This window comes from Bufo bufo, chromosome 1 (genome assembly GCF_905171765.1).
Source record: "Bufo bufo chromosome 1, aBufBuf1.1, whole genome shotgun sequence".
NCBI classification, from domain to species: domain Eukaryota; kingdom Metazoa; phylum Chordata; class Amphibia; order Anura; family Bufonidae; genus Bufo; species Bufo bufo.
Window position 1 is genome coordinate 780,120,090 of NC_053389.1, and position 131,610 is coordinate 780,251,699.

Sequence of the window (131,610 nt, forward strand, 5' to 3'; positions counted from 1 at the left end):
TATAATACCACCATACAGTGCTCAATAATACCACCATACAGTGCTCTATAATACCACCATATAGTGCTCCATAATACCACCATACAGTACTCTATAATACCACCATAGAGTGCTCTATAATACCACCATACAGTGCTCTATAATACCACCATATAGTGCTCCATAATACCACCATACAGTGCTCTATAATACCACCATACAGTGCTCTATAATACCACCATACAGTGCTCTATAATACCACCATATAGTGCTCCATAATACCACCATACAGTGCTCCATAATACCACCATACAGTGCTCTATAATACCACCATATAGTGCTCTATAATACCACCATACAGTGCTCCATAATACCACCATACAGTGCTCTATAATACCACCATACAGTGCTCCATAATACCACCATACAGTGCTCTATAATACCACCATACAGTGCTCTATAATACCACCATACAGTGCTCTATAATACCACCATACAGTGCTCCATAATACCACCATATAGTGCTCTATAATACCACCATACAGTGCTCTATAATACCACTATACAGTGCTCTATAATACCACTATACAGTGCTCTATAATACCACCATACAGTGCTCCATAATACCACCATACAGTGCTCTATAATACCACTATACAGTGCTCTATAATACCACCATACAGTGCTCTATAATACCACCATACAGTGCTCCATAATACCACCATACAGTGCTCCATAATACCACTATACAGTGCTCTATAATACCACCATACAGTGCTCCATAATACCACCATACAGTGCTCTATATTGCCACCATACAGTAACCCGAGACCCCTCATACAAAGCCTCATTACTTCTCTGCTATATGGTGTGTGCTGGTCCCCGGCAGTGGCGCCCCATTCAGGTTGCACACGACGACCCAGACTGGAAATACATCTAATACCAGAATGTCTTCCCTCAGGCGGAGCAGTCAGGAGGATCACCGGGACCCTGAGATGGTAAAATGAAGGACGTGGACCCCGATAACTGACGCCCCAATATCAGGCGCAGGGGTCTGCAGCCCTGACCAGTCACTGGTCTGTGATAAACACTTCTCAGGGTTCAGCGCCACCCCCTGGTCCTAACTGGGATTACCAGTCCTGATGCCAGGGATGGCAGAGGCTGCACCAGTTCCATTGGTGGTCTTCGATCTGTAGAAGTGGACTGGATTCATCAGCAGAAATGAAGATGAAAATATAGGCTCAAAGGAAAGATTGTTATATTTCAGCTTCTTACATCCATAGATTGTAAGCTCCTATGACCAGAGGCTCTCTCTTCTCATGCATCTGGTCTACATTGTGCTCGCTTTTTGGGGTCAGATCTTCCAGTTATATCTTATCTCTGTGTCGCCTCCACTCCTGGCTTTGGAAATCACTGACCAAACACTGACTGTGTGAACTAGGTGTAAGGGCTCCGTGCTGTCTGTTCCGCAAAAAGATAGAACAAGTTCTATTTTTTTGCGTAACGGAAGCACGGATCACTCTGTAGTGCTTCTGTGGGGTTCCATTCCGTGCTTCCGCACCGTATGTCCGGATTCAAGTGAAAGCATCCGCATCCTTGATGCGGAATGCACACGGCTGGTGACCCCCCGTGTATTGCGGAACTGCCGTATGCGGCCCACAATACGGCCGCGGGAGCACTATGGCCGTGTGAACAAGCCCTAGGGCCTCATGTACACCACCATATGTATTTTGCAGTCCGCAAAAACGAATCCGCCAAAAATACGGATGACGTCCGTGTGCATTCCGTATTTTGTGGAACAGAACAGCTGGCCCCTAATACAACAGTCCTATCCTTGCCCATAATGCAGACAATAAAAGGACATGTTCTATAGTTTTGAGGAACGGAAATACGGAAATATGGAAACGTAATGCACACAGAGTGCCTTCCATTTTTTTGCGGACCCATTGAAATGAATGGTTCGGTATACGCAAAAAACCCAGAAAGGACACGGAATGAAAATACGTTCATGTGCATGAGGCCTAAATCTGTATATTGTATACTCCATTCATATGTATCGCTGGATAGATCCATGCCCGCTTATGAAAATGAAAAATGAAAATGAAAAATGAAAATGAAAAATGAAAATCTATACTTAAAAAAAAAAAAAAAGGTAATATGAATTACAAAAACTAAAAATTTGAAATAAAAACACCCTAAAGCACATTTGTACATTGAGTAAACGTAATATATGAATCCAAAGCAATAGATTTTTGGTATCACCGCCGTCACATCTGGAGCCACACATATAAGGCATTGTGTCTGCTGTATACAAATATTGAAAACTGCAGCAGAACTTTTTCTGGATTTTTTTCCTAAAGTGGTAGGCAATTAAGAGTGCCGCATTTGTGTGAGGGGAGGCGGGGCGTTCACTATTTAAACCTGGCCCTCCTCCCCCCACTTGTCGGTTCGAACGATTTCGAATCGGCTTGTGGGTTGGTGCCAGAGAAGGGCATGCGTCACTGGAGGATCGGGGGATCGGCTGCGTCGAGCTCGTCGCTACGGTGATTAGGTAGGCAGGGTGGCTTGCACACCCGTCTCGCTATGTATAACATGTGGGGCTGCCGAGCGTGCCGCCGGTCCCCAGCTGCGCTGGAGACTGCCCGCACTCCCGATCGCTTCCGGCACCCCGAGACAGGCACCCCGATCCGCTCCAGGCCCTGCGCTAAGCACCCCCGCTCCCACATGCAGCGTCCCCCAGGCAGGCACCCCTCACCTGTGGCTCAGCAGCGACGGGTCACGACGTCCGCTCGCATACCCTGAGCATCGGTCACGCCGGCCGTCGGCTCCACGACGCAGCGTTATATATTACTCACTCCCGTATCAGAACGTTCCGCCGTAGAGGAAAACGCCGTCCGCTCACACAGGGATCTATTCATTAGCTGCAATCAGTAAGCGGAGGTCCAGCTGCAGGATCAGGGGACGGAAGCCGAAACCTATAGGCGATTAATACGCCGCGGCTTTCCCTGTACAAATAGTCGATAGCGGTGGGCACGGGATGCAATGTTCCACATGGCGGAGCGCAAATCCCTCGCAGCCGATCCTGATGCACGTTCTCCTGGTAATTACAATTAGCGAGGCTGTGAAGGTGGACATGCTTATTCATGTCTAGGAATCCGCTGCAGAATAAACTCGTCTTCTTTACTGCGCCAAACTCAGGCAAGACGAGATAAGCAGATACTCAGACATGTTCACTGTATAACAAGTTATGATTTCAATGGTTAATTCTAACCTAGAAGGGAATCACTGGCTTGCTGCGCTCCAGCAGGTCCTGGCTTGAGAGAGGGCGGGGGATGGTCGACACCTACAGGCCCATACTGGTACTGCAGTCCAGGTGCAGGGCTCCTCTGCTCAGGCACAGTGGCTAGGTACTAAGGCAGGAGTAAAAAAAAAAAAAATATTTAAATAAAATTTGGAATATGTTCAAGGATCAAATATAAAGAGGGCTTCAAGGAGGGGGGCTGGCCACGTCACTTTGCGCACGCAGCCGGGCCGCCCGTAAGCCCATACGGTCAGTCAGGGGGTTGGTTCGGGCGCAGTCACAATAATCCGGTGGTTAGCTAGGGAGCGGTGGCATGAGTGAAGTGTCGCCCAGCTGGCGTGCGCTCACTCACACGTCTGTTCTTGGTTGTTCAGGTCCACAGGTGGTGGGCTAACTTACGATACTGTGGGGTTCGTGGCTGTCATGGCCGCCAGGTGAGTCAGGGGTGGTGCATGCGGGGGCCAACCCCCTCTTTTCTCCTGCATAGGCTTGGGGGATGGTGGACTATTATGTCCAGGCCTCTGGCGCATCTCTTACAGGGTGGCGCCTACAGTCGTGGCCTTTGGTGGGGGGGAAAAGAAAAAAAAAAGAAAAAATAATAATAATGGTATAGATAGGAATGTTGCTTTGCCAGGTCTGTCACGACTACAGACTCCTTATAAAGCCCTGCCACGACTGCAGGCAACAGTCTGTCACGACTACAGACCCGTTATAAAGCCCTGCCACGACTGCAGGCATCAGTCTGTCACGACTACAGACTCGTTATAAAGTCCTGCCACGACTGCAGGCATCAGTCTGTCACGACTACAGACCCGCTCTAAAGCCCTGCCATGACTGCAGGTACAAATCCGTTACGACTACAGACTCATTATTAAGACCGGCCACGACTGCAGGCATTAGTCTCATGTCAACAGACTCATGAGGTAATACTACCACGTCTACAGGCGATGGTCCGTTACCGCTACTCTCGATGTAGGGTCCCCTCACGACTACAGGGGCTAGTCGGTCACATCCACAGACTCGGTCGCACTCCCGTTAACTACAGGCACTGGGTGGGCATCTACGGGTAGTTGCGTCACGACTACGCACGTGGGTCAGCCACGGCCTGGGAGGTCAGCCTTCACGGTCACAGGTAGGTCCAGTTAGGCTTCAGTCTCCCAGCGGGTTCCAGTCACAATAACCAGCCCCTAGGTGAGGGGGGGCACTCCCGCAGCGGCGCACAATGCCAGGGAGCTGTGCGGCTCCTCACGCGGCACACGGTTCAAACCAGCGGGGGCCGGGGCCCACGGTAAAGGAAGGGCTCCCTCTGATCCGGTGCACATTGCCAGGGAGTGGCGCTGCTCCCCACGCGGTACGAGTGTCCAGCCGGCGGTGGGTCGGCCCTAGCTGAGAAGGGGGGCTCCCCCGCACTGGTGCATTCTGCCAGGGAGCAGCGTGAGCTCCCCACGCGGCTGGGGGGTAAGGCTCCTCATCTTCAATAAAGTCTGGCACGGGCCGCCGTGCCGTTAGGTAGGCAGGGATCAGGGGAAGGAGTACTAGGCTCGGTCAGGGGGAGCAGATCATAGGCGGTGGCTGGCTTCCTGCTGCCGGCCGTACATTAGGTTCCAAGGGGGTTATTTAGGCACAGGATGTTAGTTAGTCCGTGCAGGTGATCTGCGTTATACCATGCTCTTCATGCTCGTACTCAGAGCTGTGCCCATACGGGAGCTGCTTAAGTGGTTGATAGTGAAAAAAAAATAAATACATTTTTGAGTCTCTCACGCATGGCTTCTCCGTTTTAGGTTTACACATACGGATCCGCCATTAGAGTCTCTCACGCATGGCTTCTCCGTTTTAGGTTTACACTTATGACTCCGCCATCTGAGTCTCTCACGCATGGCTTCTCCGTGTTAGTTTTACACATACGGATCCGCCATTAGAGTCTCTCACGCATGGCTTCTCCGTTTTAGGGTTACACTTATGACTCCGCCATTAGAGTCTCTCACGCATGGCTTCTCCGTTTTAGGTTTACACTTATGACTCCGCCATTAGAGTCTCCCACGCATGGCTTCTCCGTTTTAGGTTTACACATATGACTCCGCCATTAGAGTCTCTCACGCATGGCTTCTCCGTGTTAGTTTTACACATACGGATCCGCCATTAGAGTCTCTCACGCATGGCTTCTCCGTTTTAGGTTTACACTTATGACTCCGCCATTAGAGTCTCTCACGCATGGCTTCTCCGTTTTAGGTTTACACTTATGACTCCGCCATTAGAGTCTCTCACGCATGGCTTCTCCGTTTTAGGTTTACACTTATGACTCCGCCATTAGAGTCTCCCACGCATGGCTTCTCCGTTTTAGGTTACACATATGACTCCGCCATTAGAGTCTCTCACGCATGGCTTCTCCGTTTTAGTTTTACACATACGACTCCGCCATTAGTCTCTCACGCCTGGCTTCTCCGTTTTAGGTTGGCACATATGACTCCGCCATTAGAATCTCTCACGCATGGCTTCTCCGTTTTAGGTTTACACATATGACTCCGCCATTAGAGTCTCTCACGCAGAGCTTCTCCGTTTTAGTTTTACACATATGACTCCGCCATTAGTCTCTCACGCATGGCTCCGCCATTAGTCTCTCACGCATGGCTTCTCCGCTTTAGGTTTACACACAGGACTCCGCCATTAGAGTCTCTCACGCATGGAGATAAAAAATAAAAAAAAAAGGGGGCCTATCACTCACCTATTGGGCTTTGTCAGGGTTTTTGCCACTCTCAATTAAACTTGTCCTATAGCATTGTTAACTATACATGGCAGGTATTCAGCACCATTGGTGCAGGCTACATCCGGACCTACCGTCACTCTTTTCCGCCCATCCGATCAAAGCGGCGTTGAAGGGTTTGCGCAAGATGTCTGTTGTGAAACGACATGGGCGTCAGCCATTTACCGGTAGCTTGTTCAGGCCGTGACAGGCAAACTGCAGGGGCAAACCGTTCGGGCCACAGGTTAGCGCTCTGGTAGAAACAGCCTTGTACCTGGCCTTCCATGGATTCCTCAGGTCAGGCGAGCTCATGGGCACCAATACGCTGGCTGGGTGCCTGCGGAAAGGTCAGCTCATCCGGCGCGGGTCCATCTATGTCCTCACCTTGGCCTCGTCCAAGACGTCACGGCCGGGGCAACCAGTGGCGGTCAGATACTTTCCCACGGACAGCAGATGGTGTCCGGTGCAGGCCTTGGAGGCTTGGCTGCGTAGTATTTAGTCCAAGCGGCATGTTCTCCCGTACTCTAACTAGGCAATGCCCGGCTAACCACCGCGGCCTTTCTTACGTACATTCAGGTTAGTTGACAGGTTCAGGGGTCGGTCCTCGCTGGATCACAGGACATTCCTTCCGCATGGGCGCGGCAGCAATGGCGTCCATGCATTAGGTGCCAGTACATGTCATCAAACGGTTGGGTCGTCGCAGTTCCGCGTGTTCCATGCGTAATATCCCGGATCCTTATACGAAATATCATTGGCTTTCGAGTTTTGGTCTGTAGTTTCTGTTATCAAGTTTTCTAACTCCTATGCATGGTTCTTTTGGCCCCTTTAGGCTACCCTTCGATAAGCAGTTCCGGCATAACTCTGCTGCTTCTAGGTTAGGGGGGTGGAGTATAGGCTTAGGTAGGGTACCCTCTCAGCATGAGCCGATCCGAGCACAAGTGGTAGGCAATTAAGAGTGCCGCATTTGTGTGAGGGGAGGCGGGGCGTTCACCATTTAAACCTGGCCCTCCTCCCCCCACTTGTCGGTTCGAACGATTTCAACCCACCCAGGAGCCCTCCCTTCTTTCAGGTCTCATCATTGGGGTAGCCCCCTTTAGGCTACCCTTCGATAAGCAGTTCCGGCATAACTCTGCTGCTTCTAGGTTGGGGGGGTGGAGTATAGGCTTAGGTAGGGTACCCTCTCAGCATGAGCCGATCCGAGCACAAACGTTATTAAGCACCAGAATGCAAAGGGAATTTTTTTTTAATTGCCCCCAGACCTGAAAGAGGTTAAATTCTTTGGCCCCTTTCACACGGGTGAGATTTCCGCGCGGGTGCAATGTGTGAGTTGAACGCATTGAATCCCGACCCATTCATTTTTATGGGGCTGTTCACATGAGCGGTGATTTTCACGCATCACTTGTGCGTTGCGTGAAAATCGCAGCATGCTCTATTTTGTGCGTTTTTCACGTAACGCAGGCCCCATAGATGTGAATGGGGTTGCGTGAAAATCGCAAGCAAGTGCGGATGCGGTGCGATTTTCACGCACGGTTGCTAGGAGACGATCGGGATGGGGACCCGATCATTATTATTTTCCCTTATAACATGGTCATAAGGGAAATTTTTAGCATTCTGAATACAGAATACATAGTAAAACAGCGTACCTTAGTCCACTTGATCGCGCAGCCGGCATCTCCTTCTGTCTCCTTCTTTGCTGAACAGGACCTGTGGTGATGTCACTCCGGTCATCACATGGTCCATCACATGATCTTTTACCATGGTGATGGATCATGTGATGACCGGAGTGATGTCACCACAGGTCCTTTACCTGCACACAGCAAAGAAAGAAGTCAGAAGAGATGGCGGCTGCGCGATCAAGTGGATTAAGGTGAGTTAAATAATTTTTAATTTTTTTAACCCCTCCAGCGATGTTTTACTATGCATTCTGTATTCAGAATGCTATTATTTTCCCTTATAACCATGTTATAAGGGAAAATAATACAATCTACAGAACACCGATCCCAAGCCCGAACTTCTGTGAAGAAGTTTGGGTTTGGGTACCAAAAATGGGCGATTTTTCTCACGCGCGTGCAAAACGCATTACAATGGTTTGCACTCGAGCGGAAAAATTGTGCGTGTTCCCGCAACGCCCGTCTGAAAGTGGCCTTTGAGTTCCCACAATGCACTGAGGAAGAGGGAGTCAGCAGGATTCTGAATACAGTGTAAATTGGTTTATATGAAGATACATTGATGGCCTATCCTTATATTTTTCAGGAATACACATTGATGGCCTATCCTTAGATTTTCTGTAATATAGTCACTGTAATATCGATGCGCTATCCTGACATATTTCAGGAATATACATGATGGCCTATCCTTAGATTTTTCAGGAATACACATTGATGGCCTATCCATACATTTTTCAGGAATATACATTGATGGCCTATTCATAGATATTTCAGGAATATAAATTGATGGCCTACACTTAGGATTTTCAGTAATATACATGATGACCTACCCTTGGTTTTTTTCAGGAATATACACTGAAGACCTATGCTAGATTTTTTTAGGAATACACATGATGGCCTATCCTTAGATTTCTCAGGAACATACATGATAACCTATGCTTAGTTTTTTTTTAGGAATAATGAACAAGTAAATAATTCCACAGCACAGCAGTTCTTATGAGCCCCGGGGGGCATCTGCCAGTCAGGTATATACATCAATACTCTTTTTTTTTTTTTTATTCAAGTTGCAAAAATTTTGAGATTTTCAAGGCATCCAGGCTGAATGTGAAACTTGTAGCCACAGCCTAATATGAGCGATATGTACGGTACTACGGTTGTAGCCTCCTAATAAATAGCTTCTGCAACACTGCCACCTGCAGGTAATAAATAGATATTGAACAGAAAAAACAGCAGTCCGAAAATACATTAAACGTTATCAAGTGTTCTGTGCCTGTCTATGGTAAAGGTAGATTGATGCAGAATTATTACTTTTATATCTCATACAGTACAGACCAAAAGTTTGGACACACCTTCTCATTCAAAGAGTTTTCTTTATTTTCATGACTATGAAGGCATCAAAACTATGAATTAACACATGTGGAATTATATACATAACAAACAAGTGTGAAACAACTGAAAATATGTCATATTCTAGGTTCTTCAAAGTAGCCACCTTTTGCTTTGATTACTGCTTTGCACACTCTTGGCATTCTCTTGATGAGCTTCAAGAGGTAGTCCCCTGAAATGGTTTTCACTTTACAGGTGTGCCCTGTCAGGTTTAATAAGTGGGATTTATTGCCTTATAAATGGGGTTGGGACCATCAGTTGCGTTGAGGAGAAGTCAGGTGGATACACAGCTGATAGTCCTACTGAATAGACTGTTAGAATTTGTATTATGGCAAGAAAAAAGCAGTGGCCATCATTACTTTAAGAAATGAAGGTCAGTCAGTCAGCTGAAAAATTGGGAAAACTTTGAAAGTAAGGGCTATTTGACCATGAAGGAGAGTGATGGGGTGCTGCGCCAGATGACCTGGCCTCCACAGTCACCGGACCTGAACCCAATCGAGATGGTTTGGGGTGAGCTGGACCGCAGAGTGAAGGCAAAAGGGCCAACAAGTGCTAAGCATCTCTGGGAACTCCTTCAAGACTGTTGGAAGACCATTTCAGGGGACTACCTCTTGAAGCTCATCAAGAGAATGCCAAGAGTGTGCAAAGCAGTAATCAAAGCAAAAGGTGGCTACTTTGAAGAACCTAGAATATGACATATTTTCAGTTGTTTCACACTTGTTTGTTATGTATATAATTCCACATGTGTTAATTCATAGTTTTGATGCCTTCATAGTCATGAAAATAAAGAAAACTCCTTGAATAAGAAGGTGTCCAAACTTTTGGTCTGTACTGTATATTAAAAACAGTTAATAAATATAAATGAATCTATTTATCCTCGCTGCTTCTCCAAATGTCTAGGTCCTGTTAATGTGGTTACTGGTTCCAGCCAAGTACAGTCAGGTCCATAAATATTGGGACATCAACACAAGTCTAACATTTTTGGCTCTATACACCACCACAAAAGATTTGAAATGAAACTAACAAGATGTGCTTTACCTGCAGACTGTCAGGTTTAATTTGAGGGTATTTACATCCAAATCAGGTGAACGGTGTAGGAATTACAACAGTTTGCATATGTGCCTCCCACTTGTTAAGGGACCAAAAGTAATGGGACAGAATAATAATCATAAATTAAACTTTCACTTTTTAATACTTGGTTGCAAATCCTTTGCAGTCAGTTACAGCCTGAAGTCTGGAACGCATAGACATCATCAGACGCTGGGTTTCATCCCTGGTGATGCTCTGCCAGGCCAATACTGCAACTGTCTTCAGTTCCTGCTTGTTCTTGGGACATTTTCCCTTCAGTTTTGTCTTCAGCAAGTGAAATGCATGCTCAATCGGACTCAGGTCCGGTGATTGACTTGGCCATTGCATAACATTCCACTTCTTTCCCTTAACCCCTTAGTGACCACACACATTTTTAAAAAAAAATTGCATTCCAAGAGCTATAACTTTTTTTGTTTTTTCATCAATGTATTTGTATGAGGTCTTATTTTTTGCAGGACAAGTTAGGCCTCTTTCACACGAGCGTGACGGATTGGCTCCGGATGCGTTCAGTGCAACTCTCACCATTTTGCAAGCAAGTTCATTCAGTTTTGTCTGCGATTGCATTCAGTTTTTTTCCGCGCGTGTGCAATGCGTATTTCACTGAAGCCCCATTCACTTCTATAGGGCCAGGGCTGCGTGAAAAACGCAGAATATGGCCTCATGCACACTAACATATTTTGTTTCCGTGTCCGTTCCGTTTTTTTTGTGGATAGGATGCGGACACATATGGTCGTGTGCATGTAGCCTATACAACATGCTGCGTTTTTCACGCAACGCAGAACTGAATGCGTGAAAAAAAAAATGTGCGCGGAAAACTCACTCGTGTGAAAGGGGCCTTATAGTTTTTAATGCACCATTTTAAGTACATGTAATGATTGATTAAAACAAGCTGTTTAGCTAAAACCCCCTTTGTTTGCGTCAGTAAAAAGGCGTATTAGTGGTCACTAAGGGGTTAAAAAACTCTTTGCTTGCTTTTGCAGTATGCTTTGGGTCATTGTCCATCTGCACTGTGAAGCGCCGTCCACTGAGTTCTGAAGCATTTGGCTGAATATGAGCAGATAATATTGCCCGAAACACTTCAGAATTCATCCTGCTGCTTTTGTCAGCAGTCACATCATCAATAAATACAAGAGAACCAGTTCCATTGGCAGCCATACATGCCCACGCCATGACACTACCACCACCATGCTTCACTGATGAGGTGGTATGCTTAGGATCATGAGCAGTTCCTTGTCCCATTACCTTTGGTCCCTGAACAAGTGGGAGGCACATATGCAAACTGTTGTAATTCCTACACCGTTCACCTGATTTGGAAGTAAATACCCTCAAATTAAGGCCTCATGCACACAACCATTCAGTTTTTTGCAGTACGCAAACCGCGGATCCGCAAAAAACGGAAGCAGCCTGTGTGCCTTCCGCAATTTGCGGAACGGAATGGGCAGCCCATTGTAGACATGCCTATTCTTGTCCGCAAAACGGACAAGAATAGGACATGCTATATTTCTTTTGCGGGGCCTCGGAACGGAGCAACGGATGCGAACAGTACACAGAGTGCTGTCCACATCTTTTGCGGCCCCATTGAAGTGAATGGGTCCGCACCCGAGCCGCAAAAACTGTGGCTCGGATGCGGACCCGAAAAACGGTTGTGTTTAACTAAACCTGACAGTCTGCAGTTAAAGCACATCTTGTTCGTTTCATTTCAAATCCATTGTGGTGGTGTATAGAGCCAAAAATGTTAGAATTGTGTCGATGTCCCAATATTTATGGACCTGACTGTAGATCTCCACTCAGGAGCTGAGGGAAAAAATCCACCTCTACCCAATGTGGTTGGGAAACTCCCAGCTTCATGCAGCTTCATAAATTTTTACATTTCATTTCAATCACATTCTCTAAAACAATCATGTGAATAGCTCCGTACCCAAACATTGAATGATGCAGCTCTGTCTCCCTCTCTCTGAGCAGGAAATCGCAGCATGATCTGAAGTTCCACGCTTAGCTCCTGCAAACTTGTGGGTCTCATTTTCTTATTTTTAGTCATTTGTTAGGGGAAATTAGTGAAAGGGAAGCGACACTAATTAGTGCTGTGGCCCCTTTATTCTCACCATTAGTGGTAGACCCCCATGGATCACAATATGATGGCATATCCTAACAATAGGCAATCACGTTTTTAGATAGGAAAACCCATTTATGTCTATTCCCAGCCAACACACAGAAGGGCACAATTATGCACTTATAGACAGAGGCTTGCTGACAGTTTCCAGGTAGCAACAGTACATTTTATGTTTGCACCATGAGGAGTAACTATGTAGGCCATACTAGCAAAAAGTTAAATAAAGTTTGCACATTCAATTTATAGATGATTGACGAACAACCTTTTTGACCAAATTTACCATTTCTGGGCCAATAAAATATGTTCATTCACTGCTCCCCCTCACTTTTCACAGCACACACTAGGAAAACAGAGATACTGCAGCTGCATCCCTCTCCTCCCTTCTTCTTCATAATTTTTAGTTATTATTTTACACTAGATGTATTTTTTTTTTTACAACTGAAGAGGTTTCTGAATTTACAAGGATTCTGCAGATGGCACAGGGGTAGACTACAGGCTGCTGGAAAGTGAGTAAGATTATACTTCTCCCTAATAAGATAATACTAGGGTCACCATCTAAAACCACAGCCAGCCACTCCAGTCGGTAGGTAGCTAAGGCTACCCCTAGGTTCCTCACCAGACAGCCACAAGGCCGGATGGACTTGGCTGCTAGGGACCCAGGTTATGTCTGCAAAGTAAGGTAGCAGAAAACTGGTGCAAGCTTGTTAAAAGCAGACCTTCCAGAATAATCAGAGGTGCAAAGAGTATTAGATGAGAAGGGCCTAAGCCAGGAGAGACAGATAATGCCAAAACAGTGGGCAAGGAGTCAACTTAGAAACCAGCCACGGTCAGAATACCAGAAGATTCAGTAGAAGCCAAATATCAGAAGACAAGGGGTTAGTCCAGAAGACAAGCAACAGTCAAATTACTAGGAGTTCAGGTGCAGTAATAGTGAGTAGCACAAAGCGCAGGAGCCAAGATACAACAAAATCACAGGCAATGGTAATCACTCAGTTCTCAGTTCTTAAGGGGTTGACCCATCTCACACACTGGTGGCATCCCGCTAGGAGATGCCACCAATGTCAGATAGAACAAGGTGAACAAGGGCTTACCATCCAAGCTCAACCACCGTCCATTCACTTCAATGAGAATGCTGAAAATAGCTGAGGCTCCTCTAGCGGTGAATGGGGGGGTGGCCATGCTCCCATAGAGGTGAATAAAGAGCACTTTGCACATGCAAGGTGTGATCTCCTTCACTTTGGGGGCCAGAGTTCTAGAGATATCGATCTGACATTGGTGGTATATCCTAGCGATATGTCACCAATGTGTGACATGGACCAACCCCTCTAAATCCCCCGCCTAGCTTTGCGATTGGACACCTGATTGGCTCCGTTTTCTGCCTTCCTTGCCCGGCAGTGTAACTCTCCGAGCACAGCCATTCATGCGCAGTGTCTTGACTAGATACATTTCTGACAGATATATTACAAAGATTCATGTATTCAAATAATATTAAATATATATATATATTACAATGGTAGGCATGTCGTATATTTAAAAGTGGAAACTCCCTTTAAGTACCTTTGCTAATTGATATACCCATAGAAACCCCTGCTCTCCTAAAACCACCACCTTGGTCACTTATCTTCACCATTGAGGTTACGAATGATTTTCTAATATCTCACCGGGAAGACGTAACTTAGCGTCCGTTCCTCGGCAGTCCAGTTGGGTAGGATGAAGTCTATGGTGAAGTCACATCTAATGATATCTCAGCTACAGGATATAACATTTACAATAAAAACCCTCCATAAGCAGACACTGCGCATTTCTATTATCAGACAGGGTCCCAAAAGACAATCCAAAGGTCAAACTGCGGAAAGTAGAAAAAGCAGTAAGCATGTGGACGCTGTCACCGATTGGACCGAGCGAGTACTGAGGGAACTCGCTTAATTGTTTCCTTCTTCTATATGACATCATGTGCAGGCCTGTAACACAGAGATTAGTGCTGCTTCCTTGCATGGGACTGATTCCCGGCAGGCTACTACTTGTATAGTGTTTGTATGTTCTCCTTCACTCTAATTAGTGGAACATACCGACAATTGCTTTGTCTGGCAGGACTATGCTATTCCCATGGTCTGAAATGCTGGCCCCTGTTATTGCATACTCACTTTACCAGCTTTCTATACAGTCATTTAAAGGTTGACACTTATTTCAGGCGGTTTAGGATGGTGAAGGGGTTAACAGATGTGGAGGCGGCAGGAAAGTTTACAGAGCTCTGTTATCGTCATGTAGAATCCTAGTCGCATTTACCTTCACAAAACCATTTAGTTAAAAAATAATATAATGCCTGTCTGCATCTACCACAAGGGGGAGCTCAAGGCGAAGGGATGCGTACAGCTAAATGCTTATGCAGGGAGCTCTGTCTAGTGGCAGCAGAAATGATCCACCTAAGGGGTTATTCTATTCTTATAAAGTGATGGGACATTACTAGGACCCCCACCGATCCTGAAAATGAATGGGCCACTTTGGTCATTTAGTTAAGAAATAATATACCACCTGTCTGCCTCTACCACTAGGGGGAGCTCAAGGCATAGGGATGTATACTGAAGTTTCCTGAGCAGCCGGGTGGCCAGGAGTGGCATTGTAAAGTGAAAAACATTGAAGTGGGCACCAGCCCTGGGAAATTTGAGCTGTCCTGGGCTGACAATGAGCCGGGCGGGCGTATGTGAGTGCTGCCCAGGAGTGGGCGTTCCCAGGTGCAAGGCTTTTAAATGCCCCACAGTTACCAACAAAATTGTTGCGGTAGTGGCCTGGTCGGGTACATTACCTATCCCCCTTTGGTGTAAGGGGGCCACCATCCACATGAAAGTATCATGAAGGAGCCTTGAAGACACGAGGCCCCATAGAGGAGCGCCTTTATTATGGCACCGGACGGGCACTGCCATCCATTTCCGCCTTTCGGCGCGGGCAGACTGGAGAAGGAAGCTGTAGGACCAGGACCTGATATGGTGACTTATTTTGGCAGCAGAAGGACTAGAAACCACAAATAAAATATTACGACTGGAAGAGGGAAGAAAACCTGCTCCTTCCTGTCAGACGATGAGAAGACGCAGCTGAAAATGATTTTCCCAATAAAAAGATGATTATTACTTAAGAAACAAAATGAAACATCTGCGCTGGACAATAGATCTGCCAAATATCCCCCCCTCCCCCCCATATGTAACTGAGCAAGAATGTTCCTCCATGACAAGGACTCCTGTCGGATGACTTATACCACTCCTAACTTTTCTATACTCCATATAGTTCAGCAGGCCAATTTGCTCCCTGACTGGGTGACCACCATTTGTGTACGTGTAGATACATGAAAACCTGTGTTTATATGAAGTTTTATCTGCAGATTTTCTACATGTGATATCCTTCCTACTAGTACTGTCCAACTGGTAACACCCAGCTGGACCTTCACTGCAAACTGCTAGTAATTCATTCCAACTTCTAGTAGGAATAATAGAGGAATGGCACAACATAGGGCTATAAGAATAGATGCTCTAGAATTGTTATTACATGGGGACTAAAACAGACCTGTCAGGAGAAGGGAAGGGTCCTTTGTCTCCATCTGTGACATTGACGGCCTATTGCTGGATATGCCGCGAACGTTAGATATGTGCAGGTCCCACCTATGAGATCAGCTCCTATCTAGAGAACTGATCCCATTAATTGATGGAGAGTATACCGCGCATGCGCTGCATACTCTCCATTGTTATGGGAGTTCCAAAAATAGCCGCAAGTACCGTGCAAGCGCAAATAGCAAGTACCGTACAAGCGCAACCACCTGTCCATTCACACCTAAGGGACTGCGCCATAGCGGTGAACTGAGGATGGCTGCGCATGAATGGTGCGCTATGTGTTCACTTCGGGGGCCCGTTCTGAAGATAGGAGCGGGTCCTAGAGGTGGGGCCCGCACCTATCTGACATTAGCCACATGCCATGAAATGTCCAAGATGGGAACACCCCTTTAAAGGGATGATACATGTATAACGTGCTATAGCGACGTCATACAAGGTACACGTGTATAACGTCACTATCCACGGGAGAATTACAGGATTCAAACATGGAAAAAATTTTAATGTCTTCCCTTTTGTGATCATTTTTCTCTGCAAAATACACATAAAAAAAAAAAAAAAAAAATGGAGGTCAACTGAGAAATACTGAAATATATAGCTTTCCAAAAGATGACGTTTGGCTCTTGTCCTCAAAGCACTCAAAGTTCTGAAAGGGTTAATCTTTATTTAAAAAAAATAAAATAAATGGACACCCCCTTTAAAGGAAATCTGTCATCAAATCCATCCTTAGATGCCCGATGAGCCCTCGCCTGTTGAATCTGACGTTCTTGCCCCCATGTCGCTCCGTGGAAAGCAGCTTTTTTAATCATATGTACATTAACCCCTGGGTGCAACGAGGGTATTGCCGTTGCACCGCTCGCTCTCTACATGCCGCGCCTCCAACTCTCTGACTGACAGGGCCAGGCGTGTAGACATATACAATGATTGGCACATGCGCAGTACAGGGAGGAAGGGGAGCTGGCGAACTTCACCCCTGTACTGTGCAGGCACCAAACATGGCGGGGCCGGGCATGAACAAGTAGGAGCCTGGCGCTGTCAGTCAAAGAGGTGGGGGCAGGGCATGTAGAGGGTGAGTGGCGCAACAAGGTGCAACAGCAACGTCTTTGTTGCACCCAGGGATTAATTTGCATTTAATTAAAAAGCGACATAAGAGCAAGATCGTCCATAGGATGATGACATTCCCTTTAAGGCCGAGACAGTCATAGTATATCAGGGACAGGTTTAGGATTGCTAGCAGTCCCGGTCCCTGCAGTGGGAAGAAATGAAGCACATCCTTCTTCCAGGGCAGGGAGAGCACTTTAAGAAAGAAAAACAGTGGTAGGAAAGATGTGGGTATATCAGGATACAAATGGGCGGCTGGGGACAGGCATTCCACACGCGTGATGTGAGGGGCAGATACCGGAGAGAACACCTGCAAGGCTTCAATTACATGGAGCACCAGCGGCCTAGCTCAGGCATGCCAGGAAGTGGACATGGTGTATATCAAGCTGCTGCGGGAGCAGATATGGAATGTATCAAGCCGGGGACGACCTCCTACACCACTGCCTGACAGAGGCCTGAGAACTGGGGAAGGAAAGTCTCATGTTACTATGACAACGAGCGCCATGAGGCACTGTAATATAGGGACGCTGGCTTAGTTACCTATAGCAACCAATCAGATTGAGCCTTTCATTTTCCAAAGGAGCTCTGAGAAATGAAAGGTGTAATCTGATTGGTTGCTATGGACAACTAAGCCAGTTTTCCTTTTCTATATCTCCCCTGATAATCCCCTGAAACTACAACCCCCAGCATGAGTACACGAGTGTCCATGAGTACATGTATATAATGGTTAGGCATGTAGTGATGTGAGAGGGCCCTATCAACAGTTTGTTGTGGGGCCCAGTATCATTTCAGGGTAATAAAGCGTACATTGCACAGTATAAAGATGAAGAGTATCTCCACACGGTGTTAACCCCTGGCAAGAGGCCGAAGTATTGGTAGTAGCGCCAAGAAGAGATGTTGCAAAGGTTTTGAGCCATTAGAGCTTTCTTCTCAAAACAGCGCCCCTCTTGTTCATAGGCTGCGTCTGGTAATGCAGCTCAATCCCATTAACTTGAATAGGACTGAGGTGCAATACTGGACGCAGCCACTAGACAAAGGGGGTGCTGTTTGTGTAAAAACTGTAACAACCCATCAGCCATTGCGACTGACGATCTTCATGGTATTGTTGGATCGGTCATTTTAAAGGGGTTGTGCAAGAGTGGTGGGGGTTTGGCATCCTGCAGTCACATTGTCCTGCCATCTGTCCCCTGCTTCCTACTAACCTATTGAAAGTATGCCATCAAGAAATAGGGGACACATGGAAGAGGATATGGCTTCCTTCACATCTCAGTTTGGTAAATCCAGTAGTCGGTTGCGGCAGAGTTACCGTATCCGGCATATCCAGACACTGCCGGTCAATCATTCTCTATAATGGGATCTGGAGGGCCTCTTGCATAAATACTGGCTTTCTGCTGGAGAAATACCGCTGCATGCTGCAGTATTTTTCCGCCAGAAACCCGACATTTATGCCAGAAACCCACCGGATCCCATTATCGTGAATGATTGCCCGGCAGTGTCTGGATATGCCGGATACGGCAATTCTGCTGGAGCTGACTATTGGATTTACCAGATGAAGATTTGAACCTAGCCCATGACTGCAGGATCAGACTACGCAGGGTTTGCTTGTAGTCTGTTACCATGGAGATGTATAGGCCTGTATAAAGTCCTATACCTTTAATATACAGTAGATGCTTAAAGTAACTGCCATATTTTTTTTTATTTTCTAGTTTATTAGAGCTAGGCATGTACACCTGAGTTTGGGTCCATTCACACATCCGTATGTGTTTTGCGGATCCACAGACGGACACCGGCGATGTGCGTTCCACATTTTGCGGACAGCACATCACCGGCACTCAATAGAAAATGCCTAATCTTGTCCGCAATTGCGGACAAGAATAGGACATGTTCTATTTTTTTCGGTAATGGATCCGCATTTCCGGATCCCGACAGCACATCGTGTGGCCCCATAGAAATTTATGGGTCCGCAATTCCGTTCCGGAAAATGCGGAACAGAATTGCGGACGTGTGAATGGAGCCTTAGTCTGTCAATGATTTCAAAAGATCTGTAATTACCTTATAATAACAGCTTTCATTAATGTCCCCTGTCCCTTTCCACTGCTCCCTTAAAAGACAGTTGCTATGGCTCATCTGTCTCCGGCTAAGAAGACAGGAAGACGGAGGGGCGGTCCTTCACACTGCATGCCTGCATTAGGCTTCAGAGTGATGAGGCGTGTCTCTCAGTAATCCAATCTGATTGGCTGGCAGGAAGATGCTGGCTACAGCAAGTGTGTATGGGAAGTGAGGGAAAGCAGTTCTGGCCTCAGAGAACTGGCAGAGGAGCCATCTTGACAAGGTCCTCATATTGTAAATGTTTAAACAGCCGTAACTAAGGGAAAAACTCAAGGAAAACAGTGGTAAGTGAAGAAACTAAAGATTGCTTTATGCAGAATGCTGCTGCTGCAGCAGTAACATATGCTAAAATTGTTTTTTTTATTTATGAAAACATGACAGTTACCTTTTAAGGTGGTGGACAAAGGAGTCATTTATCAAACTGGTGTAAAGTAGAACTGGCTTAGTTGCCCATAGCAACCAGATTCCACCTTTAATTTTCCAAAGGAGCTGTCAAAAATGAAAGGTGGAATCTGATTGGTTCAGTTCAAAATACTGACAAATACATACAAGGCCGTCCACAAGCTGTCCCCTCCCTACATCTCTGAGATACTTTCCCGATACATCCCCACACATAATCTCCGATCCTCACCAGACCACCTTCGCTCCTCTTATCACCTCTTCCCACAATCGCCTCCAAGATTTCTCCCGTGCATCCCCCACACTCTGGAACTCACTACCCCAACATATCAGACTCTCACCTACAGTGGAAAGCTTCAAAAGAAACCTGAAAACCCACCTCTTCCGACTAGCCTACAACCTACAGCAGGTGTAGGCAACCTCCGACACTCCAGCTGTTGTGGGACTACAACTCCCAGCATGCATACTTGCTCTGCTGTTCTCAGAGCTCCCATAGAAATGAATGGAGCATTCTGGGAATTGTAGTTTCACAACAGCTGGAGTGCCGAAGGTTGCTGACCCTGCTGCTGCTATGCACCTATGACCAGCTTTACCCTCACCTACTGTGCCCATCCTCCATACCTTGTAGATGGTGGGCCCTCTCTCCTTCTGTACCAGTCTGTAACTTGTCTTGGTCATGCTTAGTGCAGCTGTCTGTATTATGTATGTGCACCCCTTGTCATATGTACAGCGCTATGGAATGAATGGCGCTTTACTAATAAATAATAATAATTGGTTGCTATGGGTAACTAAACCAGTTCTACTTTACACCAGTTTGATAAATCTTCCCCATAGTATTTAACTCTTTCTAATGCTGGAACGTGTTATGTTTTACTATTTCCTCGTATAGATAAAGACTGGAATTGATGACGCTCAGTAGTGTTAGGGCAGTACTGTGCCTTTAAGAGCCCGGGCTCTTTCCGTAGCGCAGGAGCAGCAGGCTCATGGACGTGTTACGGAATGTCACGCTTAATTTCCCCTCTTGTTGTGGTCCCCGCAGCCAGGGGCGAACCGAGCTCCCACTATTCCCACAGTCTTCTATTTTTTTCCCTTGCCTTCTCCTTAAAGGTCACAACGTGGAAAATGAATTAGTGCATTTCCCAGGTTTTTGCCAAGAACGTTCATTTTTCAAATGCGTCCTACACCCCCCCCCCCTCTCCCCGAGAACGTAATTCAGTCATGTTAATTCACCCATGTTACTCGGAGTTGGGACGGGGTCTGGGCAATGTCATGTTTAAGCGCTTTGCCAAGAAATAGTGGGATAGCGTTCCCTGCAATGTAAGGTCCTCCGCGGGTGCATTTTTCCAACACTGTGATGCAGGGTCTACATTGGTTTCGATGGTAGTTCCCTTATACAATCCATTGACAGAAGGATGCCTCTGAAAATGAGGCGATAACACGCTGTCTCACTACTGTGACCCCAGCGATCAGATGTAATCTGTGACAGAAGCAAGTATTCAATCCCACTGCAGCGCCTCCACAGGCGAAATGAAACATTACACAGTTTTCCTTGTGTTGGGTCCTCCAGCGTGAGAGGAACTCTCTGTAACCGCTCTCCACGAATCCTGGACCTCGTAAATGGAATTGGAAGATTTACCCTCTATTAACACCTTGCCGCTATGTACAGTAATTATATTGTTCCCATTGACAGTGTGTGCAGTGAGTGCCCTCTAGTGGAGGCTGCGGGCATCCAGAATTTTATCATTTAACGCCATTGCTGTGTGAAAGGAAGCACCCTGATAGTGCTGTTAATAGAGGCACTTCAGCAGATGTTGGTTTTCCGCCTCTCAAATCAGCCATGGTTCACCCCTGACAGGTCATTTTTACTAAATACTTGAACATGAGCCTTAAACACTGAGCATTTTTTTCTGCGTCGTAAAGGTTCCTCAACTACTCCTTCTGCAAATGAATGAATGGACAACTTGGTGTTAACCTTCCAGTTGTCAAAGGGGTGTGACACCACAAAGTCTGATGCTGTCTGCTCTGACTGGTCAGTGACAGACTCCAACTGGTAACACAGAGTTGTCAATTTATTCCTGAATTTCTAGGAGGAGTAACAGAGGGAAGGCGCATCACAGAGGAATAAGAAAAGATGCACTTCCTAAAAGGCATGTTTATCACAGAGTGCCCCCCTGCTAGGACTCCTGTGTGGGAACACGTGTACAGTGTCCCTCCAGCGCCACCGCAGGGGATATTGAGCATTACACAGTGTCCAATGGGCTGTCTGTATAATACAGGTCATGGAAGGTCCTCCTGAGCAAGAGACACTCTGTGACCACTCTGCTGGCCAAGAGATGAAGATGCCGAGCAGAGGACCTTCCTCTATTAAAGGGGTTTTCTGAGACTTCTGTACTGATGACCCATCCTCATGCCGATTGAGGACACCGTGGTGCTGCAGCTTATCCTAGACTAGTGACGTCACCGTACATCGGTCACATGGCCTAGGCGCAGCTCAGTGCCATACAAGTGAATGGGGCCGAGCTGCAATACCAAGCACAGCCACTATAGAATGGGCGGCGCTGTGCTTAGTAAGTTGCGAGGAGGCAGAGGCACTCAAGGATGTACATACACTCTGACAGCAAGCAGAGCTCTTGAAAAATGGTGGCTGCCATGATAATCCCACAATCCCATGGGTAGTCGGTTGTTAAAACGTACCCCCTATCCAGAAGATGGGTATAAACATTAGAGAGGAGGGTGTCCTACCACTAGAACCCTATACCAAATTTGTCATGTTCTGTATGATGTCCATCTCTTTCTAACAAAGCTAGAACCAGGCCTGCACCTCACATGGATCCAGAGATCTCCACTTACATTGCGCCAATTGTTCTGCTAGATTTATTTCAGGCTGGCAGCCGAGGGGTGTGTCCTTTCTCAGGGGATGTGTCCCTTCTGCTGTAGCTCTTTCCCTGTAACTTCTAACAGAAGATATGGCTGGTGGCAGTTGAAAATTTTAACTGAGCATGTGCGACCAACTCAGTGAGACGGACCCCAAAAAATAAGGAAAAGAACTAACAGCAGGTGGCGCTATACTAATACATTTTATTGAATAACTCAGTGGCTATGCAAAATTTTTAATTACATACAATTACAAAAGCATTCAGATCCAGGGGCTGGTTAGAAAAATGTAGACCCCTTTAAGTTTCCTTGTACCACTGGGCAGATTTGCCATTCAGGAACCAAGAAAAACTGGGTGAGAACCCAATATGGCAGATTAACAGCAGCCATACTGGTTGTCACCCAACTTTACCAGAAGCAGATATAACAAGATCTAAAAAAAAAATATATATATATATAAATATATCAAGGATCTGTTATTTCATATTTTTAATTCTCGGTGGAAAAATTAGCAATTTCATCTAATCGTAACGTAATCTTTTTAAATATTTTTTTTTTCAAAAACATCAAAAACCTCTAAGCCTTTTCCACAGCCGCCCGCGCATTTCACTCCGTATCTATAGAATAAATGAGCCTCTTTCCAGCCTGGAGTATGAAATCGGAGGGAAATGTTTCCGAAATATTGTCCGCCTCCCACCTGCAGGCTCGTAAATATGTGTGATTATCTGCTGAAGGGCTCTTTTTCGGTGTTTTTCTTGGCAGGGGAGAGGTTTTCGAGCATTAAGAATGAACAAGAGTCAGAAATTGTCAGGCCGCATTCCTTCTCTGGGCCGCAGCCAGCGAGAAAGCAGCGCAGACGCGGGCCTGGGGAATAACGCCGTGTTGTTTTTGGCTGGAGTTTCTCTGGAAGCTTTTTCCCATTCGGTCCCCGAACAGTCAGAAAAGGGTTTGTGAAATATGACACAATAAAATCCATTCATTACATCCGCCCCTTCTCGCCCTCTCAAAACAAAAATGGCGGCTGGGTTCCAGAACCTGCGCAGGAAAGTGGGGGTCATAGGGGGCGTTGGAAACGGGCCAAAATGAACACGGGGATTGCGCTCTTGGATTTCGACTTCCCCGCGCACTCCATCTTTATTCCTCCGCTCTAAGTAGCTAATTGCTCTGTTCTGCACAACTTAGCAGAACGTTACGGATCTCCTCGGCGTCCGCTTGTGGGAGGGTCGTACGCGAAGATGTAGAATATCTCCAGAGGCCTGGCCTACATCTGATCCTGCGTTAAATTAAGCCCCCAATGCCTTTGCCTAGGCTCTTTAATGATATGAAGGCAGCCTGCACATACGGCTTACCCGTGCAACATTACTTAGTAATGATGCCTTTACGGCTCCCTTAGGGGGTTGGGATGAGAGCGATGCCCTTATGAGTTTTACAGATAATCCACGGCATACAGATGCAGGCAGCAATTACTAAAAGTACCGTACATGCAGCTGTAGTCATTTCTTCCTGTATCGGTAAAGGCCTGCAAATTTAAAGGGATTGTCCAGGTATCAAGCGAAAAAATTTAAATAAATCTTGATGTGAAGATGCATGCCTGAGGAGCACAAGCTGCCCGATGAACCTAGGCATGGACTGTCTCTGGTCACATTTGTAAAGCACCACCTGGTGTTCAAAGAGGGTAGCAATGGGCACATCCACCTACAGGGACACGTATGCTCAGTCACGCTCCCCCCCACAACTAGGTCTCTACATTACAGGCCCCTGTTCACTGCAGAGCAGCCAGTAGCAATAGATCTCTGGCACTCTCTGTAGTACCATAGCAGTATAGCTGAGAAAAGTCCTTCTGCAGGGGAAGTAAGAAGGGGCTATATTGTCAGCTGTCAGAGGGGGAAGGAGGCTAACTTCAGCAGTACAAGGAAGCAAGAAAAAAAAAAAAGGCCTTTAAAAAAAAATTGCTTTAAAAAAATGTTTGCATAATGGCCTTTCTTCTTAGTACAATCATAACTGTAAAGGAATAAATCCCCTCTTCAGCTGCACAGCTAGATGCATTTCTCTCACAAGCATAGGGCCTCTCCCTTCTGTGGAATCTGTCGGCACTGTACTGCTGTGACGTCCTTTACCTTACTTCCCACTATGTTTGTTTTCAGCTCCGGAGCTCACAGAACAGATGAGGGGGAAATCACACTTACAGAAAGATTGAACGCTCCAGCAGTGACTTTAAATTAAGTGACTTCAGATTCAGGGACTGCAGTAAATCAGTTTCTTATCACTGCATTCTATTGTATTTTTCGCTTTTGTTGTGTAATCCCCATTTAGTATGTGTTCCATTATTGACAGCGCAGTCCAGTGCACATCTTGCATGATGTATGCCGTCCTGGAACAGCCGTTTGAGGGTGCATATCATTGTTCAAAATGTGAGAAAATTACCCGTTTGGAATCACAAATTGAGTATCTAAAACGGGACGAGTTTCAACACTGAGAGGCGTTAACAATTTGGAAAAGAGTTTGCTTCTCACCGAGCAAGCACTCTATGGGGTAGATGAGGGGGAGGGTGACAGAGAGGAGGCTCAGGAAAGTGAGGTAGCTAGCTGGGTAAGAGAAAGCAGGGGAGAGGGAAGAGTGCCAGGGAGGCTAGCCCTGATCTGACACACCCCAACAAGTTTGCACGTTTGGCAGATGAGGGGGATGTCAGTCCAGGGACGGCACTGCTGCAGCCAGACACTTCCTCTGCCAGTCAGGGGAATGTCAGCTCCGGTAAGCAGGGGACCAGGAGAGCAGGGCAGGCCAGACAGGTGCTGGTAGTGGGAGACTCAATTATTAGGGGAACAGATAGGGAAATCTGTCACAAAGACCGTGATCGCCGAACGGTGTGTTGTCTTCCTGGCGCTCAAATTCGACACATCGCGGATTGGGTTGACAGATTACTGGGCGGGTCTGGAGAAGATCCAGCGGTCATGGTCCATCGGAACCAATGACAAAGTTAAAGGTAGGTGGAGCGTCCTTAAAAATAATTTTAGGGATTTAGGTCAAAAGCTTAGGGCAAGGACCTCAAAGGTAGTATTTTCTGAAATACTACCGGTACCATGAGCCACACAAGAAAGGCAGCGGGAGATTAGGGAGGTTAACAAGTGGCTCAAGAACTGGTGTAAGAAAGGAGGGGTTTGGGTTCCTGGAGAACTGGGCCGACTTCTCTGTCGGCTACAAGCTCTATCGTAGGGACGGGCTGCGCCTCAATGGGGAAGGGGCAGCTGTTTTGGGGGAGAAGATGGCTAGAAGGTTGGAGGAGTGTTTAAACTAGGGACTGGGGGGGAGGGTTACTACGTTACAGGATGGGAAGATAGTGCAGATAGAGACCGGGGGCAAGGTAGTGGGACTGGGGGAGGAATGGAAGGAGGGACTAGAACAGTTCAGAAGGAAAGGTGTAGGGTAAAAAATATACATAAACCTCTCAAATGTATGTATACTAATGCCAGAAGCCTGACTAATAAAACTGGTGAACTGGAATTAGGGTCCATTCACACGTCCGCAATTCGGATCCAGAAAAATATAGAACATTGCGGACAAGAATAGCCATTTTCTATTAAGTGCCGGCGATGTGCGGTCCGCAAAAACACACACGGACGTGTGAATGGACCCTTAGTGATGCGTGAGGACTGGGCAGTTAATGTACAGAGTTACAGTCTGTTTAAAAAAGATCGCCAAAACCGGAGAGGGGGAGGGGTCTGCCTTTATGTAAAGTCCTGTCTAAAGCCCACAGTCCGAGAAGATATAAGTGAGGGACATGAACATGTGGAGTCACTGTGGGTAGAGATACATGGAGGCAAAAACAATAATAAATTACTAATAGGAGTTTATTATAAACCACCTAATATACCAGAGTCCACAGAAAATCTACTACTAAATGAGATAGAGAAGGCGGCAGATCATAATGAGGTGGTTATTATGGGGGACTTCAACTACCCAGATATAGACTGGGAAACTGAAACCTGTATAATCTCATAAGGGAAACAGGTTCTTGGCAATAACCAAAGACAATTACCTCTCCCAACTGGTTCAGGACCCGACTAGAGGGACGGCCATACTGGACTTAGTATTAACCAATAGACCTGACAAAACAACAGATGTGCAGGTTGGGGGACACCTGGGAAATAGTGACCATAAAGTAATAACCTTCCAATTATCATTCAAAAGAACGTTTCTACAGGGAGGAACAAAAATACCAAACTTCAAAAAAGCTAAATTTAGCCAACTAAGAGAGGCCATAGGCATAACTAACTGGGCAAAAGTCCTCAAAAATAAAAATACAGCCACAAAATGGGATATTTTTAAAAGCATCCTAAAATCTAATTGTGAGAGGTACATACCGTATGGGAATAAAAGGTTAAGGAACAAAAAGAAACCAATGTGAATAAATAGAACTGTAAAGAAAGCAATGAATGACAAAAAGAAAGCATTTACATCACTAAAACATGAGGGAAGCACTGAAAAACTATAAGGAATAAAATAGAACATGTAAAAAACAAATAAAAACAGCCAAACTAGAAACCGAGATTAATTAACTAAGAGAGCAAAACTAACCCTAAAATGTTCTTCAATTATATAAATGGTAAAAAGTATAAATCTGAAGGTGTCGGCCCTTTACAGAGCAATGGGGGGGGGGGGGGGGGGTAGCAGAGAGCGATGAGAAGAAAGCAAAGCTATTAAATATTTTTTTCTCCACTGTATTCACTGAGGAAAATAAACTGTCAGATGAAATGCAGAATGTAAAAATAAATTCCCCATTAAAAGTGCCCTGTCTGACCCAGGAAGAAGTACAACAGCGACTTGAAAAGATTAAAATAGACAAATCGCCAGGACCAGATGGCATACACCCCCGTATCCTATGAGAATTAAGTAATGTCATAGCCAGACCCTTATTTCTGATATCTACAGACTCTATACTGACAGGGAGTGTTCCACAGGATTGGCGCATAACAAATATGGTGCCAATATTCAAAAAGGGTCCAAAAACAGACCCCGGAAATTATAGGCCGGTAAGTTTAACATCTGTTGTGGGTAAACTGAAGGTTTTCTAAGAGATGCTATCTTGGAGGATCTCAATGAAAATAAGCAAATATATCAGCATGGCTTCATAAGGGATCGGTCATGTCAAACTAATTTAATCAGTTTCTATGAGGAGGCAAGTTCTAGACTTGACAGTGATGAAATCAATGGATGTCGTATATCTGGACTTCTGCAAAGCATTTGACACTGTACCACATAAAAGGTTAGTATATAAAATGAGAATGCTTGGACTGGGAGAAAACGTCTGTATGTGGGTAAGTAACTGGCTCAGTAATAGAAAACAGAGGGTGGTTATTAACGGTACATACTCAGATTGGGTCACTGTCACTAGCGGAGTACCTCAGGGGTCAGTATTGGGCCCTATTCTCTTCAATATATTTTTTTTAATGATCTTGTAGAAGGCTTGCACAGTAAAATATCAATTTTTGCAGATGACACTAAACTGTGTAAAGTAATTGACACTGAAGAGGACAGTATACTACTATAGAGGGATCTGGATAGATTGGAGGCTTGGGCAGAGAAGTGGCAGATGAGGTTTAATACTGACAAAATGTAAAGTTATGCACATGGGAAGGAATAATGCAAGTCACCCGTACATACTAAATGGTAAAACACTCGGTAACACTGACATGGAAAAGGCCTTAGGAATTTTAATAAACAGCAAACTAAGCTGCAAAAAACAGTGTCAGGCAGCTGCTGCCAAGGCCAATAAGATAATGGGTTGCATCAAAAGGCAAAAGGGTAATTGAAAAAGAGGGGTTATGATAACCTTCTTGAAACCTGGATACATATCCAGGTTATCAAAGAGATGTCAAGATTCAGGCACCAGTGGGGTGGCTCACATGAAGAGATATATAGGTGCTGTTAAAAGATAGGTGGAGGATAGGGAGTGGAAGGTGAGGGAGGGGGGGCTGGGGATGAATTGGAAAGTATCCAGGTAGACTGCTCAGTGGTTACGTGTATGGGGAACACGTTTTTAACAGTCGTAAAACAATCGTAGAAAAAAACACTGGAGCGCGCCAATCCTAGACACAGATCCGGGGATAGAGGAAATTAAAATATTGTACCATAAGCTAAATAGACAGATGGCGGTGTATCAATTTTTGATATACCAGATGGTTAAAAATCAAAGATGTTGTAATGTGAATGAAAAGAGAAATGAAATATAATAAAAATATAAATATAAAATATAGAAGAACGTTAAGGAGGACCTTTCACCTTGAAAAACATTGTGAACTAAGTATGCTGCCATGGAGAGGTTTTTTTCTCCCAGGCTGTGAGCTGTGCGCTGCGATTGGCCAGCGCTACACCCTAGGAGAAGGAGACGCCCACAGGACAAGAGAAGACCCGCCTACTATAACTTAGTGAGCAAAGATACCGGAGGGGATAACGGGAGAACGGAGCGGCGCCCGGGGGTAATAGTAAGTGCAGTGAGATCCCCGGGCACTGCTCTCTATGGCAGCATACTTAGTTCACAATGTTTTTCAAGGTGAAAGGTCCTCTTTAAAGTCTCCACTCACTTCACTGGGGGAACCACTAGGATAAACTCAAGACACCTGTGGTGAAGATATTCCCCCCCCCCGGCCGGGATCGCCTGTAGTATTGTAGGAGAGGTCAGCCTCGCGGTCGTGCCAAAGATGTAGAACACAGCACTCAGATGAAACTGCTTCTTCTCACTTCCTTTATTACATATATAAGCAGCTCAACGCGTTTTGGGGGTGTAAACAGAGTGTCCCCCTTCTTCAGGAGTAAAATAATCTCTTAGACAGTATAAGACATTATTTTACTCCTGAAAAAGGGGGACACTCTGTTTACACTCCTGAAACGCGTTGAGCCGTTTATATATGTAGTAAAGGAAGTGAGAAGAAGCCGTTTCATCTGAGTGCTGTGTTCTACATCTTCGGCACGACCGCGAGGCTGACCTCTACTTCTACAATACTACAGGCGATCCCGGCCGGGGGGGAATATCTTCACCACAGGTGTCTTGAGTTTATCCTAGTGGTTCCCCCAGTGAAGTGAGTGGAGACTTTAACTTTCTTCTATAATTTATATTTATATTTAAATTTTCATTATATTTCATTTCTCTTTTCATTCACATTACAAAATTTTTGATTTTTAACCATCTGGTATATCAAAAATTGATACACCGCCATCAATTTTTGATATACCAGATGGTTAAAAATCAAAAATTTTGTAATGTGAATGAAAAGAGAAATGAAATATAATGAAAATTTAAATATAAATATAAATTATAGAAGAAAGTTAAAGTCTCCACTCACTTCACTGGGGGAACCACTAGGATAAACTCAAGACACCTGTGGTGAAGATATTCCCCCCCGGCCGGGATCGCCTGTAGTATTGTAGAAGTAGAGGTCAGCCTCGCGGTCGTGCCGAAGATGTAGAACACAGCACTCAGATGAAACGGCTTCTTCTCACTTCCTTTACTACATATATAAACGGCTCAACGCGTTTCAGGAGTGTAAACAGAGTGTCCCCCTTTTTCAGGAGTAAAATAATGTCTTATACTGTCTAAGAGATTATTTTACTCCTGAAGAAGGGGGACACTCTGTTTACACCCCCAAAACGCGTTGAGCTGCTTATATATGTAATAAAGGAAGTGAGAAGAAGCAGTTTCATCTGAGTGCTGTGTTCTACATCTTTGGCACGACCGCGAGGCTGACCTCTCCTACAATACTACAGGCGATCCCGGCCGGGGGGGGGGGAATATCTTCACCACAGGTGTCTTGAGTTTATCCTAGTGGTTCCCCCAGTGAAGTGAGTGGAGACTTTAAAGAGGACCTTTCACCTTGAAAAACATTGTGAACTAAGTATGCTGCCATAGAGAGCAGTGCCCGGGGATCTCACTGCACTTACTATTACCCCCGGGCGCCGCTCCGTTCTCCCGTTATCCCCTCCGGTATCTTTGCTCACTAAGTTATAGTAGGCGGGTCTTCTCTTGTCCTGTGGGCGTCTCCTTCTCCTAGGGTGTAGCGCTGGCCAATCGCAGCGCACAGCTCACAGCCTGGGAGAAAAAAACCTCTCCATGGCAGCATACTTAGTTCACAATGTTTTTCAAGGTGAAAGGTCCTCCTTAACGTTCTTCTATATTTTATATTTATATTTTTATTATATTTCATTTCTCTTTTCATTCACATTACAACATCTTTGATTTTTAACCATCTGGTATATCAAAAATTGATACACCGCCATCTGTCTATTTAGCTTCTGGTACAATATTTTTAATTCCTCTGTTCCCGGAGCGGTTTCTAGGATTGGCGCTCTCCAGTGTTTTTTGCTACGATTGTTTTACGATTGCATCAAAAGGGGCATAGATGCCCGTGATAAGAACATAGTCCTACCACTTTACAAATCATTAGTCAGACCACACATGGAGTACTGTGTACAGTTCTGGGCTCCTGTGAACAAGGCAGACATAGCAGAGCTGGAGAGGGTCCAGAGGAGGTCAACTAAAGTAATAACTGGAATGGGGCAACTACAGTACCCTGAAAGATTATCAAAATTAGGGTTATTCACGTTAGAAAAAAGATGACTGAGGGGAGATCTAATAACTATGTATAAATATATCAGGGATCAGTACAGAGATCTATCCCATCATCTATTTATCCCCAGGACTGTGACTGATGAGGGGACATCCTCTGCGTCTGGAGGAAAGAAGGTTTGTACACAAACATAGAAGAGGATTCTTTACGGTAAGAGCAGTGAGACTATGGAACTCTCTACCTGAGGAGGTGGTGATGGGGAGTACAATAAAGGAATTCAAGAGGGGCCTGGATGTACAGGGTGGGCCATTTATATGGATACACCTTAATAAAATGGGAATGGTTGGCGATATACTAATGTGCCACAAACAGGAAGTTAATATGTGAGGGGGGAAACTTTTCAAGATGGGTGGTGACCGTGGCGGCCATTTTGAAGTCGACCATTTTGAATCCAACTTTAGTTTTTCAATGGGAAGAGGGTCATGTGACATCAAACTTATTGGGAATTTTGCAAGAAAAACAATGGTGTGCTTGGTTTTAACGTAACTGTATTATTTCATGAGTTATTTACAAGTTTCTGACCACTTATAAAATGTGTTCAATGTGCTGCCCATTGTGTTGGATTGTCAATGCAACCCTCTTCTCCCACTCTTCACACACTGATAGCAACACCGCAGGAGAAATGCTAGCACAGGCTTCCAATATCCGTGGTTTCAGGTGCTGCACATCTCGTATCTTCACAGCATAGACAATTGCCTTCAGATGACCCCAAAGATAAAAGTCTAAGGGGGTCAGATCAGGAGACCTTGGGGGCCATTCAACTGGCCCACGACGACCAATCCACTTTCCAGGAAACTGTTCATCTAGCTGGCACGTTCCCTGAGTTTTTCCAGCAAGATGGTGCACCATCACATTATGGGTGTCAGGTCCGAGCATTCCTAGATGAACAGTTTCCTGGAAAGTGGATTGGTCGTCGTGGGCCAGTTGAATGGCCCCCAAGGTCTCCCGATCGGACCCCCTTAGACTTTTATCTTTGGGGTCATCTGAAGGCAATTGTCTATGCTGTGAAGATACGAGATGTGCAGCACCTGAAACTACGGATACTGGAAGCCTGTGCTAGCATTTCTCCTGCGGTGTTGCTATCAGTGTGTGAAGAGTGGGAGAAGAGGGTTGCATTGACAATCCAACACAATGGGCAGCACATTGAACACATTTTATAAGTGGTCAGAAACTTGTAAATAACTCATGAAAGAATACAGTTACGTTAAAACCAAGCACACCATTGTTTTTCTTGCGAAATTCCCAATAAGTTTAATGTGTCACATGACCCTCTTCCCATTGAAAAAACTAAAGTTGGATTCAAAATGGTCGACTTCAAAATGGCCGCCACGGTCAGCACCCATCTTGAAAAGATAAACAAAAATGACCCAGGGTATCCCCAGGGCGAGTGAGGAACAGTGCCCACCCAAAATGGCAACAGGGGATACACCTAAAGTATAACTCGGTAAAAGCTCCCGAGTGAAACAGCAGAAACAAATGAAGAGGGAGCTCATAATACCAAAAGTATATAAATTTTATTAAAGCATGTTAAAAATACCAAAAAAAGGAATAAGGTAGGTACATAAGATGCCGTGAGGCAAGGTGATGAGAGCGGAGAACAGAAAGAGCGCCACCCTGGGAAGAAAAACACACGGATATAGAGATGGAAAAATGTAGTATATAGTGATATATAACATGGGAATGGAGAATATTGGGTACAGTGCCCAACCCATGAAATGGGTAAATAGATGATAAAACCATATGATATCAGGTAAAGCAAGGTCAACTCATGCACCCCCACTGGCAAAAGATGCAAACGCATAAAGGTGAAAGTATGTTGCATAGAAAGCAAAGTGCAAGTGGACAAAAAATGACCACACAGCCAGCGGGGGGCAATAGAGGACCAAAGCTTACCTGGAAAGACCGTGTGCAACGAGACCCAGGGTGGCGCTACCCCCTGACGAAGGCACGCCGAAACGCGCGTTGGGGTAGCGCCACCCTGGGTCTCGTTGCACACGGTCTTTCCAGGTAAGCTTTGGTCCTCTATTGCCCCCCGCTGGCTGTGTGGTCATTTTTTGTCCACTTGCACTTTGCTTTCTATGCAACATACTTTCACCTTTATGCGTTTGCATCTTTTGCCAGTGGGGGTGCATGAGTTGACCTTGCTTTACCTGATAAAACCATATGATATCATCTATTTACCCATTTCATGGGTTGGGCACTGTACCCAATATTCTCCATTCCCATGTTATATATCACTATATACTACATTTTTCCATCTCTATATCCGTGTGTTTTTCTTCCCAGGGTGGCGCTCTTTCTGTTCTCCGCTCTCATCACCTTGCCTCACGGCATCTTATGTACCTACCTTATTCCTTTTTTTGGTATTTTTAACATGCTTTAATAAAATTTATATACTTTTGGTATTATGAGCTCCCTCTTCATTTGTTTCCACCCATCTTGAAAAGTTTCCCCCCTCACATATACTAATGTGACACAAACAGGAAGTTAATATCACCAACCATTCCCATTTTATTAAGGTGTATCCATATAAATGGCCCACCCTGTATTTCTGGAGTGTAATAATATTACAGGCTATAGCTACTAGAGAGGGGTCGTTGATCCAGGGAGTTATTCTGATTGCCTGATTGGAGTCGGGAAGGAATTTTTTTTCCCCTTAAGTGGGGAAAATTGGCTTCTACCTCAGGTTTTTTTTTGCCTTCCTCTGGATCAACTTGCAGGATAACAGGCCAAACTGGATGGACAGATGTCTTTTTTCGGCTTTATATACTATGTTACTAGTTCTTTTATGGGGCACAGGACTTCAGCTAGCTCTGACATGCCCCCACTTCCTCTCAGCCATCTTCTGTGTCTCTGTTCCTAGGGGCGGATCTTGACTGACAATAGGCAGCGGACTGCAAATTAGGTGGAAATGAGACCCCTATTGGCCAAGTCTCCATAAAGGACCATGCCCAGTTTCACGGCCATTTTTTTTCCTTCAGTTTTTGTCTGGTCACAAAGTACACCTATCATTTCAGATTACTTTGAAGGATAAGCTGTCATGTATCATATATGTTATATACCTGGCCATCATATGAATTTGGCATTATATGACTGCATTTTTTTTTACAGTTTTTTCCCCCCTCTGCAGGCTCCATCTCTACATCTCAGAGACTAGCTGCTATGATATCCCCCATATACAGCACACAGAGGAGATCCTCTTCCCCATTCTCTCTGTAGCACACCCTCAGAAGCAGTATGGAGGACATTATAAGAACTTCTAAAGCGCAGGCAGAAGAAAAACTAGCTCAGTCTATGAAAAAAGGGGATAAGACATTCTTCAGATATATAAATGAAAAAAGGAAATTAAAACAAGGAATAACTAAATTAAAAACAAAGGACGGAAGGTATGTAGAAGAGAATAAAGGGCTAGCCGACTGCCTTAATGAATACTTCTGTTCAGTTTTTACAAAAGAAAAAGGAGAAGGACCTCCACTAGAAAGAATGACTAATAAATCGTTTGATGCATGTATCTTTACAGAGGAAGATGTTCTAAGTTTGCTGTCTAAGGTGAAGACAAATAAGTCACAGGGGCCTGATGAGATACACCCAAAATTATTAAAAGAGCTTAGTGGTGAGCTGGCAAAACCGTTAACAGATTTATTTAACCAATCATTAGTAACAGGAGTCGTCCCGGAAGATTGGAAATTGGCAAATGTCGTGCCCATTCACAAGAAAGGTAGTAGGGAGGAATCGAGCAACTATAGACCAGTGAGTCTGACATCAATAGTAGGCAAATTAATGGAAACCCTATTAAAGGATAGGATTGTGGAACATCTAAAATCCCATGGATTGCAAGATGAAAAACAACATGGGTTTACTTCAGGGAGATCATGTCAAACAAATCTTATAGATTTTTTTTGACTGGGTGAATAAAATAATAGACGGTGGAGGTGCAGTAGACATCGCATATCTAGATTTTAGTAAGGCTTTTGACACTGTCCCACATAGAAGACTTATCAATAAACTGCAGTCATTGAGCATGGACTCCCATATTGTTGAGTGGATTAGGCAGTGGCTGAGTGACAGACAACAGAGGGTTGTAGTCAATGGAGAACATTCAAAACAAGGTCATGTTACCAGTGGGGTTCCACAGGGATCTGTACTGGGACCGATTTTGTTTAATATCTTCATAAGTGATATTGCAAAAGGCCTCGCTGGTAAGGTTTGTCTTTTTGCTGATGACACAAAGATATGTAACAGGGTTGATGTTCCTGGAGGGAAACGCCAAATGGAAAAGGATTTAGGAAAACTAGAAGAATGGTCAGAACTCTGGAAACTGAAATTTAATGTGGATAAGTGCAAGATAATGCACCTGGGGCGTAAAAACCCAAGGGCAGAATATAGAATATTTGACACAGTCCTGACCTCAGTATCTGAGGAAAGGGATTTAGGAGTAATTATTTCAGAAGACTTAAAGGTGGGAAGACAATGTAATAGAGCAGCACGAAATGCCAGCAGAATGCTTGGATGTATAGGGAGAGGTATAAGCAGTAGAAAGAGTGAAGTGCTTATGCCGCTGTACAGAACACTGGTGAGACCTCACTTGGAGTATTGTGCGCAGTACTGGAGACCATATCTCCAGAAGGATATAGATACTCTAGAGAGAGTTCAGAGAAGAGCTACTAAACTAGTACATGGATTGCAGGATAAAACTTACCAGGAAAGGTTAAAGGACCTTAATATGTATAGCTTGGAAGAAAGAAGAGACAGAGGGGATATGATAGAAACTTTTAAATACATAAAGGGAATCAACTCGGTAAAGGAAGAGAGCATATTTAAAAGAAGAAAAACTACCACAAGAGGACACAGTTTTAAATTAGAGGGGCAAAGGTTTAAAAGTAATATAAGGAAGTATTACTTTACTGAGAGAGTAGTGGATGCATGGAATAGCCTTCCTGCAGAAGTGGTAGCTGCAAATACAGTGAAGGGGTTTAAGCATGCATGGGATAGGCATAAGGCCATCCTTCATAGAAGATAGGGCCGGGGGCTATCCATAGTATTCAGTATATTGGGCAGACTAGATGGGCCAAATAGTTCTTATCTGCCGACACATTCTATGTTTCTATTATACAGCTGAGCAGTGTAGCTGTGAATCCAGCACTGGGGTGAGGTAGAAAATGTATTGATGCTGCAGCAGCATCTGTACCTCTGTCTCCTGCCAGCAGCTCCCTTCTCCTCTTCCCCATAGATTTCTATGGGCAGCATGTAAGGGTGTTTTCCACACTAAGTCTGCACTGTTCATCCAAGGTTTCCCAACAGAAACCTCAGGCTCATGTATTAAACATATGCCACAGAGTCCATGTTAAAAATACAGTCATGTTCCATTATTATGCCCACTTTCGACGTCTACAGTGAGTAGCTCATGAAGGAAGCCTGTGTGGTGAGCTGGCTTGGTGGGTATATAAGGTGTGATAGGCTGTCTGCCACATATCCCTCGCTGCTGTGATGGTTAAAAGGAGTGATTGATTAGAGTTACAAAAAGGGATACTTATTGGATTTTGGGCCAAGGGTAGCGGTATTTCTGAAACCATTCTCGTGCTGCTAAGGTTTAAGTGTATCCTGAGTGGACACATGGCACCATGGAAACTGTGGAGCACCACGTGCCACTGATGCGAGAGGAGAACTTTGGCTATGAAGGTGCGCAATGAACGACGCTCTGCAGTGGAGCAGCCCACCTCCAGAATGAATTAGGGAGCTACCAAACGTGTGTCCAAAACAGTCCAGTGAATCCTACTGCATATGGGGGCGCTGAAGCAGACGGATGGCCACTGCTCCTCTGCTAACAAAGCTGTCACCAGAAAAGGCTTAAATTTTTGCTACAGTATCAGAATTGGACCGCCACCGATTGGCAAAGGGTTGTCTTTGGCAATGAGTCACATTTTCGGCAATATAGAATGGATGGACGGTGGTGTGCCATGCGAGAAACATCAGAGGACAAACATCCTGCAACCATTGCTGGAAGAACACAGGCTGGTGGTGGCAGCGTTATAGTCTGGGGAAGGTTTTCATGGCATTCTCTGGCCCACTCATCCATGATTCAAGTGGAAGGCACTCAGAACCAATTTGGGTATGAATCCATCCTTGCAGATTACATGCAGATTGTCTCCCCTGGAGTAGATGGGATCTTCCATCAAGACATATCACAGAGCTAAAAAAGTCACAACTAGAAGAGCATAACCAAGACTTCCAAGTACTACCCTGGCCTCCAAATTGCATAGACTTGATTATAACTGGGCATTTTTGGGACCACCTTAATTGTTGTGTTCACTCTATGGATCAACTTGTACCAGAGTGATGGGAAGAGCAGAGTATGGAGAAGGAAAGGAACTGCTCATGATCCTAAGCATACCACCTCATCAGTGAAGCATGGTGGTGGTAGTGTCATGGCGTGGGCATGTATGGCTGCCAATGGAACTGGTTCTCTTGTATTTATTGATGATGTGACTGCTGACAAAAGCAGCAGGATGAATTCTGAAGTGTTTCGGGCAATATTATCTGCTCCTATTCAGCCAAATGCTTCAGAACTCATTGGACGGCGCTTCACAGTGCAGATGGACAATGACCCAAAGCATACTGCAAAAGTAACCAAAGAGTTTTTTAAGGGAAAGAAGTGGAATGTTATGCAATGGCCAAGTCAATCACCGGACCTGAATCCGATTGAGCATGCATTTCACTTGCTGAAGACAAAACTGAAGGGAAAATGCCCCAAGAACAAGCAGGAACTGAAGACAGTTGCAGTAGAGGCCTGGCAGAGCATCACCAGGGATGAAACCCAGCGTCTGGTGATGTCTATGCCTTCCAGACTTCAGGCTGTAATTGACTGCAAAGGATTTGCAACCAAGTATTAAAAAGTAAACGTTTAATTTATGATTATTATTATGTCCCATTACCTTCGGTCCCTTAACAAGTGGGAGGCACATATGCAAACTGTTGTAATTCCTACACCGTTCATCTGATTTGGATGTAAATACCCTCAAATTAAAGCTGACAGTCTGCAGGTAAAGCACATCTTGTTTGTGTCATTTCAAATCCATTGTGGTGGTGTATAGAGCCAAAGAATTGTGTCGATGTCCCAATATTTATGGACCTGACTGTATATAAATATACACACTGTACAGTTTACATTTGTTTGACTCGATGGAACAGTAGAGTCTGCTACACTATTCTAGGTAGTAAAAATACAAAGAAGACAAACCCTGGTGGATACCGCAAAAAAGGAGGGGGCGCCTAAGAGTATATTAAACACTTGCTGCACATGGTAAAATGCACTCTGCAACTGCGAGCTGACAGTCCATTTAGGGCATGTGATCAATATGGAGGAAGCAGAAAAATTAGTTGCTTTTCAGTGGAATAATGGCATTTTTCTCTCATTTGATATATTACAATATTTCTTATCACCTGTAGTAACGATTTATACTAAGTTTATGAAACGACACAGACTGTCACTGGGGCCTTGGTTTTCACAGGATACGTTGCAGATGTTTTCAACACCGTTTTGGGGTATATTTAAATGGCTACTTCCATCAGAAAGGTGTATTTTAAAACTCAATATCCATAGAAAACTATTTTTAATGAGTTTTTTTTTTTTGTTGCTTTATTTCAACAGCACTATAATATAGATTATAAAAAATAAATAAAAATGATGTCCCCTTCTGTGGCTGTCAGCACTTAGATAAAACTTATGTGACCCATTGTCAGTAAACTGCTGCTGAGAGAAGGAGGTTGTTATTTGTTAATATAATAGTAGATTAGTAGAATTGGGATAACAGCGATAGCTCAATTGTTCGCCTGATAGGCCTAGATAAAGATGTCCACAGGGTAAGGTCTGATGCTCTATGTCCGTGTTGGCCAGCCTCCGGCACGCCAGCTGTGGTAAAACTACGACTCCCAGCATGCACTCTTGCTTGGCTGTTTTTGGAACTCCATAGAAATGAATAGAGCATGCTGGGAGTCGTAGTTTCACCACAGCTGGAGTGCCGGAGGTTAGCCCTCACTGCTCTATGTCAATCATTCTCCTTATCTCTGGCTACAGTGAATGGCCTGACTGAGAAAAGCTACAATTCCATACAAAGAGGAAGTTAAAGAGTCAGGACAGGAAGTAGAACACATAGAGCGACTTTAAAAAAAAAAAACAATTATATCCTGAAAACCATCCCCTTTTTGTGTGCGTTTGTGTGTGCGTGGGGGGGAAATTGCATAGAATTTTGACATCTAGGCCGTAAAGATATGGTAAAAATGTAAGTATAACATTTTTAAAAAGGCAGGATTAATTTAAAAAAACTAAAAAACAATTGTGCTATCATTTTTTTGTGGCCAACACAGGGGTTTGGTGTTCCTGGTCTCCAACACAGCAGACAGAGGAGGAAGGGGAGGGCTCCTGCCGCTGCCAGTTACCTTACAGCCGGAGGATGGGGAGGGCTCCTGCCGCTGCCAGTTACCTTACAGCCGGAGGAAGGGGAGGGCTCCTGCCGCTGCCAGTTACCTTACAGCCGGAGGAAGGGGAGGGCTCCTGCCGCTGCCAGTTACCTTACAGCCGGAGGAAGGGGAGGGCTCCTGCCGCTGCCAGTTACCTTACAGCCGGAGGAAGGGGAGGGCTCCTGCCGCTGCCAGTTACCTTACAGCCGGAGGAAGGGGAGGGCTCCTGCCGCTGCCAGTTACCTTACAGCCGGAGGAAGGGGAGGGCTCCTGCCGCTGCCAGTTACCTTACAGCCGGAGGAAGGAGGGCTCCTGCCGCTGCCATTTCCCTTACGTCCTAACCAGTGGCACAAATGGGGTATTCTGCCCCTGTGGACTGGTTAGGACAGGTGGAAGTTTTAATGAAACAATAAAAAAACTGACATGCACACGCCCTCCCTGCCCCAATAAAGAGGGGTGTGACCCTCAGAACCCTGTGTTTTTTTCTGTCCTGTTCAGAGCCCTATTTCTGTTGGGCTTACCTCTTTGCCGGGGCTGGAGCGGCGTCCCGCATGTTCGGCTGGGCGCCGCCATCTTGCGGAAGTGACGTCACTTCGGGGTTTCTCTCCGGCCGATCAGTAGCGTCGGCCGGGGGTGTATTTTGATTGTCCAAGGCCGTGGGGGGCCTTTAGATGTTTTAGGGTCCCTCTCTCGGTCCAAAGTAAACAGTTTTGTTATACAGTACCAAAAGATATAAACTTAGAGGTTTACCCCGCCCCTTTTGTGGGCAGGGATTTCTTTTTGGCACCTAAACAACCCTATTTAAACTATGTGAAGCTCCAGGTTCAGTCTCCTGGAGCGCAGCTAGCCTGTTAACCTTGAGTGTGTGGTTTGGTGCTATAGTGGCTTGCTAACCTCTGTGTGCTGAAAATCTTTTTTGCTTACGATAAGAGCTTGCTAGGATCTTCTGGGTAAAGATCCTGAAGCTTGCGATTAAGCTCTGTTTTCTTGAATTTTGCTAAATTCATGTCTCTTAATTTTCAGCCATGTCGTCTACCGGTGACGGTGAGCGAGAGCCAAGACACTCCCCCAGCTGGAGCCATCGGTCCACGACGTAGTCAATTGGGTGAAGGGGTACATGGAGTCCAACATGAGCCAGGTGAACGCCTCCATACAGGAGCTGAAGAATACCCTGGTCTCCAAACGCCATCGTCACTCCTCCCCCCATCGTGCGATGGAGGTCTCGGGGGGGGTCAGGAGGCGAGAGAAGGTTCAGCCTCTTGGATGAGGAGGACGGATTCTCATATCTTTTTCCGCTGGAGAAGGCCCAGAGGCTACTAAAATCCGTCCGGTCAGGGGACCAGGACGTTGATCCGGGGGAAGCCTCATCCTCTGCCTCTAGGGGGCCTAGGGCCTTTAAAGCAGATGATTCTCTCCTGTCTCTGATGAAAACAGAGTGGAGAAAGCCAGAGAAAGGTCCAGTGTTGACCAAGCGATTCAAGGCTGTGTTTCCGGTCAAAGAGGATCAGGTATCTTCCTGGGGGCCTGTCCCCAAAGTGGACATGGCGATCGCGAAGTTATCTAGAAGGACCCTGATCCCATCAGACGACGGGTCAAGTTTGCAGGACCCAATGGACCGGAAGGCGGACTGCGCCCTTAGGCGCGCTTATTCCTCAGCCTCAGTCGCGATTTCATCGTCCGAAGTGGCGAATTTTCTGAAAGCTAGATTCTCCCAGATTCAGTCTGACCTGGACCAAGGGGTCTCTAGGGACGACATTCTGGCCTCATGTAAGACGGCCAGCCTTGCCATTGACTTCTTGTGTGATGCAGCTCCACAACAATTGAAGCTGGCATCCAAGTCCATGGCTCTTTCAACCGCGGGCAGGCGTCCGCTTTGGTTGAAACCTTGGAAGGCCGATACGACCTCAAAACATAATCTTTGTGCCATGGCATATGAACCCGGCAAACTCTTTGGTGCAGAGCTTGACCAGATAATGGAGGGGCTGTCGGACAAGAAGGGCAAGTCCCTTCCCCAGCAGTCCTTTCGTGGTCGGGGCAAGTGGTATAGTTCCAGAGTGGAACCGCAACCCCAGAGGAATTGGGGTTCCCTTAGAGGAGGGAAATCCTCTCGGGGTTCTAGACCCCCCATGAAGTCCTCGGCGCTCTGATTGCAGGCCTCCTCGAGGCTCTTGGTATTTAGCCGGTCTGACTGGAAATCCCGGGCTGCCTTCTCCCCACATTCCCGTAGGCGGTCGCCTACAGCACTTTCTACCTTGTTGGCAGGATCATATCCAGGACAGTTGGGTCCTGCGTGTAATTTCTTAGGGCTACCTTGTAGACTTGAGCAGTCTGCCTCTGGACAAGTTTGTCCAAACAAAGCTTCTTCCCAGCAACAAGCAAAAGATTCTAGAAAGTTACGTGCTAGAATACTTCCAGAAGGGGGCCTTAGAAGAGGTTCCTCTCCAAGAGAGGGGAACAGGTATCTACTCCCCAGTTTTCCTGGTACCCAAGAGTACCGGAGGTTGGAGGATGATTATAGATCTGAGATTCTTCAACCGTTTCATAAAACAAAAGAAGTTCCGTATGGAAACTATCCATTCAGTGACCAATCTTCTTATGCCGGGAGATTTCTTGGCAACCTTAGATCTCAAGGATGCTTATCTCCATATTCCCATCCATCCTGGGTCCAGAAGATTCTTAAGGATTGCGGTAAACATCGGAAGGGGGGGGGGTCCTAAAACATTTTCAGTTTGTGGCCCTCCCGTTTGGGATTTCTTCAGCCCCACACACTTTCACCAAAGTGGTGGTCTCTGTGGTGGCAGCACTAAGGCTTCAAGGCCTGAGTATAGTTCCATACCTGGACGACTGGCTCCTCAGAGCTCCTTCCAAAGCGATCCTGTCCCAACACATCCAACAGGCTGTTACATTCCTACATCAGTTAGGATGGATAATCAATTGGGACAAATCCCAACTTCAACCAGCTACCTCGGTAAGGTTCCTGGGGTTCATGGTGGATTCAGTCAGGATGACGATTCATCTCACTCTCGAAAGAAGGCAATCCGTGCAACAGACAGCCCGTTCTCTCTCTGTACCAAAACAGGTAACGATTCGAACGTGGATGAGGATGTTGGGACTAATGTCTTCAACCGCAGAAGCGGTACCTTGGGCATTATGGCATCTTCGTCCGCTCCAGTCGGAAGTATTAGCCAAGTGGAATCACAGTCCAGTGGGACTCATTTTCGTGCTCTCCCTGCCTTACAAAGTCCGATCCTCTCTAATGTGGTGGTCCCACCTCACGGACGGCAAGTCCCTGATCCAGCCCTCTTGGATCATACTTACTTCAGACGCATCCCTAGTAGGCTGGGGTGCGCATCTTCAGGACAAGACAGTCCAGGAAACTTGGACACCTCAGGAGAGGTTATTGTCATCAAATCTTCTGGAGATCAGAGCAATCAGGCTAGCTCTTCTTCATTTTGCTCCCGTCATTTGAGGGAAGGCAGTGAAGGTACAGTCATACAGCATGACCGCTGTGCTGTACATCAACAAGCAGGGAGGCACGAGGTCACAAAGTCTCCTGAGAAAGATAGGGGTGATTTTGGATTGGGCAGAACTGAACCTCACCCACTTATCAGCCGTTCACATTCGCGGAGTCCACAATACCGTTCACATTCGCGGAGTTCACAATGTGATTGCGGATCGTCTGAGCCGAGGTCTTTCAACCGGAGAATGGTCACTTCATCCAGAGGTCTTCAAGGAGATAACGCTCAGGTGGGGCATGCCAGAGATCGATCTCATGGCAACGAGGTTCAACACCAAGGTAGAGAGGTATTGCTCCCTTTACAGGGAGGACAACCCGGTGGCAATAGATGCACTGTCAATCCCATGGAGGTTCAGGCTGGCCTACATCTTCCCTCCAATTTCCTTGATACCAAGGGTATTGATGAAAATCAGGCAGGACCAAGCGTCAGTTATTGCCATTATCCCATACTGGCCGAAAAGAGCTTGGTTTACCCAACTCTTACAGATGAGTCAGGGTCAATTTCTGAGGCTTCCTCCAGAGAGAGTACTGGTGTCGGGGGGCACCCAGGTCTCCTCAAATGTTCAACCTGACGGCCTGGAGGTTGATCAGTCCCTTCCTAGAATAGAAGGGCTATCGGGGTCTGTCTTGAGAACCCTGGAGCACTCCATATCAGAAGCTACCAATAAGGCCTACTCCAGAATCTGGAAGATCTTTTCATCCTGGTGTACAAGGCATCAGCAAAGAACCGCTGAAGCTTCCATCCCGATGATTCTCCAATTTCTTCAGGACGGTCTGGACAGGGGGGCTATCACCAGCTACCCTTAAAGTGCAGATTTCAGCAATCTCTGCTTGTCTCAACAGCTATTTCTCAAGACCCCCTTATCAAGAGATTCCTGAAGGGAGCCTCAAGATTAAAGGCTACAGTAATCAGACCTAACCCGGTTTGGGATTTGTCGGTCGTGCTCAGGGGGTTATCATCTCTCCCCTTTGAGCCCCTAGAGGAGGCGGGATTCAGGTTCCTGACCTGGAAGATCACCTTCTTGTTAGCCGTTACCTCTGCAAAGCGAGTTGGGGAGCTCCAGGCTTTTTCTGCCTTTGAGCCATATACGAAGTTCCTGCAGGATCGGGTACTTCTCAAATTTTTACCTACCTTCATCCCAAAGGTTCCTTCCTTTGACAATATCAATCAGGTGATCTCCCTACCAACATTGGCTCCACCCCCCTCCTATGAGGAAAGAGGGCTCCATACCCTCGATATTGCGAGATGTCTTAGGATTTACCTGGAACGCTCCAAGGTATTTAGGAAGGATGAAAACCTCCTTATCCTTTTTCCCGGTACCCATAAGGGGAGGAAAGCCTCTAAGCCCTCCATCAGTCGCTGGATTAAAGAGGCAATTCGGGAGTCTTATATGTCTCAGAGCTCGGAGCCCCCTGAATTTGTAAGGGTCCACTCTACTCGAGCAGTGGCCACTTCTTTTGCAGAGAGAAGCTCGATCCCATTGGACGTGATCTGTAAGTCAGCTTCTTGGAGTTCTCACTCCACTTTGATCTCACACTATAGAGTGGATACCAGAATACATAGTTATTCCTCATTTGGCCGGACAGTGTTATCTTCCGCCAGACATGAGGACCCTCCCATGGGGGGTTTCTATTTGCTAAATCCCCATTTGTGCCACTGGTTAGGACGTAAGGGAATCGTTAATATCTAACGATAATTTGTTTTCCCTTAGTCCTAACAGTGGCACACAAATTTCCCCCCCTATGTTTATTAATTGTGGTTATGTTTGTCTACTTGTAATTACACAGGGTTCTGAGGGTCACACCCCTCTTTATTTGGGCAGGGAGGGCGTGTGCATGTCAGTTTTTTTATTGTTTCATTAAAACTTCCACCTGTCCTAACTAGTCCACAGGGGCAGAATACCCCATTTGTGCCACTGTTAGGACTAAGGGAAAACAAATTATCGTTAGAAAGGAGGATGGGGAGGGCTCCTGCCGCTGCCAGTTACCTTACGAAAGGAGGATGGGGAGGGCTCCTGCCGCTGCCAGTTACCTTACGAAAGGAGGATGGGGAGGGCTCCTGCCGCTGCCAGTTACCTTACGAAAGGAGGATGGGGAGGGCTCCTGCCGCTGCCAGTTACCTTACGAAAGGAGGATGGGGAGGGCTCCTGCCGCTGCCAGTTACCTTACGAAAGGAGGATGGGGAGGGCTCCTGCCGCTGCCAGTTACCTTACGAAAGGAGGATGGGGAGGGCTCCTGCCGCTGCCAGTTACCTTACGAAAGGAGGATGGGGAGGGCTCCTGCCGCTGCCAGTTACCTTACGAAAGGAGGATGGGGAGGGCTCCTGCCGCTGCCAGTTACCTTACGAAAGGAGGATGGGGAGGGCTCCTGCCGCTGCCAGTTACCTTACGAAAGGAGGATGGGGAGGGCTCCTGCCGCTGCCAGTTACCTTACGAAAGGAGGATGGGGAGGGCTCCTGCCGCTGCCAGTTACCTTACGAAAGGAGGATGGGGAGGGCTCCTGCCGCTGCCAGTTACCTTACGAAAGGAGGATGGGGAGGGCTCCTGCCGCTGCCAGTTACCTTACGAAAGGAGGATGGGGAGGGCTCCTGCCGCTGCCAGTTACCTTACGAAAGGAGGATGGGGAGGGCTCCTGCCGCTGCCAGTTACCTTACGAAAGGAGGATGGGGAGGGCTCCTGCCGCTGCCAGTTACCTTACGAAAGGAGGATGGGGAGGGCTCCTGCCGCTGCCAGTTACCTTACGAAAGGAGGATGGGGAGGGCTCCTGCCGCTGCCAGTTACCTTACGAAAGGAGGATGGGGAGGGCTCCTGCCGCTGCCAGTTACCTTACGAAAGGAGGATGGGGAGGGCTCCTGCCGCTGCCAGTTACCTTACGAAAGGAGGATGGGGAGGGCTCCTGCCGCTGCCAGTTACCTTACGAAAGGAGGATGGGGAGGGCTCCTGCCGCTGCCAGTTACCTTACGAAAGGAGGATGGGGAGGGCTCCTGCCGCTGCCAGTTACCTTACGAAAGGAGGATGGGGAGGGCTCCTGCCGCTGCCAGTTACCTTACGAAAGGAGGATGGGGAGGGCTCCTGCCGCTGCCAGTTACCTTACAGCCGGAGGATGGGGAGGGCTCCTGCCGCTGCCAGTTACCTTACAGCCGGAGGATGGGGAGGGCTCCTGCCGCTGCCAGTTACCTTACAGCCGGAGGATGGGGAGGGCTCCTGCCGCTGCCAGTTACCTTACAGCCGGAGGATGGGGAGGGCTCCTGCCGCTGCCAGTTACCTTACAGCCAGAGATAGGACTGATCTAAGGATGTGAGCGGTAGAGTAGAAAATGGCAGATATTCTGAAATAGATTTCGACAAATTCCTATGACTGCAGTAAAACGCAGGATCTAATGATAGGAGAGGATATAAAGGGGACAAACTGCTGGGATTATTTCGTAGGGTCTCCCACATTCCGTTATCCTTTTCTTAACCAATAGAAAGAACACAATGGATATATTACAGACCGCTTCAGCTCGAGGAGATGCGGCACTACTTTTCCCTGAAAGCTCCGACAGCAAAATGTGACGATTACACAGCAGGAAATAATTCTAGCACTGGAGACACGTCTTCAGCTGGGCTTTATTGGTAGAAGATCTCCAGCAGAGTTTTCTACAGTAAAACAGTGTCACAAGCATCACAAGTTTAAGTTATCCACAGGATAGGGGGATAAACAGCTGACCGCTGGGACTGCCACCGATTACAAGAATAGGACATGTTCTATTTTTTCTTTTGCGGGGCTACGGAACGGACATACAGATGCGGATAGCACACGGTGTGCTGTCCGCATTTTTTGTGCACCCATTGAAATGAATGGGTCCGCATCCTATCTGCAAAAACAAAAAAACGTAACGGACACGGAAAGAAAATATGTTCGTGTGCATGAGGCATTATTCTGTGGAAAGTAGGGGGATAACTTAAAAACTTGGCACTTTTAAAGGGGTTAAGGGCCTGTTGACACTACTTTTTGGCGACAATTTTGGAGCTTATACTATGCCAAAATTACGCCAGCGGCGTGCGGTTTCTGTCACCCGTTTTCAATGGGAAGCAGTGCTGAGTTTTTTCGCAGGCAGGTGGGTTAAAGCCAGGACTGCGTCAAGAAGGGACAAGTCCCTTTCAGGCATGGTGTGAGGCTTAGCCCCATTCAAAAGAGTTAAGGCTCATTCACACAAAACGTATTTTTTTTACCCGTTTCTATTCAGTTTTTTTTACAGGTCCGTATACAGAACCATTCATTTCAATGGCTCCGCAAATAAAAAATAAAAAAATGACTTGTGCATTCTGTGTCCGTATGTCCGCTCCGCAAAAAGAATGAAAATAGAACATTCCTGTCCGTTTTGCGGACAAGGACAGGCATTGTTACAATGGCTCCGCAAAAACAAAAAAAACGATCCAACACAGATGTAACGCTTTTTTTTTTGTGGATCCGTGTTTTGCGGACTGCACGTGTGCATGGGCCCGCAGCCTCTAAAGTCAACTACTACGGCAGATTTTTCAGTTGTTGGAACAGACCCCAAGGTCGAAAAGTGCCACTTTCTAAAAACCGTGCACCTCTTTCCCATGGAGGTGTCTGGTATTGCAGCTCAACCCCATTCACCTGAGCTGCAATACTAGAAACAGACAACATATAACAGAGGCGCTGCAGGGGGCGGGGTGAAATGCAAACCCTTGGTTATCCTAATTCATTGAAATCCATGTAGAAGATAGAGGTAACCGCTACAGCAATACAAAAGAGACATTTAATAAAGGAAGGAAGGACAGACAACATACAAAAAAGGTCACAAGTCAACATGTGCTCATGGCCAAGGGAAAAGGCACAAGATATATACAAACATGAGCAATGGGAAGGTGTAAAATTCCAGACTGAATCCCTCATCACATTTTAGGAAGGGTTGCCTGACCCACCATATGGCAAGCGGTGGGACCCCACAAGAGAGGAGTCTATATAGACATAGTACTTTTGGTATGGAAAAGGTAAGGTCCATGAGACATGTGGTCTTCCTATGCATCTGGTACTAGGGCACTGCGGTCGGCTTCATCTGATGTAGGCATGGCGTTAGGAGCCTTGTAGAAACAGTTGGACCTCCGCTTTTTATCACAGGTGGATAAGCTTTCCTGAATGGTGGTGGTACACAAGCTTCTTCGTCTTGCTCTCCTGGGGGGGTTAGCCACATGGTAGCTGCTCAAGTTTTCCTTGTTTGGACTATGAGCTGTGTTCTCCAAGGACAATGCGGAGCTCTCCTCAAGCCTCGTGACAGAACTTAAAGATTTCCTCCTCCCAGTCGTTTCATTGACATCATTTTCCTGCACCCAAGACAAGCCAATGACCCCAGAATCTCTGCGCAGTCTCATACTGCGCCTCACCTTTTTCTCTGGTTGTGGGAACTGCAAGGCTTCATCAATAGGAAGACAAAAGTCATTCAGAGAGGGGTCAACTGGATAAGGCAGCATGGAAGCGGTATGTTCCCCCGGAATAGTTTGCTCTCTTTGTTCGGGGTTTGCAGACAGGATGTTGGAAACATGGACCCTTGATGATCTTCTAGATTTTTTGCGTTCAGTTGTGACTGAGCTTATAGGTGGTGTTGAGTGGCTAGTGGTTGAGCTTTCTTCTGCAAGCTCATTAGGCACGGAGGACACTTCGACTGCTCCTTGCACTGGGTAATCGATACATGTCTCTGGTGTGTGAGAAGTGGGGTGGGTGTCTTCTTGTTTTACACAATCTACAGTATTTTCTGAATTTACAGAGGCATGGGATACAGATCTGCAAGAGGAAGAACGCCTCTTTGTACTCCTGGATTTACTTATCTTCTCTACTGAACTGGAGGCAAGACCACTTGTAGTTGATTTGGTTATTTGAGCTATCACATCAATGACAGTAGAGGACTGAGGACATTCACTGCTTACAAGGTCAGCCTGTGGGATCAAATCTAAGACTTCTTCACTCTTTTCTGGTGATCCATTAGAGACTTTGACATCCACCAGTGCTGGAGCGGTTGATGCATCTGGAGTCTGCACATCTTCTACTGCACAGAGTGATGGTCTTTCTGGAGCCTTTTCTTCAAAACTCCTCTCCAAAGAATCCTCGAGTGTAAAGGGAAAATGGTTCTCCAGGACTTCTGTGTGGACCTTCTTCATTGGATGCTCGTGGAAGGATTTCCCAACTTTGTTAAAAAAATAAATAAATGTTAATCTCCTAGCACAGGCATTCAAGATAAATATCGGGCCAACAGCTGGATTACTGTACCATGTAGAAAGCTCTGGGACGTGGAAGCAGGTGGTGTGGGGATGCACTCTGGTAACTCTGGGATAGGACTCAGCAGAGGCTTCCTGGATACCACTTCTCGCTCGCTATGCACAGGTTTCTGGACAGATTTCTTGGACTTCATTCCTTTCTTCTTGCCTCTTCCACGGGAAACATATGTCTGTTTGTGAAAGATTTCATACAGTGATTACTGCGGACATTTCAGACACCTCTTTATTGTTCATTTGGTTCCGCAAAATTAATGGGGTGGTCCATTATTATCATTTTTTTTTACATTATCACCCATCATCAGGCTGATCGGCGTGTGTCCGACACCACGCAGTTATTAAATGCAGTTACATATTTACTTACAGGAATTTAGAAAATGTCATGAATTTCAGAAACTGTATCCCAATAAATATGGTATAAGGGCCACTTAAAGTTAACCGATTACTTACATGACTGAGAAAAAGCCTGATGTTTCCATTTTACTACAGGAAACCCGTTATTACTAAATTGGTCGTTTATGAAGGAGTCAGAACGTTGGCTTGCCGACTCCACAGTCCTGCTGCGAAACTTGGTAACCCAATGGAAATGATCAATAGGTTAAACAGCCAGGATCGGAGGTCCCTCCCATCACCATTAGACAGCTGAGCATCCACTCCAAGACAACATAGGACCACAGAAGGCCTTATTGGTATTCTGTCAAAGTAAGGGCTCATGCAGACATCAGTTGCCTAGCCCATACTGTGGCCCACCACTTAAATGGCTCTACAATGCAGAAGGTCCTGTGCGGAACCCCACAGAAGCACCACGTAGTGCTTCTGTGAAGTTTCTGTCCGTGCATCCGCACTGCAAGCACTACTTTTTTGCAGTGCAGACGGACCCATTCAAGTTAAATGGGTCTGGATCAGGTCTGCCAAATCCTCATGGATGTTGCCCGTGCATTGGGGACCACAATTTGCGGTCCCCAATGCACGGAACAGCTGATCTACGGCCGTGTGCATGAGGCCTAACTCATCTACTCAGCGGGACTTGTCATCAAGGAGTGCACACTTGATGATCAGTCTTAGTTCCACTGCTGTCCTCTGGGGGCACATCACTATTGCAATCAGCCACTGGCCACAGAGACCCACATGACCCCCTATCCACGCACGGACAGAAGCACAGTGACAACAGCAGTGGACCATGGACTTGGAAGCTTCTCTTTACAGGTCTTATTTGGTGGGGGCTAATTTAAGAAGACACATTGACTACTGTATAAAAGCTTATGGGTGGTCCTTAATGGGGTTAAAGGAAAATCTCAGTCAACCCCACCTAATTCTGCCAGTTACATGTTGCGGTCTACTCAGATTCCAATATATAGTACAATCCACCTAACTTTCTGAAGTTATCAATCTTTCTGCTTTATCTTATGCTTGTGGTTCACACAGCCGTGGTCCCCCCCCCCCCACTCCTTAGTGACCTGTGAAGGTGAGGGGCCGCAGTACAATTCTATGTAAAGGTGAAGGCCGTACTACCTCAAGGCTGGACCAAAAAAAATGCTCAAAAGCCCCTTCTACCCATCCCTGTACATATTCTGCAGTTTGGTGGGGGGGGGGGGGGGGGGGGACATAACCCAGCCAGCACAAAGTTTTAACCCTCTAATGATGAACATACCTGGACTTTCTTGCCAATCGCAGACTTCTTGGGTTTTTTAGCATTGGATCTCCCTTTAGACTTTAAACCATTTCTTTCTGGATTCGTCTTACTGCTGGTCAACTTTCAGGATGGAGAAGGAACAGAGCATTAAACCAATTGCCAACCTTCCATTCTGTTATAAATTTGTGAGACCTCTCTGTCCTCTCCTGAACAATCGTCTGAGCTGATTTATGCCTAAATCAAAGTTGTACTCCACCCTTCGATTTAGAGAAGGTACACAGGACCTCTGCTGTCTCAATCAATGCCATAAGTCACAGCCAGCCACCATGTGGATGTACCATGGGATATTCCACTGGCTAGGAGCCTATTGGGCAGCTGAAATACAATGTGCCCACTCCCCTTAAGTATGGGAAGGACAGAAGGTTTATTAGGAAATTGCACCCGAGTCTTCCTCCCTATAGACCGTTGTAGCTGTGACCTCTTAGGAATTGTTTTTAACCTGCCCTTTACCAGTAACTGTGGCTTATTCATAAACAATCAAATATATCCATAGGGCTCCATTTAGGCACCAGAGAGGGCAAGAGTGTCCTTCTCACATTAGTCTGAAAATTATACAATTTTTTTTATCAAAAAAAAAGGGCAAGTGCCCATCTCTATCCAGTGGAATAAACTGAAGCTGTCAGAGGTACACATCAGGAAAGTTTCCTGACATACACCCCTGATGGATGGCTCAAAGCAAAATATGCACATTTAAAGGGGTTCGCCAGATTCAGAGCTGAACCTGGACATATCCCCATTTTCATCCGGGCAGGCCCTCTGATATGAGAATTGGAGCATTTCATGCTCTGATGCTCCCCCTTGCCCTGTATCGTGCAGTACAAAGACGGTTTATATTTTTACACTGCTAGGCGGAGGCTTCCACCTAGCAGTGTTCCTGGTGATGTCATCGGCGGGCCCTAACCGCGCTAAAGCCCACCCATTAGTCACCGGGCTCACTGCTGGGCGGAAGCCTCTGCTTACCAGTCCCTATGGAGAGCCCGGTACGTCACCAGATCTCCATAAAAAGCCTTTACCCTGCACGATTCAGGGAAGCTCATATCAGAGTGGCAGCATGGGTGAAAATGGGGATATGTCTGGGATCAACTCTGAACCTGGCCAAACCCAGTAATAATACATTACAGGGCAGTTCTCAAAGCTGGTACATGTAGACCTGGTGTACCCAGAGGTGAGGGCATAGAAGAGTACCATCAGATAAACTCTTACCTTCTGCCTGGAGCGAGTCTGTCTGGTTGTTGCAGCAGGAGAGACTTCTGGTGAGGCAATAAAAGATTCTACGAAGACAAAGAACTCATTTGTACTGACGTATCACAGATCTCTGTATCCAGCGAGAGACATGAAGGTGGCTATGACTGAACACAGGTGCCATCACAATTCGCCAATACAGTTGTTACGGTTGGGGGACCACGACGTCATCGCATCCATGGGTTTGCACAGAGACAGCCCAAACTCCGGGGGGTGGAGGGAGCTTACTGCGTTTGGGTCCCATAACAGAACAGCACTGCATCAGTACAATCGCTATACGGCCCCTTCAGTCTTGGCTTCATGGGTGACTCATCAGTTATAATATGAAGGCACATCCCAGTATGAATGCATTCACTCTACATTGGTAAAATACCCCCCTTTCAAGGAACTTGCGGCAGAGAAAATACCCTCAACATCTTGCTGGTCACGAAACGCAATGCTTCAAGCCCCAATATGGCGCAACCCAGTCTTGAGTGAATTCGGTTCTCTGACAGGGTTTGACGAACGGAAGGAGAGAGGAGTGAAAAGAAGGGAACACTTCCTAGAGGTCGGAGTGTTTAGATCCTTCACTAGCTTTCAGGAAGTTTATGGCATTCCTAGACGTTGTTTCTATCAATACCTGCAAATGCGACATACAACACTATGATCAAGAATGGTACCGTGGTGTCACAGCGGGACAGCGTTACATCTTATAGTTCCAGGGATGATCTCCATGGTATACCGGTCGTTGCTTGATACCTAGAGTCACATCCATTGACCAGGATGCATAAATGGGAACAGGATGTGGGTGCAAGGATCAATGGTCTGATACAGGGATCGACCAATATTGATTTTTTTTTAGAGCCGATACCGATATAATCTGAACTTTCAGGCCGATAGTTTATACCGATATTCTATGCATTTTCATTTTTGAAAAAAACAAAATTTCTACATACACAAAAATCTGCTGATAATGAACATGTTTATTGTTAACATTTAGGTTTTTTTGTTTAGTTTTTTACTAACTTTTAGCCCCCTTAGGGAATAGAACCCTTGTCCTATGCACCCTGAGAGCTCTATTATGGTGAATAGGACTTCACACTCTCCCTGCTGCCCTGTGCATAGTACACACAGCAGCAGGGAGCAGACTATGGCAGCCAGTGCTTCAGTAGCATCCTGGCTGCCATGGTAACCGATCGGAGCCCCGCGATTACACTGCTGGGGCTCCGATCAGAAGCTGCCACTGCACCACCAATGATTAATACTGGGGTTGGGTTGGGTGCACTGCGCCACCAATGAAGATAACTCGCCCATTAATTCATATACAGGAGGCGGGAGCTGGCTGCAGAATCATATAGCCGCACCTGACCTCTATGAGCAGTAGCTGTAATCTGCAGCAGTTAACCCCTCAGGTGCAGCACCTGAGGGGTTAACTACCGCAGATCGCAGGTACCTGTCAGAGGTCGGGAGCCGGCTATGCGATTCTGCAGTCAGCTCCCGCCTCCTGTATATGAATGAGTGAGTTAACATCATTGGTGGTGCACCCTCCCCTCCTCTTATTGGTGGCAGCGGCACAGGATGGGAGGGAGGCACTGCTTCCTTCTCCCCTATGCTGCTGAGGGAACACTGATCGCGCCGACAGCAGCGTGATCCTTGTTCCCGATTCGTTATCGGCAAAATAGATGCCGATAACATTGAAAATCCTGAATATCTGCCAATAATATCCGTAAAACAGATAATCGGTTGATCCCTAGTCTGATATACTAGAAGCGGTACCTTTGTCCTCCTTGAGTGAAAGCGGAAAGCTCTCGCAATGATTTATTAACCATAGAGAGTGTACAAGACACCGTATTCTTACATCGGACAGGCTTCGGATCAGATGCTAAATGTCCTTGGTGTTCTATGGAATCACACATGGCAATGTCCGGCAATAACTGTATTCTGGGATGAGGTACAGAAAGCTTTCACAGTACGTATACCACAGGATCCCAAGGTGTGCATTTTGGGTTGTGTGTCAGAGTTGGGAACAGAAAACATGCTTCAAAGGGAACCTGTCATCAGGATTTGGGGTATAGAGATGAGGACATGGTTTGCTTGACGGCCACAAGCACATCCGCAATACTCAGTCCCCATAGCTCTGTGTGCTTTTATTGTGTAAAAAAAACAGATTTGAAACATAGATTAACATTTAAAAAAAATATATAAAAATCATATCTTACTTGTGTGACCAGAGAAGTCATATTTCAAGCTCTGACTCATCTCAGGGTAATTTGCATATGTATCAAATCGGTTTTTATACACAATAAAAGCACACAGAGCTATGGGGACTGGGTATTGCGGATGTGCTAGCAGCCATCTGGGAACCCATGTCCTCAGCTCTATGCACAAAATCCCTGTGACAGTTTCCAGGCTATCGGTCGCTTGTTATATGTGGCTAGGAAGTGGATAGCTCTACACTGGATGCAGGCTGACCCGCCGACTCTCAGGGATTAATAACATGCTTGTATACGAAAAGGCCGTCTTCCAGAAAAAGAGGATGTCCCATCAAATATGAGAAGTTATGGGAGCCGTGGCAGGAGTTTGTGCGATCGAATAATAGTACGGGGTAAAGGTGCAGCTGATACCGGAATGGGGAAGGTATTACAGGTTATAAACACATATGTAGGTATACATGTACATTGATATGTTGAGACTAACTTCTTGATGTAACTTTAATGTATGATGTTATTCTGTGTAATACGTATTGGAAACTAATAAAAACGATCCGATTTAAAAACACATGTCCAATAATGCAGGAAGACAACTCTTACCATTTATAATATCTGCAGCCGCACTGACCTCATGAGGATCACACTCCGCTCTGTGCTCTGGGGGAAAAACCACAAATGGTCAGTCCGTGTCCAGTCTCCATTATAGGGAATGTATCTGTAAACCAGATATTCTAATCTGTTTCTTTATTATCATTGCAGATTACTTCCTATGCCATCTTGCCTGAACACCTGTTAATACCATTGGTTTTACAGCAGCCACATGGACTCTAGTACCCTGCGGACGAGAGATGTTTACGACTTCAGAGAGTTGTGGGCATGCTCTGTGACCTGTGTAGAGGTCTCTCTGTAGTGGGGGGAGCACCTAAGTTGTGAACATCACCTATTGTGAACGGTGGAGCCTGTGGTTATTTTAATATATTAAATAAATAAATATATACAGTACAGACCAAAAGTTTAGACACACCTTCTCATTCAAAGAGTCTTCTTTATTTTCATCACTATGAAGGCATCAAAACTATGGCATCCACACATGTGGAATTATATACATAACAAACAAGTGTGAAACAACTGAAAATATGTCATATTCTAGGTTCTTCAAAGTAGCCACCTTTTGCTTTGATTACTGCTTTGCACACTCTTGGCATTCTCTTCATGAGCTTCAAGAGGTAGTCCCCTGAAATGCTTTTCACCTCACAGGTGTGCCCTGTCATGTTTAATAAGTGGGATTTCTTGCCTTATAAATGGGGTTGGGACCATCAGTTGCGTTGAGGAGAAGTCAGGTGGATACACAGCTGATAGTCCTACTGAATAGACTGTTAGAATTTGTATTATGGCAAGAAAAAAAGCAGCTAACAGTCTATTCAGTAGGACTATCAGCTGTGTATCCACCTGACTTCTCCTCAACGCAACTGATGGTCCCAACCCCATTTATAAGGCAAGAAATCCCACTTATTAAACCTGACAGGGCACACCTGTGAAGTGAAAACCATTTCAGGGGACTACCTCTTGAAGCTCATCAAGAGAATGCCAAGAGTGTGCAAAGCAGTAATCAAAGCAAAAGGTGGCTACTTTGAAGAACCTAGAATATGACATATTTTCAGTTGTTTCACACTTGTTTGTTATGTATATAATTCCACATGTGTTAATTCATAGTTTTGATGCCTTCATAGTAGGGCTGTTGAATATAATCGATGCATCGCGATTCGACCCCCGGCGATTCTGCATCGATGCGGTTGCTTTAAATAATCGATGCATGTTGATGACGTCAGCGTCGCGTCCGCCGTGCAGCCGAGTCGGAAAAAAGTTTTTGGGCGCCTTCTTTCCCGCCTCCCGCTGACGTGTCAGAGGGGGTGGCCACAACATTGAGTGAGCCAGGTCTGACTGAGTGAGGAGGAGCCGGAGGCGTGGTTTCTGCGCATCTCCGGCTCCCAGTCAGACACTCAGAAGCAGGCGGCAGTGCGGACGTGCGGTGGCTGGCGGCGAGGTAAGTTCTGTCACCTATGAGTATGTAATATCTACCTCCAAAGCGCCTGCCACCTACACAGCATATACACCCACCTACCGCCTGCCACCTACACAGCTCATATTGCCGCTTCTCATACCTTTGCCGCCCGCGCCATGTTTCTTCTTTATTTTTTTCGGTTGTGTCTCTTCTTATTCTTCCCCTCCGTCTACTACAGTGGACGGAACTTTAGGTTCCGGGTCTATGAAAGGCGGTCAAACAGCGGCCACTAGTGGCCAGTCTGGGAATGTCTACATTTATCTCACAGTATTGGAGATTGCTCCCAGCAGGAGGTGATCCACACTGACAACTCTCAGCTAAGGGCAGGAATCTGAAACTGCTGGGGTGTCAGATTTACTGACAGTTACTGATCCTGCACCATCAGAGCCCCTTCACACGTGTATCAGTCCCTACTGAGAGGATGGTTATTGTGGATACAATGTAGCATACACAGGATCTATCAACCTGAAACCTCCAGGACTAACATACTGATGGTCTCTCAGGTTCTTTCACACTTGCGTTTTTCTTTTCCGGCATAGAGTTCCGTCCTAGGAGCTCAATACCGGAAAAGAACTGACCAGTTTTATCCTAATGCATTCTGAATGGAGAGCAATCCGTTCAGGAGGCATCAGTTCAGTCCCTCTTACGTTTTTTGACCGGAGAGAATACCGCAGCATGCTACAGTTTTCTCTCCTGCCAAAAATCCTGAACACTTGCCGGATCCAGCTTTAAACTTATATTGAAATGTATTAGTGCCAGATCCGGCATTAAAATTGCTGCATTGACGGATCCGTTCTTCCGATCTGCGCAGACCTTTAAATCTGTGAAAAAAATAAACACCGGATCCGTTTTTCCAGATGACACCGGAGAGACAGATCCGGTATTTCAATGCATTTGTCAGACGGATCCGCCTGACAAATGCATCCGTTTGCGTCCAGATTGCCGGAATCCTCTGACGCAAGTGTGAAAGTAGCATTAAGCACAGCCTCGAGCACCAATGTAAACTCTCTACCGCCGCCTACCATGTGCCATTTATAATGCTGGAGCCTTTGGGCCCCTCGGGGACCGGAGTCAGATGTAACTGCTACAGAAAGCTATGTCCCGTGTCCCCATTGTCTTGGTTTCTTTACAAGGTTCATAGAGGTCACCACCGGGGGGCCCATAAATTTTTTTTGCTATGGGGCCCAGTCATTTCTAGCTACGCCCCTGCGCCTGCGCAGATGCCACGTGCCAGCCAGACTCTGCCACCTTGTTGTGACAGGTAGGTGACCATCACACAGATACACCACTCACAGAGACTGCAGGCGCAGCTGTTATTAACTTATTACCGTACCTAAAAAAAAAAATTGTGTCACCTCAGTCACCACCTGTCCGTTTTTCCTCACTCCTCAGGCTCAGTCCAGTCCACCACAGGCAGGAGGAGAATCGCTCCACCCGACCACCACCAGCAGCCAGCAGTGTTACTTTTTCTGTTGATCTCGTGGCAGGCTTTAGGCTTAGTCACTCAAATTCAAGACTTGTGTCATCCCTACTCACAAATTTACATAGATGCCTGGCATGCATTGCATTTGCTAGTAAATAAAAATGGCAGAAGTAGAACAAAAGGAACGAGAGATAAAAAATGCACCTAGCTTTTTAAAAGCAAACATCTGGGAACATTTTGGCTTTTATGAAAAAAGTAGGAAGCACGAATTGGACAAGTCATACGCTGTGTGTAAAATCTGTCACACAAAAATTAAATATCTAGGGAATACTACTAATCTGAGAAACCACGTCAGCCGTTTTCACCCAGAAATGCTAAAACCTACCACCACCACCACCAAGGAAATGAACCCAGATCAGCCAAGAATTGATGCAATGTTACAGTCAACTTTGCCGCCCAACTCTGAAAAGGTAAAGAGAATAACAAAAGCTGTGGCAGCTTTCATAGCGAAGGACCTGCGCCCTTACTCTGTTGTGGAAAACAGTGGGTTTCGCTACCTTTTGAAGACGATAGAGCCGCGTTACAAGATCCCGTCACGAAGTCACTTTACAGAAAACGTCATACCTGCACTCTACCACGAAACCAAAGCCAAGATAATTGCATCAATGAGCCAAGCAAGTCGAGTCGCAATAACGTGTGATTCCTGGACTTCAGTCACGACAGAGTCTTATGTTACAATAACAGCACATTACGTTAGTAAGGACTGGCAGATTTTGTCGCATGTACTGCAAACAAGAGCCATTTATGAGTCTCACACGGGTGCTCATCTGGCAGAGCTACTTTCTCATGTTGTGGAAGAATGGCAGCTGTCCGATAAATCTGTAGTGCTTGTGACCGACAACGCGTCAAACATGATAGTTGCAGCTCAAGTTGGAAAATTCCCCCATGTGAAATGCTTCGCCCATACACTGAATCTTGCATCCCAGCGAGCGTTGAAAGTGGCCACTCTCTCTAGGCTTCTTGGCAGAGTACGTCGGATATCCACATTCTTTCACCGCAGCACTAGAGCAAGCCACTGTCTAAAAGAGAAACAGAAATGTCTTGGCCTGAAGAATCATAAGCTGATAACTGATGTGGCAACAAGATGGAACAGTGCATACGACATGGTCGAGAGGTTCTTGGAACAACAACCTGCAGTCTGTGCCACCTTGCTGTCTCCAGAAGTCAGAAGAGGAGAGTCCGATCTCTGCACTCTAAACGAAACAGATGTGTCAAATGCAGAGGACGCCGTGAGTGCATTAAAGCCAATGAAGGATGCAACCATGCTGATGTCAGAAGAGCGCAATCCAACAGTTTCTCTCATTGCCCCTATAAATGCACAACTTCTCCAGAGCATGACAGACACGATGGGAGACACACCCATGATCCATGAGATCAAGAATTCTATTAGAACAGATCTCCAGAAGAGGTACAGCAGTGAGGCCGAGAAGAAGATCCTTCATACAGCCTCTGCACTGGATCCTCGCTTTAAGGGACTGCCTTTCATCCTCACAGATGAAGAAAGATTGGAGATATTTAAAGGAGTCACTGAGGAAGCTGCATCCTTGGAGGTAATTAAATTAATTTGAAGAATTCCATCATGTTTCTTCTTGAAACGACAGTAGCACAAGCACTACCACGCTTCTGAATCTGATGCGGTGCGGGAACTGTACTGTCCGTTTCCTGTGCTTTTTCATCACCCCATCAGAATCAAAGGCATTGACATTTGTGTTTTTACTTATTGTTTTTTTTCCGTTTTTTTGTTCAAACACAGATTACATCAGATGAGAGTGAGAGGACACAAGAGGATCATCAAGTGCCTAGAAGAAAACAAACTCTGGAAGAAGAGGACAGTTCACCCATCGAAGACAACCATTCTCCACCATCTCCTCCCAAAAAGGCCAGATCGCTGCTCGTGAGTTTGCTGGGACAGTCTTTCACTGACACTGAAGGTACAATAGAACCCAAAAAGACCCCCTATGCCAAGGCTGAAGAGGAAATGGAAAACTACTGTAAAGCCCCACCTCTGCCTCTCACTGAGGACCCTTTGAACTGGTGGCGTGAGCATGAGGTCATATTTCCCCTCCTTTCTCGGCTGTCAAAGCAATACTTGTGTATCCCAGGTACAAGCGTGTCTGCAGAGCGGGTTTTCTCCACTGCAGGAGATGTGGTAACTGCAAAAAGAAGCGCCCTCAAACCAGACCATGTAGATCAATTGGTGTTCTTACAGAAAAATCTACATGTTCCCAAATGCTGAGCAGTGTTTTTAATTTTATAGATTTTGTTTATAGCATTGTCTCTGCCACTGAAATTTTTTATTTCTCTGTCTCCCCTGCCAGACTCCCCTTTTCCCTTCCCTTCCCCTCCCCTTTTCCCCCTTCCCCTTTCCCTTCCCCTCCCCTTTTCCCTTTCCCTCCCCTGATTATTCTGATTAATCAGAATATATGATATTATTCTAGCTTTTAGCAGCACTGGAGTGGAGAGGAGATGGAGAATGGTTTTCTATTATGCGACTGTCCGTCCGATCCATTTTGTATTTTTACACTGACGTGTTTTTTGGTGTTTTCCCAATGTGTCTGTCATGCTCTGTGAATTTCTGACTCTGTTTAGGGGTTTAACCTTCAACCAAAAGAATTCTGTATTTTATTCCAGACAACTGACGCCCGCCAAGCCACCAGAGGAAGGCAAATCCTTGAAAGAATAAATTGAAACTTAAAACCTGGAGTAAATCTTTATTGGATCACACAAATACACATTCACACAAACCAAAAAAACACACACCGACCTTCTCTGACATCATGTCTGACTATGGTGGCTGTGCCACATTGCCCGTCCTGTGGCCTGCCCTTTACCATTATGATTCAGTGAGGAGGATGTGTGTTTATTTTTTTTCTGGTATTCTGTGGTGTGTGTTTGTGATCCCATAAAGATTTGTCCAAGGTTTTCAGATTCAGTTGAAAATGTATTCTGTCAAGGATTTTCCAGCTTCCTCTAATGGTGGCATGGCTTGGCTTCAGTTGATGTATCGTGGTAGAGTGCTTGCTGAGTGCTCAGTGCAGGTAACGTTTTCTGTAAAGTGACAACTCTGAGAGCTTATAGCACTGATCTAGACGTACTACCCATCTGGTGCTGGTGGTGGTGCTGGTGGTGGTGCTGGTGGTGGTGCGCTCCTGCTGCCAAAACAATCACGGTGAACCAGGAAGTTCTGCAACACAGACAACTTGAACACACTGTGTGACAGACAGTTCCTGACTGGCAAACATCACAGTGAGTGAACCTATAACACAGTCACTGACTCACTGTGATGTTTTACAGTCAGGAACTGAAGTGCTCCTTTTTTTGTAGGTACTGTTTAATATTATATAATATATAATATATATTATATGGTAAAACTATTGTAAAACTTATAAACTAACTGCACCAGCCAGGCCAGCACAACAGTTTAATGTTACAGAGACACTGACAGTACTGTTTTAAATAAATACTGTTGTCTGCTGCACTGTTTTGTTCATTCAGACTTTGCTATATGATATGCAGGGAACTTGGTATGATTTGTTTAAATAGCAGATACAAATAAATATTTTTGTGCAATTTCTGACTGATTGAATTAATTTTTTGATGTAAAATTGAAAAACAAGGGGACTTGGGTAATAATCTTGATGCATCGTGATGCATCGCCGAATCGAATCGAATCGTGGACTTGATAATCGTAATCGCATCGAATCGTGAGATTTTTTTTTTTTTTTCTTCAAATCCTGCCTGTGATAAGATGCGATGACTGCCTAGAAGCAATCTCCACAGAATAGAAGTGTCAGCCTACTATTAGGTTTAGCAGTCAGTGTAAAAACTGCAGGATTTTAGGATGATAGAGTCAAAACAATAGGTTTAACCCATCAGCCACACATACCTGGCAAAGCGGGGGATACTGGAGAGTCGCTGTCCGAGGCAGCATCAAAGCACAAAGAGACAGGCTGAAGGGTCTCCTCCTAGATGAGAGCACAATAAAGTCATACACTTCCTGGAGGAATAACACAGGCACACCACAACACACAGTTCCAATAAAAAGATGCTCCAGAATGGTTATTCATGGGGAATATAAAAGAGTTTACTATAAAAGAGACACAAAAGGTTCAAACAAAACCCCCTCTTACAAGCCAACTCTACACCAATATCAATACCTACACTAGACACTAGAGTCTAAATGGCTTAAATATAAATATAGCATAACTTGATCAGAGATAAAAACTACAGTTCCGAGGGATAGTGTGGCACTACAATAGTATTCTATAAATATTGTAACCAGGGAAGTCCCTACACTAGACACACCCCGTACATCATAAATACTCAGTACCTATTAGTAAAGTGCACGTGGCGGGACAGGAATCTAATGCAAAGGGAGAGGGGCTCCCACCCAGATAGCACAGTGCAACTCATAAACCACAAACCGAGGCTACATACCCATCATGTTATGAAGACCCTCAGGAGAACTGCACATTTTGGTGAAGCATTCCTCTGGGGGCGTGTGAAAGTGTGTGTATTTAAATACATACCAAATTTACCACCCTGACTCCTCCCACAGTTTTCACACTACCTAGACAGTAATATACCGAAACGTGCGCATTGTTCCCGATGTGTGCCATTACTTTGTGGAGCGTTTCGCGGAGTGGTTCACGAAATATCAGCATTTTTTGTGGCGAAATTGGTCCCATAGAAATGAATGGCGGAATGTTCAAAACTAAAGTGGGAGCTGAGAAATCAGGACATGTCTAATCTGCCACCACTCCCTCATTTTCAAGGCCACCTACACAAATCTTATATCCAAACGTTCAGCTATCCCTGCTGCCGCTAAGCCCTAGTCCTGATGGTCATATTGTAAAAACTATTTGTTTGCAACTCACGCCGCCCATTGACATTCATTGAAACTATACTCTGGCCACCACAAATTTGAAGGGCAATTTCTAAACCGCGACTGACCTTCATTTTTAATATTTCAGAGACAAACTATGCTTCAAAATGCAGGTCTGGGACTTGTGATTCTCACAATATAAAAGCTCTTCGCTGTAGGATTATTTTTAAACTACAACCATTTGAACAACCGCCAGTGAAGTGAGCAAGTTGGAGCAGTTTTTAACCGCTCTTCTCTGCCCTTGCTGTAGAGTGAGTTTCCATAGGAACCCAGGTGTGTGAGCATCCAGCAGTGACAAAAGCTCGAGTGTGAGCTGAAAAGTCAGGACATGATTTCTAAACTGTCACCACTCCCTCATTTTCAAGCCCACCTACACAAATCGGCTGCTAATGTTTTTATAAATGTATATTTTAACGTAACTGTGAAGCACTTTGGGCAACAACATTGCAATTCAATGTGCTATATAAATAAATAAAAGTGGAAATGCATTTCTCACTCTGTCAAGCTTGCCATGTGCACTTTTTAAATTTGAACAATCAAATGGTTAGTGTAATGTTTACTATCTTTACCCACTCCAACCAGTTACTCTGCCCACTCCAACCAGTTACTCTGCCCACTCCAACCAGTTACTCTGCCCACTCCAACCAGTTACTCTGCCCACTCCAACCAGTTACTCTGCCCACTCCAACCAGTTACTCTGCCCACTCCAACCCGTTACTCTGCCCACTCCAGTTGTAGACTACTGCTGGAGGCAAGAACACTTCGCACAATTTCCCCAGAAATTGTAGCTTTTCTAGTTATAGAATACTATTGTAGTGCCATACCGTCCCTCAGGGGAACAGTACTTTTTATCTCTGATAATAAGAAGTTATGTTATATTTAATCAGGTCATAAAGAGGTTTTTATATTTACGCCATTTAGACTCGTGTCTTTATGTAGGCATTGATAAAAGACACGTCCGGAGAACGGTCCTCTCTAAACACAGCCTTGTCTGGAGCTTTATGAACACAACGCATGATATAGCAACACCAGACAGCGCGGGCACAGCCGTCTCTCCCCGCACACCCACCTCGTCAAAGTCCGGTTGTGGCACTGGCGCACAGGCAGATGGGCTCTGGCAGAAGGATTGTTCCGCAGATGGAGTGGCATCAAATTTATGGTAATTATATGGTGTACTGCCTCGACGTATAGGCGTGTTAGCCGGGAGGGTTTTGTCAAAAATCTCAGGGCTCAGCTCCCTTCCAAAGGTCACCCTCTTCTTCATCTTCACTGAATCTACAGGTTTATTATTAATCTCTGTAAAAAATAAATTTTATATTAATCACGGAGTAACTCTAAACCGCATTTCTCCTGATGCAGAGTTACAGCTTGTACAGTATTTTACACTAGAACCACATTCACTACTCTGCAGGCTTCAGAGCTGAAATCACACACACATAATACCGCTGAACAACTCTGTTAACAAAGGCAAAAAGAATAATGTTGGAGCTCTTTTTATTCCCAAATTTATAAAACTTAAAGGCAATCTGTCAGCAGTTTTGTACCTATGACACTGGCTGACCTGTTACATGTGCACTTGGCAGCTGAAGGCATCTGTGTTGGTCCCATGTTCATATGTGCCCGCATTACTGAGAAAAATATTGTTTCGATATATGCAAATGAGCCTCTAGGAGCAATAGGGGAGTTGTCATTACACCTAGAGTCTCTGCCCTCTCTGAAGATGCTGCGTCCCCTCCACTTTGATTGACGACCAGGGAGTGGAAATGTGTGTCCTGTCAAAGTGCAGAGGGCGCAGCAGTTTGAGAGACGGCAGAGCCTCTAGGAGTAAAGGGAAGGCCCCCATTCCCCCCGAGAGGCTCGTTTGCATATATTAAACATCACTTTTCCCAGCAATTCTGCTTACGCTGAAACAAGAGGCCGGATGGCACAGAGGCATCACTAGGTGCCCACCCAGACGGAGGTTACCTTCCTGTTGTTTTTTAGGCAGAAATTTTAAACAATATATATATTTTTGCAGAGTGCCCTATTCATTTTAGGCCTCATGCACATAACTGTATCCATTTTGCTGTCCACAAAACACGGATACTAGTCATGTGCCTTCTACGGTACAGTTTTGAGCTTAAAGGGATGTCTCGCTTCAGCTAGTGGCATTTATTATGTAGAGAAAGTTAATACAAAGCACTTACTAATGTATTGTTATCATCCATATTGCCTCCTTTACTGGCTGGATTCATTTTCTATTCCATTACACACTATTCATTTCCATGGTTACGACCACCCTGCAATTCATCAGTGGTGGTCGTGCTTGCACACGATAGGAACAAGTGCCAGCCTCTCTGGTGGGAGCTCACATACTGTAGGCTAGTGTGAAAGAACGTCCACCACTGATGGATTGCAGGGTGGTCATAACTATGGAAATGAGCAGTGTATAATGTGATGGAAATAGGAATCCAGCGAAAGGAGGCAATGTGATAACAGTACATTAGTAAGTGCCTTGTATTCACTTTCTCTACATGATAAATGTAAGTTTGCTGAAGTGAGACAACCCCTTTTAAAAATACATTTCTATCTTTTTGAGGAACGGACATACAGATGCAGAAAGCACATAATCCATGCACTTCCTGCAATAGACAGAACATGTCCTATTCTTGTCCGACCCATGAAGTCAATGGGGCCACAATAAAACCCAAAAAAACAAACCACACAACAAGGATGTCATCTGTATTTTGAGGATCCTCATTTTGCAGATCAGAAAATACATATGTCACGTGCATGAATACAGTATTAGTCCGTATATTCTATGTTTACAGGCTGCTGTTACATTGCGTTTGCTTAGTCTTAAGTCTATCTGGACAAAATTTGCCTAATTTCGTAAGGCACGGGGACTTTTTCATAAATTTGGAGCATCTTCCAGCAGCCCATGCACCAGACCTGGAATTGTGCGGGGCATGCGGGGGGGCTCGGGTCCCGCACGCCACATCTAGTGCCCGCCGTACTTCTCGCGGTGGCTGGTGGGACTTGCGGCTTCCTTCGGGGGTCATGTCGCGCTGGGTTCCAGGTAGCCGCTTTCAGGCGCCTGCTGCGCATATCTGGTCAGCAGGGGGCGGCTTTGGACATGCCATTACATTTATCCACCCTGCGGTCCTGCCTGCTGACATCCCAGGTAGGGTGCGGAAGGTACATGCTAGCATGCTCCTAGGAGCAATAGCAGCTGCAATATATTTTAGCTCGTGTGGGTTGGTTTTTAAAAAAAAAAGAAATTAAAAATTTAAATGACCCACATCCCTGATACGCTCAGGTCGTCTCCCTCTTGCCGGGATCGCCCAGGCACTCTTTCTACGCCTTTTCTCCACCTGGTCACGCCCAGGCCTGTCATAGTCTGCCTGGTACGCCCAGGTCACTGTTGTCCTTAGCCACTTCCTAGGCCCCTGATTGTTCACTGGGCACGGTCGCTTGTCTTGTTTTGTCTCATTGTCGTCCCCTGGTTCGCCCAGGGCACAGTTCGTTCCTGGTACGCCCAGGTCCTCCTTGCCTACTCACCTTCAATTGGTACGTGGGTCTCCTCGCACCTTTCCACCAGCTGGCAGTCCTGCTGTCTGGTCTAGCACAGCCTACGGGGCCACTCTTCCACCTGGTCCTCAGGTTTCTTCCACGCTCTTTGTCCACCTGGCTCACAGGTCCGTTATGTAATGTCTTCCGCCCTCCGCTGCTACGCGCAGCTTCTGTCTCGTCACATGGCAATGCGCCATCTCTCCCTCCTACCTGGTACGCTCAGGTGGCCTTCTTCTGTCAATAGCCAATCTGATACGCTCAGATCTTTTGACTCCAGGGGTGCATCCCATCCTGGCCAGTTCGCCTGGCTCAACAGGTCTGGGGTCATCCCTCGTTCTGCACTCTCAAGTTTTCGCCTGTCCCCTTTTTTCTTTCAGGTTCTAGCCTTTTCCCAGGTTCCAGTCAGTCCTGTCCAGGTAAGTGCTCACTGACATCCTAGGCGAGCCCAACGGGTCAATGTTTCTCGGTTAATCAGATTCTTCATCTATCCGGGCAGGTCGAATTTCCTGCTAGTCCTTGTTACGGTGTTCTGTATTCGGGTACGTTTATATCTTCGTCCTCACACCTTCTCGGTCCTTTACTCCATCACCCTTTCCGTTTTTTTTTTGTTTGTTTGTCACGTGAATTATGTTTCCACATAGATGACAGCCTCTCTGACAGCCTCTCGTCACTAAGGAGTTGGAGCATTCTAAAAGTTACTCGCGGAGCTTAACAGGAGGGGCATCCCGCACCCAGCCTTCGCCAGAAAGGCAGAACTATATAAGCTCCTCATGACCAGCCCCAATCCTTCTGGGGTTCAGCCCGGCACATAATCTATCCAGCTCTCGCTGGTGCAGCTACAGTCCACCTTGAACACACTGGTCGACTCTGTGGCTGACTTCCGAGCAAGAGAATCGGAACTGGAGTCCCGGGCCTCCGTGGCACCCGCCCCACTGGCCACCCTCTCCACTTCGGTTTATCTGACGCCAGGTACACCCAGGCCTATTCCCCAAGTGGCCCCCTCGCATTTTATCCCAGAAAATCTCAAAAGAGACATTCTGGCAGGGAAAGACGTTAATCTTGTGTCGGTTCTCATTGCCGCCCAAGATGTACCCGAAAACAGGGTGATCAATTGTGGGGATGTGTCCGTGGTCCTCAGGGCCAAGGACTCTCGGCTTAACCGCAAGTTATCCATTCCGGAGTTTGTCCTGGCGTTCAGCCTCTTTACGGACATTGTCTTCACCGCAAAACCGGACAGAAGGGAAGAGCTGGACAACTACTTGTACCTGGTCACCGACCTGGGTCACAAGTATGGAGGTTCGGCCTTCTACGATTACCATCGTTGTATCTCGGCAAAAGCAGCAGCAGCTTTGGCTCAGTTTCAGTATGTCACCAGCTGGGCTAGCATTGATACAGAACTATTCTGCCGTCACTTCGCAGGGCTCAGGGAACCCACCTGCGCGATGTGCCAGTCCATTTTTCATACCTCTGAGTGGTGCCCAAATACCGCCCACACCGTGCAGGACCGGGCTCTCCTGGGACCCAGCAGCCCACCCCTTCTACCGACAAGCTCAGCCGGCCCATCATCTACCTGGGAAGGAGCCAAATCTGGAATAATTTTAACACAGGTGGCTGCTCATGTCATCCGGAGAATGGGACGCTGGCGCTCGTCAGGTACATACCAAACCCACAGATAGAAATTTTGCAAGCTTTTCATTCTCTGGTATTGTGATTCAATAAAGTCCTTGTATTAACTACCTTGTTTCCTTTTTGCCCCCTTATAGGCTGCTCTCGTACCCGGCTCCAGGCACAACTCAGCCGGTTAGATGTCGAGACGGACACGCCTGTCCGAGTCCAACTTTTAGCCACGACCACAAATTATATTATATTAGTTGGTAGTCACCGAGGTGGTGGAAATTTGCATTCGGCACTAGTATATTATAAATGTACGGTAAATTATAAATTAATAAAGCCCTTAGTTGGTAGTCAACTTATAATTTACATTTATAATATACTAGTGCCAATTTCCACACCATTCCCCCTTCTCACTGACTTTATTTATCCCCCATCAGACCTCAGATGAATAAAATAAAATCCATCTCTAGGTCCGGTGTCTTGCTCCCCTGTGTTCTTCGGCCCGGGCTGCACTGTCACCTGCACACACTACATCCTGACACTGTACGGGGTCAGGACAGCGCAGCGCAGCGTGGGCCCCATTAAAGAAGACCGGGGGGGGTGGTATCGGAAGCGCGTGCTGAGCTTCTTCCCCACTCCCGATGCATACTAGTGAATGCTTCCATAAGCGCTCACTAGTATTCGCTTTATAAGCATCATCGGCAAGGTTAGATGCCGATAATGTGCAAAATCCTTAATAACGGTACTTCTGATAAACCAGTCGATCCCTACTGTGGGCACTCACAAAACTCATTCCCGGAGAACCCCTTAAACACTGAGGCCTCTTGCACGCGAACGTATTTTCTGTCCGTATCCATTCACTTCAATGGGTCCACAAAAATACGGAAGTTACTCCATGTGCATTCCCTTACCGTATTTCCATTCCGCAAAAAAATAGAACATGTCCTATTATTGTCGGCATTACGGACAAGGATAGTACTGTTCTTTGAAGGGCCAGCTGTTCTGTTCTGCAAAATATGGAATGCACACGGATGTCATCCGTATTTTTTGCAGATCCATTTTTTGCGGACCGCAAAATACATACGGTCGTGTGCAAGAGGCCTAAGACATCTTTCCCACGAGCGAGTTTTTTTGCGCGGGTGCAATGCGTGATGTGAACGCATAGCACCCGCACTGAAACCTGACCCGTTCATTTCAATGGGTCTGAGTATAGGAGCGTTTTTTTTTTCACGCATCAGTTGTGTGAATATCACAGCATGTTCAATATTCTGCGTTTTTTCACGCAGCCCTGGCCCCATAGAAGTGAATAGGGCTTAAACATAGTTGATAAAAAAGAAGTGAATAGGGCTTCAGTGAAAAACACATTACATCCGGAAGCAGGTGCGGGTGCGATGCGTTTTTCACTGATGGTTGCTAAGAGAGGTTTGTAAACTTTCAGGTTTTTATCACACGCATCAAAATACATTGCACCCGCGTGGAAAAAAACTGAACGCAAACGCAGACAAAACTGACTGAACTTGCTTGCAAAATGGTGCGAGTTTCCCTGAACGCACCCGGAGCCAATCCGTATCGTTCGTGTGAAAGGCCTAATAGGCTCACTCCTTAGGGGGCAAAAAGAGGACTTGTTCACACTGGTAACAGGTGATCGTAGTCTTCTTTATTCTACTGCATAATATAACCTTGGTGTCTAACCAACCCAAGTGTAAAATGATAAAAGTGTGAGCTCCTCACCATCATCTGCTTCTTCATCTAGTGAAAACAGATCTCCGTCCTCCTCTGGGAACCCGAGCTGTGGAGGAAACACATTGAAGTATTCTGCCTTTATCAGATAGGACAGCACTTCTACACAGATGCTAAGGTCTCATGCCATGGATACAAGCGCTGGGTCCCTTCATTGGTTTTCCATTATACATGGCTCACTGGCCTCCGGCTGTGCAGGGAGCTTCACCATGAACCAACGCAAGTCAATCCACAGTATGGTGGATGGGAGCAGCATTATGGAGGGAAAACTAAGGAGGCATTCTTAGGGCTCTTTCACACGAGCGGATGCCGTGCGGGTAATCTGCTGCGTGAATGACAGCCAAGCCCCGCTCCGGACAGCAGAGGCATGGAGCAGTAACATGATTGATAATGCTCCGTGCCTCTCTGTGATCTTTTTACTACAAAATCACAGTGACAACTTTATCTCACTGGGATTTTGTAGTAAAAAGATCAGAGAGGCACGGAGCATTATCAATCATGTTACTGCTCCATGTCTCTGCTGTTTAGAACGGGGCTTGGCACTCTTTCACACAGCAGATTACCCGCACGGCATCCGCTCGTGTGAAAGAGCCCTTAGGCCTAGTCCACACTTCAGGGATTTCCATCAGTGATCTTTAAACTAAAACCAGTAATGGAGCCTCTGTTGATAAGGCAGAATGGAAAGATCTGCACTTGTTCTGTGTTTTGGAACCACACCTTGTTTTGGCTGAAAAATCGCTGATGGAAATCACTGACCAAACACAGAAGTGTGAACTAGGCCTTCAGCTGGACATACATATTAGTCTACGGCCAACACTGTAATTTATGTGGGGAGATCCCGATTCTATGACTGATATTGTGGGGGTCAAGAATTAAGCGAAATGTATGTTTTGACCAGATTATTTTTTTTTTTCTTTCTCTGAATTCAGTTTTCTCCGCTCTCCCCATAGAATACAAGGCACGTTCTGCCAAGTATGTGTATGGGGAAGCCAGGAGAGATGGCTGTCTGCTATTGAAGGTGTATGGCCGCCTTTAGGATTGATGGACGTCCCAGAGGTGGGACCCCATAAGTGATGGTATACCCTAGCACTATGCCATCCTTTTTCTAGATGGAATATCGAACAATTCCTTTATGGATTCCGCCATCACAGACCATAGCGGAATTTTTAGATAACCCGAACCCTGTACGCCAAATTGGAAAAACACAGATTCCCTTAAAGAGGAGCTTTCATCAGTTTTAACTTAGGCTAATTATGGGATTACCTTGTAGGGCGGCCCCCACTGGTGCCATGGACGTTTTTTTTCAAAAGGACGTGAAAATGCATCCATTTGTCACTCACCTGAAAATGGAGAAAATCTCGTCTAGGAGTCTTTTTCAGCGCAGGTTTAAGGACTAGTCCAGAGGAATCTTCTGTTTTCAGAGACTGCTCAGGTTCTGGAGGACTTGCACCTGCAAACATCACCTTCCTTTTACGGGATCTGGAGGTGTCCGGTAACATTTGGGCTTCATCGGTCAGCACCTCCACTGTGATAAGAACATGAAAAGCAGAAATCGTATAAAGCCCCTGAGGAAGGAGGAGAGTGGGGATGTCCCACCTTCCCCGAAGATCATTTAGCGCTATAGTGAAGACGCCCAATGTCAGGCATATCAGTCTTGCTTAAAGGAGTTTTCCAGAACTTTAAAACTGATAGGCAGTAAGTATCAGACTGGTGGAGGTCTGATTCCTAATACCCCCAATCTGCTGACTGAAGGGGTCACGGCGCTATTTATTTTGTAGTGGCTATGCCTGGTACTGCAACTTAGTCCCAGTACAAGACACGCCAACTACAAAATGTAAGGCGCTGTGCCTGATGATGCTCACCACAGCCCCTTCAAATCAGATGATCAGTGGGGGATCCTGAAGTCAGACCCCTGCAGATCTGATACTGATGGCCTGTTCTAAGGGTAGGTCATCAATATCCGATCGAGGGGGTGCCACGCGTCTTGTCTGGATTTTTTTTAGCGATACCGTATCCTCAGCATAAGTTAACAATAGGAGATTGGCGGAGGTACAGTCTAAGCACCCCCGCCAATCAGCTGCTCGAAGAGGCCGCGGTGCTCAGTTAGCGCATAGGCTTCTTCCTAGACCATGTGACATCACATTCTTCCGTCAGATGACCTAGGCGCAGTTCAGTCCCATTCAAGTGAAAGCTGCGAGGAGGCTTCCTCAAACAGCTGATTGGTGGGGGATATCGGGCATCTGATATTAGTGACCAACCCTGAGGATAAGCCATCAATATCAAATTCCCGGAGAACCCCTTTAACCTCACATCAGCAGCAGTCGCCGGCACCACTAGCAAAGAAGGCCATGCTGGAGCAGTGCAGCTCAATCTCCACTGAATAGAAAACCCCGTTAAAGGGGTCATCTCATCTCAACTATTATGGCATATTGTTAGGATAGGTCATAAATGTCAGATACGAGTGGTTCCCAGCTGTGGGACCTCCTCCTGCCTTCAGAACAGCCCCAGAAGTGAAGTGGAGCAGCTGCAACCACTTTCCAATAGTGCCTATTTTTAAAACTTTTATAATGGAGGAGAGCATGCCGCGCATGCGCCCTCCTTCAGTTTGAGGACCTTGTTCTGGAGATAGAAGCAGGTCACAGAGGTGGGACTCAAACCTGACATTTATGGCATATCCTAGCGATATTCCATATATTGAGGTGGGTCTACCTCTTTAAATAAGGAACTCCAGAGATCAATCAGCTCACCCGACTTGCTGGGGACTTCAGTCAGCGGTCTAGATGCTAAAGTGCAGTCACTTTCCAGGGTCTTCTCTGGCACAGATTTCTGGAAAATTAAAGGAGGAGGCCTGACTTAGACTCTAAGAAATCACACGATGTTGGGCAGATCTTTTCCAGTGCAACAGAACACGTCCACCTTAAAGGGGTATTCCTACAACCAGAAGCATCTCATTGTCGTATACATGGAAAGTGTAAATGCATTCAATCACCAGAAGAGCAGGTATGTGGAGGTTTCTACCTGGTTACTCCTCCCTCCCTTTGGCTGAGCACACATGGTGCGATGTGCCGTTTCTATAGCAGCCCTCATCCTGTGCAGTCCCCGAGCATGCACAACGTAGATTACATCTGGCGCTTGCCAGGGCTTGGCAGTCGCCTCTTTCACCAAGTTCCACCCACAGCATGGGGCAACTGCCTACGTCGGTAATGTAACGTGGTGTGAACTGTGGCTGATATTACTTGGATTTGGTGTGTGGAGGAACAAGGAGCAGAGGCCTGTAATCTTCCAGCTTTACTGGACCTGTCCTGGTGATCCGCATTCAATTTAATGAAAAACTGTTTTTCAGCTGATCAAAAGTTTAAGACCACACCTCCAAAAAAATAAAAATAAACCCCCCCAAAACAGAAATCCAAAACATGAACTCAGTAATGAGTAGCTCCGCCGTTATTGTTTATCACTTCAAAAATTTGTTTCGGCATGCTTGATGCAAGCGTTTCCATGAGGAGAGTGGGAACATTTCTCCAAGTGGTGAAGACGGCCGCACGAAGGCCATCTACTGTCTGGAACTGTTGTCCATTTTTGTAAACTTCCCTTGCCATTCATCCCCAAAGGTTCTCAATTGGATTTAGATCAGGGGAACACGCAGGATGGGCCAAAAGAGTGATGTTATTCTCCTGGAAGAAGTCCCTTGTCCTGCGGGCATTGTGTACTGTAGCGTTGTCCTGTTGAAAAACCCAGTCGTTACCACACAGACGAGGGCCCTCAGTCATGAGGAATGCTCTCTGCAACATCTGGACATAGCCAGCGGCCGTTTGACGCCCCTGCACTTCCTGAAGCTCCATTGTTCCACTGAAGGAAAAAGCACCCGAGACCATTATGGCGCCCCCTCCACTGTGGCATGTAGAAAACATCTCAGGTGGGATCTGCTTGTCATGCCAGTAACGTTGGAAACCATCAGGACCATCAAGGTTACATTTTTTCTCATCAGAGAATAAAACTTTCTTCCACCTTTGAATGTCCCATGTTTGGTGCTCTCTTGCAAAGTCCAAACGAACAGTTCTGTGGCGTTCAAGGAGACGAGGTCTTTGAAGACATTTTATGTTTTTGAAGTCCTTCAGTCTCAGATGCCGTTTGATGGTTATGGGGCTGCAATCAGCACCAGTAAGGGCCTTAATTTGGGTCGAGGATCGTCCAGTGTCTTGACGGACAGCCAATTGGATCCTCCGGCTCAGTGCTGATGAAATTTTTTTAGGTCTTCCACTTGACTTTTTTGTTCCATAACCCTTAGGATCATTTAAGAAATTCCAAATGACTGTCTTACTGCGTCCCACCTCAGCAGCGATGACGCGCTGTGAGACCCTGCTTATGCAGTTCAACAACCCGACCACATTCAAAAAGGGAGAGTTTTTTTGCCTTTGCCATCACAACGTGTGACTACCTGACAGAACATGACAGAATCCACATCTTTGCACAGATTTGGCCTTTTAAAAGGCATGTGGTCCTAAAATTTGGATCAGCTGAAAAACAGCCTGTTTCAGTTTAATCGTTATTTTCAATTAATTGAATGCTCAAAAAATGTTTTGTCTCACTCTCATTTCTTCTTGTTGCATGTTGAAGCTCTACTTGGAACCTTGTTAAGATCCAACAATGGAAAAATGGCAAAAAATCATATTTTAAAGTGGTCTTAAACTTTTGATCAGGACCGATCCGGAAATGCGGCCCTGCACTTCAGGGTCCGCATTTTCGTTCCAGAAAAAAATAGAACATGCCCTATTCTTGTCCACAATTGCGGACAAGAATAGGCATATTCTATTAGTGCCGGCAATGTGCGGTCCACAAAACACACACACGGATGTGTGAATGGACCCTTACCTTGTCCCCGCCGCTGGGTTGGTCAAGATTGCACCCCGGCCCGCTCTTCATCTTCCTGGTGCACTGATATCAATATCCTGTTGATGGGAGAACACGTGACCACTGCAGCCAATCACTGGCCACAGCAGTGACATCACTTGACCATTTGTTGTGACACGAGTGGAGCAGCAGGTCACCGCTGCGGCCAGTGATTGGTTGCAGTGGTCAAGTGTCCTCCCATCAACAGGATGTTGATATCAGTTCACCGGAAAGATGAAGAGCAAGCCGGGGAGCAATAGAGACGACCCAGGCCGCAGGGACCAGGTAAATATGATCACCACCACGGGCTGGCTACTCTGAGGTCTGATACAATAATGGATAACCACTTTAACATATGGAGACAGTAACATCCATCCATAGTCGACTCCATTCTACAAGGCCTTCTTTGTAGTACATTAAGGGGTGTTCCACAAGATAGGTGCTGGTTGCAGAGGTGGGACTTGCATTTGTTTTCGCCATCCCCCTGACTTCTGCATCCAGGTACACCATGATTGTAGGGGTGGCTGCACAGGTCACTGGCTCTCTTCATTAACATCCCTAGGCGTTACAAAAGCCTGACATGTTAAAGTACATACCTCCGAAGGTTGTGCCGGACACGACGCTGCTGAGGTTTTATGTAACTCATTTGGTAGGTCCACATCTGAAGGGCCACATATTTTCTTCCTTTTTTCTGGCGGCTCAGATGTCCTCTCTCCTAGAACAGGGAAAGCAGCAAACACATAATCATGGAGGCAGCATCCTTAAAGGGAACCCGTTGTGTTGAAAATGCAGACTGTTACAGAGCAGGGGAAGGAGAGCAGATTGATCGTTTTGTGGGACAAGATTCAGCAGAACTTACAATTCATACATTTTAATATCTGTTCATTCTGGGCTTAGGACACACGAGTCATCCTAGAGAACCCTTTAATCTCCTGTTCATCTCTGGTGGACAGCTAAGGGGCAGAGCTTAACTAAAGAGGTGTCAGCCTTAATTTTCAGATTCAGATAAGGCAAAGGGGAGGGTCCTGCTGCAGCCAGACACAGGGCAGTGAGGAGGACATGGCCGAGTTCCTGGGACACAAAATGTTCTAGGAGACAAAACAGGCCCAAAGAGGGAGGAAGTGCAGAGTTTGCGTTTGCACGTTTTATGTTCAGCGTTTTATTTTAAGACAACCACTTATTTCCTATGTGTAGTCGGCCTTTAACCCCATCAACTTGCTGTGGTCTCACCTCTCCCAGATTTCAACTCCTCGACTTCTGAAAATCCTGGAAATGCCAATTTTCCCTCCGTTTCCTCAACCGCCTGGAAAGCATTCCGGAAAGCGGCGATTTTCTCTCTTAGTACGGAGTTTCGTGGTGACGAGAACGGGTTACCCTGGTAAGACAACAGAAGAATGATAATTACACTCACTGGGAATTTAATTTTCTTAAGCCCCCCGACAGAGAGGGGATCCACCTCCAGAACAAAAGGAGCAGCCTCTCTTCCCACTTCAGAGGTTTACAGAGCACGAGAGGAAGGCGGACTGATAGTTAAGAGGTACGCATACCCCTAAACCAAATCCGCTCATTATCTTTTCCAGGAGAACGCCTGTAACTCCAACTGTTGCAGATTTACATTCAGTGAACTACTCTTCCCTTCAGTATCAAAAATGACTTCGAACGTTGGACTAATAGAACATTTACACGGATCGGTCGGATTTCTATTTTCAAAAATGAATATCCTCGCTGGGATCTTAGTTTTTTCAAGCAGTGCCCATCCCCATAAAACTTATCAGGACTCCTATGGTTCATTTGGACGGGACATCCCCGAGGATCGCATGCTACACCCCAAGCACCGCAGTGGCCTAGGTCTACAGCAGGGATGCCGAACCTGCGGCCCTCCAGCTGTTGCCAAAATACAATTCCCAGCATGCCTGCACAGTCTACAGCTATTAGAGCATGCTGGGAGTTGCAGTTTTGCAACAGCTGGAGGGCCGCAGGTTGAGCATCCCTGGTCTACAGGATTTCCTCTCTTACCATCGTGCCGCTCATTTATTACACATCATAGACGAAAATCATACAAGCAATGGGTGAACTTAGAACAACCTTTTCTTTCTACTTTGTCTGAGGCTCCTTAGAGTTAACAGCACGCACTCATCCCACAATAGGCCCAACGCTTCGATCTGCGACATCTGATATCTCCCCTCTCCGATGTTTCCTATCTTGGGAAATCCCGGTACAGAACAGGGATCCTTTAAGCGATGGGTTGAAGGTAACAAGTTCGGAGCCCACCATTTCCTATCCGGTAGTGAATGGCTTTCTTCTCAATCTCTCGCTGAAGCTTCAGAATCTTCCACCCTTTCGGTTTGGCAAGTCCAAAAACTCAGACACCTCTTACTTTCACTTTCCGAAGCCTCCGTCTATATTAGAGGCAAAACGACCTTTGACTAACTCGACAGGCGTATTGCATCACTCCCTCCCAATTGTATTAATTACCTACTTAATTCCCCTATGGATCAACACCCCCCCCCCCCCCTTCACATTTACTTAACCGGGAAAAGGACCTTGGCCAACGGATCAAAAAGACCGCCTTTTCACACTGACAGAAATCTTCCATTCGAAGCAGGACTCCAGATGGTGCAGGGCGCTTCCTAAACTTAATTTTCTCTTTCCAGCTTTATGTTGGAGATGCAGCAACAACCGGGGTAGTCTTCTTCATGTCTTCTGGAAGTGTCCTGTGCCAGCAGGTCCCGGTCAGAGGTTTGGTGTACCACCTCTAGGTTCACAGATCATGCAATTCCTAAAACGCCTGCTATCTTTTTCCTCCATCTTAGGCCTTATGCACACGACCGTTGGCCGTTTTGCGGGCTGCAGATTGTGGATCCGCAAAACATACCGGCCGCGAGCGTTCTGCATTTTGTGGGAAGGAACCGCCGGCCCATAACAGAACAGTCCTATCCTTGTCTGTAATGTTCTATAATTTTGCAGACCTCACAGAACGGACGGGCGGATGTGGACAGCGCATGGTGTGCTGTCCACATCTTTTGGGGCTTAATTGAAGCGAATGGGTTTCGCATCCAACCTGCAAAAAAATATGTTTGTGCGCATGAGCCCTTAGTTATATCCCCTTTGTCGACATACAGGAGATCTGTGGTGCGTCACTTGGTGAATGCAGCAAGGGCATGAATCCCATCCCTTTGGAGACCTCTATCTGTAGCTCTATGGCAGTGCTCCGGACGGCGACCAAAATGGTCGCCAATGCGACTTAGAATTGCTAAATGGCGACAAGACTTGCGCCTAGGCTGCTCTGCCTCTAAGAAAAAAGGCTTTCATCCAGCAGACATCTGCTGGGTGAAGCTCCGCCCCTCACTACCCACCATAGAGGTTGGGCGTGGCTTGGGCTCCCGCCTCCGGCAGTCTGTGCGGTTGAGCGGAGCTGCTGGAGACATGTCAGCTAGGGCCGCACAGTCTACGGCTGATAAGTAGCTGGCGCTTAAACCGTACCAATCCGGTAAAGCGAATGATTAGAGGTCTTTGGACTGGCTGTGCTGGTTTACCACGACACTATGTCGGTGGGATCCGCTGTCCTGGTCTGCATAGCACTGCCGGGGTCACATAGCATTATATTAATTTATGATGCTATGTAACCCTTAGAGGTCTGGAATGTACTGGATAACACAGACCTAATGCTGTCAGTGTGTTATCCAATACATTCCAGAACTGTAAGGGTTACATAGCCTCATAAATCAATATAATGCTAGGTGACTCCCGGCAGTCCTGGGAGGACAGGCCGGGCTGCATTGCGGACTCACTGCGGGAGGAACGCTCATCTGCAGGGGGCCTTAGAAAAACCCTACCAATTGCCTCCCAAGTTCCCCACAGTCTGGTGCAGACTACGAACTTGAGGGAGTTTGACAGACCCCCAGAACAGAAGGCCCCAGGGATCCAAAATAGACGTGATCCAGAGCCAGGTAAACCACACCTTCTGGGCCAAGAGAGGGCGATTACAATCACCCTTGCCTGTGCCTCCTGGATCTTCTTTAGCAACAGCGGGACATTGGGACACTGGTGGGAAGGCATAGGCTAGAGCAGTGATGGCTAACCTCCGGTACTCCAGCTGTGGTGAAACTACGACTCCCAGCATGCTCCAATCATTTGTGTGGAGTTCTGAGAACAGCCAAGCAAGTGTGCATCTTGGGAGTTGTAGTTTTACCACAGCCGGAGGTTAGCCATCACAGGGCTAGAGGGAAAGCAGGTACCCTTCTCCCCCCACAAAGGGATTGCTGGGGATCTAGAGAGAAGAGATGATGAGACGTTAGCAAAGATCTAAAACGGACCCCCCAAAGATCCACCATCTTGAAGAATACTGAAGGATTGAGAGCCCATTCTCCCTGCCTGAGACGATGCAAACTTAACAAATCCACCTCTACATTTTCCAACAACTTGATATGAAGGGCTGAGAGGAGCCCCCAAAAGGAAAGGAAACCCTTACTCTTACCCCCAGAAGGCTGTTTTCTCTACACCTTTCTCCCTTTTACGAGAACTGTTAGAGGAACAAAAAGGAACATCTGGGGAAGGAGGACAAATAGAACCCCAGATCAGCGGTAAGAACGAATAGGGGGGGAAATACTGTAGGTCTCCTACTCCAAACTGAAGCGGGAAGAGAGGCACCACCGTTTAACCTGTAGGTTTCCTGTCCCTGCAGGTGGATCCGCTCCCTCTGTGGTGCCGTCATGGGGGAAGGAAAAAAAACACTTTATAATCCATTCACCTTAATGGGCCATCCAAACTGTACCCATTTCACCCTGTTACCCTGGTAGGAACAGAACTCCTGCCTTAAAGGGAGTCTGTCACCAGATTTTGACCTTATAGACCGCTTACATAGCGCTCTAGCATGGCAGTCTATGATTCTATCTTTTTGCAGAACGAAAGTACGGAATGAAACCCCGTAGTGCTTCCCCGTAGGGTTCTGTTCCGTGCTTCCGTTCCGCATCTCCGGACCCACTGAAGTGAATGGGTCTGCATCCGTGATTCGGAATGCACATGGAACAGTGTCTGTGTATTGCGGATCCGCAATACAGCCACGGAGCGCACACGTTCATGTGCAGGAGGCCTAAATCCAGATGAGGAGAAACCAGATGGAGGAGCCTGAACCAAAAGGTCGATAAAGCCCTTCCCCGGCTGTGCAGACACCTCGTGCTGTCGAGGAGTGGATTTCACAGGATTCAGATCCAGCTTTTACCTCGGGCTCCGGTTCGCTCTTCCTGTTGCTTCTCTGGAGTGCAATCTGACGGATTAAGAAATTCATTTCAGGCGACCCCCGGACCCCGATTGTCGACCTGCGCCTGTGTTTATAGAAGGATTTTGGAGATTTGCCTGCAACGAATTAAAATATACAAATAAGATCATAACCAAACAAAATACATCCGCAAAAACGTATTTGAAGGAATGCAGTTCTGTGCCTCTGTCTCTCTCCAGCAGCTCCTCCCTCCTCCTCCTCTCCATAGACTTCTAAGTGGTTTTTTTCTGTCATTCTCCTAGATTTTTTATGGCTTATTATATATATTTTAATCATGTTACAATAAAAATTATAGATGTTTTACAACTATGGTACTGTGTGAGCTCCGTTTTCTATGCGTAACTGCAACCTAATCTCTCAGTCGAGCTCAACTTGTCTCCTCTCTGAAGATGGATTTTAGCAGTGAATTTAGAAGGAATGATGAGTGCAGGAAGGAGGAGGAAAGGTGTCTGATCAGTGGACAAAGAGGCAGTTTTCTTTGCTAAAATATACTACAAAGTTTCTTATCTTCACGCTCCGGTGCTGTACATGTGATCCTAGTACGGTTAGAACCCACTCTCCTTGGATGAGATTCATTCTCACGCAGGCGTGGCGGGTTCTAAGCACGCTAGGATCAAGGTACAGCACACGATCCGGGAAGTGGCTGCCGGATAACCCCTTTAAATGTTCAGAACAGTAAAAGACTGTCAGTAAGACCACTACAATCAAGGGATACCAAGGCTACCCACTCAGACCACCCTCAAAGGGTATAAGGAAGGGGGGTGGGGGCTGAAATATACAGAAAACCGCTCACGTCATTGACATTACAGTCTCATTCATGGAGCTTACCGTCACTGGCACACTTGGTGGTGAAGCTTTCACTAGTGATGTCCAGATTTTCCACAGTGACCGTAGAGAAGTCCATGGGGGTGCTACATGGCTGCAGGTCCTCAGGTGACCCCTCTGATCTCTTAGGGGTGAACACATTTACATTGCTCAAGGCTCCTGGTTCGTCTCCAACACTGCTGCCATCTAAAGTCTTCACTTGACTCTTCTCCTGAAAAATATTTTCCAACTGGGATGGGGTGATGTTCTCCTTGGACTCGTCATTGCTGATGTACCTGGAGTGCGGCCGCTGCGCGGAGGGGATCGGCTTGTTGTACGGGAGCGAATCCTCCTCCTCCTCGGTCACCATCTGATAGGACTGCTGTTCGGTCTGCGGCACCGAGATGGGGATCTCTTGTAGGACGTTCCTCCTGGCCATTACCTTCTCTCCTAGAATGAAAAGCAGACGTAAGCAAAGAGCGTCACCATTGTGAGACCATGCACAACCTATGCTTACTGTCAGTGAATTGACACACACTAGAGACCTAAAAGGGTTTGAGACCAAGACTGAAACTATTGCCTATCCACAAGACAGGTGGGAAATTTCTTACTGCTGGGGGTCCAACCACTGGGACACCCATCAGTCCTCAAGTCCCGTGTGAATGGGTTGAGCAGGTGCACTGCCGTATGGGATAGCCGGAGATCGCCGAGTACAGCATCGGGCTATCTACACCATCCCACAGTTCCAGTGGCAGTGCCCATGTGCGACCACTGCTCCATTCAAACTGGGCAGCACAGACCCTACACAGTCTGCTGGGACCCCCACCGGTCAAACATATCCCCTCTCCATGACTATAAAAGGGGACTTTCACACTTGCGTTATTTCTGGTATCGAGATCCGACAGGATGCATCCCATTAGGATGCGGTTCTGCGAAAACAGAAAAAAATTAAAAAATAAAGAAAATTGCTAAATACATTGAAAGTCAATAGGTGAAGGATCAGTTTTTTTTAGGCTGCTAAAAAAAACAGATCGGTCACCTTTGACTTAGGGCTCATGCACAAAAACGTATTTATTTTATTGTCCGTTTCATGTTTTTTTTTTGGCGGACTGTATGTGGAACCATTCATTTTAATGGGTCCACAAAAAAAAAAAAAAAAAAAAACACGTCTTATTCTTGCCCGCATAACGGACAAGGATAGGACTGTTCTATTATGGCTGAGCTGTTCCGGTCCGCAAAATGCACATGGTCATCCATATTTTTAGCGGATCCGTGTTTTGCGGACCGCAAAATACATATGGTTGTGTGCATAAGCCCTTACATTGTTTTCAGTCCTGGATACGTTTTTATGCCCAAACACAACGTGCGGCGATTTTGTGTCCGGTCACAAAACGAAATGCGGCTGGTACGGAAGACGTCCTGATGCATCCTGAACGGATCTCTTTCCATTCAGAATGCACGGGGACAAAACTGAACCGTTTCCCTCCCTCCCTCCCCCTCCGGATGTTGACAAGAAGGTTTCCATTCACTGACTGCAAATAAGGCCCCATCCACATAACCGTTTCCGCAAAATACAGATGTCGTCCACGTGCGGTCTACACCTTTTTGCTCCATGTGCTTTCTGCAACCGCAAAAAGACAGAACACGCCCTGTACTTGTCTACAGAATGCGGACCGCGTGGAGTCAACGGGTCTGCAAAAAATGCGGAAGCGGCACGGACCGCGTCTGTATTTTGCGGATCTGCGATCCACGGACCACAAAACGAATAGTATGGGGTGCAGGGAGTGGGACCTAATCCTATCAAGGTGGGTTTACTCAGGACTAGTGCTGAGCCAACTTGTGTTTTAAGTTCGGCGTCTAAAGTTCGGGTTATCGAAGAATCGCGTTATGGATTCTAAATTCCGTTATGGTCCGTGGCAGCGGAATCCATAACGCGATTCTTCGATAACCCGAAATTTAGACGCCGAACTTAAAACACAAGTTCGCTCAACACTACTCAGGACAACTCCGCCACCCAGCTGGGTCCCCGCTGCCGCTCCCTATTGTTCCTCTGCGTTCACTAGGATGCTGCGCGTCCCACTGCGGTTATTGGCGACATCACTGCCGCCAACCGTTGGCGGCAGACCCCGGAGAACAGTGGCGGGGCACAAGATTTATATTGGGGTTTATTAACACACTGTTAGCCGGCCCTTTAAAATTGACAGAGCTAAACGCCTCAAGCGCCAAGCTGCTCCCCCAACACAGCGCCCCCCATAGACAGAAACCGGGACAGGACACAACTTTTTATCAGGGTCCCTGTCCCGATTCCTTATCTTAAAGCGACAGCTCAGATTATTCCTATTTTTAGAGTCCATAACATTATAGAGAAGCATTAGTACATAACACAGAGGGAGGGAGGGGGAGAGATATATATATATATATATATATATATATATATACACACACATGACACAGGCATCTACCCACCTAACCAGAGACTACTGAGGTCCCATACACAATATGCCTACAGTAAGTGGCCAGCACTGGGGCAGTATACAGACACGGAGCATACATACGTACAGCCGCACGGCACCCACACCGCTGCCTTCTGATTCAAAATTCAAATATACCCGCGTCTAGATCCCTCCGCCAAAGCTAAGTAGTCCCTACCACACACCCGTTTTTCCAGCTCACGGGAAAGACCCCCACTCAGCGTCAAATAATACCGTTCTCACTATACATGTTCAGTAGCACGCGAATGTCGCGCAAGAACCGACCATGCGTTAAACTAACGAAAAAAAAAAAAAGTCCGCGGACGGACACCACGTTAAGGTAACGGTTAGGTTAAAAAACTGAAGGGGAGGAAAAGTAGAACTGCGCCTGCGCGAGAGGAACGCATGCGCGTTGCTTTCTGAGTGGGCACGTTAAAGGCCATCTTTAATTTGGGAAAGGTGTAGGCTGACAGACGCTTCCTAGAATAATACAGCGTTTTTTCTTTTTTTTCTTTAGGCTTTCTTGCCCACCACAAAGATGGCGATTAAGCACTCATAGGGTTTCCGAGCCACGAAGACAAGAAAGGAGAAAAAAGGAGCAGCAGGTGGCGCTCCATGTATCACAATGAAAAGTTACTAGAGACGCCCTCCATTGGCTGTTAGATAACTCCGCCCAGATGAGGCGTGATTGGCTCCCGGGTCCTGTGGGAAGGCTGGTGATTGGTTGGCGGCGCTCGCTGTCACGTTGTTCTGCTTCGGTCTTCCGGGTTAGCTGGGGAGGCTGCCTGGAGTTGGGAGGGAGACCCCGAGTATGAAGAGGGTCACCCTGTTCGTGAAGGGGAATGCCCGGCATGGGAAGGTGAGCGGCCACTGTAGTGATAAGTGGGGGGTGGGGCACATGGCTTGCCAGCATAGCCACTTAAAGGGCATGTCCATTCACCATCCAACTTTAATAGCCAAAGCTGAGCTGAGCTCCTAGTAGAGAGTCCCTGTTGCCTCTCCTGATGTGTCTGGTTTAGTATCTGCTTGATGTCATCACAAATCTGGAGCATGTTTATGTTGTGCTGTCCCTCTGTTATTCCTCCTGGAAATGTCTAAATACATAGACAACTGGGTGTTAACCATTCCCGTCCCTACTGTCAGCACAGATCAGATGGCCAGCCGTGAATGTCCGCAGTTGTGTCATCCTTTCCTCTCTGCCGCAGGTCGTTGCGCTGCACGGATCTACAATCTCCGATGTTCTCTCCCTCGCCAGCTCCAAGCTGGGGATCCGGGCAGTGGGCGTGTACAATGATAAAGGAGGACTGATCGATGACATCGCCCTGATCAGGTAATGCAGCGGACCACCTGTGCCCCCCCCCCCCCCCCCCCCCAAAAAAAAAAGATTGTATAACCAGTCTCTGGGGGGGGGGGCAGACATGCTGATTTATACATTAAAGGGGTTTTCCATCTCTGGGGACCCTCCTACGTGGCCAGACCTGCAGAACGCAGCATACCTATGTCTGTGGGCCGGGTGATGCAAGGGGGGCGTAGTGATCGGGCCGTCAGACCGGAGCGCTGCATCGGTAGCAAAGGAGCTGGACAGGTAAGTACCCTTCCCTCTGCAGCTCTGGCCACATACCCAAGAGGCACCGGAAAATGGTAGACCTCTTTTAATTAATTTTGTTTTAACCCTTTAATGATAGGTTAACACAATCGGGGATTGGGCCAACCCTGAGGATCTAGAAGGAGGTGTCTAAAAATGGCCTATGGGGTAGAGGCACACAGCGAGTCCACATACTCGGGGTGGGTGGTAAGTGGCTGCTCACCAGGACCCAGAGGTAGCGGAGTACCGTAGGAAACACAGTGTCATAATGGCGGTTCATGTTGCCTCGGCTAGGCCGTTGTGCTTGTACCTCGTCTCAGTTTGGTTCTGTGAGGGTTAATCTCCCTGTGTGTCTGCATCTCTTTGGCTCGGGTTCCTGAGTTTGTGTCCTTTCTCTGGTCGTGCAATTTCAGATTCTGCTGGATCTTTGCATGTTCTGTGTCTGGATTCTGTGATGTCCGTTCCTTAGGTTCTGTTTGGCTTTGTTCACTATCTGACTTTAGCCGTTGTCCTAGTTCTGTTTGCCATGTTCTTGAGTCTGTTCCATGCATGGTCTGAATTCCGTCCAAGTTTTCTTTGCCAGTGAATTCCTTAGTTCTTGTCTGATCTGCCTTGCAAACTTCCTGCTGCTGGACCTGCTATGTCTGGACTGTGTTTTATAGTTCTGTGCCTGTTCCATCCTGCTAATTTTATGCACATGTGTCTGTTCTGTGGACTTGAATGTTCTGGTTCTGTCTATGATTATATGTATGCCACTCTGAAGGTAATGAGTCTATGGATACAATGCTAGTTCAGGGAACAGGGTGCCGTAAACGAAGTATGCACCGAGCCAGAGGAGGGATCCACCCTCTAAATATTGCTCCGCGCAGACGCAGAGTCAATGCACCACATTCCCTGCATCAAAAATAATCCAGTTCAATACAAATATCTGAAGAAAGTGACCAAAGACATAAAGTGAAAATCGTACCAGTAAGAGTCAGGATAGGTGGTTGTTATCTCCTCGACGTACGTGCTCATCAGTCATTCTTTGTATTTATATTAGTATTATGTTTGAGTTGTGTTTTTTTTTTTTTTTTTTTTTAAATAAAGATTATACATTTTTAACTATGGGACGTGTATCTACTCTTTTCAGTGTGGCATATGTTCTGTCTATGATGTTGCTTTTGCTTCCGGTCCTGTACACGAGTGATTCCGACCCGTTTTGTCAGCTGCCAACTACACTGGGACTATTCCAAGAGGTAGTGGATTTTCTGCAGCGAAGTCTAGATACTTTTATAGGGTTAAAGGGCGAATACCAGGGGACCTTCAGGATCACGCCCTCAGGTCTAGCCCAATGCCAAACCAGTTTGTTGGTACAGTGGTTTCTTAACCATTGTCCGTAGCACACGGGACCTCCAATCTTGTGATCAGAGGGTTCCTTGTGGGGGTTGTTTCTAAAAAAAAAAATATATACGCAATTCGCAAAGTTAGGGATATTCGGCTTTCGGGTGAAATTTATGCAAAACGTAAAAAGTTGCGGCTACAGTGATATTTTTATCATGAAAGTCGGGCATTTAGGTAGAAGCAGCAATGGTGATTTCCTCATCCCAAAGAATTTATTGAGACAAAAGCCGACCCCAGTGCTGGGTATACAACCACAAAAATGTCAGTGTCTCAAGAACTTGTCATGTGGCCTTCAGCATCAATTACAGCTTGAGAACCGCTTACAATAAGTCGACTTATTGTCTGCTGAGGCATGGCATCCCAGTCTTCTTGAAGAGCGGCCCTCAGGTCATTGAGGTTCTGAGGTACAGAGTTAGGAGCCTTTACACAACGACTCAGCCGATCCCATAGGTTTTCAATGGGATTCATGTCTGGAGAAAGTGCAGGCCACTCCATTTGAGATCCCCCAGTCTCCAGCAGCCGTTCCCTAATGATGGGACTTCGATGAGCTGGCGCATTGTCATCCATGAAGATGAAATTAGGCCTGGACTGGATTAATTATGATCTTCAAGTAGTATGGGCTTGTCACTGTACCATTCACAAAGTGTAGGGCAGTTCTGTATTGACTAGACACACCTGCCCACACTGTAACACCACCACCAAAAGCTCATCTGGTGACAACTGTGACTGATGCATAGCTCTCTCCTTGACGTCTACAACATAGTTGGCGGCCATCATTTCTGCTCAGAGTGAATCGACTTTCATCAGTAAACAGCACTGAGGCCCACTGGTCCCTCGTCCAGCGTAGATGCTCCCTGGCCTATGCAGGACGATGACGCCTGTGCCCGGTCGTGTGGTCAGGTACCTTGCAGGTAGTCTAGCTTTGCAGACCATGCTGATGTAAATGGTTTCGAATGGTCTGACGTGACTTCTGCCGTTAAGCTCCTTGTTAGAGAACAGCAAGTTGTGCAAAAAGTACTGAAAGATTGAATAGTTGGACATGTGCATTCAAGAGTTTGGAGAAGGTAAGTTCACCTGTAAAGGTTAGAGTGCATTTTAGCTTCATCCTGAAATTTCACCCACAAGCCAAATATCCCTAACTTTTTGAGAGTAGTGTATATAGTATAAAATACAAGCACTGGATAAAAACGGAAGGCCTGCCTACTGATGTATCCACATGACTGCAGTCACCTGAAGAATGACTACATCTGGTTGGGCTAGTGTCACACTACACCCTGTACAGAATTATTAGGCAAATGAGTATTTTGACCACATCATCCTCTTTATGCATGTTGTCTTACTCCAAGCTGTATAGGCTCGAAAGCCTACTACCAATTAAGCATATTAGGTGATGTGCATCTCTGTAATGAGAAGGGGTGTGGTCTAATGACATCAACACCCTATATCAGGTGTGCATAATTATTAGGCAACTTCCTTTCCTTTGGCAAAATGGGTCAAAAGAAGGACTTGACAGGCTCAGAAAAGTCAAAAATAGTGAGATATCTTGCAGAGGGAGGCAGCACTCTTAAAATTGCAAAGCTTCTGAAGCGTGATTATCGAACAATCAAGCGTTTCATTCAAAATAGTCAACAGGGTCGCAAGAAGCGTGTGGAAAAACCAAGGCGCAAAATAACTGCCCATGAACTGAGAAAAGTCAAGCGTGCAGCTGCCAAGATGCCACTTGCCACCAGTTTGGCCATATTTCAGAGCTGCAACATCACTGGAGTGCCCAAAAGCACAAGGTGTGCAATACTCAGAGACATGGCCAAGGTAAGAAAGGCTGAAAGACGACCACCACTGAACAAGACACACAAGCTGAAACGTCAAGACTGGGCCAAGAAATATCTCAAGACTGATTTTTCTAAGGTTTTATGGACTGATGAAATGAGAGTGAGTCTTGATGGGCCAGATGGATGGGCCCGTGGCTGGATTGGTAAAGGGCAGAGAGCTCCAGTCCGACTCAGACGCCAGCAAGGTGGAGGTGGAGTACTGGTTTGGGCTGGTATCATCAAAGATGAGCTTGTGGGGCCTTTTCGGGTTGAGGATGGAGTCAAGCTCAACTCCCAGTCCTACTGCCAGTTTCTGGAAGACACTTTCTTCAAGCAGTGGTACAGGAAGAAGTCTGCATCCTTCAAGAAAAACATGATTTTCATGCAGGACAATGCTCCATCACACGCGTCCAAGTACTCCACAGCGTGGCTGGCAAGAAAGGGTATAAAAGAAGAAAATCTAATGACATGGCCTCCTTGTTCACCTGATCTGAACCACATGGAGAACCTGTGGTCCATCATCAAATGTGAGATTTACAAGGAGGGAAAACAGTACACCTCTCTGAACAGTGTCTGGGAGGCTGTGGTTGCTGCTGCACGCAATGTTGATGGTGAACAGATCAAAACACTGACAGAATCCATGGATGGCAGGCTTTTGAGTGTCCTTGCAAAGAAAGGTGGCTATATTGGTCACTGATTTGTTTTTGCTTTGTTTTTGAATGTCAGAAATGTATATTTGTGAATGTTGAGATGTTATATTGGTTTCACTGGTAAAAATAAATAATTGAAATGGGTATATATTAGTTTTTTGTTAAGTTGCCTAATAATTATGCACAGTAATAGTCACCTGCACACACAGATATCCCCCTAAAATAGCTAAAACTAAAAACAAACTAAAAACTACTTCCAAAAATATTCAGCTTTGATATTAATTAGTTTTTTGGTTCATTGAGAACATGGTTGTTGTTCAATAATAAAATTAATCCTCAAAAATACAACTTGCCTAATAATTCTGCACTCCCTGTAGTGTTAAAGCAATCCGGCAGAGGAACGAACAGCCTGCTGTAGTTCTCCAGATTCGGCATAGACAGATAGTGCTGTGTGCCCCCAAACCCCATAGACAATAATGAGATTTTTGTCCCTAAATGCCAGGATTCAGCTGGACAAAAATTGCTGCAGGCCACATTTATGCCACGGAGCAGCTGGATCCCATTATAGCCAAGAGGTCATGACGGTGAACGGCCGAATCTGGAGAACTCCGGAAGGCTCTTCCTCTGCCGGGACAGCCTGCCAGATTGCTTTGAAGGGGTTACCCGATATCTAAAATATCCACCCCAAATGCCCGGGCCCCTTGTATGGATCCTTGCATGGCCGCCGCTGCATCTCCCCGTCACTCGGATCAAAACCTCTGGCGGGGAGGGGGGAGGGGGGGGGGGGGGCAGCAAATAGCAGGCTGCGATGGGGAGGAGCCCCTTGAGGCAACCCCCCCCCTGTCGCCAGATGTTTTGATCGGGGAGATGCAGCGGCGACCGTGCAGGGATCTGGAGTCACGCAGGTAAGTATAATGTATACCAGGGGCCCGGGCATTGGGGTGGATATTTTAGATATCGGATAACCCCTATAATGCTAGCGTGAAAGTAGCCTAGTTCAGTGTATGTTTGTTTTCATCTTTGATTATTCCTCCCCACCATCGTTTTTTTTCTTTCACACAGACTTCTATTTTGCGGGACAAGTTGTATTGATTTTTTATGGCATCATTTTATTTACAATAGCTTTTTTATTGGAAAAATTGGGCGGGGGAGGGGTATTCTTTGTGGGGTGAAATCGAAAACAATAACACAATTCCGCCAAGGTTTTGGGGTTTTGAAAGGACAGTGTTTACTGTGAGCTAAAAATGCCGTGATGACCTTCTTCTGCGGGTCAGTGCGATTACAGCGATACCAAATTTATATGGTTTTTATTTAACAAAAACAAACCTTTGAAAAAATAAAAATTTCCTTTGCATCACCGCCCATAGCTTTTCTTCTATTTCAGTCCATGAGGGCTTATTCGGTGGGGCGGGCTGTCGTTTTTATTGGCACCATTTTGTGGTACATGCAACTTTTTATTCAATATTTTGACTGGCAAATTGGATTGTTTTCCACTTTACGTCCTTCTCTGCAAACAATAAATGTTTAAAAGTTTTAATAGTTTGAATATTTTCGTTGATACTGATTACTTTTTTTTATTGTTTTATTTTTATATGTAAAATTGGTTAAAGTGGTGGCTGGAATTTTTTTTTATATATTATTATTTTATTTTTTGTTTTTTATTTTTTTATACTTTAAAATAAAAAAATTCTATTTTTTTTTCACTGTAGTTTTTAGTCCCCTTAGAGCACTAGCGGTTTTCTGACCATAGTTTGCAATACGATATTGTTGTCATCGATGGGATTTTTACTGGCTTCCTAGTAAGCCCTTCCGCATATATGGCTTACAGCTCACTATGACAGGCCTAGGAGCCTTCACAAGGCCCTGGGCTGTCATAGCAACTGATCAAAACCCAGCGGTTTTGCCGTAGGGGCTCCAATCAGAGGACAGAGGTAGCCCCCTCCCTCTATTTGACCCCTCAGATGTCAGTCGTTGTTGACCGCAGCATCTGAGGGGTTAAATGACCTGGATCAGTGTTATCTGTTGTTCCAGCCATTACAGCCGGCTGGTATTGCACATCTGGCACCCGCTGCTTATGGATTGGGCTCGGCGCTTTAGCCTGCTCCATACACTCCTCCCGCTCCTTGGATGTACAGGGTCATGAAGCGGTTAAAACACTAATTTAAATGGATCCCCAAACAGCGCCATCTGGATGGATGTGACGGAGGATCCTTTTACACAGGGCTTTTCCCACATCCCGATGCAGCTTGGGGCGCAAACAATCGTTACTACGATCGTTCTTCCACCATTCAGTGTGCAGTGATTTTTGGCGCCACCTCATAGATGTGATCACCCAATAAACAAGCATTTTTTTTTGCTCCGGATCATCGTCCTGTGAAAATGGGCTCTAATTATTGGGGTTAGGGGACCCCCCATTCTAATGACAGGTGGGGTGAAATGGGTCAGAATAGAGAAGTCCAGCACTGGTCAATATTACTAGAATAATATCCGACCAAGACATCGGACCCGGTGCAGAAGCCCACGTCCACGTGTCAGACGGCACCCCTGTAATAGGTCGGGGTTCCCCTGCGCTGCTCTGTAGGTCATATTTTCTGTAGTCATGTCTTTTTATGCTTTTCTTTGCTCTTTCCTAGAGACGATGACGTCTTGTTTGTGAGTGATGGAGAGTCTTGCATAGGTAAGTGAACCCGTCGGGTGCCCTAGATGAGAGCGGCCTATGATATGGAGGCATTACCCCGTTGTGTGCCTGCCCATTATTAGTGTACCCCCTGGACTGCATGGAGAGATGAGCATGCTTCCGCCTGTCCTGGTGGGATGGAGGCCCGGTAACTCCTCTCAGGGTGGGCTGACGTTTATGGCGCATCTCGTAAGTGTTAACGGTCGATCCTCCGTTTTCCAGATGACCTGAACGAGCCGATGGTCACAGAGCCGCTGACGGGGGGGCACACGGACTGGCTGACGCTGAACGTTGGGGGCAGATATTTTACCACTACACGGTAAGGCTCTCCTGTATCCTGCGTCTGTCAGAAGCTCCGAGATGAGGACCACTCCTTCTTACTCCATTTTCTCTCTTTCTCCAGGTCGACACTTGTGAGTAAGGAGCCGGACAGCATGCTGTCTCACATGTTCAGCAACCGAGGTGGGTCAGGGGTAGCGAAAACCATCATAACGTTATTGGTGCGCCCAAGACTGGTTTCATATGGCTGGTACTGCAGACCTCTGGTCTTTAAAGATGGCGTCCTCTCGCTAGCGCAGCAGAGGCGAATGTCAGCGATCGGCAGTGATGCCAATCACAGACATTTAACCCCTCAGTTGCTGTGGACAAAATATGACTATAGCATCTGGGAGTACTAAAAACGGGAGCCTTGCACTTGCTGGCCCGGGCCACCTTCACCGGCTGAGATCAAGGTAGGTTGGCTGTACTAGTAATAGGCCTAAGCCTGTACTAGGCTTAAAAGCCGATTACTCGTATATTCCATTGTAGGCCTGTAGGTGGCAGCACTGCATTGAAATATACTGAATCCAGTGTGTTATAATGGATAGATGCAATCTAATGATTGCATGTTATAGTCAACTATAAAAAAAAAGTTTTAAAAAATATTCAATTCACCCACCTTTGCCTAGAATTAAAAAAAAGAAAACTATAAAAAAAAAAAATAAACAACCATCATGGGCATTGCTGCTTCTGAAAACACCTGTACTATTAAAATATTTTCTGCATTTTATTTCACATTTTTTGCGGTCTGAGCATGCGCAGACCGCAATGCCGTATCCGTTTTGCTGCGATATTATTTCCATCCTGAAAAAGCAAGAAGACTGAAGTGAAGACGTCCTGATGCATCCTGAACGGATTGCTCTGCATTCAGAATGCATGAGGATAAAACTGATCAGTTCTTTTCCGGTATTGAGCCCCTAGGACGGAACTCAATGCCGGAAAAGAATAACACCAGTGTGAAAGGACCCTTAAACCACAAAACTATATAAATGCGGTATCGCCATAATCGTACTGACCGGAGAATGAGGATAACAGGTCAGTTTTACCACATAGGGAACGCCTTAAAAACAAAACCGATAAAACTGTGGGGGAATTGCGTTTTTTTTTTTCCCTATTCCATTCCATTTTGAATTTTTTTCCAGCTTCCCTTTACATAGTATACAATTGTAAATGGTGCCGTTTAAAAGTACAACTTGTCTTGCAAAAATAAGCCCTCATACGGCGATGTGAATGGAAAAATAAAAAAGTTATGGCTCTGGAAAAGCATGGAGTGAAAAACAAAAATTCAAAAACTGAAAATTGCAGGTTATTGAAGTTGTTAAATTGGTTTTCCCAGAATAGGATATTGATGACCTATCTTCGGGATAAGTCATCAGTATGTGATAGGTGGGGGTCCGACTATCAGGACCCCTGCTGATCAGCTGTTTGACGAGACATCCTCCTTCCAGGCCAATGACGTCACGTGGCCTAGGTGCAGCTTATTCCCATTCAAGTGAATGTGCCTGGACTGCAATACCAAGCACAGCCACTATCCAATGTACGGCGCTGTGCTTGCTATTCTGTGAGGAGGCTGCAGCACTCACCGGAGCACCGAGGCCTCTTCAAACAGCTGCGGGGTGTCGGAGCCCTACAGATCAGATATTGATGAACTATCTTGAGTACAGGCTTCAATATTTTACTCCCGTAAAACCCGTTTAAGTAAATAGAAGCTGCCGTACCGGGCACAGCCACTACAGAACGTGCGGCGCTTCAGTGCAATTTGATATCGATGTCTTATTGTAAGGAAAGAAAAACATGAATAAAGCTTTGAAACCTCGCGCAGAGCAGTTCATCCTCACAAGGATAGCGGGTTTCGGGTGTGAGCTCCATCAGATCAGTAGAGACAGTCAACCCTGGAGAGGTTCCCATCCCAAAATGCGCTATCCTGAGACCAAGCACATGCGGCTTGTCCTCCATATCGCCTACCGCAGGCAGTGCAGCATACATACCTGGTAATGTCCGTATCGTTCCGCCCGTCATATCCGCGCAGTGCGGTAAATCCCCTGATAGAACCGTATTCTCTTCTGCTTTCCAGATGCCTGGGGGAACAAGCGGGACCACAGGGGGGCTTTCCTCATAGACCGCAGCCCTGAATACTTCGAGCCAATCCTTAACTATCTGCGTCACGGACAACTGATTGTCAACGAGGGCGTCAATCTTCTGGGTGAGCACCGTGGGGGGGGGGCGCCTTTACCTACCCTGTGTGGAAACCCATGGGTGGGGGATGGGAGAAGTAACACCGCTCTTATGTTGCAGGCGTCTTGGAGGAAGCCAAGTTCTTCGGCATAGATTCCCTGATAGAACATCTGGAGCTGGCGATAAAGGTGAGAACGGTGGATCCGCGTAATGTGAGCTCTTCAGAGTAGCTGGACCCGCGGTGGGGTTCATACTTACCTGGATTCCGGCTGCATCGGTCCACGCCCGGCTCGGCAGGTCTCCGGGAATAAACGTCCTGTTGATGGGTGTTACATGACCGCTGCAGCCAATCACTGTGATCCAGGGACGTACTGCACAGGTGACAGGTCACCGCTGCGACCAGTGATTGGCTGCTGCAGTCATGTGTCACCTATCAACAGACCTGGGACCTCTGGAGGTGGCGGTGGAGCGATGCAGCTGGAATTTTTTTTTTTTATGTCTGTCTCATACCAAGTGCAATAATTTTTCTTTTTCCGTCGATGTAGCTGTATGAGGGCATGTGTTGTGTTTTTTTGTGTTTTAATTTTTTTTCTCCTCCTGACATGTCTGTTTTAGTAACTTCTTGCATCCCTTATGTAATAACAATTCTGGAGCATCTGTTCTTATGACCCTATGTTGTGCCATTCCTCTATTATTCCTGCTATAAGTTACAAATGAGTTCCTAACAGTTTGCAATGAAGGTCCAGCTGGGTGTTACCAGTTGGGGGGGGGGGGGGGGCGCGATCTCTGTACAGTCTGACAATCAGTGTCAGGCTGTGCAGGGACACACCGCCAACTGGCAACAGTCATCTGGACTTTCATTGCCAACTGCTGGCAATTCATTCCTAACTTCTAGAAGGATAAGGCTAGGGCTACACGACGACATGTGTCGCGCGACATTTTTTATGATGATAGTCTATGGTGTCGCACTGCGTGTCACAGATGAATCCATCTTGGATGGATTTTTTTGCTACTGTCGTGTCGCAGTGCCACACCATAGACTATCACTGTAAAAATCCTTTTTTTTTCAGGGGGAAAAAGGGTGTTTTTCTAACTTGGTGATATTTTTTTTATTATTATTTTTAGCACTTATTAGTCCCACAAGGAAACTGTGACCTGCCATTGTTTTGATCTCTTGCCTGGTATTATGCAAAAGACAGGCCTGGTGGCCTTCTTTAGACCTCCCCCCCCCTCCCCGCATGACGTGTAAAGCATGCACATGCCTCAGCACCCTGCAGTCTCATTCAGAGCCCCCTCCCACTGAAACCACTGAGATGCCACAATCGCTAGTGACTGCAGCATTCAAGTGAGTGAGGCTGAGCTGCAGTACCAGACACAATCTGTGCACAGGGGTGGCGCTGTTTTTGGATAAAAAGGAATAGCCTAGGAATTCACTACTTGTGCCTAGCTCACACTTCAGTGATTGGGTAAGTGATTTCCATCAAAGATTGTGAGCCAAAATCACAAGTGGTGGCTGCACAGAGATCAGGTATAATGTCAGGATTTCCTCCTGTTCTGTGTTTTTTGACCCGGACCCGGTTTTGGCTCACAATCACTGATGGAAATCACTGACCAAACACTGACGTGTGATCCTCAAAGTAATGCATTAATAACCCAGAGAATGTATGTTGGGGAACAGAAAGGCGCACTCCTGCGGGATCAGACTCCGCAGGGCTTGTTTGTAGTCTGTAACCATGGAGATGCATGGGTCTGCACAGGAGCTGTAGACCTAAAATAGTAAGATTACTGTTGTGTACATTAATTGTAAATGTCAGCATGATTAACCCTATGAAACCAGGTATACTGCCTATTAGGGATGATAATGTTGAGTAAAATGATCGCATTGTAGTTCAGACCTGTGGCCCCATTTTAGAGGAATATGCACTTTATTCAATGCCAAGTAGATGCTTAGAGCACCGAGGGGTAGGCCTGGCCCTTCGGAGCACCAAGTCAGAACAGTCTTTCCCCCCCTTAACCACTCCCCCTCCTCTTGAGTAACACGGCCAGTCGTCCTCCCCATCATCCTGTCTGGCCCTGTAATCCCATGGTATTTACAGACGCATGTGCGCTCGAGGGGGCGGCGGTGCTCCGAGGGGCTGGAATATCGAATAAAGTGCACATTTCTCTGCAACGGGTCCACAGACTGGAACTACTAAGGGATTTACTCGGTAGGATCATGCCTAATCGGCAGTATGCCTGGTTTCATGGGGTTGACCCTACTGCCAGACGCTCTTTAAGGAAGCGGCCCCATAGTCACTTCTTTCTGATTGACTGTAGAATTCCCAACCGGCGGAGGATCATTCTCCCATCTCCAGGAAAGAATTTATACGGTTTCTTCTCGCTACACCAACCAAATCCGAGCTCCGCTGTCAGGTGAGCCGCAAGAAAATATCCGGTAATCGCAACGTACGGGGCAGTCACAGATGCTATTGTTTTATGGTATCAGCCTCTCGATTGTACAGAAAAAGGACGTTACAGTGTTTACTGCGGAAAAGGTATCCTTAGGATAGGCCTTCCACATCATGACACGGCACAACCCCTACTTAAAGGGATAGGACATCAATATCTGATCCGTAGGGGTCCGACATCCCACACTCCTGTTGATCAGTTCCGCACAGCTCAGTCCAGCACTGCTGCCATTGAAGTGAATGCTGCAGTAACCAGCTTCGACCACTAGACGATGGGTGGCGCTGTGTACTTCCAGTGCAGACTGCCAGCATTAGAGCTACTGCACCGCTGATCGGCGGGGTACGGGATGACGGACCCCCACTGAACAGATATTGATGGGCTATCCGGAGGATAGGTCATCAGTATTAAAGGGGTTGTCTTATAAAGACAACTGTCTTGTGCATAGAAGGTAAGATCAGGGGCCGTTCTCCGCCCCTTGAATGGATCGGTAGTCTTTCTTGTGTATTTGCCGCTCCATTCAAACATGGAGCACGGGCGCGGTCCTGTGGATCGGGGAGAAGTTGTCTTCTTGGGACGACCCCTTTAAAGTACGATGCAGTTCTACTATTTTCCACTATGACATATTGCATCCCGAGGAATTCGCTTCTAACCGTTGGGTTTGACAACGTCACAGGGTCTGAACTTCAGCGGAACCGACCTCTCCCGCCTGGACCTGCGATACATTAACTTCAAGATGGCGAATCTGAGCGGCTGCAACCTGACTCAAGCCAACCTGTGCGGGGCGTGCCTGGAGCGGGCCGACCTGTCCGGATCGGTGTTGGATGTAAGCCGTGTATGAGAGGAGCCCCCCCACAACCAGAGCGCTGCCGGAGCGCCGTGCTTATTAACGACCTTTTCTCGCCTTAGGCGGCCAATCTCCAGGGCGTGAAGATGCTCTGCTCTAACGCTGAGGGCGCCTCGCTGAAGGGCTGCAACTTTGAGGACCCATCAGGGCTGAAGGCAAATTTGGAAGGTAAGAGTCAAATCATGAAGGGAATCCATCATGTCACCTGCATTCAGCAGGACGGGGGGGGGACGTAGAAAAGGTGCCCTCGGGCGAGGGACGCGCCAACGTGTATCAGACTGTGTGTGTGTCATATATATATATATATATATATATATATATATACTGTCTGATATTCCACATCGGGGATAGGCAACCTCCGGCACTACAACTCCCAGCATGCATACTTGCTTTACTTTTTATCAGAACTCCCATAGAAATGAATGGAGCATGCTGGGAATTGTAGTTTCACAACAGTTCCCTGTGCTACATCCATGGACACATGAACATAACATGCACGCTCGGCACTTTCCTACATGCGTCTGTCATGCCAATGTCTAGGGACAGGGTGAGGGGCGTTCTGCTGAGACCCTTGCCTTTGGTACTAGGAAGGCTTGTACTCCATGCTGACTATCCGCCATGATCAGTCTGTGCTTCCTGTTGTAGACTTAGTTCCTGGGTGGCTTGCATTTTTACACTGCAGTTTGTACAAGCAGTGCTGCAGTGTAAAGCATGATGGAGCAACAGCCTGTGTAGGCATGGATAGTCAGTAATCCTAGCTGTGCCGTAATGGGGCTGAATAGCATATGGATATGGACGCTATATTTGCCTGTTGGCTCTCATTTTAAAGGGGTTGTCTGTCCTGAGACAACCCCTTTAGCTAGCTGAAGCTTGCTCCCACTAGAAGCAGTGACTAATGGAAGAAGATTTAAGTGTTTGTCCAGGATCGATGACTCGTCCCTAGGATAGGCCATCAATATCGGGGGTCCGCACCCGGGCCGATCAGCTGTTTCGGAGTAGCTCCAGTGCTGGAAATTCACAGCGCCGTCCAATGTGTAGTGGACAGAGCTGGTTACTGCAGTGCTGCTCTCCTTAAAGGGGTTGTGCCAAGTTTACAAGTTATTGCTATACTCTTGGCACAGCCCCTTTAACTTCAATGGACGGAGCTGTGTAGTACTGGCGCCAGAGCTACTCCCAACGAGCGGAGGCGTAGAGTGCCGGACTCCCCCCGGATGTAATATTGATGCTCTCTCCTATGAGGTTAAATCCTGGAGGACCCCTTTAAGCAATTGCAGGTCCCTAATATCTCACGTGATTTGCCATTTTGCCTTCTCTCAGGTGCCAATCTGAAGGGGGTGGACATGGAGGGCAGCCAGATGACCGGCATAAACCTGCGGGTGGCAACTCTGAAAAACGCCAAATTGAAGAACTGTAACCTGCGGGGTGCCACCTTAGCGGGGACAGACCTGGAGGTAAGGGGCGGCAGAGCTCATGGCCTGCTCGCTGGGGGGGGTAACGTCTAGTGGCTGATGTTTTATTTGCCCTTTTCCTCCAGAACTGTGACCTGTCGGGCTGCGACCTCCAGGAGGCCAATCTGCGAGGATCCAATGTGAAAGGTGCAATATTCGAAGAGATGTTGACCCCACTACACATGTCCCAGAGCGTCCGATAGACCGCGAGCGTCTCCGTCCATCGCTGGCGTACTGGATACGCCCGGCTTACTGCACTGGGGCGGATGCATATAACCTCTGTACCGCAATCATTTACTCTCTCTGATTTTCGCGCCTCTTGTGCCCGTGGGCTTACATGTGGCGGTGCATGGCATACATAGGTGACCCAGAAGGAGCAATATGGCGCCATAAGGTGGTGCCAGCCCAGATCTAATCTGTTAGGGGGCGGCTCCCGCCATATCCTGTACCTGTCAGCCGCTGGCTATGGGGGGGGTCACCTATTATGTTATATATCGACTATATCGGAGTTTGCCAAGGACGTGTAGAAGCCGCACGCAGACGTATAGTCTATGCATATACAATCCATATCGTGTAGCACAATAGTTATCGGTATGTATAGGAGCCGTGGTTCTAGGGGGAGACCTAAGGAAGAGGAGCGGACGTGACCCGTAGGAACCATGTAGCACATCTGGGTGGAGGGGAGACACCCTATCCCACCCGTGTCGCCCCGCGTACTGTGGCCTAGCCTCCATGGGTTACCAAGTGCCTTACGTGATCTGTCACAGCTGCTTCTGAAGCGATTTCTCAGTTATGCAAAATGGCAGTATAAATGCTGAACTCTTCCCCTCACCCCTATATAGTCAATAAATATTTTTGGAATGATTTCTCTGTGAGCGGTTTCCTTCTGTACTTGTGTGCGCTCTTTCTATAGTAGAGTTGCTGTGCCCCTGTAGACCTGCGAAGCAGCGCCACTCTCCTGTATAGGCTGTGTTTGGTATTGCGGCTCAGCCTCAATTCCTTGACAGGGCTGAGCTGTAATACCAGGCACAGCCTGTGGGCAAGGGTGGCGCACTTTCTGGAGAAAACGAAAAAAATGACCAATTCAGCGTGTAGTGTATACACTATTTTAGGTTTGTGGTAATGGCAGTCTGCTCTCCATGGGGGGGGGGAGCATAAATCGTACGGGGAAGGGTGTAGGCTTCCTCAGACAGCTGATCGTCAGACCCCCACCGATCACATATTGATGGCCTATCCTGAGGATAGACCATCAATATGAAAATCTTGGGAAACCTGAGTGTTTATCCTTCTTCCTTAGGCCTCTTGCACACGAACGTTGTTCAACGTCCGTGCGGCGGCCGGGACGGATCAAGACCCAACTTGAATGTGTCTGTGATCCGTTCGCACCGCAAAAAAAATAGAACAAGTTCTATATTTTTGCAGTGCGGAGGCACAGACAGAAACGCCACGGAAGCACTCCGTAGTGATTCCGTGGGGTTCTGATCCGTGTCTCCATTCCGCATCTCCGTGATTGCGGACCCATTCAAGTGAATGCGTCCGTATCCGTGATGCGGAGTGCACACTGGCCGGTGCCTGTGTATTGTGGACCAGCCGTATGCCGGGCGCACAACATTCGTGTGCAAGAGGCCTTAACAGGACCAGTTGTATCTAACTGCAAATAACTGAATAATTTCTGAGCTAGACTACATGTATTTAATATTATTGTACTCTGGACACCTTAGACCAGTGGTGCCCAACCATTTTTCGTCTGAGGGCCGCACTAGACATGGTATCCATTTCGTGGGCCAGAACCAGGTAGCTTTGCCAGAAGGAAATACAAACACTGTTAGGGGGGCATGTGTGTGCATTACTACTGTGAAGGGGCAAATATCTGGATATTTTTTCTGTGAAGGGGGTGCATCTGGGCATTATTACTGAGAAGGGGGCACATGTGAGCATTATTAATGTGAAGGGGGCACATGTGACCATTGCTACTGAGAAGGGGGCACATGTGACCATTGCTACTGAGAAGGGGGCACATGTGACCATTGCTACTGAGAAGGGGGCACATGTGACCATTGCTACTGAGAAGGGGGCACATGTGACCATTGCTACTGTGAAGGGGGCACATGTGACCATTGCTACTGAGAAGGGGGCACATGTGACCATTGCTACTGAGAAGGGGGCACATGTGACCATTGCTACTGAGAAGGGGGCACATGTGACCATTGCTACTGAGAAGGGGGCACATGTGACCATTGCTACTGAGAAGGGGGCACATGTGACCATTGCTACTGAGAAGGGGGCACATGTGACCATTGCTACTGTGAAGGGGACACATGTGACCATTGCTACTGTGAAGGGGGCACATGTGAGCATTGCTACTGTGAAGGGGGCACATGTGAGCATTGCTACTGAGAAGGGGGCACATGTGACCATTGCTACTGTGAAGGGGGCACATGTGACCATTGCTACTGAGAAGGGGGCACATGTGACCATTGCTACTGAGAAGGGGGCACATGTGACCATTGCTACTGAGAAGGGGGCACATGTGACCATTGCTACTGAGAAGGGGGCACATGTGACCATTGCTACTGAGAAGGGGGCACATGTGACCATTGCTACTGAGAAGGGGGCACATGTGACCATTACTACTGAGAAGGGGGCACATGTGACCATTGCTACTGAGAAGGGGGCACATGTGACCATTGCTACTGAGAAGGGGGCACATGTGAGCATTGCTACTGTGAAGGGGGCACATGTGAGCATTGCTACTGTGAAGGGGGCACATGTGAGCATTACTACTGTGAAGGGGGCACATGTGAGCATTACTACTGTGAAGGGGGCACATGTGAGCATTACTACTGTGAAGGGGGCACATGTGAGCATTACTACTGTGAAGGGGGCACATGTGAGCATTACTACTGTGAAGGGGTCACTCTCTCTACTGCCATCCACAGTGCAGACCACCGCTACCGGACACTAATTCCAACCAAGACCAGTGAACACCACTCATGTCCTGGCCTTCCCAAACAACAAGGAGGGGTTCCCTTCTTACCCCTCAAAGCCATGTACTGCCGAACCTCTGCCACATGGACTCCACTGGCCCTTCAGGATATCCCAACTGTCCTCACTAAGGAACCAGCCACACTTACAGGGGGGGCATCCCTCCTGAAACCACACTGCCCATCTGTGCCTGCCATTAAGAGTCAGCCCTCCCTTCCTCCGGTACAGTCCGGTCACAAGGTACAGCCCAGTAGGAGCCCAGCACTGCAAGCAACTACCCACGGGAACGACAGCGGTGAGAGACGCGCTAAGTCCACACACACAGACACAACACCCTACAGTCACAGAAATGATTTACTACTCACATTCGTTCCCTGATTTGCCTCCAGGCTTTCTGTACTGCGCCACTGCAGCCGCCCCGGAGTGTACCTTCTGCTTCTCTAGCTGGGCGCAAGCTCCGCCTCCTGTCACTGCGCGGGCCGGATCACACAGCTTCGCGGGCCGTAGGTTGGGCACCACTGCTTTAGACCATTGATGGCTATCCTCCGGCACTCCAGCTGTGGTAAAACTACGACTCCCAGCATGCTCCATTCATTTCTGTGGAGTTCTGAGAACAGCCAAGCAAGTGTGCATCTTGGGAGTTGTAGTTTCCTTTTCTTATAAAAAATTTTTCTTAACTATTACAAAAGGTTTAAAGACAAAACATTTCTAACACCATTCCCGTACGCTGGTTCCCTGAAAATGGACGCTATTTATGTCATTTATTCTGTGGCTGGAGCCGCCGCAACACTTCAAAAGTCTGGGGCGCATTTTGGATTTTGGCGGCCATTTTTCTGTTGCTGCTGGTTCTATAGCACCGTACTGAAAGAAAACTCTTGTACGGCGCCTAATGTTAATGTTATTCGCCTAAGGTATTCATCTTGGGGAAATTTGGACATTTTAAGGGTTTTTGTTTTTTTTCTTTTACATTTTTGCATGTGTTTCTATATCTTCACGCAGAAAAAATTTTGCTAAAACTAATATATATAATATACGGTAATGAAGATATATTTATTTTATTTTTTTATGAACGAAAAAGAGGCGGCATGTTTGTATGGTTGTGTACGTAGTCTAACTACTATTGCTAATACTAGTAACTATTGCTATATCATTTACATATTTTTTTTTTTTTACTTTTTTTTGTTACAGTTAATTAACCCCATTTTTGCCACAGTCAAGCCAGCCAGCAGGCTGACATTTTATTTTAAACCCAGCAGGTGGCGCTCTCACATAGGAAAAAGCTCTCCCTGTCCGCTTTCAGCTTCTCCGGTGTAATACACTCTTGTAGCATAGAGCCAGACCGCTCCAGCTGGCTTCTGGACTTCTCCTTGTGACAGCGGTAAACAGCGATCTGTGGCGGCACGGGCCGCCGGCAGATCGCAATGTAACCCGGCGCTTTTATACGTCGGGTTACAGATAAGAGCCTACCGCCGTGACGTAGAAAGTCGTGCAGTGGTAGGCAAGTGGTTAAGCAGAGCTGCAGCATAATATGTATAGGGGGACACAGTAACAACCTGATAGTCCAGAACATCTCATAATCCAGAACCGAACAACCCCTATTGGTATCGGATCAACATGATTGATAGCAACACTAAACACCTGTTTACCCCCTAAATCGCCTCAATCAGTGTTGATCATGTGCAATGCACACCTTTGGGGGCAATTTTATTTAGCTTTGCATGTTACTCATTTGGGGATAAAAATATATATATATTTTTTTTTAATCGGTCTTCATAAAAAAATTTCAACAGTTTTTGTTGTCCTGCCTTCACAGTGAATCTGTCAGGGAGCTGCTCTGATGACTCATTCTATATCCCTTATCTCTGAACTCCGGACGGCTCATAAACACTCAACTAATCAGACTCTTAAGAATATGACTTAAAGGGGTATTCCGGTTTTGCAACTTTCAGCATCAACTGACAGGAAACAACACGTTATTACTTATTAATAGTGATTGTTTATCTGTAATGCCCCATTTTCATGCTGTCCATCATGGTCACATGACATTTTCCGTTGTCTTGGGTCCTTATCCCGATGACATCACGTCTACGTTTGAGGCGTGCAAGGCCTGTAAAGTTCTGCCCTCTAGACACCACATCAGTGACCCTCTGCCCATCCTCCTGGACCCTGCCCAGTCGATGTGATGTCACCAGTGATGTCATGTCTTAGGGAGTTTTTTTCTTTCCCAGCAGGGCTTCATGCAGACTTGAGCTGGGAAGGAGAGGCAGATGCTATAGACTGCGATTGGCAACCTCTGGCACTCCAGCCATGGTGAAACTACGTCTCCCAGCATGCACACTAACTTGGCTCTTCTCAGAACTACCACAGAATTGGATTAGGCATGCTGGGAGTTATGGTTTCCACACATCTAGAGTGCCAGAGGTTGCTGACTACTGCTTTAGACACTCTCCCCATAAGTCTTGTGCTGGGATGTAAAAAGGCGGCGCGGTCACGGATCGCAATTACGCTGCAGGAGTTAAAATGCACTCAGGACTTCATCCCCAGAGATCAGAGCAGCTCCCTGACTGATTCAGTGTAAAATAGAAACGTATGGTCTGCAGATACGCTGTGTCATTGCAGTGTCCACTGCCGCTCTGCTTAGCCGTTTCCCCACTCTTGAGTCCGGAGACTCGGACCCGCTGGCGTCTTTCTCCTCCCAGCCATTAGAGTAGCGCTGCCAGTATTCCTCTCCTTCGCAGGCTGAGACCCTGTGGGAAGGTGCCTGAACCTAACAGTTTGTTAGGTTTCTGCAAAGGTATGCTGTTTGTTGTCTGGCCAAGTAATGACTTCTGCCCGTTTCCTGGATTTTAACCTTCACAGCCTGATCTGACTTTGCCTGATATCAATACTGACTCTTCAATGCTTGCCTTGGCCTCGGACTGTTTCCTGGATTGAATGAACTCTGCCCGCTTTGACCTTGGCCTGTCACTGTGTTACAAGTAGTGGATGTGGAACAGATTGATAGGTTTGACTTTCGGCTAATCATAAGGGCAATATCCTGGGAGTCCCCTGGTATTGCCCCTTAAAACCCTTATTCAGGGGTCTAGACATTACTGTAAGGGAGCCACTAGACCACTACCTCTTGAAGTAGTCCCTGTGTAGTTGACAGCTGACCGACAGGGGGCAGAGACTCTTGTGCGGAGCGCCGAGGGGACGGACAAAACTGTAGTTGAGAACAGGCAGAGGTCAGGGCAGGCAGCAATGGGTCAATACTATAATCAGGCAGAGGTCAAGTCATACAGCAGATGGTTAGAGTGAGGAAACGGGCAGAGATCAGTACACGGGCAGACAAACAGAACAGCATGCCTTCGCAGGAACTAAGAAGCTAGATTAACCTATTGCTCAGACACCTTCCCCTGTGAGAAGGTGCCTAAAGTACCCAGAGGTGACCAGACATTGGCTGGACAAAAATTAGGATGCACACAGACTGGCCCTTTAAGAGCTGGCAGCGCACACTCCCTACAGAACAGACCTAGCTGGCAAGTGTAGGCCACAGCCTGCAGAAGAGGACCTAACAGAACATCCTGGTGGCTGGACCCACCGCAAGTCTGGGCCACTGAAGAAGGGGGGGGGGGGGGTATGTTGAGTGGAGTGCCGCTCGTGCTCACCCAGAACAGCAGGACAGTGGCGGGCATGGGCCACCAACATAATACCCTTTTCTGATTACTACTTGACGTCTCCCTTCTCTCTTCCTGTCCGCTGCTGTATGTCTATGGGACAGCAGGCAGGAAGAGAGAAGGGAGACGGCACGTGCGCACTGTCTCCCCCTACAACTGATCGGCAGGGGTGCTGGGTGTCGGACACCCGTCGATCTGATATTGATGACCTATCCTGAGGATAGGTCATCAATATTAAAAAGCCTGGACAACCTCTTTCTGCAATTCCTGGGCTGAGGGGTGCAGATCTAAGATCCGAATGGTCAGTCCATCTCAAAGTGTGGTGAGCATCGAAGCAATATAACCTTGCACAGCAGTAAAGTCTTTTGCCGGTCTTTATGGTTCTTGACCGTCTATGGATGTCTGTTCTCAGGCATACTCTGGCAGCTTTTCAGTCTCAGGAATGGCGTTTTCCTGGATGAGGCTTCACTCTAGGCAGGAGGTCCACATGTACGTCTTGTGTCTAGCTCTGACAACTAGAAACTCCCCAGCAGCCTATCTCCGAGCAACTCACTACAAGACTTCCAAATTTAACTCAGACTTATGCTGCCCATAATCAACCATTGTGGATACATAGTGCAGAAAGATGTGTTTTTGCATTAAATCACAACATTTAACTTGGTAACATGAAATTGACTTTTGCAGTGATCCACTGGGGCACTGCACTGCAATGAAAAAATTGTGAGAAGCACATTGGAGGCAGTGGCTGGGCTGAGTCAGCGTGAGGGAGATGCCCGATGGTGTCACCACATTCCTGGAAGGAATAAAAAGTAGTGTAGCTGAGCCTTGCAGGAGACAAATGCGCTTGAGATGCTGCAGTTCCTGCAAGTAGCTAGTAAGCGAGTAGAGGTGAGGGACACTTACCAGTAGAGATGTCCCGAATAGTTCGCCGGCGAATAGTTCCCGGCGGACATAGCTTGTTCGCGTTCGCCGCAGCGGGCGAACATATGCGATGTTCGGTCCGCCCCCTATACATCATCATTGAGTAAACTTTGACCCTGTACCTCACAGGACAGCATCCATTTTAGATTCATTCGGAAGCTGCATTCTCAGTGAGAGGAGGGAAAGTGCTGCTGCTGATTCAATAGGGAAAGCGTTAGCTAGGGCATTGTTCTGTGTCCACAGACTCATCTGCTGTAAGGACAGCGTCCTGACAGCACCCCAAAAAGCCATTTTCAGGGCTGGTACATCAGTCTGCTTTTTTTTTATTTTTATATATATATATACACTGCTCAAAATAATAAAGGGAACACAAAAATAAAACATCCTAGATCTGAATTAATTTAATATTCTTCTGAAATACTTTGTTCTTTACATAGTTGAATGTGCTGACAACAAAAATCACACGAAAATTAAAAAATGGAAATCAAATTTTTTAACCCATGGAGGTCTGGATTTGGAGTCACACTCAAAATTAAAGTGGAAAAACACACTACATGCTGATCCAACTTTGATGTAATGTCCTTAAAACAAGTCAAAATGAGGCTCAGTAGTGTGTGTGGCCTCCACGTGCCTGTATGACCTCCCTACAACGCCTGTGCATGCTCCTGATGAGGTGGCGGACGGTCTCCTGAGGGATCTCCTCCCAGACCTGGACTAAAGCATCTGCCAACTCCTGGACAGTCTGTGGTGCAACGTGACGTTGGTGGATAGAGCGAGACATGATGTCCCAGATGTGCTCAATTGGATTCAGGTCTGGGGAACGGGCGGGCCAGTCCATAGCATCAATGCCTTTGTCTACACCATTACTGACCCAATGCCAAACCAGTCATGCTGGAGGATGTTGCAGGCAGCAGAACGTTCTCCACGGCGTCTCCAGACTCTGTCACGTCTGTCACATGTGCTCAGTGTGAACCTGCTTTCATCTGTGAAGAGCACAGGGCGCCAGTGGCGAATTTGCCAATCTTGGTGTTCTCTGGCAAATGCCAAACGTCCTGCACAGTGTTGGGCTGTAAGCACAACCCCCACCTGTGGACGTCGGGCCCTCATATCACCCTCATGGAGTCTGTTTCTGACCGTTTGAGCAGACACATGCACATTTGTGGCCTGCTGGAGGTCATTTTGCAGGGCTCTGGCAGTGTTCCTCCTGTTCCTCCTTGCACAAAGGCGGAGGTAGCGGTCCTGCTGCTGGGTTGTTGCCCTCCTACGGCCTCCTCCACGTCTCCTGATGTACTGGCCTGTCTCCTGGTAGCGCCTCCATGCTCTGGACACTACGCTGACAGACACAGCAAACCTTCTTGCCACAGCTCGCATTGATGTGCCATCCTGGATAAGCTGCACTACCTGAGCCACTTGTGTAGGTTGTAGACTCCGTCTCATGCAACCACTAGAGTGAAAGCACAGCCAGCATTCAAAAGTGACCAAAACATCAGCCAGGAAGCATAGGAACTGAGAAGTGGTCTGTGGTTACCACCTGCAGAACCACTCCTTTATTGGGGGTGTCTTGCTGATTGCCTATAATTTCCACCTGTTGTCTATCCCATTTGCACAACAGCATGTGAAATTGATTGTCACTCAGTGTTGCTTCCTAAGTGGACAGTTTGATTTCACAGAAGTGTGATTGACTTGGAGTTACATTGTGTTGTTTAAGTGTTCCCTTCATTTTTTTGAGCAGTGTATATATATATATTGCAGTTGCCTGCCCGTGTGTGAGAGGCTGCAGGCTCAGTCACAGACAGTACTGTGTGCACACCATTCATACAGGGTGTGACAGAAAATACCTCGCAGATAAAAAAAAAAATCTATTTAATATTTTTCTGTGATATAATCACAGTTGCAAGCCAGTGTGTGTCAGGCCCACACAGACTGTATTGTGTCCGCTGACTAGTGGCTAGGCTTCCACTTATACCGTTACAGGGTGTCACTCACTCACAAATACCTCGCAGATAAAAAAAAAATTCTATTCAAACTGATGAGAATAGTACTACAGAAAATACCACTCATATCAGGTGTGAGAGTAAATTGCACGGCACAGACGCAGTGATTGTGGCGTGGATTCAAACAAAGGGGAGGGAGCCAGCGTTTTTTTAACCATCTCCCCGTTCAAAAATCAATTCAATTCACCTTTCGGGGACCCTTGGTGTTGTACGTGGCTGGGTGGAGGAAGAAACCTTCAATGACATCAACGGGACATGGCTAGCTTGGAATCCAACCTTGTGCAAATGGGGAGTTTGCAGTTGGGCAAATGGACCGTTTGCGGTTGTTTGCGGAGCATTAAAAGGGGAGTTTGGTCTGTCAATGTCTGTGAAGCGGGCGTAACCCTTACACTACCTGATCGATACAACATCATATCTGATCGTATACACACACTGGATGTTTTAAACCACGTTGTTCAAAAAAAATTTGGATTGTTAGGTGATTTATGCCCTTTATGGATTAAAACCCGACTCTGCGTCAACTACGTAATTTTCCATGGGAGTTTTGCCATGGATCCCCCTCCGGCATGCCACAGTCCAGGTGTTAGTCCCCTTGAAACAACTTTTCCATCACTACTGTGGCTAGAAAGAGTCCCTGTGGGTTTTAAAATTCGCCTGCCTATTGAAGTCTATGGCGGTTCGCCCGTTCGCGAACATTTGCGGAAATTCGCGTTCGCCGTTTGCGAACGGAAAATTTTATGTTCGCGACATCTCTACTTACCAGTAGGATGCACCTCCTCAGGGTCTAGAGAAGGCAAGCTGAAAGCTCTGACCCACATATAGTGGGGCCGTTATATGGGTGCAGAGACAACAGCTGCACAGGGGTCCTGGGGCCTGAGGGTACTTAAAGGTTCCTCTGCTATGTAGGAAGACTCCAGTATGGCACAGGTAGGTTGGGGGCCCTGTTACAGATTTGGCATTGGGGGCCCAGAAGCTTCATGTTATATCTCAGGACTGGGATCTTGCTGTAAGTGACTTGTGTTGTATTTTTAGCCTCCCCTAACACACTTTTTTTTCCCTTCCACCTGCCTTTGAGTAGATAATGGCCGCCCGGCTCATGTGGAGAGATGACACGACAACATCGAAGGCTGTAGAGCGAAGCATTTATCCCGCTGCGGCCACAATAAGCTGGATTAACCAGTAGGGAAGTTCAGATTAATGGGGTCGATGTGTTCTCCTCGCTGTGAGAGCATTGTTTGTGCTGCTTCATAAATAGGGGCAGCGAGGCGCTGCCCGCAGACCGGACAGAAGTGCCGCCTGTCACTTATATTACCAGGTAAGTGCCTACTGCTTCACCAACGACTCATATTTACTCATCGAAATGAAATGGGTTTTCCATTTTTATGTTGTCCGGTGGCTAATTGTTTTTTTCTAAGAATGGTCTAAAAATGGTTTTTAAATATAATTTTAAAAGTCAGACTCTTAACGGGTCTCTGCTAGATGTCCTTCCTGGTCCCTCAGCTGATGATTGGCTGATCAGTCATTTAGGGCTCGTTCACACAACCGTTGGTGTCCCGTGCCCGTGCTGTGAACCGCAAATTGCGGTCCGCAATGCACGGGCACCTTCTGTGGGGCAGGCGCATGGGGATCGCAGACCCATTCACTTTAGTCCGCGATCCCTCCGTTCTGCAAAAAGATAGAGCATGTTCTATCTTTTTGCCAGTGCGGCGGCACAGAACGGAACCCCAGAAAGCACTCCGTAATGTTCCGTTCCATGCTTCCGTTCCGCATCTCCGGATTTTCGGACTCATTAAAAATGAATGGGTCCGCATCCGTGATGCGGAATAACAACGGAACGGAGCCCATGTATTGCGGATCCGCAAATGCGGTCCGCAATACGGGAACGGGACACCAACGGTCGTGTGAAAGAGCCCTTAATGCGTCTTGAAAGGGGCCAGGAGGGAGAGATCAGAGGGGAAGCTGGGAAGAGTCAGAATTTTGGATTTTTTTTTTTACTTTCATTTTGTAACCCCATTCTGAGCCTTTTATTAAAAAATATAAATAATAATTTCTAGACATACAACAACTTTAATTAAACTTAATAAGTGTATTAATGCAAAGTTCTACATCTTGAAAATATATTTTTGTGTATCAGTCCCCCCCCCCCCCCCCCCCGTCTTCAAGATTGCTGTCAGTGAATGAGAACGCTCAGTGTCAGCAAACCTGGATATAGAAGTGGATGCAATTGTTTCCAATCTAGACACTGCTCTGTGAGCTGAACACATCAGCAGCTGCACAAATCTCTCTGCTGGTTTGCTACAATGTATCAGTCCAGACTCCAGGGAGGCGCAGTAACAGGCTTTCTGGACGGTACAGAGGAGCCGCGCAAAACATTTCCTGCAAACTCGAAACTTTCTAGGACATGTTTTATTTTTTTCTGCAGGGCTGCGGAACGGACGTGCGGATGTGGACAGCACACGGTTCTGTGTCCGCATTTTTTGCGGCCCCATTGAAATGAAAAGGTCTGCATCCAATCCGCCAAAAATTGGGATCGGATGCAGACAGAAAATATGGTTGCCTGCACATGGTGAATCTGCACCAAAACCGCAGAAAAAAATGCACATATATCCACAGTATTTATCATGGTTTTGGCAAAAAAAAAAAAAAGTGCAGTTTTTGGTGTGGATCTTGTAGAGATTTTCTGCAGATTCTATTGAAAAGGATTAAATCCGCACACAAAAAATACATCAATTGACATGCTGTGGGTTTCTAAATCGGCAAGAGAGGAAGATGAGCCAGTTCTCTCTGCTCTGCACTGATGAGGGGCAATCACCCGAAACAGCTGTCTGCAGATGAGGTGCTGGCTTATTTAATATCTGAGTCATGTCTCAAGGCCTGTTTAAAGGGTCAAACATTGACTTATAGGATAGCTGCCTTACATCTGGTGGCATCAGAGGCAGAGCTTGTTGAGAGCTCATCCCCAGAGGAGCATGTATGGCCTGTAAGTCTCCTCACGCTGATTAAGGTGCTCTCCATAAGGAGATATAGTATCCCCTAAAAACGTAACATGTAATCAGGGTTTCTTCAGCTAGACTCCCTCTCCTCCCACCCACTGTGGACCTCTGCCTCGGTCTGTGGCCTCTCCTGTTAGACTCCCTCTTCACCTCACTCTCTGCAGCCATCTTCAGGTCTCTGGTGAGCTGGTGAATATAGCTAGGGACCTAGTTCAGGCCTGGCCCCAGTGTTACTCCCCCTCCATGGATGAATGCTGCTTCTGGCACTATTTTATCCAATGCACACGTGAGAGGAAAACACACGGTTCTCCTGCGACTGCAACTCTGAGGGGATTACATTAGCAGGAGGGAGACCCCCTCTTCTTCTACGCCAATGACTGGAGCAGACTCCCTCCTAGTTCACCTGCAGCAGAGGGGCAGCTTGTGCCACACTCCCTCCCATGGCACCCAGCTGGCCCTTTTTATGGGACCACTCCTTTCCCCCTGCAGGGTGGGTGCTCACATGGACCATCACCTCCTCCTCTCTGACTCTTCTAGCAGACTACCGCCCTGAGTCTCTCCATTAGTCGTGGATTTAGCGTCAGCGCCTCCTGGCGCTAGCACCTCCTCCTTGGGCAATGCCTGTTGGATTCCAGCAGGGGGCGTGTTCCTAAGGTTGGCTCTGGACCCCACCTTACACTGAGACAACCCTAAAAGCTGAGACCCTGTAATTGACAGCCCTCTACTAGATGCAGTTCCTCTTCTTAGAACTTCTGTACAAGGACTAATGTGAACACTACATCAACCAGAATGCAAATCAGCAGGACAAGCTCTGTACAGAAGACGTTGAAGCAGCAGGGGGTGCAGTGTTCATGGGGAAACAAGCAGAAACCTGGGCGTGAATAAAATATGGTGCAATGCTTTTAGGGAGGTGTTGCTTGCAGCACACATTAGGGTTTATACCAAGAGATCCATCACAGCTTGGTTGTATACAGCATATTTCTTGGTTCAGGGCCACCTTGTCAAACCCCAGGGTTATAAGTGAACCAAACAGTCCACCTTATAACCCTAGAACCTCAGGGGTACAAGTGAACCAAGCTTAGACCACCTCATAACCCTAGACCCCAGGAGTAGAAGTGAACCAAGCTTAGACCATCTTATAACCCTAGACCCCCAGGAATAGAAGTGAACCAAGCTTAAACCACCTTATAACCCTAGACCCCCAGGAGTAGAAGTGAACCAAGCTTAGACCACCTTATAACCCTAGACCCCCAGGAGTAGAAGTGAACCAAGCTTAGACCACCTTATAACCCTAGACCCCCCAGTAGGACAAGTGAATCAAGCTTAGACCACCTTATAATCCTAGACCCCCAGGAGTAGAAGTGAACCAAGCTTAGACCACCTTATAACCCTAGACCCCCAGGAGTACAAGTGAACCAAGCTTAGACCACCTTATAACCCTAGACCTCCAGGAGTAGAAGTGAACCAAGCTTAGACCACCTTATAACCCTAGACCCCCCAGGAGTACAAGTGAACCAAGCTTAGACCACCTTATAACCCTAGACCCCCAGGAGTAGAAGTGAACCAAGCTTAGACCATCTTATAACCCTAGACCCCCCAGGAGTACAAGTGAACCAAGCTTAGACCACCTTATAACCCTAGACCCCCAGGAGTAGAAGTGAACCAAGCTTAGACCACCTTATAACCCTAGACCCCCCAGGAGTAGAAGTGAACCAAGCTTAGACCACCTTATAACCCTAGACCCCCAGGAGTAGAAGTGAACCAAGCTTAGACCATCTTATAACCCTAGACCGCCCAGGAGTACAAGTGAACCAAGCTTAGACCACCTTATAACCCTAGACCCCAGGAGTAGAAGTGAACCAAGCTTAGACACCCTATAACCCTAGACCCCCCCAGGAGTACAAGTGAACCAAGCTTAGACCATCTTATAACCCTAGACCCCCAGGAGTACAAGTGAACCAAACATAGACCGCCTTCTAAACCTGGTTCACTTTAACCACTGTGGGTCTTCAGTTGGAGCACAGACCCTGACTGCACTGTGGACATCAAACGAGTCATAGTCTGGATAGAAGTGAAGTCTGCATTCACACACACTGGTTTGTTATTTCAGGATGAGCCACCGTGGGACACCATGTTTCCTCCTTGTACTTCTTCTCCTATTGTCTGATCATACGAGTCATTCTCAGCATTGGTCCTATGGGCTGCGGCCAGGAGGAAAACGTGACATTGAAACTCTCCAGGAATCCTATCCAGAGGTAATGACAAATGGCTCAGCCTGGTGAGGCACATGAGACACCAGAGTCCACTTCTCATATACTGTACATACAATGGTGTACATAGACCAGGACTCTCATTATGCTACCTCCATGTCCTCCAACATGCTATTGCCATTCCTGTGGAATCCTTCACTCAGTAACAAGGGATGAGGCCAACCAGAGCCGGGTCCCCTCTAGCAGCAATATGGTCTACCTCTGTATAACCTGGTGAGGTTGTACCCTATAGAATTAGGAATATATGGGTAGAAATAGATTTTTGACATCATGGTAGGCTCCATGAACACTGGCTGTCAAAAAATAAGAGATGTCCTATTGTGTCCATTTTTTATCGCTCAACAGAGCCCGTACAATTAAATGGGACAATTTTTAACCCCTTTGTAACCATCAATGCACCGTTTTTTTTTGTTTTTTTTTACGGTGAGTCACTAAGGGGCCTTAGGCTGGGCTGCCATCTTGTTACGGCAGTTCATTCTAAGTGCTGCACGGGTCTCCCTAATACATTAGAGCTGCACTCTTGCTCTAACAGCTCAGACCGGCAGATGCGCCGATCAGGGTAATTTAACCCCCTAAGATGCTGAGGCATCTAAGTGGCATACAGAGGGAGCGGACTCCCTTTGTCTCCCAGTGGCGCCCTGCAAATGACATTTCCGGGTGCCGCGGTCTTGGCATGGCAGCCTAGGGCCTAATCAAGGCTGCTGGTGACTGTCAGTATAGCACTGACAGTATAAGGCCTCCTGCACACGAACGTGTGCGCCCCGCTGCCGTATTGCGGACCGCATTTGCGCGGGTGCCGTTCCGTGGGCATTCCGCAACACGGATGCGGACCCATTCACTTCAATGGGTCTGAAAATCCGGAGATGCGGAATGGTGCGGGGCGGAAGCACGGAACGTAACCCTACGGGAGCACTACGGAGTGCTTCCGTGGGGTTTCGTCCCGTACTTCCGTTCCACAAAAAGATAGAACATGTCCTACCTTTTTGCGGAACGGCCGGATCGCGGATCTATTAAAGTGAATGGGTCCGCGATCCGCTGCGGCTGCCCCACGGACGGTGTTCGTGCATTGCAGCCCGCAATTTGCAGGCCGCAGCACGACCACGGGGTGCACACGTTCGTGTGCAGAAGGCCTCATTTTGATTGCATCTATAATTCATAAGCAGTACAAGTAATTCTCTTGTACTGCTTATGAATTATAGATGCAATGAAAATATCCCCTATTACACTGCGTGCAGAATTATTAGGCAAATGAGTATTTTGACCACATCATCCTCTTTATGCATGTTGTCTTACTCCAAGCTGTATAGGCTCGAAAGCCTACTACCAATTAAGCATATTAGGTGATGTGCATCTCTGTAATGAGAAGGGGTGTGGTCTAATGACATCAACACCCTATATCAGGTGTGCATAATTATTAGGCAACTTCCTTTCCTTTGGCAAAATGGGTCAAAAGAAGGACTTGACAGGCTCAGAAAAGTCAAAAATAGTGAGATATCTTGCAGAGGGATGCAGCACTCTTAAAATTGCAAAGCTTCTGAAGCGTGATCATCGAACAATCAAGCGTTTCATTCAAAATAGTCAACAGGGTCGCAAGAAGCGCGTGGAAAAACCAAGGCGCAAAATAACTGCCCATGAACTGAGAAAAGTCAAGCGTGCAGCTGCCAAGATGCCACTTGCCACCAGTTTGGCCATATTTCAGAGCTGCAACATCACTGGAGTGCCCAAAAGCACAAGGTGTGCAATACTCAGAGACATGGCCAAGGTAAGAAAGGCTGAAAGACGACCACCACTGAACAAGACACACAAGCTGAAACGTCAAGACTGGGCCAAGAAATATCTCAAGACTGATTTTTCTAAGGTTTTATGGACTGATGAAATGAGAGTGAGTCTTGATGGGCCAGATGGATGGGATTGGTAAAGGGCAGAGAGCTCCAGTCCGACTCAGACGCCAGCAAGGTGGAGGTGGAGTACTGGTTTGGGCTGGTATCATCAAAGATGAGCTTGTGGGGCCTTTTCGGGTTGAGGATGGAGTCAAGCTCAACTCCCAGTCCTACTGCCAGTTTCTGGAAGACACCTTCTTCAAGCAGTGGTACAGGAAGAAGTCTGCATCCTTCAAGAAAAACATGATTTACATGCAGGACAAGTACTCCACAGCGTGGCTGGCAAGAAAGGGTATAAAAGAAGAAAATCTAATGACATGGCCTCCTTGTTCACCTGATCTGAACCCCATTGAGAACCTGTGGTCCATCATCAAATGTGAGATTTACAAGGAGGGAAAACAGTACACCTCTCTGAACAGTGTCTGGGAGGCTGTGGTTGCTGCTGCACGCAATGTTGATGGTGAACAGATCAAAACAGTGACAGAATCCATGGATGGCAGGCTTTTGAGTGTCCTTGCAAAGAAAGGTGGCTATATTGGTCACTGATTTGTTTTTGTTTTGTTTTTGAATGTCAGAAATGTATATTTGTGAATGTTGAGATGTTATATTGGTTTCACTGGTAAAAATAAATAATTGAAATGGGTATATATTTGTTTTTTGTTAAGTTGCCTAATAATTATGCACAGTAATAGTCACCTGCACACACAGATATACCCCTAAAATAGCTAAAACTAAAAACAAACTAAAAACTACTTCCAAAAATATTCAACTTTGATATTAATGAGTTTTTTGGGTTCATTGAGAACATGGTTGTTGTTCAATAATAAAATTAATCCTTAAAAATACAACTTGCCTAATAATTCTGCACTCCCTGTAAAGTCCCTTTGTGGGACTGTTAAATGGGTAAAAAACAAAAAAAGTTTTATTTAATAAATAAAAGTTTAAAAAAAATACACCTTTTTCCCATTGAAAAAACGTTTTTCAGTGGAAAAAATTGTAAAAATAAAATCCCCTCCACATATTTGGTATCAATGCATCTGTAATAACCCCATCTACACATTTATCATGTAATTTATCCCATACGTTGAAAAAAAGTTCTAGAATTGCTGCTTTTTGCTTATTCGCCACAACAAAATGGAATAAAAAGCAATCAAAAAGTGTTATATATATACCGCAAAACGATATCAATGAAAACTACAAGTCGTCCCGCAAAAATCAAGCCCTGACACAGCTCCATAGAAATAAAATAAAAAAAATTATGGCTCTTGGGATGCGGCGATGCAAAAACATTTTCTTCTTTTAAAAAAAAAGGGGTTTTTATTTTGCAAAAGTAGCAAAACATATAAAACTATATGTATTTGGTGTCACTGTAATTGTACTGACCTAAATAATAAAGTTATCATGTTATTTATGCTGAAAATGAACACCACAAAATAAAATACATGACAGCACACTATGTACCATCAATGATGTCAGCAGAATGGACCAGATTGTTAAATAGTTCAGTCTCTGACCATCTATAGTGTAGGGGGCCATACTTGTAACTTTCTGCAGGATAATCACAGCTGTAAACTACAAAACCCCAAAAAATGGCGTAGGCGTAGACCCCATAGCCAGTCCAGTCCTGGACTCAGGATTATCTAGCACTGCCCTTTAAAACAATGCAAAATATTTCACTTCCAATACGTAGCCTTGACTTTCTCATGCAGTCAATGATCCCGATGACTCCATTGTATTAATATGTGTATGTTATTATATGGCTTTTATCTATGACCTTGTCCTTCAAGATTGTGTTCCTTCTGCTCATTTCTTAGACCCAGGATGCAGTCTCCTTGTTCACAGAGCCTCAGCGCCTTGAGTGTTCCTTACCACAGAACAGATATGGCCTCTTGAAAGGAGCTTTGGTGAGTGTGGTAAAGTGCCATAACCGCTTGGCAGTGAGGTCCATCCATATACTGCCTCATCCTATAGCAAGCCGTCCTACCATATTGGTAATGACGCCTCCTTCTATCATCTACCCCCCTCCTCTGCTCCAGTCCTAATTCCGTGTCAGTCATGCCAACTGGGAGGCGCATTAACGCTTATTTTACCATAATTTTGGCTTTGGATGGTGATGCCATATTTGCAGTTTATGTAAAATAACATAGGGGCAAAGTCAGGATGTTTAAAGGGTGCCGATGACGGAGATGGTACAATTCTCCTATTGTCTCTTTATCCCATAATTATATTCACATCCTTAATTATTACATGTACTACAACACATATTTTACACAGGTGGTTTAGATAATGATTATACTATATCCCTGGGGGTCTAGAATGGCTTAGTAGTTAATACTGAGTAAATCTAGCGGTCCAGGGTGATGAAGGGGTTAATAGTGATAATTATTATCCATGGGGTTTCAGATGGTTATGAGTTAGTATCTAATATCTTTGTAGATCTGGGGTAGTTTAGTGGTTAGCACTTAAAAAGGTTTTCTGGGAATACAATATTGATGGCCTAGACTCAGGATAGGTCATCAATATCTGATCGGTAGAGGTCCAACTCCCTACACCACCGCCGATCAGCTGTTCGAAGGGGCCATGGTGCTCCGATCTCTTTCAAGGCCGGTGACATCACGTTCATCAGTCTCACATGGCCTAAATCCAACTCATTCTCAATAAACTGAATGCTCCTGGGCTGCAATACCAATAACAGCCACTATACAATGAACGGCGCTGTGCTTGGTGTGCTTTAAGGAGGTCACAGCACTAGTCCTTAACCCCTTAAGGACACGGCCATATTTCACCATGTGAATAACTTTAAAACGCTTTGACTTATCCAGGCCATTCTGAGATTGTTTTTTCATCACATATTGTACTTCATGACACTGGTAAAATGGAGTAAAAAAGAATCATTTTTATTTATAAAAAAAATACCAAATTTACCAAAAATTTTGAAAAATTAGCAAATTTCCAAATTTCTATTTCTCTACTTTTATAATAGATAATAATACATCCAAAAATAGTTATTATTTTACATTCCCCATATGTCTAATTCATGTTTGGATAATTTTGGGAATGATATTTTATTTTTTGGGGACGTTACAAGGCTTAGAAGTTTAGAAGCAAATCTTGAAGTTTTTCCGAAAATTTCTAAAACCCACTTTTTCAGGACCAGTTCAGGTCTGAAGTAACTTTGTGAGGCTTACATAATATAAACCACCCAAGAATGACCCCATTTTACAAACTACACCCTTCAAGGTATTCAAAACTCATTTTGTTAACTTTGTTAACCCTTTAGGTGTTCCACAAGAATTAATGGAAAATAGAGATAAAAGTTATAAATTTCACTTTTTGGGCAGATTTTTCATTTGAATCAATTTTTTCCAGTTACAAAGCAAGGGTTAACAGCCAAACAAAACTCAATATTTATGGCCCTGATTCTGTAGTTTACAGAAACACCCCATATGTGGTCGTAAACTGCTGTACGGGCACACGGCAGGGAGCAGAAGGAAAGGAATGCCATACGGTTTTTGGAGGGCAGATTTTGCTGGACTGGTTTATTTACACCATGTCCTATTTGAAGCCCCCCTGATGCACCCCTAGAGTAGAAACTCCAAAAAAGTTACCCCATTTTGGAAACTACGGGAAAAGGTGGCAGTTGTGTTGGTACTATATTAGGGTACATATGATTTTTGGTTGCTCTATATTACACTTTTTGTGAGGTAAGGTAACATGAAATAGCTGTTTTGGCAACGTTTTTATTTTTTGTTATTTACAACATTCATCTGACAGGTTAGATCATGTGGTTTTTTTATAGAGCAGGTTGTCACGGGCGCGACAATACCAAATATGACTATTTTTAGTTATTTGTTTCAGTTTTACATAACAAAGCATTTAAAAAAAATAATTATTCTTTAGTGTCTCCACATTCTGAAAGCCATAGTTTTATTAATTGTTTTGGGCGACTGTCTTGTGTAGGGGCTCATTTTTCTCGGGATGACATGACGGTTTGATTGGCACTATTTCGGGGTGCGTATGACTTTTTGATGGCTTGCTATTACACTTTTTGTGATGTAAGGTGACCAAAAATGGCTTTTTGTACACAGTTTTTTTTTCTTTTTTACGGTATTCACCTGAGGTGTTGGGTCATGTGATATTTTTATATAGCAGGTTATTACAGATGCGGAGATACCTAATATGTATACTTTTTTTTATTTACTTAAGTTTTACACAATACCAGCATTTTTTAAACAAAAAAAAACGATGTTTTAGTGTCTCCATATTCTGAGCCATAGTTTTTTTATTTTTTGGGCGATTGGCTTAGGTAGGGGCAAATTTTTTGCGGGATGAGGTGACGGTTAGATTGGTACTATTTTGGGGGGCATACGCCTTTTTGATCACTTTTTTTTTTTTTTTTATGGTATTTATCGGACAGGGTGGATCATGTGATATATTTATAGAGCCGGTCATTACGGATGTGGCGATACCTAATATGTGTGGTTTTTTTTTTGTTCTGTTTTTTATTATAAAATAGGGGAAAGGGGCTTTTTTTCACTTTATTAATTTCATTACTTTTTTAATTTTATTAAAAACATTTTTTTTAAACTTTTTTTTTTCTTTACTTTATTTCTGATGTTCACTTTTGATCCCCTCTGCAATGCATTTGTATTGTAATGCATTGCCTGTTCGTGTACTACAGTGAGTACTACACAAACAGGTTGCTTAGGTCGGAGATCCAGCCTGAGGCTGGATCTCCTCGGCTCCCATAAAAGGCAGGTCCTGATGCCGTGCAAGGCATTGGGCAGCCTCTGCACGGCACCGGGCTGCCTTCTGAGACATCAAGTCCCCGCCACAGCAGAGCGGGGACTCGATACGCTCCCTCAAACACAAACCGGCATAGAAGGGGTTAATCCGCCGCGATCGCCGATACGGGGGGTCACAGGACCCCCCCTTGGCATTGAACCAAGGTGCCTGCTCAATGATTTGAGCAGGCACCTTGTTCCGATCACCGCCCGCCACGCCCTGTGTCCTTAAGTACCAGGACATCAGTGCGTACCTGTACGCCCTGTGTCCTTAAGAGATTAAAGGGGTTTTCCAGGAATTAAAATAAATCTAAATACTTAAATATTATTTTATAATAAATATATTCACAAATACAGTAGTCCCTCAAGTTACAATATTAATTGGTTCCAGGACGACCATTGTAAGTTGAACCCATTGTAACTTGAGTAATTGATGCCAAAGCCCCAAAATGTCATCCAAGATAAAAGAAAATAAAGATTTAAGAAAACTAGGCAGATAACTAAGACAGAGAAAACAAGTCCTTACATACAACAGTCAGGAATAGCTGCACACCAGCAACTAATACAGTTATTTTACCAGAGAAGTGGCCTTGATTGGTTGGACCTGAGTCCTAGACATTGTATGTTGAGTCTGGTTTCAACTTACGATGGATCAGAAAAGACCACTGTATGTTGAAAATATTGTCTCCTGAGGCCATTGTATCTTGAGGGATCACTGTACCTTTCATTACTTAGAATGGTTTGTTTTGTCTAGGGAGTAATCATTAGGAGAAATAAAATGGCCGCCGTCCTATCAGTACACACACAACCTGTCCTAATCACACAGGAGGACGTTACTTCACCACAATGAGCCATAGAGCTGCCTCATCCTCCTGTCTGCTCTGCTTGTCAGGAATCATGATCCTGAATGCAGGTGAATCTCTGTAGGAATGGAGATGATGAGGAGACATGAGAGGAGGGTGAGGTGTGGCTAATGAGCAGCAGCACTTGTTTACAGTCTCCATTACCACAGTCTGTCCTGTCCGTCCCCTCTGCACTTCATGTCTCCTCATGAACTCCATACCTACAGAGATTCAGCTAAAGTTCTTATCATCTGTATTCAGGATCATAATCCCTGACAAGTAGGAGAGGAGGAGGAGTAACTTGTCCTCATGTGTGATCAGGACAGGTTTTGTGTGTACTAATAGGACAGCGCCCATTTTGTTTCCCCTGATGATCGCTCCCCAGACAAAACGAGCCATTATAAATAATGAAAAATATTTGAGAATATATTTATAATAAAGTAATATTTAAGTATTTTTATTTTCTTAATTCCCGGAGAACCCCTTTAAGCTGATCTAGGTTTATATAGGGGCGACTCACTGCATATGAGTTTACAGAGCTTGATATCAAGTCAGTTTGCAGTGAGCTCTCCCCCTAGTGGCCGCAGACAATTTTTGGCTTTTAACTTTGTGCTAGCCTTAGGCTAGTCCTTACATTGAGACTGATTAAGAAAATGTGCAGTGTTAGGAGATGCCTATCAATGATGAAACAGATATAGCTAACCCGGGCACGCATTGTATAGATTTTCTCCAGTCAAGCCTTATGATACTTTTTTCTTTCCAGATGAATTGGCTGGAGGGAGAGGAAAGCAGAAAGAAGATGTGAAGAGATCAAGCTGCATATTTTACATGATCTAATAAAACACGAGCTGAGATCACAGCGGGTTGTGTCGTATTTGTCCACTTTTTGGGGGATTTATGCCTCATCGAACCCTCTCCTGAGGGGCAACTAGGGCTACGGTCCACACAAGAGACAGCCTAGAGACAGGCGGGCGAGCGGTGTCTGAAGTACTAAGGAGTGAGAACAGTGCTGATTCCACTAGTCATAGACAGTATGGGCCCCCCAGACTGATGACACTCACTGGGACCACCATGTAGCAGGACCTTGCTGATATAACATCCGGTCCAATGCTTTTGCCAATCTGAAACTGATAGCCTATCCTGAGGATAGTCCATCAATATCAAAAGGTCCAATATCAAAAGGTTTGTACCAACTTTTGCACCAAAGTCCATTTTCTACAATCAACCTTAGACCTATTGCACGCGACCGTATGGCTTTTCCAGTGTTTTGCGGTCCGTTTTTCACGGATCCGTTGTTTCATTTTTTGTTTCCATTGTGTTTCTGTTCCGTTTTTCCGTATGGCAAATACAGTATACAGTAATTACATGGAGAAAAAATTGGGCTGGGCATAAAATTTTCAATAGATGGTTCAGTAAAAACGGAACGGATACAGAAGACATACGGATGCATTACCGTATGTGTTCCGTTTTTTTTTTTGCGGACCCATTGACTTGAATGGAGCCACGGAACAAGATTTGCGGGCAATAATAGGACATGTTCTATCTTTCAACGGAACGGAAAAATGGAAACGGAATGCATACGGAGTACATTCCGTTTTTTTTGCGGACCCATTGAAACGAATGGTTCCGTATACGAATCGTATACGGAACGCAAAAAACGGCCCGTAAACGAAAAAAGAATCCAGTCATGTGCATGAGGCCTTAGAAAGATCTTACACCTCCCGCCACACTATCTTCAGGTTTTTCTTTTTGAATATTTATGTCTGCGTCCTGTTATTTCTGTAAGAGGACGAGCACGTGCAGATCATCCCTGGTACGTGCACATATGGGGTCTCTCACTGCGTAGGACGAGCGTACATACATGAGTTGCACGTGCCTTGTATGTGAAAAGTTTTCTGGAGAGGGAAAAAGTGCTCATGGGAAATGTACTTTTCACTAAATAATCGGGCGTCATATGTTCCACACTGCAGGACCGCCTTGGCCTCGTCACTGAGACCTGAGCTTTGGAGGTGGTGAATCAGGACAGGGAAGTAATAGAAATCACATTATTTGTAAAGAACTGATATAATTCCCGCCCTCACAATGACTCCTACAATGTAGATAAATTAGGGCACTGCAGGAACCCCCAAAATATTTTTGCCATCTTTAGCCTGGGGAATTGGAGGACTGAGGGGAGAGGAGTCTTTACATGTAATTCAGCCCTGTACTTTCTTGAGGTCACACGATTATGCCTCTTGCACACGACCGTATGGCTTTTTCAGTATTTTACGGTCCGCAAAAAACGGATCCTCAAAAAACACAGATGATGTTCGTGTGCATTTCGTTTTTTTTAAGGAACGAAACAGCTGGCCCCTGATAGAAAAGTCCTATCCTTGTCCGTTCTGAGGACAATAATAGGACATGTTCTATCTTTGAACGGAACAGAAAAACGGAAATACGGAAACGGAAGGCATACGGAGTACCTTCAGTTTTTTTTTGCAGATCCATTAAAATGAATGGGTCCGTATACGGAACGCAAAAAACGGAACGGAAACGGGGAAAAAAAAAATTGTGTGCAAGAGGCCTTATACAAGGTGGGCCATTTATATGGATACACCTTAATAAAATGGGAATGGTTGGTGATATTAACTTCCTGTTTGTGGCACATTAGTATATGTGAGGGGGGAAACTTTTCAAGATGGGTGGTGACCATGGTGGCCATTTTGAAGTCGGCCATTTTGAATCCAACTTTTGTTTTTTCAATAGGAAGAGGGTCATGTGACACATCAAACTTATTGGGAATTTCACAAGAAAAACAATGGTGTGCTTGGTTTTAACGTAACTTTATTCTTTCATGAGTTATTTACAAGTTTCTGACCACTTACAAAATGTGTTTAATGTGCTGCCCATTGTGTTGGATTGTCAATGCAACCCTCTTCTCCCACTCTTCACACACCGATAGCAACACCGCAGGAGAAATGCTAGCACAGGCTTCCAGTATCCGTAGTTTCAGGTGCTGCACATCTCGTATCTTCACAGCATAGACAATTGCCTTCAGATGATACGAGATGTGCAGCACCTGAAACTACGGACACTGGAAGCCTGTGCTAGCATTTCTCCTGCGGTGTTGCTATCAGTGTGTGAAGAGTAGGAGAAGAGGGTTGCATTGACAATCCAACACAATGGGCAGCACATTGAACACATTTTGTAAGTGGTCAGAAACTTGTAAATAACTCATGAAAGAATAAAGTTACGTTAAAACCAAGCACACCATTGTTTTTCTTGTGAAATTCCCAATAAGTTTGATGTGTCACATGACCCTCTTCCTATTGAAAAAACAAAAGTTGGATTCAAAATGGCCGACTTCAAAATGGCCACCATGGTCACCACCCATCTTGAAAAGTTTCCCCCCTCACATATACTAATGTGCCACAAACAGGAAGTTAATATCACCAACCATTCCCATTTTATTAAGGTGTATCCATATAAATGGCCCACCCTGTAGTGTGAAAGTCCAGGTGCCCCATCAGATCTGACCATGTGGCAGGCCTCAATATGTGATCTGGCTGAGAGACCACAGATCCCCAATTCCCCTTAATAAGGTGTAGATCACGTTTGTCAGTAGTTCACCTGGAAATTAGGCTCTGGATGGAGATATTGGTTGTAATCTCAGTCCTTAGGAATAGGTCGCGTGACTCATTGAGGGCACCAATTTATTGCTTGTTCTCCGGATCCAGATGGGTTTGTGAGGAGGGAGGACAGTCCTGCATTCAGAAGGCCCAGGAGGGAAGGCCAGTAACTAAGGCTGACGATGCAGTCTGAGGTTAGGCCTCAACTTGAAATGGGGTCAGAGATGCACAATGTACAGTCAAGATGAACTCATTAGACTCCGGGAGGATGGAGCAGGAGATGTGGCACTCTAGACATGGATGCCTTGTTCCTTCATTACTGATCAACGATCAACGACCACCATGATGTCATCTTCTTCTTACTCCTCCATTTTTATGCTGAACCAGCAGAAGAAAAAAATCTGAGAAATTTAAGGAAATAAGTTTAAGGTTTTCATGAGAATGGATGAGTCTTGTGGTGACAGAGATGACTGGTGAGTAGGGTGCAGTGACCATGTTTGAGTTGGACCCAATACTACGCTAGATCCACTGGAAACCATTGAGGTGCCACCACTTGTTGCTGCTCTCCGGAAGGGATGGTAAGGTGTGGTGCATCCCAATGGGAAATAAGTCAGGGTCTGCAATAACCAGTGTTCTTCTTTACTGGAGGTACTCAAGTACAAAACAATCTAGGCAATGCACTGAACTGGCTTCTCCAGTCTCTTCCCTAGCAGAAGAAGGTTCTGTGCTGAGGAAAGGTCTGAGCTAGCTATCCATCTGTCTCAGAAGGCTGGTACCCTACCCAAAGGGTTGGTCTGCAGCTGAGTCATCACACAGGGTATTCGCATCTCATCTTCTTCTTCTGTTATATTCTGGGAGAGCATCTCCTACTAAACACTGGTCCCTATCTGCACACCTTAGGGACTCTGACTGCTCTACTATTATACTAACTGACCCAGAACCTTCTAGTGGGAAGGGTGAAGTTGGTGAAACACACCCTAAGGCCTCATGCACACGACCATTGTGTGCATCCGTGGCCGTTGTGCCGTTTTCATTTTTTTTTCGCGGACCTATTGACTTTCAATGGGTCCGTGGAAAAATCGGAAAATGCACCGTTTTGCAGCCGAGACCGTGATCCGTGTATCCTGTCCGTCAAAAAAATATGACCTGTCCTATTTTTTTGACGGACAACGGTTCACGGACCCATTCAAGTCAATGGGTCCGTGAAAGAACACGGATGCACACAAGATTTGCATCAGTGTGATCCGTGGCCGTAGGTTACTTTCATACAGACGGATCCGTCTGCATAAAAGCTTTTTCAGAGCTGAGTTTTCACTTAGTGAAAACTCAGATCCGACAGTATATTCTAACACAGAGGCGTTCCCATGGTGATGGGGATGCTTCAGGTTAGAATATACTAAAAGAACTGTGTACATGACTGCCCCCTGCTGCCTGGCAGGTGCTGCCAGGCAGCAGGGGGCAGCAGGGGGCAGGCTTCCCCCCCTGTAGTTAACACATTGGTGGCCAGTGGGCCCCCTCCCTCCCCTGTAGTTAACTCTTTTTTGTCCAGTGCGGCCGGCCCCCCTCCCTCCCCTGTAGTTAACTCTTTGTTGTCCAGTGCGGCCGGCCCCCCTCCCCCCCTGTAGTTAACTCTTTGTTGTCCAGTGCGGCCGGCCCCCCTCCCTCCCCTGTAGTTAACTCATTGGTGGCCAGTTGGCCCCCCCTCCCCTGTAGTTAACTCTTTGTTGTCCAGTGCGGCCGGCCCCCCTCCCTCCCCTGTAGTTAACTCATTGGTGGCCAGTTGGCCCCCCTCCCTCCCCTGTAGTTAACTCTTTGTTGTCCAGTGCGGCCGGCCCCCCTCCCTCCCCTGTAGTTAACTCGTTGGTGGCCAGTGGGCCCTCCCTCCCCCTCCTAATTAAAATCTCCCCCCCTATCATTGGTGGCAGCGGAGAGTACCGATCGGAGTCCCAGTTTAATCGATCGGTAACCATGGCAACCAGAACGCTACTGCAGTCCCGGTTGCCATGGTTACTTAGCAATTTGTAGAAGCATCATACTTACCTGCGAGCTGCGATGTCTGTGTCCGGCCGGGAGCTCCTCCTACTGGTAAGTGACAGGTCTGTGCAGCGCATTGCTTAATGATCTGTCACTTAGCAGTAGGAGGAGCTCCCGGCCGGACACAGACAGCGCAGCTTGCAGGTAAGTATAATGCTTCTACAAATTGCTAAGTAACCATGGCAACCGGGACTGCAGTAGCGTCCTGGTTGCCATGGTTACCGATCGGAGCCCCAGCGATTAAACTGGGACTCCGATCGGTACTCTCCGCTGCCACCAATGATAGGGGGGGAGATTTTAATTAGGAGGGGGAGGGAGGGGAGAGGGCCCACTGGCCACCAACGAGTTAACTACAGGGGAGGGAGGGGTCCGGCCGCACTGGACAACAAAGAGTTAACTACAGGGGAGGGGGGGCCAACTGGCCACCAATGAATTAACTACAGGGGAGGGAGGGGGGCCGGCCGCACTGGACAACAAAGAGTTTACTACAGGGGGGGAGGGGGGCCAGCCGCACTGGACAACAAAGAGTTAACTACATGGGAGGGAGGGGGGGCCAACTGGCCACCAATGAGTTAACTACAGGGGAGGGAGGGGGGCCGGCCGCACTGGACAACAAAGAGTTAACTACAGGGGGGCCGGCCGCACTGGACAACAAAGAGTTAACTACAGGGGAGGGAGGGGGGGCCAACTGGCCACCAATGAGTTAACTACAGGGGAGGGAGGGAGGGGGGCCGGCCGCACTGGACAACAAAGAGTTAACTACAGGGGGAGGGGGGCCGGCCGCACTGGACAACAAAGAGTTAACTACAGGGGGGGAGGGGGGCCGGCTGCACTGGCCACCAATGAGTTAAAAACAGGGGGGGGTCTGCCCCCTGCTGCCTGGCAGCACCTGCCAGGCAGCAGGGGGCAGTCATGTACACAGTTCTTTTAGTATATTCTAACCTGAAGCGTCCCCATCACCATGGGAACGCCTCTGTGTTAGAATATACTGTCGGATTTGAGTTTCACGATCTAACTCATATCCGACAGTATATTCTAACATAGAGGCGTTTCCATGGTGATGGGGACGCTTCAAGTTAAAATATACCATCGGATTGGAGAAAACTCTTTTTTTTTGGAGGATCACCAAACAAGAAAAGTGAAAAAAAAAATCTAAGTCAAGTTTGCCTTGAAAATGATAGGAAAAAAACGGACACGGATCACGGACGCGGATGACAATCTTGTGTGCCTCCGTGTTTTTTCACGGACCCATTGACTTGAATGGGTCCGCGATCCGTTGTCCGTTAAAAAAATAGGACAGGTCATATTTTTTTGACGGACTGGAAACACGGATCACGGACGCGGATGACAAATGGTGCATTTTCCGAGTTTTCCACGGACCCATTGAAAGTCAATGGGTCCGCAGAAAATCACGGAAAACGGAACAACGGACACGGAACCCAACAAAGGTCGTGTGCATAAGGCCTTACTATATACTGACTGACAGATAATATAGTGAGCGCACACCTATACTTGTATCCATGTAGTGAGCATGTGTCTATGTTCATGCATGTACATCTGTTTGTAAGTAGAGAGCATGCATGTATTTGTAGTACCCCATAGTTTTTGTATTGGTTAATTTTTCATGTTATGGCCATTTGTTCCAGTAAGGCCTATTGCACACGACCGTATGGCTTTTTCAGTGTTTTGCGGTCCGTTTTTCACAGATCCGTTGTTCCGTTTTTTGTTTCCGTTTCTGTTCCGTTTTTCCGTATGGCATATACAGTATACAGTAATTACATAGATAAAATTGGGCTGGGCATAACATTTTCAATAGATGGTTCAGAAAAAAACGGAACGGAAACGGAAGACATACAGATGCATTTCCGTATGTGTTCCATTTTTTTGCGGACCCATTGACTTGAATGGAGCCACGGAACGTGATTTGCAGACAAAAATAGGACATGTTCTATCTTTAAGGGTGCATTCACACGTCCGTGTGTGTTTTGCGGATCCACAAAACACGGACATCGGCGATGTGCTTTCCGCATTTTGCGGTCCGCACATCACCGGCACTTAATAGAAAATGCCTTTTCTTGTCTGCAATTGCGGACAAGTATAGGACATGTTCTATATTTTTTCGGGATCGGAATTGCGGACCCGGAAGTGCGGATCCGCAATTCCGGATCCGGGCAGCACATCGTGCTGCCCCATAGAAATGAATGGGTCCGCAATTCCGTTCCGCAAAATGTGGAACAAAATTGCGGACGTGTGAATGGACCCTAAACGGAATGGAAAAACGGAAATACGGAAATGGAATGCATACGGAGTACATTCCGTTTTTTTTTGCGGAACCATTGAAATGAATGGTTCCGTATACGGAACGCGAAAAACGGCCAGTAAACGGGGGGAAAAACGGTCGTGTGCAGGAGGCCTAAGGAAGATTGGCAAGGAACAAGGCTAACCACCCTGTTCCTTCCCGCCTGCTAGGAGTGATCTGGTCCTGCTTTCTGCCAGGAGGGGGTGTTCCTGTCCAGAGAGAGGAGAGGAGAGGAAGCACACTGCAGAGCTCCTGCTCCTAAAGAGGATTCTCCAGAGAGATCAAAGATATACAGCCTCAAGTGAATCCTTTAGAACACTGTTCCTCAACTCCAGTCCTCAGGACCCCCCTACCGATCATGATTTGAGAATATCCCACAGAATAAATACCTGTGGTAAGTCCTGATGCACTGACACTAATTATATCACCTGCTCAATACTAAGGAAATCCTGAAAACATGACAGACAGCTGTGCCCCGAGGACCGGAGTTGAGGAACCCTGCTTTAGAAGACAGACAGGAGAGTGAACTGCTACAACCAGCATTTAAAGACACTGCTGTAAGGTGAGGGACTACAGCTAAGACACCCATCACCCAGACTACTACTAGTGAAGTACAAAATAAGTGATAAACTGTAGCCTTCCAACCTGCCTCCATATTCCTTACTGGTGCCAGGAAATTGCACTTGAAATCAGCTGCTATTGAATATATTTGAAGTTCTACGTAGCACTGTTGCCTGTATGGTTCTTGCTGTTACCTTGATGATCTTCTGGTCTTTCTGCTGCTGTTGGGGAGAGATAAGAACTGATGATGAAATATTCCACAGAGCCTGGTGACTAGGGATGAGCGAATCGACTTCGGATAAAACATCCAAAGTCGATTAGCATAAAACGTCCTTTCAATACTGTACGGAGCGAGTGCTCCGTACAGTATTAGAATGTATTGGCTCCGATGAGCCGAAGTTATTACTTTGCGAAGTCTCGCGAGACTTCACATAATAAATTCAGAAATTGACTTATACTGTAAAAAAAACATTTCCCGAACTCGGGATCGGTTCCAAGGGCACAGACAATAACCCGTATGTATAATCAGTCTTCTAGGTCCCATCACATGTTCCATGGATGATAACGCTCAGGATCAGTTTATCAGGTTCTCTACACTGAGATTGTCCTACTTCATGTTCTGTGGACACGGAATGAAGTGGAAATCAAAGCAGAAAAGTATGTGACCCTTCCCATGGGTTTCCGCAGTGTAAACGCATTACTTCATATAGTTACTGGATGGACTGCTCACTTGGACAGATAAATAATATGGAGGCAAAAGCCTGAACAATGTAAAAAGTAGGGAAGGCATATAAATTCCAATTGATGGCTGTTTTTTTATTTTTTTAACCAGAGTGGTCCTTTAAGTAGTTAAGTCTTAGGGGTTACCCTGGCCATGGCAGCAGGATGTCAGCGGTATATATACCACCCCTGCTCCATATATTATTATTGTTTCTTGCTCTCTGCATTGATACAAGTTTCTCCTCTTACGTTATTATGTATCTTCTCCATTGACAAGCACCTGAACCAGTGATGTGTAACCTGCTGCCGTAAAACAACAACTCCCAGCATCCCATGACAGCTGCAAACCCTCAGGTTGGTATGTGTAGTTCCATAATGCCTGCAGGTTGCAGATCACCCTTGATGCGAGCGCTCTGCAGATCTGTAATGTTAGCAAAGGGTTAATATACCATAGAGGCAGATGCTATGGGGCACAGTGAGGTTGGGGGCACAGGGTTAGGGTTCAGGCTCCATCTCTCCCTACTACACCCCTGGGAGAGATGCACCAGGGGTGGGATTGAGCTGGTTCAGGGCAGTTTTTCCTGATCTGATCGTTAAAATTACAAGTGTAGTACCCCAGCAGGCCTACTGCAAAGGGTTAACTAAAGCTACAAGGGTAAACTCTTTGTGTCATGCCTTGTATGTCATCCCAAGAGCTGTCTATAGGTGGCACAGCTTAGTTTTCGTGCCCTACTCAGCAGGAGGAAAGCTGGACCTCCCCCTCTGAGCAAGGAGCTGTGTTGTTTTGATAGCATCATCCAATAAGTCAGTCCGAAGCTGCCAAAGTGATAGGAGCTGCATGTGTAACATCCTGGAGTATGTCACTAAACTCTTTCTCCCCGCTACAACATGTCAGGTGCATATGTATTGTCATCTTGTGTAATCTAACAATGCATTTTCCGTTATGTGTATTTTCCAAGCCTGTTATATACATATTTTCTGTAATTCCAAATGTACACCAGCAGGTGGCAGCAATGTGTTTAGTTCAGTTTAGTATAGCTAGACTGGAATAGTTCATTCCAGTGTTTCGCTCCCCCTCTTCTAGGAGCAGAAGTGGGCTGGTCCCACGCCCTGCAGCAAGGGAGGGAAGAAACCAGTTAGATCCAGGGTGTACCAGCCCCCCTCTTGGGGAAGGCTGTGTTAGTAGGAGCTCCCAGTTACAGGGATCCCAACCAAGGATCCAGCCTCGGCTGAGGCCCAAAGATCCTCTTCCCAGCCTGAGTCATCTACCTCAGTGCTGGTTGACAAGCAAGCAGCCATCTCCAGATCTACAGATCTCCAGGAAGCCATTCCCTGCGAGCAGAACTGTGAGTGTTTAATCCAAAGTCCAGGAGAAGCCAAATACCTCCTTCAGCTAGTCAGGCCCAAACCAAGCAGACTACAAACAGAGCAGAAGATAGATACCTGCCATATTCTCCAGGCATATAAATAGAAGCAGAACAGATATAGATTCCTGCCACATATTGCCAATACCTGCTGGGACCTAAAGGACTATTGCTGTGTCTTGTATGGATTTAAGCTGCCACTCAGTAAAGACAAGTTGGATTATATCTCAAGTCTGGATCTCA

General features: G+C 46.4%; 3 protein-coding genes across 3 annotated transcripts; 2 read left to right on the forward strand and 1 right to left on the reverse strand.

Annotated features, from left to right (window-relative positions):
• Nucleotides 1–47,696: 47,696 nt before the first annotated feature.
• CDCA2 (cell division cycle associated 2) lies at nucleotides 47,697–83,232 on the reverse strand. Its single transcript, XM_040414872.1, has 15 exons — nucleotides 83,209–83,232; nucleotides 80,674–81,099; nucleotides 79,789–79,922; nucleotides 75,798–75,942; nucleotides 75,164–75,282; nucleotides 72,428–72,506; nucleotides 71,021–71,205; nucleotides 69,672–69,729; nucleotides 63,844–64,070; nucleotides 61,776–61,854; nucleotides 54,945–55,001; nucleotides 52,117–52,184; nucleotides 50,872–50,973; nucleotides 49,216–49,393; nucleotides 47,697–49,132 (listed from the first exon to the last, which is right to left on the reverse strand). Exons 2-15 carry the CDS (start codon nucleotides 81,086–81,088, stop codon nucleotides 47,973–47,975), a joined length of 3,006 nt encoding a protein of 1,001 aa, XP_040270806.1. The 5' UTR covers nucleotides 81,089–81,099; nucleotides 83,209–83,232; the 3' UTR covers nucleotides 47,697–47,972.
• A 597-nt stretch (nucleotides 83,233–83,829) lies between these two features.
• Nucleotides 83,830–99,321, forward strand: KCTD9 (potassium channel tetramerization domain containing 9). The gene is made up of 12 exons (XM_040414873.1): nucleotides 83,830–83,979; nucleotides 84,326–84,450; nucleotides 91,180–91,223; nucleotides 91,446–91,542; nucleotides 91,627–91,685; nucleotides 93,616–93,744; nucleotides 93,837–93,904; nucleotides 96,033–96,128; nucleotides 96,838–96,987; nucleotides 97,071–97,176; nucleotides 98,326–98,459; nucleotides 98,543–99,321. The coding sequence occupies exons 1-12, from the start codon at nucleotides 83,932–83,934 to the stop codon at nucleotides 98,657–98,659; spliced, it is 1,173 nt and encodes a 390-aa protein (XP_040270807.1). The 5' UTR covers nucleotides 83,830–83,931; the 3' UTR covers nucleotides 98,660–99,321.
• Nucleotides 99,322–102,827: 3,506 nt separating this feature from the next.
• GNRH1 (gonadotropin releasing hormone 1) lies at nucleotides 102,828–121,640 on the forward strand. The gene is made up of 4 exons (XM_040415827.1): nucleotides 102,828–102,884; nucleotides 113,116–113,260; nucleotides 116,970–117,059; nucleotides 121,545–121,640. Exons 2-4 carry the CDS (start codon nucleotides 113,117–113,119, stop codon nucleotides 121,584–121,586), a joined length of 276 nt encoding a protein of 91 aa, XP_040271761.1. The 5' UTR covers nucleotides 102,828–102,884; nucleotide 113,116; the 3' UTR covers nucleotides 121,587–121,640.
• Nucleotides 121,641–131,610: the final 9,970 nt, after the last annotated feature.

Excerpts from the sequence above, each read along its gene's own strand:
- CDCA2 (XM_040414872.1), bottom strand. The coding sequence starts at position 81,088 with ATGGCCAGGAGGAACGTCCTACAAGAGATCCCCATCTCGGTGCCGCAG. Across the intron at positions 69,730-71,020 it reads GAGATTTTCTCCATTTTCAG|CTCGGGTTCCCAGAGGAGGA; the intron begins GTGAGTGACAAA and ends TTTCCTCCACAG. Across the intron at positions 50,974-52,116 it reads AGACTCGCTCCAGGCAGAAG|TTGACCAGCAGTAAGACGAA; the intron begins GTAAGAGTTTAT and ends CCATCCTGAAAG.
- KCTD9 (XM_040414873.1), top strand. The coding sequence starts at position 83,932 with ATGAAGAGGGTCACCCTGTTCGTGAAGGGGAATGCCCGGCATGGGAAG. Across the intron at positions 91,543-91,626 it reads AGATATTTTACCACTACACG|GTCGACACTTGTGAGTAAGG; the intron begins GTAAGGCTCTCC and ends CTCTTTCTCCAG. Across the intron at positions 93,905-96,032 it reads ATCTGGAGCTGGCGATAAAG|AATTCCCAACCGGCGGAGGA; the intron begins GTGAGAACGGTG and ends GATTGACTGTAG.
- GNRH1 (XM_040415827.1), top strand. The coding sequence starts at position 113,117 with ATGAGCCACCGTGGGACACCATGTTTCCTCCTTGTACTTCTTCTCCTA. Across the intron at positions 113,261-116,969 it reads TCCAGGAATCCTATCCAGAG|ACCCAGGATGCAGTCTCCTT; the intron begins GTAATGACAAAT and ends CTCATTTCTTAG. Across the intron at positions 117,060-121,544 it reads GCCTCTTGAAAGGAGCTTTG|ATGAATTGGCTGGAGGGAGA; the intron begins GTGAGTGTGGTA and ends TTTTCTTTCCAG.